Genomic DNA, 144,179 nt, shown 5'->3' on the forward strand with positions numbered 1-144,179 from the left:
GACATTTAAGTGATCTAGGTGCACGTGTGGAGGACGAGGACAAGAAAGCAATCTTGCACAAGAGTCTACTAGCAGAACCGTATGGAGAGATTGTGTGAATTGTCAGGCTCGATGATGATATGGACTTCTTGGATTGTGTGGGCATGCTTCTAAGTGAAGAGAAGCCTAGCAACTTCACGTGGCTTGATAGCAAGGCATATGCAACTAGTGACCAGAAGAAGAAACCAGGATGGGATACACGTAAATGCAATTATTGTGGCAAAGGACATATTGAGAGATATTGCTATACAAAGCAACGCGATGAGATCCTAAAGCAAGATAAAGGCAAGGAGATAGCAAATAAGAAACAACTTTCCAAGAGATCAGGGAGGACCTGGGTGGTGACAGAGTTGCTCCGCCGCATTTTCGGGGGCACCACCTTATTCACACCGGCGTTCTTATTGAATACTCGACAAACAACCCATTCCTCTTGCCCACCATCTTCCCACATTAGCACCTAGTGCCGCCGCCACACGCACAATCACATACAATACAAACACTACGCCATAGCTTTACCTTGCCTGCTGATGATCCTGCCCTCGCTGCCACCTTCGACTCATGATCACTACCGTTGTTGCCTAATTCCAGCCTATACTTGTGTATCACCTAGTTTGTCTTCTGCCCCTTCTGTGCCCTTCCCTTGTAGAACACTAGCGTCATTTTCGTCCATGATGGTTGAGGTCGATCACCGCAGTGATCAAGATTGGATCTTTGTGATCACGGGGTTGACTGCCTTGAGGTCTTTGTGAGCAATTGTAGGCCGATGAGTCCTTTCTAGACATAGGTAGGTGTGTGCTCTTTGTGAGTATAGCTTCGATGTTCTGTGTGAGCAAGAAGTTTTTGCTTGATCTCGCACTTCGACTAAGGGAGGGCTTGTTACGTTTTCATCCTCATAGTGCGTGATTAAGGTTAGAGAGGGATCTTCTTATTGCAATCTTATTGGTCGTGATGAGGATCATAGGGTATTGTGATTGGTCCAATATTGAGTCCATGTGAGTTTATGCATAGATGACTACGTGGCTTCATTGCATGAGTTAGGCTACGTAGTAGGAGATGGAGTAGAGTCACCTCCATACTAGCAAGCTCCAGAAGGGGGTTTTGAGAGTCAACTCCCGCGAAATCAATGAGGGAGCTTGGCTCTTGGTGTCTGTATGCAGTCGAGGTCATGAGCATGTAAAGCAACTATTCCCTAACAGTGTTGGTGATCAATACAGTCCTAAGCTAGGCGTGTAAGTAGATGTATTACAGTTGTGTGGTATGAGCCTTTGTGGCCTTCTATAAGCGTTGTGAAAGATCAACAAGCCCTGTAGGGATCAACTCGATGTTTGACAAAAGTTTGAACTATGACTCATTTGATGCCATGGTCTCTCTCCAATTCGTGAGCGTGTGATCCCAATTCTAAAATAAATCGCTTACCTAAGTTTATTGCATGCATCAATTTGTTTGGGCACTAAGCCATCATCCCTCTCTCTCTCTCTCTCTCTCTCTCTCTCTCTCTCTCTCTCATGGTCTCTCAAAAGCCCTCACTATTCACTCTTTGCAGAATCTAAATGAGCATTCAAGCTTCACAATGCCATAGCATGAGTTGGAGAGGTTGGATCCATGAGCTATCAAAACCACATTGTAGGGGAGGACTCCCTCTACAAAATGACCTACTAAGCATGATGAAGCAATGCATGACCTCACAAATGATACGATACCACAACATGACCGTAAAAGAACCAACTCACACACCACCATGAAAGGTGAAGAGGGGAGAGAGAGAGAGAGAGAGAGAGAGAGAGAGAGAGAGAGAGAGAGAGAGAGAGAGAGAGAGCACTTGATTAAACAATACACTCCTTTGTATTATGAGAAAAATGAATACATATCCAATCCCCTTAGGGTCAAGGTTAGGGTTAGTGTTGGGTTCTAACCCTTTTCCTTTTGGGCAATGATTGACGGGTTATCCTACCTTCATATTTCAACTCAACACTTTGAGAATCCAACATATCTCAAGTTTTTTACCATGAATATGGAGTAACAACCCACATTGATTTAAACATCCAACATGAGATTACAACATCCTCATGCCCAAAAAAGCGAACATGTTATGCTTCAAACACCTTGAGGATAAATCAAGTTTTTAAAGGATTAAAAAACCTAGATTCAATCAAAGATGATATAATGGTAACACATTGGATGCAAATACCAGCAAGCACTGAAAGTCAATGCAAGTATGTTATCTTACTTCATATTTCAACTCAACACTTTGAGGATCCAACATATCTCAAGTTTTTTACCATGAATATGGGGTAACAACCCACATTGATTTAAACATCCAGCATGAGATTGGCAACATCCTCATGCCCAAAAAAGCAAACATGTTATGCTTCAGACACCTTGAGCATAAATCAAGTTTTTTAAGGATTAAAAACCTAGATTCAATCAAAGATGAGATAATGGTGACACATTGGATGCAAATACCAACAAGCAATGAAAGTCAATGCAAGTATGTTATCTCTAGAGGAACACATTGTGCTTAAATTATTAAAACACATGTGCACATGGTTGTGGCAACATTCTGAATCACAGTAGCTTATGTTAGAACGGGGCACATACTACAAGGCGGCACTCTAACCATAGGGTTCAAATACCATATTGGACAATGCCAATGGTTTTACTTCACCATGTACTGCATACCCTATCCAACTTTGTCAATGGTTTTACTTCAAAATCCCTATCGAATAGTGTTAATAGTTTTACTTTACCATGTACTACATCAAATTACTTTACCCGCAAAAGACTATGCACATGATATTCAAGCGTGCGTGCATGTGTGTTTGTGTGTGTTTTTGGAAGTTTCAAACCTTCATGCACTATAATTCTATGACATTCAAAAAATAATTCCACAATAGCAAACATGGCCAAACTCTAATTGCATTGCACAAATTAAATCAATTATTGCATATTACTCAAAATGACTCACATGCATACTCTGTGTGTGTGTGTGCACGCGCGCGCATGTGTGTGTGTGTGTGAGAGAGAGAGAGAGAGAGAGAGAGAGAGAGAGAGAGAGATGGAAGTTTATGACATCATAAATGAAACAAATGTAACTAAAAGAGAATCATACGATTCCATCCATAAAAATTAAAGGATTCCATCCATAAAAAGATAAATATCCACAAAATGAAAGGTTCCATGGACGAATCTTTTGCACATTGAAATAAGAACATGAGTCATGACAATCGAGGGCAATTCACAAAAATTACTAGAGTACACATATTAGTTGCATGAACGATATCATTTAAACCTCATCTTAACATGTCTAGCTTGGTACAATAGAAGCATTACAAAGTCCATAATCCAACAAATCACAAATGTTGAATGAGTTGCATACATATACGACCGAGATCAAGGCACCATGTATCGCTGACAATCACTTAGAGAATATCCCAAACAATAAATTAGGCAAACAAGGAAATCTCAAATGGCATCTCCCCTGCTACGACAAATCAACAACATTAATTATAAGTTATAACATGGACATCTACAAATCGTTCGACTCGCATATCACAATCCAATTTCCAATGTCAAGAGGCACAAAAAGCAAGGCGAACATGCTTGAGGCAAAGTACATACAAAAACTCAATACAATGATCTCAAGCAAAGACTACCATCATGAACATGCTTGAGGCAAAGTACATACAAAAACTCAATACAATGATCTCAAGCAAAGACTACCATCATGACTTACTATAGTTTCATGTAACTTGTAATTTTGAGAATAGACTCATAGTCTTGCAATAGATTCCAAACATAGTCCTTCGAGATGATGCTACCTCAAAATTTTATGTTTGATTTTGATGTTTGAACTCATTTCATTTCAAACCTTTGCAATTGTAATTTCAACTACCCTCTGACGTTTTCTTGAATTTAATAAACACACAACTCCATAATCTTGAACTTGCACTAGTAAACAATACCCATAACTTGGAAAACTATGTTGCAACGCTCTAGGTTACTTGTAGCCAAATTTATGAACAAGCATGGCACTATAAGCTGGCTTTGGATTAGACGCACAAAGTTGATCTTAAGTTAAAACCAACAAAGAATCGCGGAGTAGAAATAAGGTAGAAGCAAAGGAAGAAAGGGGGTAACATGGGCTAAGTTTAGAGACACCTGTAAGCGCAAAAATGCTTGTGAATCTCCCACAAACTTGTTACGCGATAGAATTTCATCCTTAATCACACTAAAACATCAAGAATAACGTGCCTGGATATCTTGGACACGTAATACTTGCAACTCTTGTTAGGATGTGTGATATTCTTGAATCATAAAATGCGTGTTTACATCTGTTTTGTGTAATATTTTCAACACTTCAATACCCTGCAATACCTACAAATCCCCTGCAATACTTACATACAACACTGTTCAAGAACAAGTTGTTAATTTTTCAAAAGATTTTCAATACTTCAAACACTTGTTGATTTCAAGATCCATGCTTATATTTATAATCATTTTTACCTTGAACGAACAAAAATTGTCAAACTTGACACAATGCATTGACTTCATAACAGGAGTGACATTGCTTGGTACGGTATAGGAATTCATGGATACATCATTCAACTTAGAAATAGACACATCCAGCTATCTCAATTCTCTTGTGAAAACAAAAGACCATAACCACCCATGCAATCAGTAACTTTGACTAACCAAGCATTGCCTTCAACAATCACTGATGGACTGCCTTTGAGTGATGCCGGATATGATCATCTATAAATGTTGCAATGAAGAAGTATGAATGATCATAGCCAGGCTGCATGTTAAGTATTAATGGCACGCCAGCAACCTTGCAAGCTTCTTGAAAATTTTCAGGCAGTAGCAGCTTTTCATGTAGAAACTTGTCTGCATCACCCTGCCTCAGAACAGAGAAGAATAAGCATAAGAAAAGCATGTGTCGGTTATAATAAATCTACATACTAATGAGCTTGAAGATTACCTACAAATTAAAGTAGGTAAGCATATGAAATCAAATCAACACCTAAAGAAATTGAGTTTCACCCATTCGATAACGACCTTCTAAAGTTCTTAAAGGGGAAGTTAGTAAAAGAGACCTTGTAAATGAGGATAATTGCAGAGTCCTTTTGGTTTGAAATTGTCTTGGAATTGCACACTTATTTTGGCCAATGGAGGCATTTCTCTTGCACTAGACCCACAAACCATTTTGACACTTAATCATGGTGACATTGAATAGTAACTTCGGTTGCAACTGAATTCTCATCTATATCTTGGTCACGACGGGTGAAGAACTTGGAAACGTGGAATCCACATATGAGACACTGGATGTTGACATCCGTGATAAGGCACCAAATGATGATGACTAGTGGAACATTCCAAATACTTACACAAAAAGTTAAATGACTTCAGTGAAAAACAAAGTATACATTTGATGGTTATGTACTTCATAAGAATACACGGAATTGAGGATGCTCAATGTTCAGTTAAGTACCAAAGTTTCACCGACTCATAGGGTTTACCTCAAGATGTCCAGTTGCTAATCCCCACCTTCAGAAAGCTCAACGGATCCAACTATCAACTTTGGATGATGGAGTCACCTTGTATCAAGCAAAACACTACTGGAATGGAGTTGAGACCCGAAGACACCAAGAACACCATCGGAGTGGGATCGAGTCACCTTGTATCAAGCAAAACACTACCGGAATGGAGTTGAGACCCGAAGACACCAAGAACATCATTGGAGTGGTGCGACTACCGCAGATCCACTTGCAATGCAAGATTGCTAGTGCTCTCCACAAATGCAATGCCAAAGCCTCAAGGCTATCACTACAAATGAAACTGCTGACCACAAAATCTAGTTGCAAACGTCGAACAAAATGTGACAGCAAATGCCTGCAAAATGTCCTTGCAATGTGTGCTCAAAGAACCAAATGCACAAAGATTCTTGACTATATGTATTTGAAAATAAACTCCCCACAACAATGTTGGAGATATCATAGCCAAAGAGTGTGAGTGTTGTGTGGTGTGTTGTACTAGGAGATCTAGTGGTGGTTTGATGTGTAAGTGCCACGTATCCCCATGGGACTTAACCCATAGGCTAATATGTGTGTGTTAAAGGCTTGTACTTCACTTGTCTCAGTTGATGACGATGATGATGAATGAATGAGAGCCTTTCATGGTGCTTACATTTGAGTATCACTTCTTCTCTCCCTAGCCTATCTCTCTCTCACTCTCACCATGTTTCTAACATGGTATCAAAGCAGGTCAGCCCTGCCCTAACTCGTGCCCTGCCACATCATCTCCTCCTCCAACCTAACCCTAACTATGCTATGCTCCTTCTGCAGCTGCCTCTGGTTGTCTCTTCCTCTTAGCTCATTTCCGCGTCATTCTGCCTCCTCCATAGCCAACTGCCTCTCCATTTCTTGCTGCCTTCATACCCTTTACAGCCTACCACCTCCTTCATATCTTGGTGCCTCCTTTTGGGAGCTCTTGGAGGTCTAGGCATCGTTGACGGCCTGACAGCCTGTTGATTGGCGCCTCCTTCTGGTCCCTTCTGCACATGTGGAGATTTTCAAAGCCAAAAACAGTTTTTTATTGCTGCTGCTGTGCAGTCGACCACCTGACAGCATTCTCTGCAGTATTTTGAGGCCTTTGAAGAAATTTTCGAGCTGTTTCTTGGCTTCCAGCATATCTACATCAGCTTCCTTTCACATAGGCAACCTGTTTTTGCACTTTGGAGTGCCCTAGTGAGCCATTTTGAGGATTTCGGACATGCTGCAGCAGTCAGTTCTGTATTTTGGGGCATATACTTCCTGCTTTTTGATTCGGGTTCACATTTGGAGCACCACTAGGCATCTATATCTACCCTTTTGCACACAAGGAGTTTGCTATTGTGTTTTGAAGCCCGAGACCAGCCCATTCATTTCTGGTTCTTCATGTCCACTTGCTGCCCGCCTTCACAAAGACCTTTGCCATCATGACTTCATTGTCTTCTAGCTGACTAAGAAGTCACTATCACACATGAGGTATTGGATAGTTGGACTTTCTCTTTGCAATATTACGGTGGAGGGGGGATCAGTCTACTCCTTGCGTGTTGTGTCTCACACTCTTTGCTCTGAAGGAGGGTGTTGGAGATATCATAGCCAAAGAGTGTGAGATGTGTTGTGTTGTGTGTGTGTGTGCGCGCTAGTATGTTTGTGTGTAGCCTATAAAGGCTTCTACTTCACTTGTCTCATTTGATGATGATGATGAATGAATGAGAGCCTTTCATGGTGTTTACATTTGAGTATCACTTCTTCTCTACCTAGCCAATCTCTCTCTCATTCTCACCATGTTTCTAACAAACAATAGCAAAAATCCCAAACTTGGCAGAGGAAAATGGCACCAAAATCAGGGCACAAGAGCTCAAACTCCAACCAAGCTAGTCTTCGCAGTAAATGTCATCAAATACCCTTCTTGTTGATTGTACACCCAAAGAACCACTCAACTGAGTTGACCAGAGTCAATCTGTGAGTGCTCCAGTTCAGACAATTTTGCAACAAAAATGTATAAAAGAGACTCAGCTTGCCCTCAGCTAGATGTCAACCCCCCCCCCCCCCAAAAAAAAAAAAGGCTCAAATTTGCTCCTACCTGAAGGCAACGCTGAATAACGATGGCCAAAGGATGATGGCAGCCAACGAGGAATGAGTGATGCACATGGGGCTGAGCTAGTTGAGATGGCAACCTGCTCTAGTACTGTTGTTCAGTGGAGAGAATGGAGCAGGAAACAAGTGTTGTGTATTTGCAAGAATGATTAATGGATGGAAAGTACAAGATAAGCCATGTACTATATAACCCAACTTAGGACTAAGAGTCCGAAGTGTCCTAACCCTAGATAGGACTAGTACTAAAAGTACTCACTATCCTAACAGCGTAAAATCTAGCCTACAAGGCTCTAGCAGGGAAAATGTGGCAACTCATACTGACAGAGCAAGCGAATACACATTGTTTGAATTTGACAGGTATTGCAAGGAGATCGGGATTAAGAGGCAATTAAGGATGGCCTGGACATCAAAACAAAGGAGGGTGGCAGAACAAAAGAACCAAATGATTGTTGAGATAAGGCTGAGCATTGTTGGCACTAAACCTTGTGGGGAGGAGGCTCTTTCCACATTGGCGTGTTTGAATGTGAAGGTAGCCGTAGCTTTTCTTGAAGCAGTTTTTAGGTGTCCCAGCTTCTTCCCTTCTGTTCAGTTCATGATTGATCCTCCCAGCTAATTCCCTTCCATTCAGTTCATGATTGATCCTCAGCTCTCCATGAGAGTCGGAGATTGTGACTCTTGGCAGCAACCTAGAGACACCGTGATGCTGGGCGAAGGGTCAGTGAATGCTTGCTTTGATTGGCGCAATTAGCTCACGCTGAGGACTTGATTGGAGACGCGCTGGCTCATCTCGGCTACATATACGATGTAGTGGCTCGTGCTTCTACTGTGTGTGTCATAGTTATTGTAAACAAGCTTGTGAAGGCTTGTCTAGCTTCCTTCAGCAGTTTGTGTGGGCTGTGTGTTGGTGTTGGAATGGTCACCTCCCCATCTGTAAGCCCCCATATGAGGAGAGCATGGGGGAGGTAGACCTGGAAATATTGGGGCTGCCACATGGGCAGCACATGAAAAGCTGTCAAGACAATGGGCAGGCCATGGACCTGCAATTCGAGGTGCAGCATGGCGATCTGTTTGGGCAGGCTTGTGCACAGGGTTATTGCCTGCAGCAGGTCCTGAAAAAGGCGCGGACCTGTACAGCTGCAGTACAGCTGCATGGCGGGGGTCTATGGGCAGGCATAAGGCCTGCAAACAGGCCTGCAATAGGCGCAGGAAGGGGCAAAGGCAGCAGCCCAAAAGGGGCTGCCAAAGGCCCTTTTATAGGGCTGGTTGGACCAGCCAACCAAGCAGTTTGTGACAGACCAGGTCGGCCCAAACAGACCTAGGGGTCGGCCCTACCAGGTCGGTCCATTTCAGGCCCCTTCGGAACTATAAAAGGAGGGCCTCCAGCCCTCATTTGATCATCACTTGGAGCAGCAGTTCAGGGAGCAGAAGCAGCAGCAGATCAGCCACTTGTGAGCCTCTATCCAGAAGGAGACAAGTGAGCTGTAGAGCTGCAGACCTAGCTCAGAGTGCTGCCCACCTAGGCTGGTGCAAAGACAGCAAGGTGAAAGGGATCTAGACGGAAAGTCTACTTACGCTCAAGGTGGAGCACGCAGGCTCAAGTCTAGAGATAGCCAGCAGATACGAGAAATACCTTGTGGTAAGATCAGAGGACCACACCATTGGTGGGACTCTGGATCTATATCTTTTGTATTGTGTCCATAGCTTTGGACAGAAATACATTATTTTGGTGGTTTCTCTGGCTAGTTGGTTCATTGTCTATTGATGAGTCTACACATCTATTCTATGCACATAAGCTGAAGAAGTTTGTGATTCCACACCCCACACCACACTGTGTGAGCTCCTGGGCTATTCTTTCAGTCTTCCGTTGTACATACCCTCTGTTCGGTCATTTCTAACATGGTATCAGAGCCCAAGTAGGAGGCTCACAAGTGTGGGAGCCTGAAGGCAAGGACCTTGCTGAAGGACGACCTTGATTCAGAAGCTCTAGGGAATCGACTTCCACGACTAGAGGATTGTACCCTTGCAAGAAGGAGGGTGACTCAGGTTCAGTCAAGTGTGTTCAAAGTTCTGGTCTACTAAAATTGAGTTTGGTTGACTTTGCTGTGTGGTATAAACAACAGAGATGTCAATCTCTACAGCCTCTTCAACCCCTACTCTCCCTTCCTCCTCTCCCAGTTTTCTCTCATTCGCTATCCCTAACTTTGGAGAGTCTAGGAAACTGGACGAAACCAACTACCAGATCTGGAAAGTGAAGATCCGGAGTCATTTAGTGGCTCAGAAGTTGTGGAAGCTGATCACAAGAGGACATGGTGGACAAGCAAGGGGAGATAGTCATGGCAGTAGACAGAGAGGAGCTCGAAGCTTGGGAAGACAAAGGTGCCCATGCCCTGGCATTAATCATAGGGACTACGGCGGACTCTGTTCTTCCACATATCCAGATGGCCGAGACCTCAGTAGACGGGTGGGCCACTCTGACGGATTTGTACGAGATGGACAACACCTCTCGGATTTTGCTTCTTCAGCATCAACTCTACAATTTTGATATGGAAAAAGGCGATACGGTACATAGCCGCTTGACGAAGGTCAAGGTGGTGAGGGATCAACTAGTAGCAGTTGGTCAGAAGACAGACTTATGCCATTTGGCCTTGATGGTACTGAGGAAACTGCCTCACAGTTTCAAGAGCTTTGTTATGGCTATGACAGTAGGACAGAGGACCAAACCTCGGCGATACGGTACATAGCCGCTTGACGAAGGTCAAGGTGGTGAGGGATCAACTGGTAGCAGTTGGTCAGAAGACAGACTTATGCCATTTGGCCTTGATGGTACTGAGGAAACTGCCTCAGAGTTTCAAGAGCTTTGTTATGGCTATGACAGTAGGACAGAGGACCAAACCTCTGACGTTTGAGGAGTTGGGTCCATTACTGCTACAGGAGGAAGCTCGGGAGAAGCTCTACAACGAGGACAAAGACGACAAGGCAATGCTGGCGAAGGATTATGCTGGCAAAGAAAAGGGCAAGCTGAACAGTGGCAAGTTCAAGAAAGACGACTCTAATGACGAGGAGACTTCAAAGAGCAAGCAGAAGAAGAAGTGCTTCTACTGTGATACGCCAGGACATTTTGCAAAGGGCTGCAGAAAGAAAAAGGTGGATCAGAAAAACAAAAAGGAGTCCGACTCAGATTCAAAGGGAGAGGCCAAAGCAAATGTGGTAATCAAAGAGTTGTTCCTGGTGACATGACCGAGTGTTACCGAGTTCAGATATGTTGACCAAAAAACCACAGGGAGGATGTTTGACATAGAGATGTGGGTCGACGAGGAGTTAGATGCCTTTGTGAAGGTGAAGGACAGCATGGAGCGCTTGGTACCTTCTAGGTGTGTGGCTGTCGACACTGACACGAGGGTGGATTCCATGGAGGGCCCTGGGTTCTCATGGTCAAATGGATTCTGTACTTCAAAAGGGGATACTACACGATTACACAGGCTCTTGGTGGGTGCCTCAATGAGGTACAGGGTTTGCTTTCAAGGCAAACACACAGGCAATACAACAGTCTAGTATGTACTTGATATTTTGCATTTAAGCCTTTATATTATGCTGTGGAGAGACTCTGCTCTTCATTTGTCTCAGGTGATACGAGATTGGAAGGAATTGGCCTTCTTCAAAGGCAAAAGGGGAAGTATTGGTGCTTCTTCAAATCTCGGACGCAGATTGCTAGAGGACAAAGAGTACTAAAGCTAGAAGAGTACCTGCTTGAGAACTCAGTGAGAGTTCATGGTCCAGGTTATCTGGAAATATTCATTGGTTGCAGACCTTGCCAAAGGAACGACGGGTTGAAACAGACCCTAAGAGCATGGTGCCTAGAAGACTCCAGGTTATTCACTCATTATGAGGGGGACAACTGGAAGATCGTGACGGCTGGATTGCTCGAGTTCGAAGGCGGGAACGTGACTGAAGGAGGCCGTGCCAGGAAGTGCTACCAAAGATGGACCTGTGTACCAGGATGGTGTGCGGAAGCAGAACCTGACCTGATGGAGCAAGAGCCAGTGGATGAAAGGCCACGAAAAGATTTCGACATCGAAAAGTTCAAACGGACTACTACGACCAAGGAGTTATTGGAGCATCGTCATCGACGTGTTGGCATTGGGCTTGGATGTGTCGGTGAGAGGGGGTGTTGGAATGGTCACCTCCCCATCTGTAAGCCCCCATATGAGGAGAGCATGGGGGAGGTAGACCTGGGCAGCACATGAAAAGCTGTCAAGACAATGGACAGGCCATGGACCTGCAATTGGAGGTGCAGCATGGCGATCTGTTTGGGCAGGCTTGTGCGCAGGGTTATTGCCTGCAGCAGGTCCTGAACCCGCGGACCTGTACGGCTGCATCGCGGGGGTCTATGGGCAGGCATAAGGCCTGCAAACAGGCCTGCAATAGGCGCAGGAAGGGGCAAAGGCAGCAGCCCAAAAGGGGCTGCCAAAGGCCCTTCTATAGAGCTGGTTGGACCAGCCAACCAAGTCAGTTTGTGACAGACCAGGTCGGCCCAAACAGACCTAGGGGTCGGCCCATTTCAAGGCCCCTTCGGGCCTATAAAAGGAGGGCCTCCAGCCCTCATTTGATCATCACTTGGAGCAGCAGTTCAGGGAGCAGAAGGAGCAGCAGATCAGCCACTTGTGGGCCTCTATCCAGAAGGAGACAAGTGAGCTGTAGAGCTGCAGACCTAGCTCAGAGTGCTGCCCACCTAGGCTGATGCAAAGACAGCAAGGTGGAAGGGATCTAGACGGAAAGTCTACTTACGCTCGCTCTGCGTACCCTCTGTTGGGTCATTTCTAACAGTTGGCCCTTGTTCGTCTTTTCCAAGTGTGGTGATATTCTGCGAGTGTCGTAGAATACCTTTCCTTGCTGGGAATTGAAGTTAAGAGACTGTAAGGTTCTTCAGGTTCCCATTTTGTATCATGAGAATACTGTTGCCATTGCATAACGGGTTTTTCATCTTTAAAAAAAAATGAAAGTAGTGTGGATTAGTATGACCTGTCAATGCATTACCACCCATTTGTATGAAAGGTAGAATGAAGCTCTTCCAATCATACATTCTTTTGAGCCTCTCACATTCTATACTTTCCTTATGACCACCAACTTGCCTGCCATCTCTTCTTACCAAGTCATCTATTGTCTCCACATCCTTGCATTTAAGCTCTCTTGAGACTGTGCTAAAAACCTGATCGATATCCTTATGTGTATGCCCAACATACAAAAATCCACATTCGACCTCATTGAAGATTCGATGAGCAACTAGCATGGAGCAGAATGCAAACATGAGTGCATTCTTATTTTCTCGCCAGCAATTATCAGCTTGTATTCCCAAAGTCGGTGGTAGGCGACCTTTTTCTACATGTACATTGCGAATTGCCTTCATAATAGATGTTACAACTTGATTGCTATCATGTAGAGGCAAGGAATCAATCCATATATCTGCAAAGAACTTAATTCCATGCACTAACACTCCACATAGATGTGTCTTTAGAAAGTGCTTTCCTTGTAATTTAGGTGGAGTGGCAACAAAACGAGGCGATGTTGTTGTATTCTGATCCATGCCATCTACAATAAGGCACATGTAGTCATCGGGATGCGAAATAGCTTGCTCCTTCCAAAATGCATATTTTTGTCTGGAATGTCGAATAAGGTCATGATGAGATTTTTGGTTTTTTTTGTATAATTCCCTTTGATTTGGACATGTTGCACTCTCAATCGCTCGCTTTAAATCATCACAGACATTGCACTTTGACATTTTTTGCCTCCTTGGGATTTTAACATATCCAAAGTTCTTCTTCCAAAGAGTATACAAAGTATGAGAAGAAGCTACGGCATCCCCTCTTTGCCTTTTCTTTTCTGCAATAGAGTCAAATACTTCGAGCTTTGTCAAGCCCATTGGAAGGTGCATTTCAGTGATCGCGTCACCGTTAGGGAGTTTGGTAGATATATGAGGTTGAGGTAAAGCATTTTCATGTATGAAGTCTTGCAAAATTGCTGCTGCCCTAACAATTGAGATTCTTGATTTGGACCTTCCTCTATTACCATGAATGCTAAATTTGTTGCTGCCCTTTGCCTTGGTGACTAAATCCCAATATGTACCATGGGATAATTCAGTAATATTGCGATATGCCTTATTGCAAATCTTTTTTCCATTTACGAGAGGTTTTACCTTTTGTCTTGAACTTAGTCTTTTATTGCCATTCTGAAGAAAGCAAGAGAGACTTGTGAGAAGGTATTCATTTCTTTCGCTTCCTCTTCTTTGCCACATGTGTCCTCTACATTCCCTGATGTCTGCAAGATCAATGAAGCACATACATCTTCGCTTGCAACATAGATATCCCAATGCATTTAACATGTTCTCCTCCTTCATTACTCTCTTCCTCTTTGGTTGGTTTTGTGGATTTGCTTTCTCTTCATGCATATGTTTGACCATTTTCGTTCCTCATGCATGTTGTTATCTGTATTTATGCACTTCTTCTCCTCACATTTGTTTGTAACCAAGCATCCATGATTGGTCGTTGCATCCTTGGCCATATCACAATCAAAGTTAAATATTGAATAATCCTCTGTTGATCTCATCCTCGTTTTTAACATACTCTTAGGACCATTCAATGAATTCAATATTGTACGAGAGTATTGAGAACCTTGAAACTCTTCCACTCCTGAGAGAACATTGCTCATTGGGACATCTTGCATGGCTTTCACAAATCCACAAGCTTGATTGACACCAGATTTATTAATATGCATAAACTCGTCCACACTTGACAAGACATCGCTATTGAAACCTTTGCCCTTCTCACTGTGCAAGAATTCATCCACCCCAGATAAGGCTTCGCTTCTAAAATCATTTTGTTTCTCGGAACCAATGAACTCATCCACTCCAGATAAGATGTCACTTCTATAATTGAGTACATTGACCCCCACGGATAAGGTTCCTGTAAGACAACGCCATAGGAAAAGCTTTTGCTTCAGAGGCAATTTGCTCCTCCATAAATTGCGGAGATTCTTTCGCCACCAAGCAAGTGATTTTGCCATATGCCAAAGAGAATTAGAATGTAAGTGAATCCATGGTGACGGCTGGAGGAAAGAGTATGTCGTCCTCACCGTTAGGTCAGAAAGAGTAACAGGACGAGAATTTGAGCCCACCGGGTGTAGCTGCCAATCGTGTAATCGGTCCCTGTTAGATAAAGGAGGGATGGGAAGAAAAGGCTGCAGCAATTCAGCAATTTTTCCCCAAATAAACCTGTGATGCATGGCTAGTGGATAGGAAGCCATGGCCTGAGGGAAGGAAAGCATTTGACCAGTAGCATCAACAACGTCATTTATACACCTGATCCCCAATTTGCTGAGATTATATGCCTGAATCTTGGAGGGACAATGGAGGATCAAAAACAGCACTCCAGTAAATACTTTCTTGCCGAAGGGAATTGGCTTGAGACAAAACGGAAGGGGCCCAATGAGCATGCGAAAGGACCTATTTCCAATCGCTAATAAGTGAAGTAGCAAAAGGGCAACCCGGGATAGAGCCTATGGGCTGCAGCCCTTCCTTCCCTGGGTCAAAGGATAGCCCTTCTTCAGATTCACAGACAGCTATGTGTTTTTTGAGGACTCCAACCCAATTGAGTGAAAGCGGGGGAGTGGCTGAGGTAGAAGCTTGGCCTGGAGTAGGAGTAGATGCATCCCAGTGGCGAGATTGAAGGGGTCTTTGCCTGAAAACCCGCTTGGGCTGTAAGAAGCCATCATTATCAGGAGCCTTCTCTTTCTCTTTACCTTTGTCCTTGGCTTTAACTATGGCTGGGATTTGTGAAGCCACTTTTCCAGCTTTAGAGGCATTTTTATCCAGATTCTTAGACCCAATAGTCTCTTGCTTATGAGCTGGCTGAACCATTGGAGGAGGTATGGCAGTGGCTGGAGGAGGATGCAAGACAGTAGGGCATTCAGAGGCCAAATGCCCGTACTTATGGCATGAAAAACAAGCACCTGCAAAAATTCCCCATTTCAATTCAAAGTACTTTTGCCCCATTGGCAAACCTTCAACCTCCACTGCACACACACTTGCATCAAGTGCATATGGGATGAGTCCCATAGTAACACGTGGCACTCACACATGGCTGACACAATGACTAGTACTAGATCTTCTAGTACTACACACCAACACATCACATCAACACACTCTTTGGCTATGATATCTCCGACACCTCCCGTTCAGAGCAAAGAGTGTGAGACCCAACACGCAAAGAGTAGACCAATCCCCCCTCCACTGCAATACTACAAAGAGCGAGTCCAACTATCCAACACCTCCCATGTGATAGTGACTTCTCAGTCACAGCTTGCAACCGGCAAGGGCAAACAATCACTCATCACCCCTCCTTACTTTGAACTGGGAAGTCAATACCATCAAACCCAAGTAAAAGACAATACATTCATTTTTGGGGGACCACCCAGGAGTAGCTGCTTGCATCTCCTCAGGGGGCTCTTCAAGTTCAGCATGTTCTTCAGCAAGGAGATTGGCATGGTGGTTCTCTTGTTCATGTTTCTTCTTCTTGAAGCAATGAGCCTCAATATGTTCTTTCCTCTTGCAAAACCTGTAAATAATATTCTTGTTGGTCTTCCATTTGCTTATGGAAGCTCCCAATGATGTTGCACATCATACAGATCATCACATTAGTGCACCAGTTGCAGATGCAGCTTCTCCCTCTAACTCAGCGGTAGCCCCTCTCTTGGACCTGGCACTTGATGATTTTTCTCCGACTAGAGAGGCCCCCGCAGCTTTCCAAGATCATGGCATTTCAAAGCAGTGCCTTCCTTCAGCTCTCCTCTTGGATAGAGGGAAAGGGGTTGTGTACACTATAGATCCGCTTCCCTCTGAAGGGATTCTTCGCACCCCTATGACAAGCTTGGTTCACAGAAACTCTTTCGCAGCCCTGGCAAATATCACGGACTTCCCGGAGGGGGATTTTGTAGCTTCTACTTTTGGTGAGACAGTGCAACCTACACCCCCTTGTGTCTGCATCACTCTCTGAAGCTCGTCAATGTAGAGGCCAAACAAGGTAGGCGACAAAGGACACCCTTGTTTGACCCCGATGGTGCTCATGATCTCGTCTGTCCACCCGGATCTTGCCCGAACTCTGCCAGAAACTCTCTCGTAAAGTGCCATGACAGCCCAAATGAAAGTGGGAGTGGATAGATCATGGGCACCGAGAGAGGGGGATTCCCTTCTTTTGTTTCACGGTTGCTAATGCCAGGAGATTTCAGTTCAGCAGTAGGGGTTGGATTCCCTCCAGAGCCCCCCATTGGGACAGCTTCTTCGTCACCGCAGATTTGCATAGGAACTTCTGGAGAAGGCTCTGGAAATCCCTCAAAAATAGAAAGATCACTCTTTTCTTTTGGCTTTCTATTCATGGAGGGATTGCAGTGAACCTGTGCAGATCATGATTTGGGGCTGACCCTACTTGCCCTCGTTGTCATTCTGCAGAGGAGTCAGTCCCATTGACGTCATCAGCACCCCACGGTGGGTATAGACTATAGTATAAACATATGCTCTCACAAATATGAATCCACACCCCCACACCCACTTGAGCATCCATTTATACAAAGTCTTCGTACAGAGTTTCTGTCAGCACTCCGGAGGTGAAGGGTAGACTCAGGCCAGCATTAAAGGAGAGGCTAATTAAAAAGTAGTCCAAAATCAAAAAGTAGCCCAATGAAATTGGCTAGCTCATGAATAGGAGTTTATGATATTATCTGTGCCTTTAAAGCATGGAGATATTATTTCTATGAGTTTAAAGTTCTACGTCTATGTCGATGTCAATCATGACACTCAAGTTTTCTTGTAAACACCTAGATTTGTGTCTTTTATCATCTACTCCTCTCCACATGTTATTAGAGAGAGAGTTTGGAGGAGAATCTGTGCTCAAGTAACATTTCTTTCTTAACAAATGAACTTTTGAGTCCATCCTAGGAGGGTCAAGCTCTTTCTACATCAAGAAGATGATAAGCGCCTTGTTACAAGCTTGGAGCTCATGTAGAGACTCCATCACAATAACTTGCTCTATTCTAGTATGACAAGACACAAATTTTGAAATGCAATCGGTCTTGAATTCCCAATAAGCCAAATCGATTAGTCATTGTAATCATGGGACAGCAACCAGCTTGATTTTTGTACAAAAGGGATGACGAAACAAAGTATGCCTTCTCAGAAACTCAGAGAAGCTCCATTTTGCAGGTCCTCAGTATTATTTCTACTAGAACCTATTTGGACAATCAATGATAGCAAGTGTAGTTCATGTGTCAAAATTTTGTCCAAAGAAATTTACCAACAAAGATGACAATATCCATTGGGTACTTTACAATTATACCAGCTCAATTTTTATGCATATATGAGCTGCCTACAATATTTGGCGAGTTAAAACTAACTCTCTAGATGTAAAGTTTGGCTAGAATTCTAACAACGCTAAAATTACCTGGTCAATCAAAATAGTTGTCTTAGGCCCCTTGTAATTCTTCACCAATTCTGTAGCATCGTATTCCTGAAACATAGTAATACCATTTCAATAATGGAATTTGGCTTTGGCTCATGCCAACAGACACAAATGAGAAAATGCTTTGCAATAAAATTGGATGAGATTACCTTTTAACACATTCAACCTTAAATTCTTTCACATTAAAAGGAATCATGGTTTCTCTGTCCTTTAAAATTCTTTGAACCCTCCATCCAAAAGTATTACATTGCATTCAACAAGGGGCCAACCTTTACAACAACCGCACTTGTTGTATCATCACATGAAAAGCACAAGAAACTAGAAACGTAAATGGATTGCTTGCAGTACCACGTTCTCTATCTTTCCCCCTCTCCCACTCCCACTGCTCTCTCTGTTCTCTTACCCCCTCCTCCTTTCTCTCTCACACCATCAATAGCACATCATGGCCCCAAAAAGCATAGGATCACACATTTCTTTACAAGGAAGGATCCCACATCGAGTGATCATCGCGAGACATAGGTCTATGAGACCAATCTTATTAGCTGTTAATCAATAGCACGACATCTACAAGGCTCGCATAGGCATCCCATTCTAGTTACTCTACTCACTGCATCACAGCTTTAGGCAACTAACCACACCCAAAAGATGCGTCCACATGCCAGAGCAAAGGGGGACAACAAATCAAACGTGCTACCAAAGCACCACGATTCTCAATGGGACCCCTCTAATGCCATGTGCAACTTAGATCACTCATGATAGACCAAACATGGGGCCGGGCTATCTAAGATATACATGACATACAACCGAGCTCTGTGGCTCTTTCCATCCATCTCAATGTATTTACAGCTTTTTCTCTAGTTTACAATACATATACAAAGCTATGCTGGAAGCCTACAGTCCCCCTATATGGGGTGTTCCAAGCACAATGTGTTTCAGCTTTTGGTATAATAGGCCTTTTTTTGTCTTTTGCAAATGATATGCATAGCTAGGGGACCTAAATGCTAAGATCAGAGACATGCAGACAGAGATCTGTAAATTTCCAGGAGAAAGCTACACAGGGCGCAACTCTCTTCTGAAAATTTGATGCGCTATTGCTTTACTCACAGCTCTCTTCCTCTCTGCAAACAATCTCTCTCTCTCTCTCTCTTTCTCACTCTGCACACATTAGGGCCCAAGACAAAACGTCAGGCTGGACCCTTATATCTTGAGAGCATTCTAAGTACATGAGTTCAGCGTACAAATTCAAATTGTGAAGAATTTACAAGAGCTCTCAGGCTCGATTCTTTTGGCAACATGCCAAGTGTCAAAATATCTAACTAAATTTTAGTTACATCCCTCTAAGGGAAAAACTCTAGGATCTTCGAAGCACTTGGTCATGCGAACAAATCTTGGTCGCTTGCTAGGCTCCTTATGGCTTGGGTGTTCAACCCCTCTTAGTACCTACAACAATTAATTAAAGCGCACATAGCCATGGCACCCATTAATCATTAGCGCTTTTGCATGCAAATAAATTCTAGACTAATCCTAGTCTCTAAGGGTGTCCCCACCAAGTCAAACATGTGCACATAACATAAAACAATTTCTTTGGTCGACCAAGGTCAACCCTCTTGGTCGTAATTAAGGGTCTTGACCATCAGTCGAAGCGCCTTAATTATGGCCAAGTCTCTCAAACCGAGGTTGGCAAATCTTGGTTAACAGAAGTTGAAATCTTGGCGTAAGCCAATTCTCGTTGATCGAAGTCAACACTCTCTAACGGAGTCAACGCTTTGGTTCTTTGGTCAACCGTAGTTAACCATATTGGCAGAAGCCTAGTTTTCCTAACTGAGGTTAGGCTTACTTAATCAAAATTAAGTATCTTTGTCCGAAGTCGATACTTTGACTAAATAAACATAAGTTTTTGAACATAATTAAATAAACGAAGAACTCACTAATTATCTGAAACTTTGACTTTGGAATATTTACAACTTAGTGACATCCCCTCGGCTTCTATTCGGTAGACCTCAACTGAAAAGCTTCCTTGTAAATAACCAAAAGCTGTGGATGATCAGACAACATGTCTTCATCCATCCACTTGGCATCCAATGCCGAATCACTTTTAAAATTTACAAGATACCTGTAAAATTCCTTGCCTTGGGGGCCTTTGCGTACAATATGATACACAATTTGTTTTTTTTTTTTTTTTCAAGAAAGAGACTTCTATTAAGTAAGAGAAAAAACCCGCGAGAGCAAGCTCAAAGCGGAATACATCATGAAATCAATCATGAGGTTAAATAAACCCCCTCAAAGTGAGGTGGAAAACAACCAAGGCCGAGGCTGAAAGTGCCACCTCGACCCTGTAGGAGTCTCAGAGAAGAAAGGAGAATCCTTCCATTCCCTGAAGAAACAAGCTCTCCTAACTGAGGCTGCACGGGAATCTCCCTGCATACTTGTCCATACGGCCATCAAGGTATGTACGGTGTCTGTCCAGATACTAGCCAATGTGTGCGAGGGATGAACCTGAGTTCCCTCCAATGCCTCTGTGCATCTGGCTCTCCAAATATGCCAGGCTACTATGCTCGCTGAAATCTCCCAAGAGATATCCACAGAGGCATGTACAGCTGCAAAAGGAAGGTGTGGTATTACATCCAAAGAACAGGACTCAACCTGATGACGTCGAATCGAAATGGCCCGATAGGAGTTAAGTCTCTCATAGAATACCTGAGGGCCTGTAAGAGAAAGCCAAGCCACTGAGCCCCATGTCATAAAGAATCGGGAGTGGGCAAAGCGACTGAAAATCCTGGCTACGCCCATCCAAATCATCCTCACCTGTCTGCAATCCCATAAGCAATGCTGAATAGTCTCCAAAGCAGAGAGGCAACGAGGGCAAGTAGGATCGGCTCTGAACCTGGATCTCCAAAGGTTCACTGCAATCCCACCATGGATAGAAAACCAAAAAAAAAGAGTGATCTTTCTATTCCTGTGGGATTTCCAGAGTCTCTTCCAAAAGCACCTCTGTAAATCCGCAGTGATATCAATGTCTCCCAATGAGGAACTCTGGAAGGTCTCCAACCTCTACTACTGAGCTGAAATCTCTTGGCATTACTGACCATGTAACGAAAGAAGGGGATGCTCTTCTCTCGATGCCTTGCCTCAATCCACTCCCACTCTCCAAGGTCCCACTGTAAATACCTAATGGGAGCTCCCCCGTAGAGCCAAAGCCTCCAAGATCCAGTGGAGAGAAGCCGAGGGTCTGGGTCGAGGAACCACTCTGAATCTGATCCCTGCACCAAAAGACCTACAACCCTGATAGGCTGAAAAGCATACTCAAGCAAGATATCCTCCGTGGACCTGAGCAATCTATCACCATCATGCACACTAAAAACCAAAGCATCCTCATGTGCATCTCAAAAGGCCAAAACCTGAAGAGGAACACCGCTTCTCGTAAAAGTACCTGCCCAAGTGGAGCAAGTGAGTGGCATATCATCTGTGTCTACCCAATTCGCTAGAAGGGCTTCCTCAATCTGCAAGATCCTCCCTGCACCCCCTCTGAGATGTCCTGTCAACTGAGATCTGGTCTCCTTTGAAAGCCTGCGGAAAGTTTTCCATGACCCCAATGATGAGGCGGGTCCCCTCTCCCACCTGGACCACCACATGTAGAGTGAGGCACCAAGTAGTCTGCCATGATCATCCAATATACTGTCATTCCACATGATCGGTTGCCTATCAATCTCTTCACGAGAGGAATGAGGAATCCTCCGAAGAGTGCTCATGAAACTAGCCCATGCTTTCAGTATGGCAACCATGAGAGGGGACGAAGGTGATCTGAGGTGTGCTGTGGTGAAAATCCACCTAATACTGCTCATCCAGTCTCCTCCCGAAGAAGGTGTGCACGAATGTATGCTGCTAATAAAAAAGACCTTCAACGGCTCCTGCCCTGGCATAAGTCCCCGCACCACCATCTTGCAGAGTAAAGCTCTGCACTGTAAATCTCGATCAGTAATAGTGAGACCCCTTCCTATGTAGGAAGGATGAGGGTCTCCCAAGCCACCCTAGCTAACGCATCTGGTGCCATCAAGCCCACTCCAAAGAAAATTTCTGATCGGTCTTCTGAGCTGAGTGATGCAATCCCTAGAACGGCACCTACATGAACAAACAAACCAGGCCAAGGGACCTGGTTGACCACCACAACTCTAGAGGCAAGATCCAGCTTAACTGAGCTCCAAAAAAGGAGCTTCCTCCTGATGCTCTCCAACACGGGAGCAAGCTACTGCGTGGAAGAAATAATCTAAGCCGACCTGGCATCCCAAATACCTGACTAGCACACCCCTCTCAGCCCAAGTGAATCCTATGTCAAGCCCCCAAACTAGAGTGCCTCATCACTCATCCAAAAGCCATTGGATTTATGCCAATTTATCTGCACCCCCGCCATCAAGCAAAATAAATCCAATGCTGAGCGTCTGTGGTATGGCATCCAAGTAAATTGTTGTGTCATCTGCCAACTCACTGTCAAGTAGCTCCTCTTTCCTTCTGATGGGAAGTCTCAGCCCAAAGATGTCAGCTTAAGATCTAACATAGATACTCATAGCTTCAGCCACGAACAAAAAAAGAAAAGGAGCAAGGGGACATCCCTCACGTACTAATCTGTAAATCTGAAATCTCTCACCCCTTACCCCACCAATAAGTACCTGGCTGTGAGCTGATCTGTACAAAGAGGAAACATCTCTGATCCAAGCATCAGTTAAGCCAAAACGTAGAAGGGTTTCCTCCAAAAAACCCCAATCTACTTTGTCATAAGCTTTCTCAAAATCCAAGAGTAGAATGGCTAGATCCTGGCCGCTCTGCATGGCCCACTCTGAAGCTTCCCAAAAAGAGAAAATGATATAAAAAATGCTTCTACCATGCACAAATCCCGTCTGAGTGTCATGGATAAGATCTGGGAGAAGGGGCTACAATCGGAGGCTGATTGCTTTGGCCAGAATCTTGTAACATGTCCCCAGAAGAGTGATAGGCCTCCACTGGGACACTAAATTTCTGCAACCCTCTTTCAGGATAAGGTGGATGAGACCCTCTGTGAGTGACCCAGGCGTCTCGCCAAAGTCCCAAATGCCCTGCAGGGCTGCAATAATGTAGTCTCCAATCATATCCCAAAATGCAATGAAAAAAAAAAGGGTGAGGCCATCCGAACCTAGGCACTTGCCCTTGTGAAGGCCTGAAAGTGCAGTCCTGAACTCTGTGTTGGTGAAAGGTGCATCAAGCAAAACATGCATATCCGGTTTCACCAACAAAGGGATGCTCTGCCAAATAACTTGTCTAGCATCCTCTCTATCCTGTGTGTCAGGATCTGCAGTAAGAAGGGCGGCATAAAAATCTGAAGCTATGCGCATGACATCATCTGGATCTGTCTGTAAAACCCCATGTGAGTCAATAAGCTGGGATACACTCTCTCTACTATGTCTAGGGCCAAGACTAGAGAAAAAGTATTTATTGACTCTACCACCCATATGAACCCGGAAGGACTCCCGTGCATGAAAGGCATACTCTACTCTCTGATCAAGCAATATCTGCTGATGAGCCCTTGCTTGCAGCTCCTGAATCCAAGCATCTCAAGGCCGTTTCTACTCTTCCCTCTGCAAAGCTGCCAACTGCTGGCAAACACCAATCTCACATCTGATAATTGGTACAAGCAACTGAGTGGTAGAAGTCGCTAATACCAGAAAGGGCAGCAGTTACATTCGATGGATATGGCTGCCCACCCTGGACATGAGAAACCCATATTTGCAGGGCTACCTCTGTAAAGTCCTCCTCTATATACAAGGCATCTGGAATCATGATGCTGGCAGACCGGCCTCTCAAGTGAGGCTCTGAGATAGCTAGCACAACAGGAAAGTGGTCTGAAGTGGAAACTCCAGCAGCAATGCATACCGATCCACTTCTGTCTAGTGCCCAATCATCTACATAGAATCTGTCAATGCGTGCATGAATAGGCATCTGATGTCTCCTGTTCGACCAAGAGAACAGGAGGGACTGTGGCTGAATAAGAAAGGCATCATCCAACCAAGTATCTCTACCACAGTAGTGAAAAGGAAGGCATCCCAAGCTGCTCTCTCCAAAGAAAGAAGTCCTCCTTCTCTACCTCCTTTTTTGTCTGACGGTAACTCAACCATGTTAAAGTCACCTCCAATCACCCATAAATCCACAATGGGGACCCAGGAGAGCAAATCCTTCCACATAATGACACGTTCCCCTCTAATGTTGGAGGTAGACAGGTTAAGGAAACCAACCTTACGCCCTCCAATCAAGAGAATAATCCACTAAGCCCTAGAGGGAATAATGACTCCGTGTCCAACAACTAAGGGGAGAACTGACTGCAAAGCTGAAATAGAAGTGCCCCCCCTAGTGCCCAAGGTAGGCGACCAAAATGTATGGCCAGAAAGCAACTTGCTTGACTTGGCACAATCTCTAGAATCTATTTGTGCTCCTGAATAAATAAGATATCAATGGAACCCCCAGTAACACCTGGATGAAGCTGATCCCGGATCAGTTGTATGCAGCAGCAATTTGGCACGCCTGTATGTTCCAGCTAATAATCCTCATCCACGGGAGGATGTAGAGTGGAACACCTTACCCAACCTAGTGGTGGAAACAAATCCCTCAACAAAGGAAGACCTCCTGCTCGAGGAGCGAGGAATGGAACCAAGTGGCGAAAAATCAACAGGGGAAAGAACCCTGCCACTTGACGAAGAAGGCCTGTCAATAGGAAATTCACTGGTTCACCAAAACCTGGTGGATCCTCTGTTACTGGCTCTATAGGCTCCAGTCGCTGAAATTTCTTTAGAAGACTCACATGAAAGGCATTGTGAATCCTCCAATGCTCTGGCAGTGCCATCATGTATGCAACCTCATTAATGTTTTCTGTAATCCGGAAAGGGCCATATTATCTGGGAGATAACTTTGCATACACCTTTCGCTTGCCCTTTATCTTACGGAGCCTAGCTTTCTCGAACTTCAAAAGCACCGAATCCCCTTCTTTGAGATCTAACTGTCTCCTATGCTTATCTGAAGCATTCTTATGCTTTTCTTGAAACCTTTCAATTGCTGTCCGGACTTGGCTGAAAGCTGTCTAGAGATCTCTGACAAACCGATCAGCTGCAAATATTTACAGCTATGCAACTCTCTTGCTGCACTATTGCTTTACTCACAGCTCTCTTTCTCTCTGCAAACAATATCTCTCTCTCTCTCTTTCTCACTCTTCACACATTAGGACCCAAGACAAAATGTCGGGCTGACCCCCTCCCGAAGGTCTTTATTTCTTGAAAGACTTCTGAGTAGATGAGTTCAGCATACAGCTGCTGCTACAAAATTCAAAACGTGAAGAATTTACAAGAGCTCTCAAGATCAATTGTTTTGGCAACATGCAAAGTGTCAAAATATCCAAGTCAAATGCCTTGCGGAAATCCACAAAGCAACAATAAACCCTCTGCTTCCGTGACCTCGCCTCCTCGATGATACATCTGAGCATGAGGATCTGGTCCATGGTTCCATGATCACGCCGGAATCCGGCTTGTCTTGCTGCTCTAAGTCCTCAACACTCTGCAAGTCCGCTAACCTCGGAGTCAAGTACTGATGCATAAATCTTGGCAGTTTGGATGGGAGACAGAATGGGAGAGTCTAGGATTGGGATCCTGAACCAAAATGCCCCAACGTGCAGATAGCACCCTCCGGCCTTTTTGGAGGAGGCTGACAGAGATGTTGACTCCTGGATTGTTGGAGGAGACTTCAACAACTTGGAGTTTGGGGAGGACAAGCAAGGTGGTGCCGCATTCTCTGAGATACCCGCAGCAAAGCGAAGCACCTAGGAGCAGTTCATCTTTCATGATCAGAGGAAGAGACATGTGGCGAGAGCCAGAGTTTAGCAAGATACTTGGAAGTCTCCTCTTCTCTTTCAGCTAGAGGAGACATGACAGACTGCTTGAGAGGCTGGATCGCTTCTACGTTGGGGACTGGGCACTCCACAGAGGCAGCTCTATAAGGATTCGGGCAGGCACCATGATGTCAGCTAGCAGTACTCCTCCTAGAGCAACTCCGCCAAGGTCTTTCACAAAAGGGGGTCTGCATTCCACAGGACCTCCTCCAAGAAGAGGAGATTCTACAGGTTATGGCAAAGATTTGGCAGCAGTCAGAGTCAGCACGATGCAAGGGCTGGGCTCCGTGGGTGGCCAATGCGATTCAGAGGAGCAGTGAGGAGTTGTAGTCTCACGCCCTTAGACGGAGGAGGGCTCTTCAGGAGCGCGAGTGTGCACTGCGGCGAGACCTTGCCTCCATAGAGAGACTCAGGGAGCAAGACCCAGGATCCCAGTGGCTTAGTGATAGATTTGAGTGTGTGCGCCTTGAGCTCCAGGACACGGAGGTTCGACTGGCTGAGTTCACCTACCACTCCGCCCAAGCCGGGTGGGTAATGCAGGGGGAAGGGTGAAGAAGCAGTTCTTTCAGACCACTGGACCTCGATCGGCATGCACGCAATTGCAGTGTTTACAGGATAGTGTTTACAGGATCCGCAGGGCATTATGCACACTAATCCACAGGAGATTCTAGAGCTGACCACGGTTTTCTACAGTCAGCTCTTTCAGACAAAGAGGATGACTCCAGCTTGCTTGGTGGCCCGTGAGCTAGTTTGGGACCACGTTCCGACAATAGTCTCACGGAAGTTGTGCTTCACGAATAAGGAGCTCTGGGAAGCCCTCAAGGCCCTCTCGACCCAAAAGTGTTCTGGCGAAGATGGCTTGACTCCGATCTTCTTCCGAAACTTCTGGGAGATCATCTCCACTCCTTTCCGCCTAGCCTGCCTGGAGATCTTCGGCATGGGCTCCCTCTCTCAGTCCCTGAGCAGGGGGTGGATTTGTTTGATCCCGAAAGGGGCAGATAGGTCAGACACTTGGCAGTGGAGACTGATCACCTTGCTTGATACCGCATACAATACGACCTCATCTCACCGACATCATCCATGACATGCATAACAGGTTTGTTCAGGAGCGCAACATCCTGGACCAACATTTTCACGTTTTGGGAGGCAATGGATTGGGCCAGCGAGGAGTCACATCCTTTGGCAATCCTTCTCTTCGATTTTGAGAAGGCTTACAATAGGGTGGAGTGGTCTTTCCTGGAGGGTACTATGCAGAGGTTGGGTTTCTCAAACAGATGGATTAGAGGAGTTTTTGCAGTTTATGCGGGGAGGTCAAATGCATGTCAATGGACACACTAGCGAGTCCTTTCCTCTTTCTTGCCCGGTCCATCAAGGCTGTCCCCTCGCTCCCTTTCTCTTCTTGTTTGTGGCAGGGGCTTTGGGCTACTACTTGAGATCGCACGTAGTGGGCCTCACAAGGTTGAGGCTCCCAATCAAACAGGAGGAGGAGCTGCTAGACTCTGCGTTTGCAGATGACACAACCTTGTATGTAGAGGGCCCCACAGTGAGCTTGGAGAGAGTCACAGGAGCCCTGGCTATCTACTGTGGGCCTCGGGTGCGCGGATCAACTAGACAAAATCCATCGGTTTTTTCACAGGCTCTGAGGAGACACATGAGATTCGAGAGAGCAGGAGTGACTTTGGCTTCCACTTGATACCGCGGGACCAAACAACGAAATACCTCGGATGCCAGGTGGGTATTGATATTATAGCAGAGCAGCAGATCGCCCCGATCCTCTAGTGTGTTAGGCGCAAACTTCTCTACTAGAGCTCGACCAAACTCTCCCTAGTGGGCCATACCCTAGTGGCAAACAAGGTCCTTGCCACGGCCTGGTATATCGCCTCCTATTGGTGCTTTCACAAGGGGGTGCATTGGGCAGCTCCGATGTTTGGTTCGGAATTTCCTTTGGGCAAGATCGGACAGCACGAGGAATACCACAACCCGGGTCGCTTGGCAGACGGTGATCATGTCGCAAGCATTGGGAGGCTTAAGTATCATTGATCTGGAGATGCAGAGCAAAGCCCTCTTGGACAAGTTGGTTGTGCAGGGCCTCACCCGTGGTGCAGAGCCCTGAAAGCTACTCTTATAGCGAGGGCTTCTCAGGAACACCCCACGCACTGGGGGGCAGTGGCAGCATTCACAAAGATGAATCTTTTCAAAAGCCCCCCTTACAAGGAAGGGTTCCCCCATGATGACGAGCCTCCGTAGGGTCTGGGAGAGATTAGCAAGGGGCCTCATCTGTGCTCAGCCTCGTTGTAGAGAGGAGTTCGAGCATCAGCCCCTCATTTGGCACCTGGAGATCAGGGATCGGGATGGACGCAGCTATCGTAGCACAGTGAGGGTTTGGATGAGAGCCCTCAGCATTATGACCTTCATGCAGAGCCTTCAGAGGGACTACACCTAGGGGATGGTGGCTTGGTTCACTGAGGGAGGTCAAGCGCTTTGGATTGATGAGGTCTCTCCAACTTATTGGATACAAAGTCAGATCATTCAGAGGATAGAGCTCCATGAGGCAGTCCCCCCTGATAGCCTAGATTCTCATCCCCTCCGTAGGATAGCGTGTGGGAGATACTAGCCAGTATCACGACATGTTTGGGTTGCTCACAGTAGTCCGGTGTGATGGGTGAGCATCCGGTTCCACCCTTGGCTACCATCTGGCAAGATATCATCTACACCCTGCGCTCCACCTAGGAGCGTGGGACCCCAAGCTCTAGAGCAACAGTCGCGAGGCGCGCACATTTCTGCAAGGCTTGGCCTACAAGAGTCTTCTACACTTTTACTCCGTGAGGGATTCGCTGGCTGTATAGTCCCCACCTCGCTGTTAGCCCCTATACCAGGGACTCCTAGGCATGAGCTGGGTTCCTCCCTATGGTTTCTTGTTGTAGGAGTGCAAGATTATTATCCCAAAAGGTCCTAGTTCCCTTCAATGTTGCCCTCATGCTCATGAGGGTAGACCTGTCCTCTTTTGTTCAGAATCTCACCGCTAATGGCCTGGTTGATGCATCAGCCTTGCCCACACTCCAAGCTACCTAGCTACCTCGCAAGTGAGGTTGACCCCCATCTTGATGAACTGGATTTTGGCGCCCGCCATGGGGGTATCTCCTCCTAGTAGGCCTCTAACCATTACATTTAAGGATTTGTTGCCCCGTCCCTCATCCTCCTCAAGGACATCTGATATGATCTCTTTCTTAGGGGTTGATGTTCCTTTTCTAACCACATCCTTCCACTACATCAACTTTGCCTCCCCCTTAGCTGATTTGTTGTTTTGAGTTCAACGTGTGTCCCTTGCATTGCTGCCTGCATAGCTTCAATGTCTTTCCTTATAGTGGCATTTTCTGTTCTCTCTTCCATGGCTTTGCAGGTCCCCTCTAGAGTCGCGTTCATGTCTTTCAATTACTGCAATTCAATTCCCAAAGCAAGTATATATATATATACCTTTGTAAGACTAGAATAAGTCCAATCAAACAAATTTAGATTTTTTGTTATTCTAAAGACCAAAAATCTACACAAAAAATAAAAGGGAAAATGAAAGAGAAGAAAAAAGAGGTAAACAAAAACTTTTATGTAAAACAAAAGGAAGACATACTTAGCAAGGGAAGACATACATAGCAAGCAAAGCAACACTTATGTCATCATCAATGCCCAAGCATAAGCAGCTATACTGGGTTTCTAAAGACCTGCGTAGTCTCTTGAGCAAACCCAGTGCTTACTAAAATACGTCAAATAAACAAAAGAGAAAGAAAACAAGAAATAAAGAAGAAAGGAAGAAGGTGACCAAGCAAAAATAAACAAGCAAGTCAAGAAACCCCCCCAAATAAAAAAAACTTCCAAAATACTGGAATTAACTCTGTCTCTCTCTCTCTCTCTCTCTGTCTCTCTCTCTCTCTTATTTAAAACATAAAAAACTAAAAGGACCCTTTACACTTATGTGTCGTTTCCTACAAAGAGGCAAAATTACAATCCTAACTTAGAAAGCACAAGCATACTCAATCAAAGCATGTACCTTGTCTTGGAGTTTTTTTTTCAGATTCACACCTTGCTTTTTCCTTCTCCCTTCTTCTCTCTTGGCCTTCTCTTCTCTCCATTCTTCCTGCATTTTCCCTCCTTGTTTCTTCACTTATCCACATGTGCATTCTACATTTGTGGCCTCCAGATTGTCAATTTTCTCAACCAAGGCTAGAAGGTAGGTGGGGGCTGGAAATCAGCCCCATGACAGTCTTGGGAGGGCATAGCTCCACAGGGGATCCTAGAGGGTAGGCAAGGGCTGGAATCAGCCCCACAACCAAATGCGAAGGGGCCTGGCGAATAGCCCCACAGCTGTTTGAGCTAGGCTGGAGAAGTCTGCAGCAGGAGTTGTAACAGGCTAGGGGAGGGATAGGAGGGGCTGGGAGGGGAGGGAAAGAGAGAGAGAGAGAGAGATTTACGTCTTCGAGAGGCCTCGCAGGCCTATGAGACAAAGTACAATCAATGAGTGGTTCATACAAGCCACTTGGGCTGAGAGAGAGAGAGGGGTGGGGGGAGGGAGACGAGGTGCTCTATGCTTGTCCAAATATGACCACAATTGTGACCTATACCACATGTCTTATGGTCCGATGAATGGAATACTATTAAGAAGCAATTGTATGCATGTTGTGTGCTTGTCTTAGTCGTAATCTTATTTGAGGAGGGGGGTAGAAGATGGACCTTCCATAAAGATTTGTCATCACCGAGGTAGTTTGTAAAAGCCTTCTGTCCCCAATGACAATTTGAAGGATTGCAAATGGGAGCAAATGCTGAAACAGACTATAACACAAAACACACTCATATTAAAACCCTTTACTTTAATCATTTAAAACCCTGAAATTGCAGATATGATAAAGCATTAAACCAAGCCTTATAATAATTGTTGAATGCCGAATGCAAAGCTATGGTTGCAGCTCTTACCTTATATTTACCGGGATTTTTAAAGAAAATGGTGAGTGCACCATGCCCACCCATAGAATGTCCAAAAATAGAGGTACGTGTAGTATCGAGTTGTGGAAAGTTTGCACTAAGAAGCTTCGGTACTTCTTTAGTGACATAGTCATACATTTGCCAGTTTTTCCATTTCTCTTGTGTGGCATTTAAATAGAAGCTAGCACCTGCAAAAGATTTAGGAAACAAAGTCTCTTCAATCTTTTTTGCCGAGCCAACTACAACTTTCATGAAGCATCAAAATCTGACACTGAAAAATGCTATCCTATCCTTCGGCAAAAACTTAACATCTTCCCTACATAATAAAACAGGCTCCAATATAAATTTCAAATACCTGCAAATATTGATTAGTAAGCCCCAATATAAATTTCAGCTACCATGCAAATATTTGGCCATGTAAATGTCATCATTTGTTTATTGTCACTTTCCTCACTCCATGGGAATTGTTCTTGAGCTTTACATGCTAATTCCTATTTGGTTCATGCTTTGCATTATTCAGCTGTACTGGACATTTTTGTTCCTCAAATCTATCTCCCATATGTGCCTCGGAGACTTTATAACTAACTATTTGAGTTTAACGGAAAACAATTCATTCCTCTATTAATGTTCATTTAATACAGCTTAATTGACATCAAGTAGTTGACATGATACTAATTTGTTTGTGGGACCTTTGTGGCTTCATGGTAGCCATATATGCCACATCATTAATGTAGAACGTCTATGTACCTTGCTTGTACAAATGATAAAAAAGAACAAATTCAAAACAATCTATGATTGTATCACAGATGCAAGGTATATTGGCTAAGGACTTCGCATCTCGTTCTACCCAATCTTGGATTGCAAATGGATTTGTTGTATTAGTCATGTTTTGATAGTGTTAATTGCTATAGTAGTCATTGCTTGGGCAGGATTCATGATGTCCTTAGGTCTCAAACCCATTCTGGGGCAGAAGGTATGATGATCACAACACCTTGCTGCCCTAGAAGACAGCCAAGGTCCAGCCCCTAGGGAGCTCAGCCTGTAGCACACCTTCAACTCTCCTTTACGTCCAAGATGAGGCCAAAGGGAATGCCTTCAGGTTGCACCTGTCTGCTCCACTTTCTGCTGAACTGTTGGATATTTGGGATGTGAAATGAGGCCTGAGGCCTCTCCTTTTATAGGGCTCAAGGCCCTTTCAAATGGACCGACCAGCCAGCCCTAACTGGGCCGACTGGACAGACCTGGTTGGCTGGCCCAACCGACCTGGTTGGCTCAGCCCAACCAGCCCTATATAAGGGCCCTAGCCAGGCCCTTTTGGGCTGCTGCTAGGCTCCCCTTTACTGCTGCTGGAGACCCTGCTGCAGGCTGTATACCTGCCCATAGACCCCCACTATGCTGCGCTATCTCTTGGCTCCCTGATCTGCCCACACGTGTGCGCCTCAGCTCCGTACTGTTCCGTACTGTTGCTGACATCATCCGTGAGCTCATGGCCTCTTCTCTTGGGTCCCTACTGCTGTCCTCTGCTCCGCCTTATGCTCCTGCAGATCAGCCAGGTACCCTCCTCTCTTCTTTTGGGGCACATCCTGCCCTAGGTCTACCTCCCCCACGCTCTCCTCATATGGGGGCTTACAGATGGGGAGGTGACCATTCCAACAGAACTAGAGTCTTCCACCACCTCTTCACTCGAATCTATGGATCCCATCCTTCCAAAATTCAGGCCAAATACTGGATGCGTGCGGCTTTACCCTCGAACCCAATCCCATGCCTTAAAGATGTTTATTTGTTGGGACGTGGTTTCTTCCTGGTGGTCTTTGATTCTCCATTGGCTGCGAGCATTGTACTCAAACCCAGCCCATTGCACTTGGGCTCTAAGGATTCTTTTGGGATCTTTCACGCTAGGCTTTGACCCAATAGAAGACAATAGCCAGGTCTTTTCCCTTTTCATTAGGTTCCATCATCGGCTCCTTGCCTCGATTGGAGCTACCTTTGGAGTGGTCACAGAGATCCCCCCCCTCCCTGGTTTACCCTCTTCAGAGCAACAGAGGTGATCAGATCAGATGGGGCTCCTAGAGTTAGGGTTGTCGTTGAGACCCTAACTTATCCGATGACCATGTCATGCTCCAGCGCCTTGATGGTTCTTTCTTTCGGTAGAGAGTTGAGATTGCGGGAAGACAAGACCAATAACAAAGGATCTGTAGGACCTTTGGGCATTTTGCCAAGGATTGCGCAAGAAAGAAGAAGAGGCCCAAAAAGCCTTCTTGTACAGCTCCTCCTCGACCTCAACAAGGTATTCCTCCAACACCGCCTTCACATCCGACACATATTGCACGATCAGCAACCATTGCACCCATCATCTCGTTTTGGATTCCAATTAGTGTCTATGCTCCTCCACCACCTGCAAATCAAGAGGGGCCCTAATTCATCCTGAACCCAGCCTCAGTCAAGGCTTCGAACATTCCTGTTTTGGTTGCGACTAGTGATTCTCATTATCCTTTTCAGGCTGCAACCAGAGTTGTACCCAAGGCTACCCCTTGCTCAGCTCAGGACACTACTCCTCCGGATGCTATCTTGATTTCAGCTCCTCACCTTGACCCAATTGCAACTCCTCATCTTGACTAGGCCGTTACTATAGATTATTTATTCTTGGATAGGACCAGCCTTGGAGCCTCTACACATCTTCGTGGTCATGGTTCTTTCAAGCGGCCACATTCTTCATTCGCGTCCCCCCTTGTCATAGGGACGTGATTTTCTATGTGCAAACAAACCCGTGGATACTAAAAACCGCTAAGGTTTGATGTGAGAAGTGGGTCCAATTGTTGGAAAGGTCACCTCCCCATCTGTAAGCCCCCATATGAGGAGAGCATGGGGGAGGGAGACCTAGGGCTGTGCCCAACAGGAAAAGAGAGAAAGGGGCTGCCACATAGACAGCATCATGGCTGGTATGTGGGCAGCACATCTAGGACTGTTAAGGGCAGGACACAGGGCCAGGAAAGTACGGAGCAGAAGCAAGACAGTCTGGGACAGATTGCGCAGGATCTAGGACATGGAGGCGCACTGTTTGCAGAGGCGCAGACATGGCAGGGAATGCAGGCTCAGATCTGCAGCAAGGAATGTGACTGGAAGTGGGGAGGTGGCAGGCCTTTTATAGGCTGCATATTTGCCTTGAATGGAGGGCCAAAAGCCCTGGAAGTTTGGGCCATAAAAGGCCTGAATTGTGAGCCCTTTAAGGGCAGTTTTTCCCAAGCAGACTGGGTCGGTTTTTTGTACAGACTCAGTCGGTTTTTGTACAGACTGAGTCGGTTGGCTGGCCAGGCCCTTGAGGCCTATAAAAGGAGAGGCCTCAGGCCTCATTTCAGCATCATCTGGAGCAGCAATTCCATCAGCAGAAGGAGCAGCAGCAGGGCTATCTTTGGGCCTACAGTCAGGAGGAGAAAGTAGTACCTTGTGCTGCAGACTTAGCTTGCAGGAAGCTGCCCACCTAGACTGGTTTCCAGACAGCAAGGTGGAGAAGATCATTCTAGACGGAAAGTCTACTCACGCTCGAGGTGGAGCACGCGGACTCTAGTCTAGAGATAGCCAGCAGATAGGAGAAGGACTTTTGTGGTAAGATCAGAGGACCACACCATTGGTGGGACTCTGGATCTGTCTCTTTTGTATTGTGTCCATAGTTCTGGACGGAAATATATTATTTGGTGGTTTCTCTATCTGATTGGTTCATTGTCTATTGATGAGTCTGCACACCTATTGTATGCACATAAGTAAAGAAGTATGTGATTCCACACCCACACCGCACACTGTGTGAGCTCCTGGGCATTACTATAAGTCTTCCGCTACGTGTACCCTCTGTTGGGTATTTTCTAACATGGTATCAGAGCCCAAGTAGGAGGCTCACAAGTGAGGGAGCCTGAAGGCAGGGACCTTGCTGAAGGACGACCCTGATTCAAAAGCTCTAGGGAATCGACTTCCACGACTGGAGGATTGTGCCCTTGCGAGAAGGAGGGTGACTCAGGTTCAGTCAGGTGCATTCAGAGTTCTGGGTTACTGCATTTGAGTTTGGTTGATTTTGCTGTGTGGTATATACAGCAGAGATGTCGACAGCCTCTTCAGCCCCTGCTATCCCTTCCTCCTACTATAAGTCTTCCGCTACGTGTACCCTCTGTTGGGTATTTTCTAACACCAATCCCTAGGTACACCCACTAGGCCCAAGTGCTAGGCCAAACCAAGGAAAAGAGGCCTCAAAAGGTTGGGCCCAAGGGAAGGCATAAGTGTGTCATTGGTTAGTGGCTTATGGGGCATTAATGAGCCACATGGCAGTCTCTTGTGTGCATGTGATTGCAAGTGTTGTCTTCTCTCTCTACTTTGAATTTCTCTCTCTAGCTTTGCACCTTGTAGGTTGCTACGTGACGTATGGAATTCTCTCTTCATCCCAGTGATCATCAGTATGAATCTTTGGATTGCACGCATTTTGAGGTCGATCCTTCACGCATTCATTGGCTGCATGCTGTGGCACGCAACTCAATGTGCAATTATTGATGTACGGACTATACAGATCACCTAGCTTGCATCTCGAGGTGTAATTATTGCTAGTTTTCAAGCAGCCCAAGGCTGTTTGCTGATTGTACGGAGCATTTTGGCATGCAATTTGAGGCATATACCTTGCTGTATGGATCTGTTGCATGCTTCCCAAGGCTAACTCCTAGCTGCACGGATTTCTCTCCTACTCGTGATCATTCTCCACGCTGAGCTCTCTCTCTCTCTCTCTCTCTCTCTCTCTCTCTGCACGGATTTCTCTCCTACCCGTGATCATTCTCCACGCTGAGCTCTCTCTCTCTCTCTCTGTGGCCTTTATATTATGAGATCCGTGGCAGATTTCACTGTTATTATTTGGGCACGGATTTGGACCTCTCTCTCGGATTATGGAGTATGAGGATCAGTATTGCTTAGCGTTGTTCATCAGGGAGATCACCAGATACAGAGAGAGATTCCTCAGAGAGCACCGTCGCATCCCTGCCAGAGACCTGGTTATTCATGAGGAGCAGGACGAGGCACAGGACCATGAGCATAGAGATAGCCCATCTTGCCAGAGAGCACCGATGGTTCCACCCCGAGGATGTACATATGACATGATCCGGCAGCACCGCAGGATGATCTTACACAGGCCGTACCCGTCGCTTTATTTCTAGACGACGGAGGATGATGGCAGATTTTCGGAGGAGATTGCTCCATGGAGACTTGGCACCGCCAGCAGCCCACTTGACACTTGCCCAGATCTTCACACTCATGGCAGGAGGCATGGTCGATGGCCATGACTTCCATCATTTCTTTGGATCACAAACCCCTTAGGGAAGACAATGTTCCTCATATTTCATATTTTACATTTTGTATCTAGGCATTTTTGGTACTCTATTTCATTTCATTTTGTATCTAGGATTTTTGTAGCCATTTTTGGCATCTTAGCTGTATTACGATGAGGCCACCTAGTTGGCGCATCGTTGATGATGTATTTTCCTTTCGGATGATTTTGTGTCCCATAGCCATGTATGGCCTTCCGTGGACCTTTGTTAAAATTTCTTTCTCTCTCTCTCTCTCTCTCTCTCTCTCTCTCTCTCTCTCTCTCTCTCTCCCTCTCCCTCCAAGTTGCCCATTTCTCCTGCTGCCTCTTGCTTTGTGGATCTGTTGTCTCCTAGAGTTGAAGGTCACATGTATATCACCGAGGACCTGGACAGAGGATAGGTGCGAGGCTAGAGATCGCCCCTCTTCCATGGACAGCGGGTACAGTCGTTATGACCCTTCATTTTGATTCCATTTGTCATTTTTGAAGCTCTTTGTTGCTTTCTTGTGGTTCGAAGTTCTGCCTTGGACATTTAGGCTATGGACAGACACCCAGACACAGAGGGTGTGCCTAGATTGGTGAGAGAGGGAGGTGTTGTGGATTTCTTCCTACCTTGAGGTCACTTATGCAGTTTGGGATCTGTGTTGTTGCATTGTCCCCCTAAGAGGCTGGTGGTTGTGGGACTGCCAAACACCATTTAGCTAGTTGGATGCCTTGTGGAATGCATTCGCAGCTTTTAATTGGACACAAACACTGGGAAATGCCTTAGCTTTGCCTTGGCAGTTGGGTGCTAGTATGTGTTGTTGGAATTATAGATATAATTCAGCAGTGACCAATGTAATATAATAAGTTAGTTAGGGGCACTTTTCCCTCATTTAGAGGTTTTTCCCCCTAACTGCAGTTAGTTCACTAACTATGGTTAGTGACTACTAAGGTTTTGTCACTAGGACAAAACCTTATCCTACTCACTTTGTGTTGTACTCTTTTACACTCTATTTTTTGCAACTACAGCTTCCAAGCTTTCGACTCTCTCGCTCTCTCTAGCTCTCACTCTCTCCATTTCCTTCATTTGGTATCAGAGCAGGTTCTAGGCCTTTGAGCCCTCTGCTCCTTCTCGTACCAGCGCCTTGCCTCCAGCTCCAGCCTGCTCCAATCTGTCCGTACAGTCCGTACGACTGTACGGAATCCTGACGCATAGTGTCGTACAGCTCCCGCAATTCCTCCGTACAGCTCCCGTAAAACATCCGTACTGCTCCCGTACAGATTGCCGTACATATCGACGTTGCTCCGTCCAGATCGCCGTACTGTGTCGTACAGATCGCCGTACAGCACAGTACGGGTCATCGTACCTGAGCAGTATTTCGTACAACGCCGTACATCGCCATCCGTACATCGCCGTACTTGAGCAGGAGCACCTGGACAATCTTGTCGTACTGACCGTACAATCTGTACCGTACAGTCCGTACTGTACCGTACCACCGTACAGTTAGTACTGTACCGTACCTCCTGCACTCTTTACAGATTTGTGTGCATTTCTGCATTTTCAGATCTGTACTTGCAGATTTTCACAGGTTGCATTTAGCCACAGGTGTTCTTTGGCAGGCACATCTTGCAGAAAACCATAGTTTGGTTCAGTTGTTTGGGAGTATATTTGAGGCATTTTGCATATTGCAGACATTGCAATCATTGTGCAATTTTGGAGCTACATCTGGAGAAAAATTGGAGATATAGTCTGAAATTTGGGGCTTTTGTATTAAAATTGCAGATTTGGGGCTTTTAGCATTTTTACCCCTTTCTGGCTGCAATTTCTAGCCACAAATTGGGGCTTTTGTGTTTGGAGAGTATTTTTTGGAGTATTCAGTACATATTGCCTTTCTTGGAGTGTTTGGAACACTTTTGGCAGATTTTGGAGAGTGTTTTATGCTTGGACAGATTTCTGACAGCTCAAATGCAGAAATCTAAGTTGCATATACAGCCCGTGCTTGGGTGTGTTTTTGGGAGTTGTGCATTTTATTCCCAGTAAGGGAATTCAGCTTTGTATCTGCTTCAATCTCTTTCTCAGATATGGCCCATCAAAATCAGAATGAGTTCCAGTTCGGTGGTCTTTCACAGGAAGACAAATTGGATGGTACCAACTACTCCCTCTGGAGTTTCATGGTACGTAATATTCTGATTTCTCGCAATTTATGGGATTATGTCAATGGGGATGAAATCCGACCAACAGATATTGCACCTGCTACCCCTCCTCAGCAAGGAGGTGGAAGAGGTCGTGCACAAGGTGCAGCTGCAGGACAAGTTGTTGGTGCAGCTACAGTCAATACTCCTGAGCAAAAGAGATGGGATTCACGGGATGCCTTAGCCTTGTCATGCATCTCTCTTTCAGTGAAAAGATCAATCATTCCGCATATCCGGTCGTGTAAGACCTCCAGGGCAGCGTGGGATATTTTGGAAAGCATGTATGCAGCACGGAATGATGCCAGGGTATCTTTTTTAAAAAGAGAGTTGAGCAATACACATATGGAGGAGGGTGACTCCATGTCAGCCCACCTCACTAAGCTACAGGATCTCAGAGAGCAGTTGTTAAACATAGATGAAATTATTCCTGATTCAGAGATGATTACAACCACTCTGAATTCTCTTCCTGAGTCTTATCTCAGCTTTCATACTTCGCTGAATTTATCATTGAGGGGGGGTGCAAATCCTCTTTCTTTTCATGAGCTGATAGGACTTCTGCTTCAGGAAGAGCAGACCAGGAAAAATTTGGCTTCACGTGCAGGTGAACAAGCCATGCTCTCAAAATTCAAATCAAAAACAAAGGGACAGGCAAAAACAGCAGCAAATCAGCCTTCCAGTGGGTCAGGACAGCCTTCACAAAAGGCTAAAAGTGATGCAAGCAAGCCCAAAAAGAAGGGTTTTTGTCACTACTGCAAAAAGCCAGGTCATCACATAGCAGAATGCAGGAAAAGGATTGCAAAGGAAAAGAAAAACAGCTCAGGAATGGCTGTTTCAGATTCAGCCCCTTGTGCATCTGACAGTGGGGATGCTGCAGCCAACTTTGTTGGTCAAGATTATGCCTTTTTATCTTGCATTTCTGATTCTAGGTTGGCTGTTCCAGATGATCGGGATAGTACAGCTTCTTGCAGTGATGATACATATGCATTTTTGACTTGCAGTTTTGACTCTCCTTCAGATGCATCTGCTTTCAGTGTTGATGAAACACTGAACACATGGTATTTTGACAGCGGTGCATCCAAGCACATCACTTCGAGGAAGTGTCTCTTTAGTTCCTTGCATCCACCTCCTGTTGGTAAGAAAGTCACTTGTGCCAACAACTCCTCATATTCAGTACGTGGCACAGGAGAAGTTGAGCTCACTGCAATTGATGGCTCAATTTTCAGACTTTCTGATGTCTTATATGTGCCTGGCATAACCAAAAATCTCCTTTCAGTGTCCACTCTTAACAGAGGGGGATTTCAGGTCATCTTTGAGGATGACAAATGTGCTGTCCGGGACAGGGAAGCTAACTATGCCTTAATGTTATCTGGTACTCTGCTGCGTGGGCTTTTTCAGCTTGATATTTTTCAGAAAAGAGCAGCTCATGCTTTGGCAATTTCTACCCCTACAGTTGCCATGCAAAATGCAGAATTATGGCATGCCAGATATGGCCACATGCATTACAACAGCTTAATGACACTTCAGAAATTTTCAATGGTTGATGCATTGCCACCTCTTGAGATACCTCCTCCACATGCCTGTGAAGGGTGCATTTTAGGTAAAATGCATAGATTTCCCTTCAAGAAGGATGGTTCAGTTAAAGCTGTTCGCAAATTGCAGCTTATACACAGTGATGTCTGTGGTCCCATGAGGACTCCTTCATTGGGTGGTCATCTCTACTTTGTCACATTTATTGATGACTACTCCAATTTTACTTGGGTTTATGGGCTGAAAAAGAAATCTGAAGTGTTCACAGTGTTTAAACACTTTTCAGCCATGGTTGAAAATGAAACCGGGCTCAAGATACAGACATTACGCACGGATAGAGGTGGGGAATACCTATCTGCAGAATTTGATGCTTTCCTCAAACAAAAGGGTATTGTGCATCAGCTCACAGTCAGGCTGACCCCTCAGCAAAATGGCAAAGCTGAAAGGAAAAATAGAACCCTCATGGAGATGGACAGATGTATGCTGAAAAGCAAACACATGCCTCATAAATTCTGGTTAGAGGGTTTGATGTGTGCCAATTACATTTTGAACAGGGCTCCCACTAAGGCTTTAAAAACAAAAACTCCTTTTGAGGTCTGGAATGACAGGAAGCCTTCAGTAGATCACTTCCGAGTCTTTGGATGCCTTGCCTATGCACATATGCCAGTTGAATTTAGGCACAAATTGTCAGATAAAGCCATCAAATGCATATTTGTTGGATACAGTGCAGAAAGCAAGGGGTATCGTCTCTACAATCCTGCTACACGCAAAATCATTGTAAGTAGAGATGTGATATTTTCTGAAAATTCAGCTCACACTCAGGCTGATTTTCAAATGCCTTCACCTTCAGAAGATGTCTTTCAAGGGTTGCTACCCATTGCTTTGGGTTCCCCTGCTGATTTTTCTGATCCAAATCAGAATTTACAGCAACCTTCAAATGGTTCAGTTCCGCCACAGGATGTCATGCCTCCTCCACAGGCAGTGGAACAAGCGGTGCAGCAAGAAATTGTAGACATACATGCAGCAAAAACAGTCCCAAACTGGCTGTTACAGACTCTCCGGGAGAGTAAACTTGATGCTCCGTTACCTGGCAGGACTCGCAGTGCAGCAAGGCACATGGAAGGTGCTAATTCAGTGGAATCAGCATATGCAGGTACTCTCCTTGATGAAGAGGAGCCTGCCACATTTGAAGAGGCACAAGGTAATGTGCATTGGATGAATGCCATGCACGATGAGTTGCAGTCCATTGCAAAAAATCAGACTTGGGATGTTGTGGACTTGCCACAGGGTAAACATGCTATTGGCACACGATGGGTATTTAAAGTCAAACGGAAGCCAAATGGCTCCATTGACAGATATAAAGCCAGGCTGGTTGCTAAAGGCTATGCTCAGAAAAAGGGCATAGATTATGAGGAGACTTTTGCTCCTACATCCCGGATGACTACCATCCGATCAGTAATTGCAATGGCTGCACATTTTGAGTGGAATGTTCATCAGTTGGACATCAAAACAGCCTTCTTAAATGGGGACTTGCTGGAAGAGGTGTATGTCAAACCACCTCCGGGTTTTGGAATTACAGCAAATGCACTTCAAGTCTGCAAGCTTAATAAAGCTTTATATGGGCTGAAACAGGCCCCTCGTGCATGGTATGCCAAGATACATGCCTTTTTGACCAGTAAGGGGCTGCACAATAGTCCTACTGAGAGCACCCTCTACATCAAGATGGGTGGGGGGGAAATATTAGTCATCCTTCTTTATGTTGATGACTTACTGCTCACAGGGTCCAATGAGGACAAAATTGCAGATTTCAAAACTGATTTGCAGACCCACTTTGATATGTCAGATTTGGGGCTGCTTCACTTTTATTTGGGGATCCAGTTCTCTCATGAGAGACGTGGCACTGTTATGTCTCAGTCCAAGTATGTTCAGAAACTTTTGGACAGATTTAACATGCAAGAGTGTAAGCCCATATCTACTCCTATGGAACCGGGGCTGAAACTCACAATGCATGATGCAGGAGAATCAGTTGATGCCACACTTTACAGTCAAGCTGTTGGATGCCTCATATATCTCTGCAATACTAGGCCTGATATTCAGTTTGCAGTATCTCAGGTGAGCAGGTACATGCACAGCCCCAAAACTATGCATTGGCAGGCAGTTAAGCGCATCTTCCGTTATTTGCAAGGCACCAAGTCTTTTGGCTTACTATTTCCCAGGGGGGGTGACTTGCAGATGCGTGCCTACAGTGATTCAGATTGGGCTGGTGATTATGACACTAGGCAGTCCACTAGTGGCAATTGTTTCTTTTTGGGAAAATCTTGCATTTCATGGCTGAGCAAGAAACAATCTACAGTGGCTACCTCATCATGTGAAGCTGAGTACAGGGCAGCTTTCACAGCAACAGTTGAATGTGTCTGGCTGAGACGCTTATTTGCTGATCTTCATCTGTCTTTGGAGGGTCCTTCTCCAATTCTCACTGATAGTCAGAGTGCCATTGCAGTGGCAAAGAATCCAGTGTTTCATGCTCGCACGAAGCACATTGAGGTTCACTATCACTACGTCAGAGAGAAGTTGCATGCAGGAGAGATCAGTATGATCTTTGTGTCCACACATGACAACGTTGCAGATATTTTCACCAAAGCACTACCACGTGAGAAGTTTGAGGCATTTCGCAGTGCCCTGAACTTATATCCGTTTGGTGATTGATCAGCCTTGTACATGACATTGGCACTGCAGGGGGGTGTTGGAATTATAGATATAATTCAGCAGTGACCAATGTAATATAATAAGTTAGTTAGGGGCACTTTTCCCTCATTTAGAGGTTTTTCCCCCTAACTGCAGTTAGTTCACTAACTATGGTTAGTGACTACTAAGGTTTTGTCACTAGGACAAAACCTTATCCTACTCACTTTGTGTTGTACTCTTTTACACTCTATTTTTTGCAACTACAGCTTCCAAGCTTTCGACTCTCTCACTCTCTCTAGCTCTCACTCTCTCCATTTCCTTCATGTGTTGGATGCCTCTACCAAAGCCAAAAATTGGATTGGACAATGCAATTGTTAGTGAAGCAGAGTGCAAGGGCGATCCCTTGTAGAAAAAGCAATTTCCGTTGCCAAAGAAAATAAATACATACCAAAAGCGGCACCAAAGCATTTGGGGCCAATTTGCGTCTCGTGTGTATGGTTCATGAACATAAGGCATTCTAGCCTCCCTTTCAGCATGTTTAAAGTTGGTTTCTCGGTGGTATTTAACTTATGGAAGTGGCTGGAAACGATGCATTGTGGCCGTGATTGATGTGGATGACCAAGTAGTTATAGTATACTACCCCTTAGCTTGCTAGAGGTCGGTTTCAACCCTCATGGATCACGAGAAGGGGTTGTGCATACCATCTCTCCAATTTCGAGTGCGGAGATTTTACGCAGAGATTTTACATACCCCGATGTTGCCAGGCCTGATTTTCAGAAAATCTTTTTTTGCCTTGGCGGATCTAGTGGACTTTCTTGAGGAGGATTTTGTGCCCTCCACCTTCGGTAAGGCAATGATTGGTATTCCTTTTGACAAGGTGTCTTCCTCCTCACATGGACGATTTCTCTCCACTTGGTTCCCTCCCTCGGTCTTCAAGTAGGAGATCTTCCCCCATGGACGCGTTTGTTTTCGCCACTAGGTCGGGTAAGGTGTTCCATTTTACTTCCCTCCTGAGGATTGTTAGTTGGAACACATAAGGCCTTGATGGTGTGCCACCTCGCCACCATAGGCAACTTATTTGCACTCATCTCCATCCAGGTGTTACAAAGAGTTCCATCGATATTCGTTTTATTTAGGAACACAAGTTCGATGCCAGAGATTGTGCAAAGTCGGGTAAATTGCTTTCAGGTCACATGTTTTGGTCACCTGCTTTGATCAATAGGGGTGGGACTTGCATTTCAATTTCAAATTCTATTCTTCCCCTGGTGGTTAGACATGGTATCATCATTCCCTCTAAAACTCAATGGGTTATTCTTTTGATTGGGGGACATAAGGTTGGTTTTCTCAATCTTTATGCCCCTAACAATCGAGGGCACTGTGTCCTCCTTCAACATGAACTTCTCTCTTGGGCCCCCATTGCATATTCATGGGTTATTGGAGGTGACTTCAACATGGTGGAGTTGCCTTCAAAAAAGAAGGGGGGTAGAGAACAAGGCATTCACTCTTTGGAGAGAGTAGCCTGAGATGCCTTCATGTTTCAGTTCGATGGCAGAGATGTTTAGTTGGATGATGCCTTTCACACTCTGTCACAGTCACTCCAGTTCTTGTGGTCAAACAGGAGACCTCAGATGCCCATTCAAGCACACATTGATAGATTTTATGTTGACGGTTGGGCTTTGGAAAGAGGTGATTCAGTAGGCATTTCTCCAAGTCTTCTACCTCAAACCACTAACCAGTGGTTTTGATGATTCCAAGTCTCATAGCAGAGGTCACTCTGCCAATATTAGGATTTCAGATGCCTTCCATGCACAGGTGAAGCTCACTAAGGCAGTGGTGTTTATTTGGGTGTCTCATATGCAAGGTGGTGTGTTGTCCCCTTCACAAGTGGCACCAGCCCTTTTTGATATCAATAACTTCTATCATTCGCGGTCTCGCGAGTACCTGAAGGCATCAGATTCACGAAAGGATTCACTAGCAATTGGCAACCCTACAACGAGGAGAACAAAAACGGCCTACAGATGCTTGGATTTGGGAGTGCCTTGCTGTAGCAAGAGCTCATCAGCATACATTGTTAGATCAAAGAGCAGAGTATGCCTTTTATGCACGAGACTCTTTTTGGACTCAAATGGGTGGTAGAGTCAATAAGCATTTCTTCTCTACTCATGGCTCGAGACATAGTAGAGAGGGTGTCACACAGCTTATTGACTTGGGCAGCATATTGCAAACAAATCCCGATACCATCTTGCGTATAGCTACTAATTTTTATGCCTCCCTTCCATTATTGGTGAAATCAGATATGAGGGTCCTGCTAGATGCGCCTTTCACCAATATGGAATTCAGGACTGCAGTTCTTGCTCTTCATAAGGGCACAAGCCTGAGTTCACGTGGATTTTAACCATCCTTTTTTATTGCCCATTCAAATGAGATTGGGGATCACACTACCTCAACCCTGCACACCGTTTGGGACTCTAGTGCTATGCCTGACTCACTCACAGAGGGTCTCATCCATCTCATTCCAAAAGGGGGTTGCAGAAATTTTAGTGTCACAATGGAGACCTATCACAAAATTCTAGCGAACAATTAGTTTATAATTCCAGCCCTTTCTTCTAGATCTCCTTCATGACACACAGACAGGCTTTGTGCATGGCAGAAGCATTTTTTATAATATCTTCTCTGTTTGGGAGGCTTCGGATTAGGCTATGCATAGCAGCCAAAAGCTAGTCATTCTACTCTTGGATTTTGAAAAAGCTTATAATAGGTAGATTGGGATTTTCTAGAGGGCATCCTTCATCGTTTTGGATTTTCAAATGCATGGATGAGAGGGTTCTCCTCTTTGTACTGATCAGCCCACAGCCAAGTGCTCATCAAAGGGATCAAGGGAGAGATTTCAAATTTCTAGATCAGTCCGTCAGGGGTGCCCTCGAGCCTCTTTTCTTTTTGTCTGTGGCTGAAGCTATGTACGTTTTTCTCCAATCTCAAGCTGATATTTTTGGGCTGAAACTTTCCCTGATACATAATGAGGAAGTCCTAGATTGTGAGTTGGCAGATGACACTGCTGTTTTTTTGGATGCCACTCCTCAGACTCTCATTTCTTTCAGGGAAGCCTTGGATTTATTTTGTATTGCAGTTGGTGCACACATGAATTGGAACAAATCCAAAGGCTTTTGGATTAGTGACGCGACACTCCAAATTGGGGGCTGATTTTGGATTTATTTGGATTCAGAGGGGGTGTTACTGTCAGATATTTATGATGCCAGGTCGGTATGGGTATCTCTTCTTGCTCCAGTGTTGGAGAGCATTAGGAGGAAACTCCTTTTTTGGAGTATAGCCAAACCGGACCTGGCCTCCAGGGTGGTGGTTGTTAACCAAGTTTTAATGGGCTCTACTCAAGACACCTACAAGGAACTTTTTGTAGAATGGGCTACATAGGGAAGCGGGGTCTCTGAGACTCAGATATCCGAGACCATGTCCTGCACCATTTGGAACTGTAATGGTACCTTATGGTCAGAACCAGGGAACTTCTCGGAATCCTATACAGGCCACGACATAGTATTTTATACAAAGACACATCAGAGTCCAGAGCGCCCTCTTCCAATAGTCAGCGGGTATACATGGAAGTCTGCCTACAGAGATGAGATGAGGGGTACAGCAGGAGTTCGAGGTTCAGGTGGAGTTGCAGTCCTTTTCAGATCCATACTTCGAGGGACCATCTCAATAGAGCACAGAGATACACATTCGAGATTTCTTTGGATCCGGATTCTGTTTGTCGCAGTTTGCTACTTCCCCCCCGAGACCTCCCACTTTGCCAAAGATATCCGAGGTGATGATGAGACATCCCCATTTGCTGCCCTTTATCAGTCCATCGTTGACTTCTCTAGCTGCGCAAAAGTCCTCCTAGTGGGGGACTTCAACGCAAGGACAAGGGCCCGTCAGGTACCACTTCTTGACTTCAGAGATGATTCCACTCTACTGCCAGATATTGACCTTGAGGGGCCACATATGCTACGGGTTTCGGCTCACAAGCGAGGTCCATTCTCATCTTATGGGCAAGCCCTATTAGACCTCGGCAAGATACATGATCTCATTATCTATAATGGTCTTGACAGATGGCCCGCTTTAGGTGGTTTCACATGCTTTCCACATGGGGGGGGCTCCAGTGTTGTTGATTACATCATGGGATCCCCTGTCTTCACATCTCGCATTACTGACTTCACTGTAGCACCTCTCTCCCCAGGGGCTGATCATAAATACCTTTTCTTTAGCATCTCCACCTCCCTTCGCATAGCACCTTCCACCCCACTCAGTGCTTACTCCACCTACCACGATATACTCTTTGATCGGGATCACTCACCTTCTTACTCTGGCCGTGTATACATACTTCTCGCTTATATTGACTTCATACCCCTTTTAGAGGATCGTGCTGCCCTTGTCACCCGCTCACTACACGAGGCTGCCATTCACACTTTCCCTCACACCACCCGCCCACAACCCCCTAGGACCATACCCTGTAATAGCTGGTACGATGATGAGTGTAAGGCTTTACGCTATCAACTTAGATTCGAAACCAAAAACAGTCTTCCGAGCGCACTAGACATGCTACATGAATACCAGAGAATACCGTAGACTAGACAGTCTTCTGAGCGCACTAGATACACTACATGAATACCGTAGACTAGTACGGAGGAAGAAACTAGACTTCGTTCGTCGGAATGAGGAGGAGCTACTGAACATTTTGCTTAGTAACAACTCTAAGGACTTCTAGCGGAGATTTCTAGAAGGACAGTCCCCTCCACCACTCACTGACACTCAAATCTGGTTTGATTATGCACGCACACTTTATGACATCCCAAATCAGCCAGTCCCTAACCTCTCACACATGCCTCATCCCACATCCTGCACCTTCTTCACTAGAGGAGGGGTAAAGAATGCCGTAATGAAACTTCATAATGGCCGAACGAAGGATCATGAGGGACTATGCACTGAGTTCATTGCATATGGGATTAACCTCCTAGCCCCGATCTTAGCAAAGCTTTTTAATGAAGCTGTCTGTTTGGGATTTCCACACACTTGGACCATTAACACTATCTCACCCATCCACAAGGCACGGGATCCCATGAGCCCCGAGAACTACAGGACCATTATGATTGGACATGTCATGTCCAAGATTTATGCATCAGTACTTGACTCCGAGGTTAGCAGACTTGCAGAGTGTCGAGGACTTACAGCAACAGGACACGCCGGATTCTGGCATGATCATGGAACCATGGACCACATCCTCACGCTCAGATGTATCATCGAGGAGGTGAGGTCATGGAAGCAGAGGGTTTATTGTTGCTTTGTGGATTTCCGCAAGGCATTTGACATGGTTCTGAGAGCCCACCTCATACAGCGCCTATAGGACTTGGGCTATGACCAGAGATCATTTGGGCTGTCATGGCACTTTACGAGAGAGTTTCTAGCAGAGTTCTAGCAGGATCCGAGTGGACAGACGAGATCATGTGCACCATCGAGGTCAAGCAAGGGTATCCTTTGTTGCCTACCTTGTTTGGCCTCTACATTGACGAGCTTGAGACATTGATGTAGACATAGGGGGGTGTGGGTTGCTCTCTTGCGGGCACGCTGATCCAGATTCTGCTCTATGTAGATGACGTGGCTCTCTTGTCTTCCTCAGCAAAGGGGCTTCAGAGACACCTAGACGCACTATAGTCCTTTTGTGAGTCTCATGATTTGAAGGTCAACCTGGGTAAAACCAAGGTCATGATCTTCAATACATCCCGAGCCATCATGAGTCAGGAGCAATTCACATTGGCGGGGTCATCTGTTGAGATAGTTTCATCATATCTTGTCCGAACCCAACTTCACTATGAGACCCACGATGCAAGCACACTTGAGTAGAGGGTATGCTTCATTGGCCAAACTAGAGAGGCAGTGCTTCTACTCGCACTTTCAGGATCCACGCACCAAGGGGTTGCTTTTTGACTGCTTGGTTCGCCCAACGGGGATGTACGGCAGTCCTTGGTGGGGACCAAACTTTTTGGATACAGAGTGGGCCCGTGTGGAGCAACTACAGGTTCTCATGTTATCATGAATGATTTGTGGTAAGTCATCTGTTTCTCACCAGATCATTCAAGCTGAGTTTGGGTCATCCCCTTTATAGCTAGATGCTGCATTTCAAATCATCACATATATGTACCGAGTTAGGGAATATGGGGATTATACCTCGGGGCATACAGGCTACCATGGATAGCTCTATCCTCTTCTATGGCACTTGCAACAGGAGGAGACCAGAGGTGCCGGTATGCACGTACAAAGAGATACCCTTCTTCAGGAGGAGACTGCGTAGACATCACCAGGTGATTTTTACTTCAATCCACCTCATATCTCCCTCCTCTCCTCTTATGGCTGCTATTGTGAAGCTTGGAACAGCTTCAAAAATACTCTTTGGAGACTTCCCCCAACTTCTCTAGAAGAGCTCAATAGGAAGCCTATCATGTGGAATGATAGCATACTTAATGAGCTTGGTAGACCACTTGGCCAATCCATTACATGCAGTGGTCCAGATGGGAGAGAGGCCCTGCCTCCTTTGTAGGATCTTGGAAGCTTTCAAAACAGCAAATGGTAAGCCACCTCAGAGAAAGTGTGGGGAAGATTCAGCAGTTGATGCAGCCTTACCCAAGGATTGGGTCGACACGTATGACAACCAGTTGTTTGTTCTACTCGGATGGGGTCTTTCTCAAGGACAAACATTCCACTTCAAGTCATAGCCTTTCGAAGAGCACACTAGGATGCCCCTGGTCTTTGATGTTCAGTCAAATGGCAGGTTGTCTAGATCTTCTCTTGAGCATTCTAGGATAGGGTATGTAAAGCACGGCAAGGATTCAGAGTGGCACCTAGATCCAAACCCACGTCTTACTCTCTTGGGTTCTTGGAGGATTTGGCTATATGGAGGGGTTTCTAGCCAGATCACATGGACACCCACGGGACGAGACCTCGACATGACCGTGACCCAGAGCCTGTGACCTGACAGCTCATACAAAGGATTGACACACAGATCACACTTGGGGACATCCCCTCCATGTTTAGAGTGGGGTCTCGCCTGACGAGGGTCACAGTAGCCCTGGTTAGACGCAGAGCTATGACCAGAAGAGATGCCAGGGCCGCACCTTTGAGTGAACGATAGCCCTTTATCGCTGATTTCATGCCCCCATTGCCACATCCCCCTGATGTCTTGATGGTGATGATGATGATGATGATGATGAGATAGTCGACTACCGACATGACATGACTATGTTGTATCTAGGATTTAGTACAAACATTCTGCATATCTTGCATTTGCATTGGTGTAGATGCTCGTTAAGTAGCTCCCACCACCACAACTCGTTTGTACCAGGGTTTTCATAGTCTCATAGACCCATCGGTCTTCCGTTAAGAAACTTTCTTTCTTTCTTTCTTTCTTTCTTTCTGACATTAATAGGCCTCTCTCTCTCTCTCTCTCAGATGCCCTATCTATTATGCCATCCGAGGCCGGTACCACTGCCTATTCCGCGACGGATTTGGCCCCCTCACACACATGCTGTAGTTCCCGGACCAGCGGTGCCTAGCCGCTTTCTTACATGAGATGACCCGCCACCGAGATGCATCTCTTCGGGCACGACAGCATGCGCAGCCCACACAACGTGAGGACACTCAGCGACCCATCACTGATTTCTTCCAGTCACAGGATACCTCTCCTCAGTCTAGCCGACGACGCGGACGTGAGCCAGATCCAGAGCCACGACAGCTACGCCAACGGACAGACTCACACATCCGGGTCCATGACATCCCTTCTATGCTCCCAGCCCGCCCTACCGGGGTCACCGTCGCTCTCGTTCTTCAACATAGGGCCACCCGCCGCCCCCGATGACTGAGCTCGACTAGGCAGCGTGACGTCAGAGGCTAATCATCCATCGCCGGGTTTTTTCGACCTCCCATTTGACGGCCCCTCTATGATTGGCCTCTGACGATCACCACAGGCATATATATATATTTATATCTCTCCCCTTCTGCTCCATTTTTTGTGCCATTTTTTGTATCATCTGGAGATAGATACACATTTTTTGTACCAGGACTAGACACACCGTCTTTCATAACTTTTTTTGAAGAAACGGTTGGCCGGACCGTTTTGAGACCGCCACCGTTATGCTCATTGTACTAGTTATCTTTAGTCTCATAGACCTTCACGGTCTCCCCAAGACTTTAATAAAATCTCTCTCTCTCTCTCTCTCTCTCTCTCTCTCTCTCTCTCTCTCTCTCCGTTTTGGTTAAATTTTTTGTTTCTCTCCTTGAAGCATTCGAATATGCAATATTTTGTAAAGGGAAAAGAAACCATACCTACACCAAAGTCCCAACTGTCAGACTCCCCTTCCACATTCAATCCTCCTACAAAAACACAAGTCAGCACTTTTTAGCGTCCATTGAAATTCATAATAGACAAAGATCCAAAAACTTGTAAAAAACATATGTATTCCTTGTGCAATCAATGGCATAAAGCCAATGATCTACAAAGAAAAAAGAATAGATGGCACTTCATTTCTATGACCAAGGCATCAAAATATGACACTATGTTCTTGGTGTGGCATATGTTTGCAAGGCATAATCCTGTGCATTGCCCTGCTACTACCCACGATAAATGCCTCTCAAAATTTTGGGGGGGGAAAATTTTTGACATTAAGGGCGTGCGTAATGCATAACACAAAGACAATAGGGATGATTTTCAATGCAAGCAGACATAATTTTAGAATGGCACATCTTTGCATGTCATAACTTCCATTACCCTATGCATGTCCTGGCACCAGCCACTAGCACTATACCACAAAGCTCTAGATGTTAAAACTGTGAGAAAGAGGGAGAGTGAGAGAGCAAGAGAGCTGAACGTCAGATTGCAATAGATGAAGTGAAGTAGTACAAGAAGAGGGAAAGGTTTTGTCTAAGTGACAAAACCTTATCCTTCACTAACCGTAGTTAGTGAACTAACTGTGGTTAGGGGAGAAAACCTCAAATGAGGGAAAAGTGCCCCTAACCTACTTATTACATTACATTGGTCACTGCTAGAATATAATAATAATTCTAACACCCCCCTGCAATGCCAATGTCATGTACAAGGAAATGATCAATCACCAAAAGGAGATAAGTTCAGGGCACTACGAAATGCCTCAAACTTTTCACATGGAAGTGCTTTGGTGAAGATGTCTGCAACATTGTCATGGGTTGACACATAGATCATACTGATCTCTCCTGCATGCAACTTCTCTCCGACATAGTGATAGTGAACCTCAATGTGCTTCGTGCGAGCATGAAACACAGGATTCTTTGCCACTGCTATAGCACTCTGACTATCAGTGAGAATCGAAGGACCCTCCAATGAAAGATGAAGATCAGCAAACAAACGACGCAGCCAAACATATTCAACTGTCGCTATGAAAGCTGCCCTGTACTCAGCTTCACATGAGGAGGTAGCGTCCATAGATTGTTTCTTGCTCAACCAAGAAATGCAAGCATGTCCTAGAAAGAAACAATTCCCACTGGTGGACTGCCTAGTATCATAGTCTCCAGCCCAATCTGAGTCACTGTAAGCATGCATCTGCAGGTCACCCCCCCTAGGAAACATCAAGCCAAAAGACTTTGTACCTTGCAAGTAACGGAAGATACGTTTTACAGCCTGCCAATGCATAATCTTTGGGCTGTGCATATACCTGCTCACCTGAGAAACTGAAAGCTGAATATCAGGTCGTGTATTGAAGAGATAAATGAGGCATCCAACAGCCTAGCTATAGAGTGTGACATCAATTGATTCACCTGCATCATGCATTGTAAGCTTCAGCCCCAGCTCCATGGGAGTGGACATAGGCTTGCAATCATGCATGTTGAATCTGTCCAAAAGCTTTTGAACATACTTGGATTGAGACATAACAATGCCACGTTTCTCTTGAATAAACTGAATTCCCAAAAAGAAATGTAACAAGCCCAAGTCTGACATATCAAATGTAGCTTTCAATTGGACTTTGAAATATGCAATTACTTCCTTATTTGATCCAATGAGCAGCATGTCAGCTACATAAAGAATGATGACCAAAATATCCCCCCCATCCTTCTTGATGTAGAGGGTGCTCTCAGTTGGACTATTGTGCAGCCCCTTGCTGGTTAGAAAGGCATCAATTTTGGCATACCATGCACGTGGGGCTTGTTTCAGCCCATACAAAGCTTTATTCAGCTTGCATACCTGATGTGCATTTCCTGAAATTTCAAAGCCCAGAGGTTGTTTGACATAAACCTCTTCCAACAAGTCTCCATTAAGGAAAGCTGTTTTAATGTCCAACTGATGAACATTCCACTCAAAATTTGCAGCCATTGCTATAACTGACCTAATGGTCATTCTGGATGTAGGAGCAAAAGTCTCCTCATAATCTATGCCCTTTTTTTGAGCATATCCTTTTGCAACCAGCCTTGCCTTGTACCGATCAATGGACCCATCTGGCTTTCTTTTGACTTTGAAAACCCAACGTGTACCCATGGCATTCTTACCTAGTGGCAAATCCACGACATCCCAAGTCTGATTTTTATGAATGGACTGCAATTCATCGTGCATGGCATTCATCCAATGCACATTATCCTTTGCTTCTTCAAATCTCTCAGGCTACTCCTCATCAAGAAGAGTACCTGCATAAGCTGATTCAACTGAAAGAGCCCCCCCCATGTGCCTTACTGCACTACGAGTCCTGCAAGGCAATGGAGCCTCAAGCTTACTCTCCCTGAGAGTCTGAAGCAACCAATGCGGGACTGTTTTGGCTGCGTGTATCTCTTCAATTTCTTGCCTGACAACTTCATCCACACCCTGAGGTTGTACTAATTCAGCTGGGGGCTGAATCTGTACATGTGGATCTGGCGGAGGTTGCTGTAAATTCTGAGTTTCAACGAGGGAACCGAATGCTATAGGAAGCATCCCCTCAAACACATCTGGAATCTGAAATTCAGCATGTGTATGTGCAGAATTTTCAGAGAATATAACATCTCTACTAATTTTGACAGTGGTGCTTCAAAGCACATCACTTTTAAGAAGAGTCTGTTTGTAACTCTACATTCTTCACCCACCAAGAAGAAGGTAACTTGTGCGAATAATTCTTCTTATTCAGTGTGTGGAGTGGGAGACATTATTCTCACATCCACTGATGGCACATATTTCAGAATTTCCTATGTACTCTATGTGTCAAGGATAAAGAAGAATTTGCTTTCGGTGTCCCCTCAATAGAGGAGGATTTCAGGTTGTTTTTTATGATGACAAGTGTGCCGTCAGAGACAAAGAAAATGACTATGCTTTGATGTTGTCTGGCACTTTGTATCGGGGTCTTTTTCAGCTTAATCGATATGAAAAAAGATTCCATCTTGCATTATCAGTTAGCACTCCCACTGCTGCGATGCAGAATGCAGAGTTATGGCATGCCAAGTATGGGCACATGAAATATGGCAGCTTAATGACGCTTCAGAGGCATGATATGGTTGATGCATTGCCTCCTTTGGAGTCGCCTCCTCCTCATGCATGTGAAGGCTGCATTCTTGGCAAAATGTGTAGACTTCCCTTCAAAAAGGATGGTGCAGTGAAAGCTACACGGAAATTACAGCTTATTCACAGTGATGTTTGCGGTCCCATGAGGACACCTACTTTTGGGGGTTATCTCTATTTTGTTACATTCATAGATGACTTTACCAACTACACTTGGGTCTATGGTCTCAAGGCAAAATTAGAAGTGTTTATGCATTTCAAACACTTTGTGGCTATGGTTGAGAATGAGATAGGACTCAAGGTGTAAACACTTCGAACAGATCGAGGGAGGGAGTATATGTCTCATGAATTTGAGACATTTTTGAAAGAAAAAGGCATCATGCATCAGCTTACAGTGAGGCTTACACCTCAACAGAATGGCAAAGTTGAGTGGAAGAATCGCACTGCCATGGAAATGGATAGATGCATGCTTACAAGTAAGAAGTTGCCTCATAGGTTTTGGCTGGAAGGCCTAATGTGTGTCAACTTTATTTTAAATCGGGCTCCTACAAAGGCTTTGAAGACAATCGCTCCCTATGAGGCATGGCATGGGAGAAAGCCTTCAGTGGACCATTTCAGAGTTTTTGGTTGTGTTGCATATGCCCACGTGCCTGTGGAGTTCAGACACAAGTTGTCAGATAAGGCACTCAAATGCATTTTTGTGGGATATAGTTCACAAAGCAAAGGCTATCGTCTCTACAATCTTGCTACACGCAAGATTTTTGTTACCAAGTATGAAGTGTCTCATCAACACTAAAGGAGCATTCATCCTTTGAAGGATCATAGCTGCAAGTCAAGAAAGCAATATGGGTCATCATCATGAGTGGCTGTAATATCAGAACTACCCACTGAAAAATCTGAAGTGCAAGATAGAAAGGCATGGTTTTCTTCAACCAAGTTGGCTGCAACATCTCCTCCATCATGAGAATGTGGAACTGATGCATCTAACACAGCCATACCGGAATCCCTTTTCTTCTCTTTGGCTATGCGCTTCTTGCACTCTCTAATATAATGACCTGGCTTTTTGCAATAATGACAGATGCCCTTCTTTTTCTGCTTATTTGCATCACCCTTTGCCTTATAAGAAGGCTGTCCAAAATCAGCTTTATGCTGATGTGTGGGCTGATTGGCATGTGGCTTTTACTGCCCTTTACCCTTGGGCTTGAACTTGGAGAGCATAGCATGCTCGCCAACCCAGGTTGCCATATTTTTGCGAGTTTGTTCCTCCTGCAACAGAAGTCCTACCAACTCGTGAAAGCAGAGAGGATTACTGCCCCCCCTCAATGACAAATTCAGCGAGGTGTGGGAACCGAGATAGGACTCAGGAAGAGAGTTCAGAATGGTGGTGATCATCTTTGAATCCGGAATGACTTCATCAATATTCAGCAATTGTTCCCTGAGGTCCTGAAGCTTTGTGAGGTGAGAATTCATGGAATCTCCCTCCTCCATATGCGTATGGTAAAGTTCTCGCTTCAGAAAGGAAACCCTGGCATCATTTCTTGCTGCAAACATACTCTCTAGTATCTCCCAAGCTGCCATAGATGTCTTGCATGACCAAATATGACGTATAATGAACCTCTTGACAGAAAGAGAAATTACTGAAAGAGCTTGTGCATCTCTAGAGTCCCATCTTTTCTGCTCTGCTGTGGGAGCTCCTGGAGCGGCTGCTCCAACCACCTGTGCTACATTTGTACCTCTACCCCTGCCTCCAGCTGTAAGTGACAGGTGTAGTCGCTGTATCTGGTCTTGCTTCATCTCCATTGACATAATCCCAAAGATGTCTGCCAACCAAGATGTTGCGAACCATGAAACTCTACAAGGAGTAGTTGGTGCCATCCAACTTATCCTCTTGTGTGAGAACTCATTGGAGTTGTTCTGAGCCATTTATACCAGATAATATCAAAAAACACAGCAGACTGACCAAGTGAAATCCCTTCCTGGGATATAAAATGCACAAGTAAAATTTGCAAAGAAAAATCTGCCCACAGTGACAAATACTTTCACAGCCTGTCAAAGGCTGAGAATGCACTTCAATTATCTTGCAAATGCTCTGCAATGTCACTCAAAAATACCTGCAAAACTTGCCAATGTCTGCAATGTCACTCAAAATGAGTCCAAAATTGCCTGCAACAGTCCCAAAATGCTTTTACACTGCCAAATTGTATCCGAATGCCAAAAGCCCCAATTTCTTCAGGGAAATTTCATCCAAAAGAGGGCAAATCGCCTGAAAGCCCCAAAAATGTAAGAAATTGCTGTGTAAAGCAAAAAGCCCCAAATTTTGCAAGAAATTGCAACTCAAAAGGGGCAAATTGACTGAAAGCCCCAATTTGCAATTTATCTACAACAGGAGTGAATTCTACTTCCAATGTGCTCAAATGTGACTCAAACTGAGTCCAAAAAGCCTGCAAAGCTCCCAAATTGCTCTTCTTTGCAATGTCTGCCCAAAAATTGCACAAGAGCACTTCAAAAAATGCAATGTGCCTGCAAAGATCTCAAAAGCCCCAATTTCTCTGCAAAGAGAAGAACCTGTAAAGCAAAAACCTGCAAAGTAATCCTGCAAGGAAACTTGCACAAAGTGCAAACGCTGATGTACGGAAATCCGTACTGTGTACAGATTTGCAGCAACGGTACGGATGGTGCAGTCGACTGTACGCACGCCTCACGCAGCTTGTACGGACAAAGTGGTAACCTGTACGAACGACTAAGGACTGCTGGTGCACAACTGTACGAACGATTGTACAGTAGATACATACGGAGCATGTGGTACGGCACAGATGTCTGTACGAACAGCAGAAGCAGGTAGTACGGGCTGCTGCTGCTGCTGTACGGAGGTACGGATGGGACAGGTACTGAATAGTACGGAAGGCTGTCAGGCACCTGCAGATTTGTACGGCGCGAACTTGTACAGACGATGCAGATTGTACAAACGATGTAGCGGAAGGCTATATGGTCCAGGAGCGCAGGTTGTACAGCAAAGTGTACGACACCTAAAGGCTGGTGTGCCGGTTGAGCTATGTGAGCTTGGGAGTCAAAGTAGAAGATGTGGGAGCTAGTCCAAAAAGCAGGAGCTCAAGATCTAAGAGCACTCTCAGACACGGACAATGGCAAAAGTCCGGGGAGAGAAGCAGATGCTCTGATACCAAATGTGAGAAAGAGGGAGAGTGAGAGAGCAAGAGAGCTGAACGTCAGATTGCAATAGATGAAGTGAAGTAGTACAAGAAGAGGGAAAGGTTTTGTCTAAGTGACAAAACCTTATCCTCACTAACCGTAGTTAGTGAACTAACTGTGGTTAGGGGGAAAAACCTTAAATGAGGGAAAAGTGCCCCTAACCTACTTATTACATTACATCGGTCACTGCTAGAATATAATAATAATTCTAACAAAAACTGTGATCCCTACCCATCGGATCCTCTTCCATCGTCGCCATCACCTATTGTTTCCCTCCCTTCCTAACTCCACGATCCTCCAAGCACCACCATCCAACCCTCATGCCCCCAAAGGACAATGTCAAACAGGTCAAGCATGCAGTACAGGAAGTACAGGACAGGGCAATCATAAGGCACAGTGTCAGGCTCACTCCTCCACAGCGAGGCAAGCCTTATGTAGGGGGGTGACCACGTACACAATGTGACTATTTATGGGAGGGAGGTACCTTATTCCAACTCAACACCACAGAGACAGCTCAGCTTCCATGCCCTCACACGAAGGAAACATCATGAAGAAGAGTAGACAGATGCCGTGGAACTCGCCACCGCCCAAAGAATGCACAGAAGAGAGTGAAAGGGAGAACTAACGATGTCAGAGGAGACTTCACAGAGCTAGAGATGCTAACATATGCCATGCTATATGGAGTGGGAGTGTGGGATGGTAGTATCCCGGAGTCAACTTGGGATGACATACCGAAATCCGTATTTATGAACTCACAATTATTACTCAAATTTGGCCTTTTTCTCAGCTGAATGCCTTTTGCTATGGAGTGCATCCAACAAAGCATGGTGGAAGTCCTCCTTATCCATCTCTTCAGGGGGGTAGATCCAAGTGTGTTTCTACATTCCACCGTTTGAACCAGCCATGGAGGTCCTGTACCCACTCGGATGACAGTATTTTACTTTTGTGAGTTTTTGTGGTTTCTTGTTTGCATCCTAGGCCTTCTTTGATAGCCTCTCATTGTCAATGGGATTGATCTTGATTATATATCTGCAAACTCTTTCCAAAGCATGAATCTCTATAGGCTTGCAGCCTGTCTCTAGGAGCAACACTGAGTAAGATAAGGTAGCCTTGACTCCCAAATGCGTTCTAATGAAGGATTTTCGCATCTCTGGTCCTTCTACACACAGACGGCAGCCAAGGCCCAACACATGCGTATACATAAGCACTCCAATGCCTCATTTTCGGGTCCCATGGGCTGTTTTGGCCCCTGGAGGATGATAATACATCCTCCTCCTCTCAGCTTCTCCTCTGTTTCTATCCCCCTTCTCCCAATCTGTACCTTCCCCTTTTACACAATCTATAACCCTATAATGATAACTGCATATTACTATTCCTGCTTAATGTCCAACCCGAGATATAGGAATTGAGAAAATCATTCTGATATCAGTTTTCAGCATCAATTACTTGGTGATGTGTCCGTGGAGATCAAAGCTACATTTTCTGCTGCCGCTGCCCGTTGAGCTCCTGACTTTTGACTAAAGTTTTCATCCGTGCATGTAAGGCCAGACAACCAATAGAGTACCTGCCAGAAAAGCAAATGACAGTGTCATACAAGGCCACAGCCTCAATCATGGCATGTAATCTAGTAACTTGGCATGCTATTTCAGAACACAACTAGACATGTTTAGCCTATTGCAGGCACAGCAATGAATCAGTGGATACACAGAGGATCATTCCAGTTCCCTTTTTACATTCATTTTGACAGAAACTTTAAAAGGACACCATATACACATAGCCATGCAGAAAATTTGCACAACCGTTCGCTCATTATCATCAAAGTCTGATCAAACTCTCGTATTGCCTTTTCACAAAAACTCCAAAACTTGCATGCAATTGATGGAGTAAGAAGGCAATTGTTTCACCAGAACACGAAAATACCCTTCCAAAGATTCACATGTCATAAAGGAAACAGTTTCTCTAAAAAAGACAAAAAAGATGAGAGCCCCGCACTGTGCGCTTTTCATTTTTCTTCTCTCTTTTGGAAGGGGATGACTATAATGTGTTACATTTTTAACACTGTGTATCCCTTGTATCTATACATCAGCTTTTTATTATCAAATCTAGAAAAGTACTAGGGCAACTGATGAAACCAATATTAGTGTATAATCAAACAAAAACCAGGCAAGGAACTCCCCTAGAATCAACATTAGCAAATAGTGGCCTAGACTAATGAGAATAACAATATAAAAAACTACAAACCTTGTTACTCTGAACCAGACAAATAGCAGCTCCTGCCAGAAGAACAGCACTTAAATTAACATATGCCCAAAAAGGTTACAGGAAAACCGCAAAACTCTTTCAAAATTACTTTGAACCTTCACAAAGGCTACATAGAAGCAGAAGAATCCTTTCTACTTTGCAAATTTTCAGCGGTCACCCTGAAATACTCCTTGTCCAGCCCAACATACTCTCTTAGGACACGAACTAGTAAACTCTTGCAAACTTTCACAGTTTAGAAGAAGAATAGGTACCATGTTCGCAGCTTTACTTGAGTCAAGTCACACATATTCGCAATTCTCAAGATAGTTTGAAGAGGCCTTTAGTTTCATAATCCATAAGGTACACAACTTAGATAAAACCAGGAAACACCCTCCCCATCCGGCCACTTTACGTGATAAAACTGGCATTCAGTTGGAAAGACTCGTCCAGCTGACTTGGATCTTTTGATAAAACTGATCAATTGGGCTTATAAAGGCTCGCTGTGGGAGATTTTTTTGAGCATCACTCTTTAGAGGATATTTTGTGCACGCAGAGAACTAATTGGCAACACACAGATTTTATAGCACAATTTAACAGACATCATACAATTCAGAGCCAGTGGCGAAATGCTCTGGCAATTCACAAGCTGCAAGAGAGTCAAGCCCACCTTACAGCCCTTACTTGTTGTTGTGGCAAGAAAGTACAGCAAAAGGTGCTCTCCCCCCTCATGTTAATGTAGGAATCATCAAGATCATCCCAAAGGAAGGCTCCAAAGATGAGCTTAGGAACTAGAGACCTCTCACAATGCTAAACTGCAGTTACAAGATATTTGCTAAGGCTCTAGCTCTATGAAGGACTGGATTCTTCAAGAACAGAAAAGCTTTATAAAGGGATGTCACCTTCTAGAGGCAATTATAAATATTTGGGAGGGGTGTGATATGCCAAGGAGACTAAACAAGATATATGCTTCCTCAAGATAGATTTTGACAAAGCCTATGACAGGCTGGAATGGGATTTTCTCTTACAATCTTTGCAAGACATGGGTCTCGGCTCTTCTTTTATTTCTTATGTTAAGCTACTATTCACTAATGCTTCAGCCAAGGTATGTGTCAATGGAGACATGAGTGCCCCCTTTCTTTTGAAGAGGTCAACTAGACAAGGTTGCCTTCTTGCCCCTCTCCTTTTGGCAATAGCAGCTAACTCTCTTGGGTGGCTTCTCAGGAGTCAGATTCAGGAAGGTAACCTTAGAGGGGTTGAACTCATGACTGGCAAGCAATTAGTGTAGCAATTTGCTTATGACACTACCCTTACCCCCAGGAATAATGAGCAAGATGTTAGTTGCTTAATGGCGTCTGTCTAGACATCTTCTGTAAAGCATCAGGCTCTAGAATTAATCATACAAAAACAGGGTATGACACTATCAGTGGTAAGGAGCAGTTATATTTGTAGAATCTAGGATGTCATAGAATCAAATAAGGGTGCAGTTTTTAGGCTCTTGGGGATTCCAATGGGTTTTGACATATCCATGAAGCAAAGGTGGGATTGGTTTATGGACAGGTTTCAGAAGAGGATTGACAAGTGGAGAAGATTCCATGCCAATTTGGCAGGAAGGAGACTGGTTCTCAACCATTGCATCTATCCTCTCTCTAATTTTTTCCTTTCTTGTTGGGCTCCATCTAAGTCTGGTCTAGACAGATTTATTAGAGTTGGCATGTCTTTTCTATGGGGAGGTAGATCAAAAATCAATAAAGTAAGATGGTCTTATTGTACTAAGCCTAAAAAAGGAGGGCTAGGGGTCACAAATTTTGCTATGGCAACCAGAAATCTATCTACAGCTTGGATCATTAAAGCTTTTCTAAATCCAGAGTGTGATTGGGCTTAACATTTGTTGAGGGACATGAAACAAATTAGGCCAATTTTTTTTTTCGCCAAAAGGAGACTTCTATTAAGTAAGAAAGAAACTCGCTAGAGCAAGCTTTGTGCGAAAAATAAACATGCTAAGCATGTAATGAAAACACCTCAGAGGAATGAGGTAGAAAGAAACCAAGGCTCAGGCTGAAAATGCCAAGTCAACCCTGTAGAAGTCTCAGCAAAGAAGGGAGAGTCTCTCCAATCTCTGAGAAAAGTAACTCTCCTAGAGGAGGCTGCTCGAGATGACCCTTGCATGGTCACCCAAATGGCCATCAGAGTATCTGTCCAAGTACTAGCCAAGATCTGAGAAGGGTGAACCTGAGAACCCTCCAGAGCCTCAGTGCATCTCGCTCTCCAAATGTGCCATGCTGCAATGCTAGCTAAGATCTCCCATGGAGAGTCAAACGAGGAATGAGCAGCTCTGAAGAGAGTGGCCGGAACATCCTCTAGAGAGCACGACTCCACAAGATGTCATCAGATCTGAAGAGCCCAAGAGGAGTCAAGTCTCTCAAAGAAGACCTGGGGCCCTGAAAGAGTGAGCCAAGCCACTGATCCCCAAGTCATGAAGAAGGGTAGGCGAACAAAAGTGCTGAAACGTCTTGCAATACCCTTCCATATGATTCTCGCATGTCTGCAATCCCAAAGGCAGTGCTGTATTGTCTCCAAAGCAGAAAAGCAACGAGGGCAAGAAGGGTCAACTTTGAACCTAGATCTCCATTGGTTCACTTCTATCCCACCATGAATAGAAAGCCAAAAGAAGAGAGTGATTTTTCTATTCCAGTGGGATTTCCAGAGCCTTTGCCAAAAAAATTTCTGCAAGTCAGCAAAAATCTGAAAATTCTCCTAATGATGAGCTCTGGTAGGCCTCCAACCCCTACAACTGAGCTGGAATTTCCTGGCATTACTGACCGTGTAACGAAAGAAGGGGATACCCTTCTCTCCGTGCCCTTCATCTATCCATTCCCATCCCCCAATGTCCCAATGCAAAAACTTAATTGGAACACCTCCATAGAACCACAGCCTCCATGAGCCCAGGCCAATGAGAAACGGGTCAGGATCCAAGAACCACTATGATAGAGAGCCATGCTCCATGAAGCCCACTATCCTGACTGGCTGAAACGGTACCTCCAACAAGATATCATCTGTGGATCTGGACAGCCTGCCCCCCGAAGAAACATCAAAGACTAAGGCATCCTCATGAGTGTCACGAAAAGCAATCACCTGTAAAGAAACTCCCAATCTAGAAAAAGCCCCCATCCAAGTGGAGCAAGTAATAGGCATATCATCTATGTCCACCCAATCCAAGGGCAAGGCTACATCAATCTATTGGACTCTCCCTGCACTCCCTTTGAAATTAAGAACCAACTGGGCTTGTCGATCTGCAGGAAGCTTCCTGAAGGCTTTCCATGCTCCCACAGTAGATGCAGGGCCCCTCTCCCATCTTGGCCACTGCATGTAAGGAGAACCTCCGAGTGGTCTGCCATGCTCATCCAAAATACTGTCGTTCCACATGATAGGCTGCCTTTCAATCTCTTCACGGGTGGAAGGGGGAATCCTGCGAAGAGTACTCCTGAAGCTGGCCCATGCTTTCAAGATAGCAACCATAAGTGGGGAAGAGGGAGATCTAAGGTGGGTTGTGGTGAAAACCCATCTGGTACTATGTGTCCAATCCTCTCCAGAGGTGGGTGTGCGAGACTGTATGCATCTGATAAAGAAATCCTTCCAAGGCTCTTGCCCTGGCATAAGTCCTCTCACAACGACCTTGCAGAGTAGGGCTCTGCACTGTAGATCCGGGTCAATGATATTCAAACCCCCTTCTCTTGTAGGAAGAATCAAGGTCTCCCAAGCCACCCTAGCTGTAACATCAGTTGTGCCATCTAGACCACTCCATGAAAAGTTTCGTACGGGCCTCTTAAGCTGATTGATACAATCCCTAGAGTGGCACCAACAAGAGCATACAGGTTAACCACCACCACCCTGGAAGCCAAGTCAAGTTTGGCTAAGCTCTAGAAAAGGAGCTTTCTTCTGATACTCTCCAACACCGGAGCAAACTGTTGTGAAGGAGAGATGTCCACCCCAACCTGGCAGCCCAAATATCTGACGGAGACGCCCCTCTGTACCCAAGTGAAGCCAATATCATTACCCCAATCCAGGGTGTCATCATCGCAAATCCAAAAACCATTGGATTTATGCCAATTAATGTGTGCACCTGCAACCGTGCAAAATAAATCCAAGGCTGTCTGGAAGGAAGTGAGTGCCCTGGGGGAGGCATCCAAAAAAACAGCCGTGTCATCTACCAACTCACTATCTAGGAGCTCTTCTTCCCGGTAGATAGGAAGCCTCAGCCCATAAATATCAGCTTGAGATCTAAGGTAGATACTCATAGCTTCCGCCACAAACAGAAAAAGAAAAGGGGCAAGAGGACATCCTTGACAAAAAGGGAGGCAGACAGGGTGGAATTCACTCTTTGGAGAGGGCAGCCTGGGATGCCTTTCTCTTTCAGTACAGTGGCAGGGACACTTGGTTTGATGATGCCTTTCATGTTATGCCACAGTCACTCCTGTACTCTTGGTCAAACAAGAGATTACATATGCCCATCCATGCACGTATTGACAGATTTTATGTAGACGATTGGACACTTGACAGAGGTGGATCCGTTTGCATTTCTACTGGGGTTTCCACCTCAGATCATTTTCCAATGGTATTGCAGATTTTTGAGCCTCATCAGAGAGAACACTCTGCCAATGTCACGATTCCAGATGCTTTTTATGCAGAGGAGAGCCTCACGGAGGATATTTTACAGATTTGGGTTTCTCACATACAGGGTGGAGTTGTCCGCCCATCTCAGGTAGCTACAGCCATATCCGGAATTAGTGACTATTATCATACAGCCGCTGAGTCCACGAGACATGAGATTCTCAGACGTGAGATTGGTATACGCCAACAGTTAGCGTCCCTTCAGAGGGAAGAGCAAAAGAGGCCCACTGATGCTTGGATTCAAGAGCGCCTTGCTGCAGCAAGGGCTCATATGCAGACATTGTTGGATCAAAGAGCAGAGTATGCCTTTCATGCATGGGAATCATTTTGGATTCAAATGGGTGGCAAGGTCAACAAGCACTTCTTCTCTACTCATGGGCCTAGACATAGTAGAGATAGTGTCTCACAGCTTGTTGACTCAGACGGGGTTATACAGTCAGGTCCAGATGCCGTCATGCGTATAGCCTCAGAATTTTTTGCATCCCTTCTTACTGCAGATCCGGGCACACAGGCCATAGATGATGCCAGAGAGGTTATTTGGCAGTGTATCCCTGTATTGGTGAAGGATAAGATGTATGGTTCTCTGGATGCACCTTTCACCAATGCAGAATTCAAGACTGCATTGCTTGCCCCTTCACAAGGGCAAGAGCCCAGGTTCGGATGGGCTTACCCCTTCCTTTTTTATTCCTTTTTGGGAGCAGAATGGTGATCACATTACATCAGCCCTGCAGGGCGTGTGGGACTCTGGTGAGATGCCTCATTCACTTACAGATGGCCTCATTCATCTCATCCCAAAGGAGGGTAATAGGAATCTAGTGCCTCAATGGAGACCCATCACTCTATTAGGCACTTGTTACAAGATTCTGGCGAAAGCCATCAGTGTGCGGCTATAGGTTTTTCTTCCAGATTTGATTCATGACACACAGACAGGGTTTGTGCATGGCAAAAGTATTTTTTATAATACTTTCTCATTTTGCGAGGCCTCAGAATGGGCCATGCAGAGCCGCCAGAGATTGGCCATTCTACTCTTGGACTTTGAGAAAGCCTACAACAGAGTAGACCGGGATTTTTTAGAGCATACTCTATCTCGCTTTGGTTTTTCAGATGCATGGATTAGAGGAGTATCCTCTCTCTACAGATCAGCCCATAGCCAGGTACTCATTGGGGGGGGAAGAGGGGACAAATTTCATATTAGGCCAGTTAGGGCCCCCAAATAGAAGAACTATCCCTTAATATTTGCTATTTGTAATCCTGAAGGGTAGTTCACTATGGCAATCTGTTTGGAGAGAAAGAAAGAAAGAAAGTTTATTAAAGTCTTCGGAAGACCGATGGGTCTATGAGACTGTGAAAAACCTGGTACAAACGAGCTATGGTGGTGGAGCTACTAAACAAGCGTCCACACCAATGCAAATGCAAAAAATGCAGAATGTCCGTACTAAATCCTAAGTACAACATAGTCATGTCATGTCGATAGTCGACTATCACATCATCAGCATCATCATCATCCCAATTAAGACATCAAGGTGGATGAGGCAATGGGGCATGAAATCAGCGATAGAGTGCTGTCGGCCACTCAAAAGTGCAGTCCTGGCATGTCTCCTGGTCATAGCTCTGTATCTAACCACAGCTACTGTGACCCCCGTCGAGCAAGACCCGACTCTAAACATGGAGGGGATGTCCCCAAGTGTGATCTGTGTGTCAACCCTCTGTCTGCGCTATTGGGTCACAAGCTCCGGGTCACGATCATGTCGACGCCTCGTCCCATGGGTGTCCATGTGATCTGGCTGGAAAAACTCCGTGATAAAGCTCTGAGAGGGATCAGCGAAGGAAAAAGTATGCTCCTGTCTCAGTGCTCGAAGCATCCTCTCACGGTGTTTGAGTGCCTCATGAATGAAACTTGCCAAACATCGTTGGTCAGGGTAGGAGATGAATCAGGCCAAAATCCCATAGCTGTCTTTGAAGAGGCAGTGGAAACATCCGCGGATCTCATAGTAAACATGGACACCTGAAGATGAAGTGCTCCTCTGTCTCAACCTCCTGCGTGTCACACAAAGTGCATATGCGCCTCCCTAGGTAGTCGCTCTGCTCTGCCGCTCTCAATACGAAGTCTATGTGAAGAGACCCGAAACACCAAGTGAGATCCTCAATGTGTGGGGTAAGTAAATCTGAGTGTACCCTGGTGGGTCAATGACACCCTCCGTTGTTCCCCTCACTCCTTTCAAAGCTACTCATGCCTCAGTAGACACGTCTTGGGAGATTTTGGCTAGCATTGCAGTTTGGCATATTTGGAGATCCAGGTGTATAGAGGCGATGGAGGGTATCCAGGTTCACCCTTACCAGACTATGGCCAGTATTTGAACTGACACAGTACACACTCTAATGGCCATTTGGACGTGCATGCAAGGATCCTCCAGAGCAACCATTGCCAGGAGAGTTACTTTTTTCAGAGTTTGGAGGGGATCTCCTTTCTTCTCTGAGTTTCCTTTAAGGTTGAGATGGCATTTTCAGCCTCCGCCTTTTTAATAGCTCACTTTGAGCTGTTTTTTCCTCACTCTCGCATTTGAGCTTGCTCTAGCGGTTTTTCATTCATAATGAATGAAGTAATTTTCTTTTTTTTAAAAACCCTCCACTGTGATATGTAAGAAGTGATCTCTGTAGAAGCCCAGCTTCACTGGAAGATCACACGGACCCAACTGGGTCCGGAATGTGTGTAGCTGTAATAGATCCTCACGGATAACCTGGTTGACCTCGTGTGATAGGAGGGGAGAAAACAGAGCATCCGCCCAGTCCCTCAAACCATTTCTCTGTGTGTGCATACCAACAGCTCTGGTCTTCACCTGCTGCAAGTGCCATAGAAGAGGACATTGCTAGCCATGGTAGCCTGCTGCGCCCAGAGGTGTAATGCCCATACTCCCTGACTCAATACAGATACGTGATGACCTGAAATGCAGCATCTAGCTGTAATGGGGGTGACTCAAACTCCGCCCGAATGATCTGGTGAGGAACGGATGGCTTACCACGGATCATCCGTAATAACATGAGAACCTGTAGCCGCTCCACCCTGACCCACTCTGTATCCGACAAGTCTGGCTCCCAACATGGACTACCATACATCCCCGCTGAACAGACCAAGGAGTAAAAAAGCAACCCTTTGGTCCGTGGATCCTGAAAGTGAGAACGGAAGCACTGCCTCTCTAGCCTAGCCAATGAAGCATATCATCAGCTCAAGCGTGCCTGCATTGCGGTCTCAGTGTGAAGATGAATCTGAAAAAGTCAATGTAGAGGCCAAACAAGGTACCTGACAATGGACACCCCTTTTTGACCCCGATAGTACTCATGAACTCGTCTGTCCACGCAGATCCTATCCAGACTCTGCCTGAAACTCTCTCATAAAGTGGCATGGCAGCCCAAATGATCTCCTGTTCGTAACCCAAATCCTGTAGGCGCCGTATGAGGCGGGCTCTCAGAACCGTATCAAATGCCTTGCAAAAATCCACAAAGCAGCAGTAAACCCTCTGCTTCTGTGCCCTCGCCTCCTCAATGATACATCTGAGCGTGAGTGTGTGGTCCATGGTCCCATGATCACGCCGAAATCCGGCCTGTCTTGTTGCTCTTAAGTTCTTGACACTTTGCAAATTTGCTGACCTCGGAATCAAGTAATGATGCATAAATCTTAGACATGACATGTCCAATCACAATGGTCATGTAGTTCTTCGAGCTCATGGGATCCCCTGCCTTGTGAATGAGTGAGATAGATCCCAGATGCAATGAACACGGTACATAGTCCCTCGTGATCCTTCACTCACCCATTATAAAGTTTCATTACATCCTTTACTCCCCCCTAGTGAAGAGGGTGCAGGATGTGGGACGTGGCATATGTGAGAGATTAGGGACTGGCTAATTTGGGATATCATAGAGTGTGCGTGCATAATCAAACCACACCTAAGTGTCAGTGAGTGGTAAGGGGGACCGTCCCTCTAGAAATCTCTGTCAAAAGTCCTTACAGTTGTTACTAAACAGAATGTTTAGTAGCTCCTCCTCATTCCGGCGAACAAAGTTTGGTTTCTTTCTGCGTACCAATCGACAGTACTCACATAGCGTCGCTTGTTCGCTCAGAAGACTATTTTTGGTTTCGAATCTGAGCTGAAGGCATGAAGCCTTTCATACATCATCATACCAACTATTACAGGGTACGGTCCTAGGGGATAGTGGGCGGGTGGAGCGGGTGGTGTGGGGGAAAGTGTGAAGAGCAGCCTCGTGTAGTGAGTGGGTGACTAGGGCAGCACGATTCTCTAATAGGGGTATGAAGTCAACGTAGACGAGAAGTATGTACACGTGGCCAGAGTAAGTAGGTGAGTGATCGCGATCAAAGCGTATATCATGGTAGGTGGAGTAAGAACTCGGCGGGGTGGAAAGTGCTGCACGATGGGGAGTAGAAATGCTAAAGAAAATATAGGTATGATCAACCCCTGGGAGGAGAGCTGCTACAGTAAAGTCAATGTTGCGAGATGTGAAGCCAAGGGATCCCATGACGTAGTCCACAACACTGGAGCCTCCCCCATGTGGAAAGCATGTGAAACCATCTGATGCGGGCCATCTATCAAGACCATTATAAATAATGAGATCATGCATCCTGCCGAGGTCTAATAGGGCCTGCCCATAAGATGTGAACGGTCCTCATCTGTCAGCCAAAACCCGTAACATACCTGCCTCCTCAAGGTCAATGTCTGGCAGTAGAGTGGAATCATCCTGGAAGTCGAGGAATGGTGCCTGACGAACGCCTATCCTCGCATTGAAGTCCCCAACTAGGAGGACTTCTCCGCAGCTAGAGAAGTTAACAATGGACTGATAAAGAGCAGCAAATGGAGATGTCTCATCCTCACCTAGAATATCTCTCGCAAAGTGGGAGGTCTCAGAGGAAAAGTAGCAAACTGCAATAAACTGATCCCGGCTGTCAATGTGCCGAATCCAAATCCAAAGAAACCTGGAATGTGCATCTCTCTGCTCCACTGAGATGAACCCCAAAAGTGTGGATCTGTAAAGAACTGCGACTCCTCCTGACCCTGGAACCCCTCCTGTATCCCTCGTCTCATCTCTGTAAGCAAACTCCCATGTATACCCGCTGACTACTGGTAGTGGGGGGTCTGGACTCTGATGTGTCTCTATATAAAAGACTACGTCGTGACCTGTATAGGATTCTGAGAAGTTACCTGGTTATGACCATAAGGTACCATTACAGTTCTAGATGGTGCAGGATAGGGTCTCGAATATCTTAGTCTCATAGACCCAGCCTCCCTATGTGGAAGGGGAGGTGGGTGCCCGACGGGGGCCTATAAGTAGTCGTCCATCTCGTACTACTGCCCACTTCCCCTCCTTGCGGGCTTGATTCCGCTGCTGCAACAGGAAACGCCTCTCCTCAACCTATAGTGGAGTGAGATCCTCATCCATGGAGATTGCTCGCTGGCGATGTGAAACCGAAAGTCGTACCTGAGCGTCATGGAACTGTATGATAAGGGGCTGCTCTCGGTTGGGGTCCCTCCCTACCCGCCATGCTCTCTCAATCCTATGCTCAGTCACCCCTAGAGTAGTAGCCACGAAGTCCATCGTTGTAGCCTCAATGCATGGGATCCCACGACTCTGATGTTGAGAGTCTTACTGGCTCTCTGTTGCTCCTCCAGGAGGGTAGCCAAAATGGTTACCCTTTCAGGTTCTCGTTTGGCTACGTCAACCCATCTGGATGTCTCCTCCATGGCAGATTGCATGCTCACAATCGAGCCTCCACAATTGTGGTGCTCCCTGGGATTGTGCGTATAGCAGTGACCTGTCGGAGCTATGAGATCTCCTCTCTGAGTCCCTGAATAAGATCATCTTAGTCTCAGATAGCCTAAGCCTGCTCCTGTATGAGACACGCATGCTCCTGGGTGAAGCGCGTCTGCTCCTGTGCAAAGCGTGACAACTCCATCTCTCACTCTCGGATGCTATGTACCTCCATCAGCAAGTTCTCCCAAGCCTTTGACGGGTCAGCTCGCCCGTGCCCTAGCAGACACTGAAAGGACTGTGACATGAAAGTGGGGGGATGAGACTAGAGGCTGGGTGATGACTGGGTGAGATGGGTGTGATATGGTGATGATAGTGGCCTGGAGGAGGTGATCCCAACAGGGTGTGGGAACGTGGGCTATGACCCCTCCAAAGTAGGTGTCATAGTCGAAGAGAAAACTGTAGCGAAAGAAGAAGGGAGAGATGGAAGAGATGATGTCAATGACAACCCTCTATCCTAGGGGAGGAGCCAGTAGCTATAGCTACGGATGTAGATTCTATGGATGGAAGTGAAGCTGAAACTAAAACTGAGGCTAACGCTGAAGCTGAGGTTGGTGCTGAAGCTGAGGATGAGGATGTAGCTGAGACGGAAGCTGAGACTGAAGCTGAAACTGAAGCGGAAGTTGAAGCTGAGGCTGAGGTGGATCCCGCCTTTGCTTTCTGTCAACTCCGAGTCCACTGCGATTGTAGCGTGTGTTCACATCCTCAAGTTTTCAGTTGTGTTTGTTTCTTGGTTTTGTTGTGGTCCTTCTTAATGGCTTTATCCGTATCTTTACCACCTTTCCCCATTTCTTTTGGCTGATCCCGTGTTCGGTGCAAGTCTTAGTGCAAGAGCGAGAGCGGAAGCGGGAGCATGTGCAGGAGTGGTGAGGGCAGCTGGTAGCGGAGCTGCATGGTGGGGGGGGAGCTGTGAAGGCAGATCTACAAAGCAGTGTGGGGACGAGCAGCGGGCAGGGGGTAAGCAACGAACAGAAGAAACGGGGCAAGGCGCAACAAGGGCCAGGTCCCGCAACGGGGGGCCCCGCAACAAGGGGGGAGGGGGCAGCCAAGTGCCATGACGGGATAGGACAGGACGGGGAGGGAGCATGTCGAGGGCTGAGGGGTGGCAAAGCTAGGCGGAGGTAGGCTGAGGGTAGGCGGAGGAGGGCTGAGGGGTGGCGAGGCTAGGCTGAGCGTAGGCGGAGGAGGGCTGAGGGTGGCGAGGCTAGGCTGAGGGCTGACGAGGCTAGACGGGGGGTAGGCGGAGGAGGGCTGAGGTTGGCAAGGTTAGGCTGAAGGCTGGCGAGGCTAGACGAGGGGTGGCGAGGCTAGGCTGAGGGTAGGTGGAGAAGGGCTGAGGGTAGGCGGAGGAGGGCAGAGGGTAGGCTGAGAGAGAAAGAAAGAAAGAAAGAAAGTGTATTATTGTCCACTAGAGGCCAAAATGGGCCCATGGGACATCAAGAACTCTGCATACAAGATAGCACAAAATCAACGTGCCCCAAAGAAGAGGCATCGTCGAATATCATCTAAGTGCTACGCAATATAATGCAAGTGAAAGTACATAATGTCAAATCTGAGCCTAAATACAGAGTAAACTAGATGCAAGGAAACCGCCCCCGGGTGCAAAATGGGGGGGATGAGCACAATATGCCAATGCAAAGATACAAGTCCAGGTGTCACGGAGTCTGAGAACCAAAATAATACTGGAAATCCTGTCCATCGACTCTGCCTCCTGCTATGAGAGTACAAATCTGGGCAAAGGTGAGGTGAGCGGCTGGTGGGGCGAGATCTCCATGAGTGAGTCTCCTCCGAAATGCTGCCATCATCCTGGATCGTCTGGAGATGAAGCGGCGAGTACGTCCCCTATGTAACAAGATCCTGCGGCGTCTACAAACCATCTCATATGTACATCCACATGGTGGAGGCATGTGTCCTGTGTGGGCTCTACCGTCCTCGTGCTCCTCCTAGTCTCTGTCCTCTGGTATGGCGTGTGCCTGAGCTCTATGAGGCTGGGCTCTATCACGCTCCGGTCTGTGCTCTCTGAGGTAGTCTCGCCGAAGCATAGTGGCCTCCCTGACATAAAGGGCTAGGCAATGCTGATCCTCGTAGTCCATCACTCGTGAGAGAGGTCCAAAGCCATCCGTGAAGAGACAGTGGAATCTACCTCTGATCTCATAATATAGCGGGCATCTGCAAATGAAGTGCTCCTCTGACTCCACCTCTCCCATGGTGCAACAAGGGCAGATCCTGGTCTCTCGGCCTGGTCGCCGTCCATCCTCCATGCGTCGCATCCTACCAGCCTCTATCTCGAGCTGATGCGAAGAGACTCTAAGCTGGCCGAGGGCAATCCTCAGTGAGTGGGACATGTGGGTACCTGTATAGCCTGGTGGGATGACAAATCCATCCTCTGAGATCCGAAGGAAGTGGTCACGATATGTGGCCATCTTCACCGGAAGCTGCGTGGGATAAATCCAAGTGCGATACGTATGAAGCTGCAGCAAGTCTGCTCTCGTGACCTGGCTAAGCTCGTGGCGAGTCAACTCGAGATGAGGGGCATCTATGCTGTATCGGAACGGAGGCAGTCTATCCATGTCTAGTCCAAGGGATGTGAGCCATCTAGTGAGTCTGAAGTACCAGCAGTATCGGGTCCCTGATCGTGCCAACTCCATAGAAGATGCAAGTGCTAACCATGGCAACGACTGAAACGCTGCATCCAATGCAAGGGGAGTAGCTCCAAACTCTGCTAGCATGATCTCGTGCCGAACTGTAGCCTTGGCCCTAATGAGCCGAGAGAACATGATGATCTGTAACCTCTCTACTCGTCTCCAATCTGCAGCGCCGAGGTCTCCTGCCCAGAAAGGAGCTGCATACATCGCAGCTGGTCTCACCAATGTATCAAAAAGCAAGGATTTCGTATCGGGATGCTGAAAGTGGGACTGAAAACACTGACGCTCAAGATGAGCCAACGAAGCATACCCTTTACTAATCCTATCTCGTGCTGCATATGTCATGGTGAAGACCGGTCCCCTGAAACTGCCCCCAAATAAGTGTACTCTCTAACAAGCTCAATGGGCTGTCCGTCATAAGTGAAGTAAAACTCATCCGTGCTGTAAATACGATCAGAGGTGTTGAAAACCATAACCTTGGTCTTGCCAAGGTTTACGGTCAACCCCCTGTCCTGGCAAAACCTGTGGAGTGCCTCAATATGTGCCTGGAGGCCCTAAGCAGTAGAGGAAATGAGAACCACATCGTCCGCATACAGGAGGATAGGAATGGAGGATCCTGAGAGTGTAGAGCCCACACCACCTGTCATCTGTACAAACATCTCTAGCTCATCAATATATAATCCAAAGAGAGTGGGAGAGAGCGGGCAGCCCTGCTTCACCCCAATCGTGCTGCATACCTCCTCTGAGAGCCCCTCACGTGTCCGAGCCCGACCAGTGACCCTCTCATACAAAGCCATGATAGCCCACTGTATCTCTCCACTAAAGCCCATCTGGCGAATCCTCTGAAACAATCTGAATCGCAGAACTGTGTCAAATGCCTTCCTGAAGTCCACGAAGCAACAATAAAGCCGTTGCCTTCGTGACTTCGCCTCCTCCACCAGTGCCCTAAGTGTGAGAATGTGGTCAAGTGTCGAATGATCCCTACGAAATCCAGCCTGCCCTCTGGCTCTGAGTCCTGTCGTCTCGGCATGGTCATTTATACGGCTTTCCAAAACTGATGCAAAGATCTTGGCCATAACGTGGCCGATCATGATGGTCCTGTAATTCGACGGCTCCATAGGGTCCCCCGACTTGTGGATAGGTACTATGGTATTGCCTAACCAGGACTATGGTAGGCCTGTACAAACAGACTCATTGAAGAGACGGGAAAAAACAAAATCTAAGGCATCAATCCCATGGATTACATACTCCGCTTGCAATCCATCATGATCCTTAGCTCTCCCGTTCTTCAATCGGTGGACTGCTGCACGGACACTCTCTGGTGTGAAAAGAATAGATGAAGCTGGCCTAGGGGAATGGGATAAATCGATGGCTGGCTGATCTAAAACATCGTATAGAGCTGAAGTATATGCAGACCAGACACGTGGATCTGTAAGGGGGCTCTGAGACTTCGAGCGGAGGAATTTTCTCCAGAATTCCTTGGAGTCACAGCTGAAAAGCAAGCTTCTCAGCTCCTCCTCATTCTGGGCTAGAAATTGGCGTTTCTTGCGCCTAACCAACCACTTGTAGTCTCTCTTGGTTTCGGTAAGGAGGGGAGACTTCTCCTTGATCTCAAGATGAAGTTTCCTGCGGAGTTCCTTACACTCCTCGTCATACCAACCGTTGCAAGGAACAAGACCAACCGGTGGGGGACTAGACGAATGACACGTGGCAGGGAAGGACATGTGGGCGGCAGAAACGAGTGAAGAATGTAGAAGTTCCCACCTGTCCTGCGTGGATGGTAGAGCATCTAATAGATGAGGACGGAGTAGGCGGCTGAGGTTCTGGCTATATACATCATCGAACTGGTGGTCGAAATGAACCTCATAATAGGATTGGCGGTCGTGATGACGAGGGGGGGGTGGGTCATGGGAGACATGAGTCAAAGTAAAGTGGATGAGTGCATGGTCGGCAGAGGGCATGAAGGAGCAAGAGAGAGAGAGAGCTTTTGAGGAGGTAAAAGTGTTGGTAAAGGAGCCTTTATGGCTAATGATTCCACTTGGGTCTCACCTATCTTTCAAAGGCTGAAGAAGTCGACATCTTTACTGCTCAACCATACAACAAAGTCAAACAAACTCAACCTTCAGTAAACCAGAACTCTGAACGCACCTGACTGAACCTGAGTCACCCTCCTCGCAAGGGTACTATCCTCCAGTCGTGCAAGTCGATTCCCAAGAGCTTCTGAATCAAGGTCGTCCTTCAGCAGGGTCCCTGCTTTCAGGCTCCCACACCTGTGAGCCTCCTACTTGGGCTCTAATACCATGTTAGAAATCACCCAACAGAGGGTACGCACAGCGGAAGATTGATAGAATTGCCCAAGAGCTCACACACTGTGGTGTGGGGAGTGGAATCACTAACTTCTTTAACTTATGTGCATAACAAAGATGTGCAGACTCATCAATAGACAATGAGCCAGCCAGATATAAAAGACACCAAAATAATATATTTCCTTCCAAAGCTACAGACACAATACAAAAGAGAGAGATCCAGAGTCCCACCAATGGTGTGGTCCTCTAATCTTACCACAAGGTCCTCCTCCTATATGCCGGCTATCTCTAGACTCAAGCCCGCGTGCTCCACCTCGGGCATCTATAGACTTTCTGTCCAGAATGATCTTCTCAACCTTGCTGCCCTGTGTGTCAGCCTAGGTAGGCAGCCCTCTGTGAACAAAGTTTGCAGCTCCTCAGCCCAGTTCACCTCCTGGTCATAGGCCCAACTGGTGCTGCTTTGCTGCTCCTTCCTCCTCACTGAAGTGCTGCTCCAGAATATGATGAATGAGGGCCTGGAGGCCCTCCTTTTATAGGCCCCCAAGGGGCAGCAATAAAACCGACCAGCAGCATCATTCTGGCCGACCCAAACAGGCCGATCAGTCTGCTGCAAAACTGCCCTTAAAGGGCTCTCATAACAAGGGCCCCTGGCCTAAAACACTAGGGCTTTGGCCCTCACTTCAAGGGCAGATGCCCTACTATATATTCAGGGTTCATCCCCCTCCAAACCTGCTGCAAACAGTGCGCCTCCATGTACTAGATCCATCGCAATCTTTCCCAGACTATCTCGCCTCTGCTCCAGGCTTGTTCCAGCTCTAGGGCACCTGCCCAAGGTCCATACATATCCCTGAAACCAACCGTACAGCAGGCGCCTACAATCCGTACAGTTCTGCCATGCTTCCGTACTATTCTGGCCCTCTGATCTGCCCATAACAGCTCCGTACTGTTCTTGTTTCTTTCTTTGATTCCTGCCCACATGGCAGTCAATACTCTGCCCATGTGTCAACACCAAGTTCACCCCCCACATGCTCTCCTCATATGGGGGCTTACAGAAGGGGAGGTGACCTTGCCAACAAGGAGGACCTGAAGAACTTTTCTCTTTTTAATCTGCATGCAGATAGTTTTTTTTGAAAGGATGACTTTGTTGTGAGTCCTCTGTTGGACTAGATGAACTCCCATGGATAGACTCTGATGATGTACAAAGATTTTCAAGTTTAATATAACTCATCTTTTTTGCCCCCAAAAAAAAAAAGTCACATTTTCCTACATCTCCAGTCCTTAGATAACCTCTTTGAAAAGAACCCGGATTTCAACTTCAGCTTTCCATCATGCTCTCTATGACCACACTAGACTATGAAAAATAGGGTACATTCCTTCCACCCAAGAGAAAAAACAAGGGATAATTGAAAAGTACAGCTGCAATTTTATCCTATCCCTGGTTTTCAAAATCAAGGAATAATTGAAAAGTAGAGCACCATCTCCAGTTTAAAGACGAACAGAACAAATTCGAAGAAAATGCTGTTAATCTAGGTTTAGGAAGTAGCCATATTGCAGCCATACAAAATCAGGCCAGATCAGCACCTCATATGAGCATCAAAAATTTGGCAAATTCATCTTTCATCCATAAAAGCATTAGTATCTGTGAAAGCCAATAGTCTTTATTGACCAAAAGCAACAAGCTGTATTTTGATTCACTCTTATGGGCACCGTATCAATACATGCCATTCATACAATTGGACAAAAAATTCTATTTTGTATATATAGCCTTCGAGCCTGGAGCAAACATTAAGAATCTGACTACCCCCAATTCTGTCAAGGTGAAAGCCCTCTCACTCAATGAACCACAACCCAATATTTTCTTGTAAAAGTCGTAGAAAACAGCTGATGATGAATTCTTACGGGCACTTTCTTGGTGGCTGCAGCTGGAGGAAAATAGACAGTGAAGTTCATATAACAGCCACAAGCTGAGCTCCAATGCCTGTACCGCTTGTTGAAGCCATCGAACATTTTGCTACTGCTTACCTCCGTAACTGCCTCTGCTCCTTCTGCCATGGTACTAAACGGAGAGTGATTACAGGCACGTGAAGATAGGCAAGTTCCTGCTGGCAAAGGCAATCTCTTCTAAACAACACACACAGACCAAGAAAATGTTAGCACCATATCCAATGCTTTTTAAAAATCACAACACAATCATCACAATAAATTTGTTAACAATGCAGCCTACCCACCAAGCAGCAGAATAAGAAACCAGAGGGACAGAAGAAATCAGATGAAAATGTTCAAGTTCCAAAGTTGCATCTTAGAAGCCAAGACTTAGTAAGGAACCTGTTGTGGAAGCACAAATAGAAGCTAAAGAAAGTCCAAAACATGCCCTGAAATGTGGTTCAAGTGCAAATAAATCTATGAAGGCTGATGGCAAAGGCCCCCATAGAGAGGAAAATTTTCAGGCTTCAATCTGGTCAGACGGCTCGTGCTTTTCTTATGATGTCTATCTTACTCACTAGGATATCATGCCAAGGTTTTCATGGTGTTCTTGCAATCAAGAAGGCATCTTAGGCCAATGAACAGGAGTTTCACGACTCCTACCCACCTGCACGAGCTCGATGGTGCTCGACCAGTGTGATTCAACGTTGTCCCACCAGAACTGCCTTAGGCTCAAATAGCACCAACGATTTTTGGCAAACATCTCAGGAAATCGATGGCCTTAATTGGGCCAGATTTTACGAAAGGTGGCTTGACCAGTCTTTCCCTGCGACTAAACACTCTTAGCGTGGACTGTTCACTCCAACTCAGTTGATGAAGGCAGCCACAAGAACACAGAGCAAAGACATATTATGCTATGTTGAAGAACGAATCAAAGCGTTGATATCATTTATGCATTCATCTGTCTCCTCAATGTTGTCCAGCTACAAAATGGACGATCAGTATATCCAATCACCTCAGACAGGTTCAGCCTTTGAGAATGAAGGATCTATTCGGTACATTTGAAACTAAGGACAGACATGACATATTATGCTATGTTGATGAGCGAATCAAAGCGTTGATATCATTTATGCATTCATCTATCTCCTCAATGTTGTCCAGCTACAAACTGGACGATCAGGATATCCAATCACATCAGACGTGTCCAGCCTTTGAGAATGAAGGATCTATTCGGTATCATTTAAAACTAAGGACAGGCATAAATGAACGTATATGCATGCACGTGAACATCCATGCCAGATTCCATACTAATTCGGATAGTATCTATGAAGCTTGTATTGGTGGTGGTTTTTTAAGTCCACATTGTCGAGTGGATCCGCATGTTTTCCCGATTTTCACGAAATACAGCAGTTCCCATGATTTTTATTGAATAACATTCAAGGAACCGTATCTACCTAGATACGATATTTCTTTGTTTGTTTTGTGTTTATGTGTGTAAGCGCATGACCGATACCCAAGCGGATCCGTGACACTGGAAGCCCAGCTCATCCGAAGGGTCTGTGTCCAGTGCCATTTTATTGGGGTTTAAAAAAGGCGGAGGGTGAGACTGAGAGTGAGAGTGAGAACAAATTTTATGACCACGATCAATGAATCCTCCCAAATACTCCTTCGCGACAATAGAAATCCTGAGCTTTACAGAGCATGTTGTAAAACAGCGCGGCCAAAACAATAGCAGTAACGTTCTGGTGTTTTCATACTCACCAACGTAAACGATGCCTTCCTTACACACATCCTTGTCAGTTAACTTAAGGCATAACCTTTATCGGATCATTGATGCACCACTTAACATATACTCTGGTCGAATCATTAATGCACGACTTAACATTTACACCTTTGTCGGATCATTGATGCACGACTTAACATTACTCTGGCTGCAGCAGGAGAAACGTTCCAAAATCAAACAGCACAGTTGGCTCAAAGCTCCTAAGTCTTTCAAGTGACGCAGATATCCTCGCCTCATGATCCCTTTTCAAAATTTTGCTTTGAAACGCGATAACTTCGCCTCAATGATAACCCTTCAAAATTTTGCATTCTACTTGCGTTCCTGAGCTGTCTAGCGCGTCGCAGGAGCAAAGACCACGAGGCAAGGAAAAGCAAGGAGAGTGATGGATTGGTTCTACGAGGATTGGAAGACGAAATCGACAAAGAGCAAGATCGAGAAAATGCGAAGAGAGGAGATCGGCAAAAGCAATGCGCGAACAGAAAATGTGGTATGGAAATCACCAAAATGACAGGAATGAGGTCGACGAGCAACTAACCAGCAAAACAACAACGGGAAGCAGAGGCACCAGCTCAATTTACCTTTGCAGAGCAACTACAACTAAAAGCTACAAGCTTCTGTTCTTCATATATCATCTATAGAGGTCGTTTCACACCACCAACAAATAGAATTGGAGAATGGCCGCCACACGTGCTACCTCACACCACAGCCACTCGTCACCACGTGTGGTAGTTCAGTCATCCGACTCCTCATCTATGTCACCTGTGTTTGATTGCTGCAGCACTTGGAAAAGATGGAATGCACCGATCATGTCCCGGCCCCAGGAGTTGGCCATCGAATGGGCAATCTTCAAGGGCACGACACAAAAATCTCGTGTCACCTTTTGGAGGATGGCCGGCAAGTGGTGTGAACCCAAGTGGCATGAACCTCCACCGTCCCATCCACTAAGAGCCGGCGTTCATGCATAGGGACCAGTATGAAATTTAGAGTTGAAGGGGAAAAAACACCAGGTTGCAGTGTTTACACACACCTAATTCGATATTTTTCCGTCTCAATGTTTAGACTCTGCATTCAAAAAAAATTACGTGTTTGGAAGAAAACGTCCCAGTAGTCCTTATTGCTCTTAGTTTTCTCCCAAGCCCATCCCTGGAAGGAGAGGCTCATTCGGCAACTAGTTTTAAACCAAAAAATCATAATTACAAAAAAATAAACATTTGGATTTGCAGCCAACTAGTCGACAATTGCGAACGGCCCACTCTACATGAACAGGCTATAAGAGGCAATGGCAACGCAACCCAGCAACGGCACAATAAAATGTGGTGATGATGGGGTGGTGTGGTGTTGATGTGGCAACACAATTGGCTAGTTCCCAAACATGACACATGGTAACGTGGTGATGATGTGGTAGCATCGGAGCTCCGCAGCTCTCCCTCAAGGCCTCCACGTGGGGGAATGAATTGGGGTCACACTTTCCAATCATAAAGTGCTTCGAAATCCGGCTCGCAACCGCCGACCCCTTGCCGAATTCAGGAGCACTTTCCTCCTAGGGAAGGTGCCCCCTAGCCCATTCCACTATAGTTTACACACCCACCTTCAACTAGTATGAGCCTATTGTGTTCTCAGGTAGTTCTAGCAAACGCTTATTGTTAGTTCACAAAGGCTTTGGATGGATCCTAGTTGGTTCTAGTATGAGCCTATGGTGTTCTCAGTTAGTTCTAGCAAACGCCTATTGTTAGTTCTAGTATGAGCCTGTTGTTAGTTTGCAGAGGCTTTGAATGGATCCTAGGTCCACCCTTCTCACCCTTTGGCCAGTATTTAGATAGATTATTTAGATAGATACTGATAAAGTGGGGAGTGAGAGAGGGAGAGAGAGGAGTGCACACAATATAACTACGTGTACACTATTTTCTATTGAACATAAACATGAATATATACATGAGAACCCTTAGGGTGAGGGTTAGGGTGACAGCAATGTGTGAGGTATGCTACAATAGAACTATGATCTCTGTCGAATGATGCGGGGTCGAGAAAGACTACATAGTCAATGTGGACAGAGTGATCCAAGCACTGAAAAACTAGAGCCAAAGGTGCAGGTATGATACACTGTTGTGCCGATGAAGAGGCCTGTAAAACTAACAAGGCATGGTGGCCTAAATCTGTATGCTCATGAGCTGAAGGTCATCTGCTTGTAAGGGCCTATAAGCCTGAAATACAACTGAGAAAACATAAGATATCCTTGTGGCATACGCAGAGCCGAATGTTGATGTGGGGATAGATCTAAAGTCCTGGATTTGCATCAAGTATGGTGGAGGTTCCCCAGGTTGTGCTATGGTTGAACCTGATATGTCCACTACATTGGGACAAGACTACATTGATCCAAAAAATGTCCTCATGCTAAGGAATGATTTCCTGATCGAAAGAGGTGGTGATCACTGGGGATCCAAGGGTGGTGATCGAAAGAGGTGGTGATCACTGGATCCAAGGATGGTACAACGTGGCATGACTGAGTCAATGCTGGAAATGTCTTGAAGACTGATGTGCTGATCTGTACTGCTCGTGTAAACTACATCCAAGGTATACTCTGTGTTGGAGGTGAAAGCATCAGTGATGGATGTTGGAATGGTATTACCTGAGGAGCAGAATTTGTTGTGGCATGTATCTTAGCATGCTATAGAAGATGTCAGTGCCTCATACTAAGGACTTACCTGCTGAAAAACTACATGATCATAATTGAACTCCTACTGCATGTCTGCATCTAATGTGATAGTAAATGGATTCGAGTCCATGCATGAAGGTGATGGCTATACATCACTAGAATTAGACTGTGATGATGTAGATGGGACTGCCTCGTGCTGAATCCATGCTAGCATGTGGAACTTTTGTGTCCAATCTCTCAAAACCAATGAGGCTCGAGTTTGCATCATAAAGTGGTACATATCTTGTGTCAATAAATGGCCGAAGTAGGTAGGCTCTTTCCACTCACAAATCTCATCCGAAGTCATGACTGGTATATCATCAATTGTGTGATGTGAATTACTCTATGCTGGAGGTGGTCTGTGCTCTATGCTAGAGGCTTACCCGTGTACCGGCAAGAGTGGCAAAAGTGTCTACCCATGAGAACACTATAAAAGCTACTACTAAGGGGCTTACGCTCGAGCTGCCACTAGGGGCTTACGCTAAGCGGTCAAAATCAAGTCATGTGATGGAAGAACGTGTGTGCCAAGAATCAAGCCTGTAAGAAAGTGATGACAATTGTGTGTCAAGACTAGCCAAGAGGCTGCACAAGGATGATGTATGTGTGCATGAACAAATGCCAAAAAATAGTCAACAATGTGTGACTTTACATGAGTGGCATATGTGCATGCAAGATGTGTGCAACAATCTTGAATCCGAGGAAGATCACTCTGCCAAGTATCACAGACGTATGGAACTACCAAATGCCAAGGGACGGGGAGCTGGTGTCAAATGTGTGAATAGGTATACCAATGATAGAACTGAAGGGACGGATGCCACTTGGAACTTATCGTGTAATATGGCAATGGTTTACTTAGCTTGGTGGAGTTTAATCTCCTCTATGGTTGTGCTAGTCTATAGCTAGACTACACGTCAAAGTGTAAAATGTAGCAAATGAATTTTATCTGGATTCATTTTATGTGTTGGGCAAGCTACAATGGATCAAGAGGTAATTCCGATAAAGACTCGATGTTAACTATGCATAAATCAAACTATAAATCTGAGTGCTCACCATGCAAAGCACAATCTGGTGATTATTTTTGCTTTTTGGGTCATTTTCAAATTCCACCTGGATCAAAAGTTATAGCTCCCGGAAGAATGGTCAAACTTTGATCACAAGAGGGTAAGTCAAAATGCTGAGGTGGATGGAGGGTGATATGGCAGTGGGTGGTCACATGCACAATAGATAAATGTGCATGTGTGGCACAACATGCTTAGAAGGCACTGTGATGATATGGCATGCTAACTGTGCTAGCTAGGGTGGCATGCTGATTGGGCATGCTGCTTATGATGATGCTGTGTCACTAGTGTACCGATGTGGTAAATGTGCCATGTGGCAAGATAGGTGCTGACATGGCACATGTAGATAAGGTGCCACGTGGCATAAGTTGGACCATTGATGGAACCCAAGGTGAGCTTTCAGCTAACCCAAGTAGTCTGCCACGTGTAATGTTGACCACTGACCACACCTTGGCTAATCAAGGTTAGCTGAACCTAACCACAGCAAACCCTTATCCGCCATGTGGCTTTTTCCTAAGGTCAGACACCTAGAGACAACAGAGAAACGACGACGACGGAGAGACGGAGAAGGTCTGCAAAAGAAGCTCTGGTGCGTTTGTCCGGTCTGCGTTGTGATACCCATGAGTCGTGCACCATCTTGTTGTGCCGAGAGTCGTTGCTGGTGTCGATGCTCTAGGGAGTCCCAGTCGAGGTGCTTGCTATGGAGCTCATCGTGGAACTATCGTTGCAGAGAGTGCTGAGGGGTGACTATTGTGTGTGAAGGCATGGAAGAGCGAGCATGCTGATAGGAGTCCCACGTTCAGGGAGCCGCTTGAGCTTGTGGGACATCGCCTGGCTTGTGGACTAGTCGACGTTCCAGGGCTGCTTGGCGTGGATTCCTGTAGACACTCTTTGTTGGAGCCATTAATGAGTTGCCTAGTCGACGTAGGAATTTCTGAGGCTTGGCGCTTGGAATGGTTACTGCTTTTTTGCCTTATGTTGCTGTCGTTGCACGAGTCACCTATGTTGAGCTTTCGAGCTTTTAGGGCATTGAGGTTGGAGAGGCTGAGCTGCTAGAAGCTTTGGCGTTGTGGGAGGCTGTGGCGAAGGAGCTGTCAATCGAGTTGCATCTGCAGAGTTGCTAGTAGAGCGTTGTGTTGCTTTGAAGCTGTGCGTGTTGATGGAGCCTTGTGTCCACTCTCTTCCTCGCAGCTTTTTAGAAAGGAGATTTGGTAGGGAGGTTGCCTCCAATGCTTGCTAAGCTCTCCTTTCTCTCTTCTCACATAGCTGCGAGTAGTGCAGGAAGCTGAAGTACAAAGAACTTTCTCAGGGAAACCTTTCAAAACACTAAGGTCCTCACAGTTTTCTCACTTTGAAAAGGAACCCTTACAAAATGCTTGAATGAACCTTTCACAACTCAAGGAAGGACATATCTCTCTCTCCATAGCTCGGAATGACGAGCTTTTTGATCCAAATGAGAGAGAGGAAGAGCTATAAACGAAGAGCTACAGGAGAGATGAAGATGCCTCAGGAGGGAGGGATTGTTCCCTCGATGGAGCAAGGGCTTGTGCACTCTCTTATGGAAAACTCTATCACAAAGATCGGAGAATGCCTCGAGCACGGGGGGGGGCTTAGTGCCTTGGCGAGATGCAAGGGCTTGGGAGCAACTAGTGCTCTATACCATGATGAAGTGGGCAACGAGAGAGGGAGAAAGAGGAGTGCACATGATATAGCTACCTGTACACTATTTTGTATCGAACATAAACATGAATATATACAAGAGAACCCCTTAGGATTAGGGTTAGGGTTTGCCCCTAATGCACTATCTAGATGGTGCAATTTACAAAATCCTCAACAGATACTGTACACATGCTAATGGCCATATGGATGAGCATGCAGGGGTCCTCCCAAGCAGTTTCTACCACAAGGGCTATTTTCCTTAGGGAATGGAGTGGCTCCCCCTTCTTCTTGAACACCACTGTGGGGTTGATCAAGGTGGCACTTTTAGTCTCAACCTTGGATTTTTTACAGTTTGCTCCGAGGAGCAATTTATTGCACCATTTAGGTGTTTTTTCTCATGCATTGCATGCTATATTTCCACATTGAGCTTGCTCTCATAGGTTTCATTCAATAACAGATGTTGCAACTTATCAAACATTCATGAAAGTAATCAAATGAATTGTTTCATTCTTGGCATGAAAATGAAGATAATGAGTTTCGTATATTGATTCACTCATTTACACTTGACGATTGAGTCATAGTACTCCCCAAGAAATTTAAGCTTTGTCTTGTCTTTGTGTTTAATGTGTTCCTTTTTTAGTATTTCATCATCATGTTTGATTAAGAACCTTGACTTGAACGTCTACTATGAAACCGCTCCACGCACTTTCTTTGTTTTTGGTTCACGGCTGTGTATTGAGAAATGTTGTATCGATATGGCCAATTAACATAGCATAAACATCCCATTAACAAAAAATAGATGCAGACATAGAATACACAACTGTTGATGACATCACATGAGATGAAATTCCAAAGGTTGCAAAAAATGAGAATGTGCAGGAGTAGCAACAAGAACCTCAAACTGCTCCATGTGCAATTAGAAGGTCTATGAGGGTATGTAGACCACCTATGTGATTTTCTCCTCCTTTTAACTATATTTTGTTCACTAATTTTGGTGAACTAGAAACATATGAAGAAGCAGTGTAGGTAGAATTAAAAAAGGAGTGGGATCGAGGCATGAAAGGGAAAATGAACTCTTTGCTACAAAACCAAACTTGAGGCTTGGTTTGCTATGCTTGTGGAAAGAAATAGCATTGCGGAATAAATTGGTTTATAGGGTGAAGGAAGAAGATGGAGGAAAAAGGAGGTACAAGGCAAGGCTTGTTCTAAAGGGGTTTGCACACAAGAATGGTATAACTTCGATGAAATATTATCTCCTATTGTTAAAATGACTTCAATCAAAATATTTTGAGTCTTGTGGATGTAGAAGACTTGCATGTTGAACAATTATATTTGAAGGTAGCTTTTCTTCATGGGGATTTGGAGCAAGAGATTTATATGCAATAGCCACGGGGATACGATATCAAAGGAAAGGAGGAATTGGTATGCAAGTTGAATAAAAGACTAGATGGCTTAAAGCAAGCTCCAAGGTAGTGGTATTTGAAGTGTGACAATTTTATGATAAAACAAGGTTATAGTAGATGTCATTTAGACCACTATGTTTTTTCTTAGAAACTAGACAATGGCAGATATGTTATCTTGCTATTGTATGTTGATGACATGCTTATTGTAGGCTCTAGCATGAAGGATATAAATGTGCTCAAGAGAAACTTGGAAAATGCATTTGCAATGAAGGATTTTAGTGCTACAAAGCAAATCCTTAGCATGAGAATAACAAGAGAAAGGAAAAGTTGCAAATTGACATTTGTCTTAGAATGAGCACATTGAAACGGTATTGGAAACATATGGAATGTAGAAAGCAAAACCTATTTCTACACCTTTGCCTAATCATTTTAAATTATGCAAGGATATGTGTCCCAAGACACAGAAGGAGATTAACCATATGTCAAGGGCTCTGTATACATCAACAATATGTAGCTTGATGTATGCAATGGTATGCGCAAGGCCAAATATTGCACATGCAGTGGGAGTCGTGAGTAGATTTATGAGTAATCCAAGTAAAGAGCATTAGATGCTATATAGTGGATTCTAATATATTTGAGAGGTACAATTACTCATGCATTATGTTTTAAATGTTTAAACACTTTTCTTCAAGGACATGTTGATTTAGATATGGTAGGTGATAAACATGGAAGAAGGCACCATTGGCGGGTATGTTTTCACTACAGGTGAAACAACAATAAGATGGGTTTCAAAGATGCAAAAGGTTATCTATTAGAGTTACAAAGGCTAGTAAATATATGATTTGTGGTAGAGGTTTATGAAGGAACTTGGAAAGAAGTGAAAATTGCAGCTTATATAGTGATAGCTATCCAAAGAATTTCAGTGATTATAGTATCAGTGGAGTTACTATGATCAATCTCAAGTGGGAGATGTTGGGATAAATGTGATCAAGGGTTTGCTCTAAGGTGCATGTGTGCATCTAGGGAAGTCACATGTGTGTGTGTGTGTGTGTGTGTGTAGGAGTAGTAGAAGCACACCTAGTGCTATGAGGTGTCAGACCATGACATAAGTGATGATGTAAGTGCAAAGGCCCCCACATGGGAGGTTTCTTTGATTTAGGCAGTTCCTATGATGTAGGGGTTGATTGCCACTAATGTAGGGAAGGTGCCTATGATCTAGGCCACCCTTTTCCCATTTCTATAAGAGAGAGTCACCTCTCTCACAATCAATAGAACACACTTTTGGTTTGCATCTTGTGTTCTCACTTCTCTTCCAAGATGCATCTCTTCTATCCCACATTTTCCAGCATTTGGTATCAGAGTCCCTAAATTCTAGAGAATCCATTCTGAAAGTGCCACATCATCATCTTCTCACCCCTACCATCTTCTTATCTACCTCTTCACCATTTTTCATATTCTTGCCGAAATTTCCTAAAGCTTATTCTCTCTTGTTTCTCCACCATTCCCCAAGCCCTTTCTACTGTAGAACAATCTTTGTAGGACGCGCCTCCAACTCGAAGCTTGTCGCATGTCTCCATCCCTTATGCCAACAAGAAAACAGTCCGTCGATTTATCGTGTAATTCTGCCTCTGTGGTCATTCATTTCAAAATTCCTTTGAGCACAAGTTGGGCGACACAACAAGCTACCTTGTGTCCAATTTTGAGGACCAATGCTTGCTGGAGTGAGGAGAATTCACACAAAGACTAGTCAAAGAAGGCGCACTTCTCCTGGATAGAAGTAACGCATAATTTTGCCTAAGCTTTGTGACGGACCTCCTTTGATATTCAAGCTTTGATTTTTGTCTCAGAAAGCCCTATCAAAAGCGACATGTTTAGAAAAATAGAGCTCCTCCAAATCTACAACTTTCTCTGGCAATTATTTGATAAATGTTCCTAAATGCTTAAGCTTTGATGATACTTGATGCTTGAGATACTTGCATTGAAGGTGAACTGAAGTACATAAACTCCTTTACAATCATGAAGTTTATGATCACTCATAGTGGTGAACAAATAGATGCAAATGTTGACGACTACGTTTCAAAGTATGTTTTCTTTTGGAAATGTTTTGTACTTCTCAAGTACAACATTCATGCTAATGAGATATTCCTGGTGCTACCATTGAAAAAGGGAGATCTACTTTCTTCATATTTTAATTTCATGCCAACATCATTGGCAAATGACAAAAATATATATGGATGTCAAGATCAACATTGAAGGCTTCCTCAAAGTTTTCAAGATGAAGGATGATACTCATATTGCTTGTGAGTGTCTTCAACAAGAGACGTCACTTTTGGACACTAGAAAGCTTGAAGATGATCAAGCATTTACAAAGAATGCCAAGGCAAATCTGATTGAGGGAAGTACTTCAACAAATGCACAAACAAACTTTGTGGTAGAAGATTGGGTCCAGCATCTTTAAAATAAATGTAATCATCACGTGGTCGTGTAGTCAATTTTGATGTTCTCTGCTTGGATTAGTACTCAAAAAAGAATGTTATGGTTTTGCTTTAGTCCATATAGTCTTTGTAAATCACCTCTGGTCACCATATGATGTAGGCCATGTGATATATGTTTGCTCCCATGGTACCTCTTGCAGACATGAGAAACTAGGTCCACAGAAAGGCCTAAGATTCATCCTTGTACATGCAAGGGAGATAACCATTCTGGGGGGGTCTATCCCATTTTTGTAAACCTTGACCCTTGGGCACCTTTGCTAGCATGAGATCCTAGCCATAGATTTATCCTCAACCACCATGAGATGGCATGTGTGACCACCATAAGATGGCATGAGAAACTATGTGACTAGATGTATCCTTGACATAGCAAGAGGCAAACCCTTGAGGGGGGATATGTTGGAATAAATGTGATCAAGGGCTTGCTCTAAGGTGCATGTGTGCATCTAGGGGAGTCACGTGTGTGTGTGTGTGTGTAGTAGAAGCACACCTAGTGCTATGAGGTGTCAGACCATGACATAAGTGATGATGTAAGTGCAAAGGCCCCCACATGGGAGGTTCCTTTGATTTAGGCAGTTCCTATGATGTAGGGGCTGATTGCCACTAATGTAGGGAAGGTGCCTATGATCTAGGCCACCCTCTTCCCATTTCTATAAGAGAGAGTCACCTCTCTCACAATCAATAAAACACACTTTTGGTTTGCATCTTATGTTCTCACTTCTCTTCCAAGATGCATCTCTCCTATCCAATAGGAGATTGTTGTATATGGAGCTTGATCCTTTTTCAAAGGTTGTTTTTAAGCTGTTCTTTGGACCCAGGAATTTCTATACTCACTCTATTAAGATATGATGGGGAGACTTGGGCTATCAGACCTAGTTGATATGGTGAATCCATTTGCCAAGCAAAATAGAGCGCCAGTTAAGCCACGGGGCCCACCCTAGCCAATTGTAATGGAGGACATGTGGAATGCACCAACTCTCCATTGTACCAGTGAGTATTACAACACCGTTGGATGCACAAAATTGATAGAGCCAATCTTGCCTTTATAGCCACTCTCATCCACTAAATATGCTATTGGAAAACAAAACTTAGAACAAAGTGACACTCATTCAAAGTCTTCATCTCTACACACATCAACACTCAGTACATCTTCAGGCCACATGTCTTCACGAAACCATCTACTTCAACCCACTCCTCATCATTCACATGCACTACCACAATCCAATAATTTTCGTGAACCAGAGAAAGCATAATCTCAACACGAAAACCCTCAAACAAAATGTCACGTATTCCTGGCCCAAGCTCAAGAGATAAAATCATTATTCACTTGATTGCATCTATAGAAACAATTGAAGTCTAGATTTCAATGGGATCAGCAAGGTGTGGGTAGCTCATGTAGATAGAGCATAAGCACCAATGTTCAGAGCATGTATCCATGATACAAGAACTCAAACAACTTCCACAAACTGACTAAGAGAAGACACTGAAATACTCAAGAACTACAACTTAAAATGTGCAACACATTGTCAATTTCAATTCTTCATACCTGCCATTGACTCCACTTGAATTCCATGCTCATAACTCCCATGACAAGGTGTGGGCAGCTCATGTAGATAGAGCATAAGCACCAATGTTCAGAGCATGTATCCACGATACAAGAACTCAAACAACTTCCACAAATTGACTGAGAGAAGACACTGAAATACTCAAGAACTACAACTCAAAATGCACAACACATTGTCAATTTCAATTCTTCATACCTGCCATTGACTCCACCCTGAATTCCATGCTCATATCTCCCATGACAAGATCAAACATGAATAGTATAGTCCTCTTTGTCATTAAGTGAGCCAACTGCCCTGTATACTTAAAGCTGCCACCCTGTAAGAGAACCCACATCGAGAGCAACACAAGCACGTTATGAATTGCACCTTTAAACAACATGAAGCCTACTATTTAAAACCATATGCTACCCATAGTCTTGTCGCCACAAGCAGGGCCTCTTCCCATGATCAATAACAATCACCAAGTTCGCTATAGCTAGCTGCCCTCAAGATCCTATAAGAATCCTTGAAGTCTGAAATCAGGCAAGCTCCCATGTCATAGCTCGCCATCCCCATCATCCCTCGGCCGAGGTCTCTAAAGCTTGCACTTGGCACCTGCCTGGCCAAAGGCCTCTCCCCTCAGCCTCTAAGCAGCCATATGCTCACTCGATGCCTAGCCAACCCATTACCTCACCTGTGCCACCCTTGTTATCCCTCACCTTCGTTCACATGATGATAACTCCTCGCGGCCTATCTTGCTCCATCTCACGTCCTCCCACCATCCAAGTTCCTCCAAGTCTCCATATTAGTGATGCCCTAGCCAAGTCTATAAGCTCTCCAAAGAATTAACTAACCCCTGATCAAGAAGCTCCTAGCAGAGAGCCATGGCCAAATCTCACGACCACCTATTGCGAGCTCACACGCCTCCTCAACCCAGGATCTCCCAACCTGCACAATAGAGATCACAGCCAAACAAACCCAGCAGCTCCTAGTGAAAGCAACAATTGACCTGTCCAGTTGAATCTGTCAGCCCATTGCTTACAAGCTCACACAATGCCATAGATCCCTAATAGCCAATTGCTTGGACTACCTCGTCGATCATCTTGCCTATGGCCCTCTTGCATCTAAGGTACTCCAGGCCTCCATAGTCGAGACCACCTCCCGTTTAGAAGCTCATGACTAATGCAACAACCCAACTGTCAAGCAGCATCCCGCAGCCTCTCTCATCCCCCATACTTCATCATCTCATCCCTTGGACCTTGAGCCAGCCCACGAATGGCTTCCAGTATCCTCCTACAACAAGCTGCCATCTCCACGTACTACCAACTCACCATCCAGAAGTTTTCCTTCTCCATCACGTAGCCACGCTTGCATGTATGCTCTTCTTGTATGAGCCACATCATCATTTGCATTTTTACCACTCTCCTCTCAAAGCCATAGACCAAGGCCATTAATGCCCACATTCCAACCTTTGACACATCCTTTGCAAGCAAGCATTTACTGCTTATTTACCCGCAAACTATCACACGTGATAAACCCCATCCCGACACACACAAGATTGACATGGCTCACAACAAAAAGTACTCATGCCATCATACACAAATGATATTTAGGACAACCATGAAAGACATATTTCATCCCACAACAACACATCGCACACACTGGATACCCTGCTCTCGAGTGTCTGATGCACCACACCTTGGGCTCATCATTTCCCACTTAAACCTTGCAAAAAAACCATTCATAGACTAAAAGAGTTTTTTACATCAGAGTAGATCCTTTTGATAAAATGGTGCTCATAGATCCCAAGATCAAAACTATATGACTATGTGCAAGGCTAAGTGCCTAGCCGTAAGCGTGCAACATTGAAAAACCTATATATACTTTTATCCACACATCTCTAGCAACCCCTTTCTTCTATTGTGACATTCATGTCCAATAGTGAGACAAACAGAGATGATATATGCAAATTCTCTTCTTCTCCACTCATCACCAGCTTCTCTCGCTTCTCATCATTCTCATGATCTTCCTCCTTTAGTCTATCATCAACCATGCAAAATACTTCTTCAAATGGATACCATTGACTCTCTTCTTATGCCTTTTGCCATCTAAATTAGTCAGCTGATAAGTACCATTCTCAATCTTCTTCTCCACTCTATATGGACCTTCCCATTTGGTCTAGAAAGCAGTATGAAACGTGATATCCAATTTACTATTGTATCTAAGAATCAAATCTCCATATTCAATTCCCTTTTCCTTTATTTTTTTCATTCTCCAACTCTTGCCTTCGCATTTGCACTCTAGCATAATTCTCAAAAGCCAAATCTCTATCTAACTGCATCACCTATAATGCTAATAATATCTCTTTGTAACTATCTATAGGCTCATATCCTTCCTCAACCAAAAATTTCAAGGCTGGTATTTCTACATCCAGTGGTAGTATTTCTTCTTTTCCATATACCAAATGAAATGGAGAAAATTGAGTGTTGTGCTTCACTGCTACTCTATATGTCCATAAAACTTGATTCATCTCCAAATCCTAGTTTTTGGTGTGACTTCCAGTCATCTTAGTCATCATCAATTTGAAGTCTCGATTAAAGTTCTCATTCAAGCCATTACACTGAGGGTAATATGGAGAGATATACTTATGATTTATATTTAGCGTACTGCATAAATGATCCATCACTTCTCCTCTGGATCCAAGACCATTATCTGACAGCAACTCTAGGGAAATTCCAAATCTACAGCATATGTGCTCATATAAAAAATTAGCAACCTTTTGCCTCTACCCATTTTGACAAGTACTCCACTGCAGTAAGCATCTGCAGTAAGCATGTAACACTTTCCTCTAGCAGTTCTATGTGGAGGATGCATCTATACCCCATCTCTCAAAAATATCATAAACTAGCATTATATTCCTTAGCTCCATCTTAAGAACTCTTCTTCCCATCCTCTATCATTCATGGCATGATCTACACAAGTGATGTACATCTTTCTGTATTGAAGGCCACATATAACCCTTTAGAAGTATCTGCTGCAATGTAATCTTAAATGCATAGTGTCCTCCACAAGCTCCTTCATGATTGGCTGACAATATGTAATATATCTCCTCCCTCCTCTAGGGCACTCTCCTCATAATTTGATCAGCCCCTCTCATTTAGAGCTCATCATCAATCATCATATACTATTTTTATCTTCTTATGAATTGATACTTCTAAATCTTCTTCACATGATTATCCTCCCTTCGCATGTGTTGAATATTCCATGCTGTAAATTGATGCAACAGCCTTCTAACTTTGGCCAGATACCCTCTCAACTTTGGGTTTTTTGCTTGCAAACTCCCTAGGACTTACTTCACCACTAACAGAGAATCTCCCTTAATCATTACTTTCTAAATTATTAGTTTTAGAGGAGCCTACAAGCCTACACATAATGCTACATACTCCGCTTCATTATTGCTTCCGGCTTCCAGACATACTCCCTCCTTCTAAATTAACTTGCCCTCTGAATCAATGATCACATAACCTCCTTTGGCTTGATGTAAGCTCTTCTTGTATGAGCCATCAAAATGCAAAAGAGATGCTCCTGGAATGATAGCATGCTCCTTTTTGTCTAATTTTTCCTCCACTTCTTTCACCAAAATTAGACCTTCTTTGTATGTTAATAGATCTGCCAGTGTGGGTGTGGAAGTATTTTCCACCAAAAATGAGAAATTATACTCTTGTAACTCAACCAACCACTTCATCATACTCCGAGAGAGTGTTGAATTATTGACCACTTGAGGCAATAAAGTGTAGTAAGTCAAAACAACAAATGGCTTTGAGATAAGATACACCTTTTAAGTCTGCTGGCATAAAATACATGTCTCATCTATCGGGACACTCCCACAGCATCTGGACCAAAAGAAGGGTTTACATAAAAGGTCTGAGAGAAATTATGGAGCTTTCACATATCTCTCTGAACACTTCCTTTCACCCCCTTGAATATTGCTTCATAGTCCTCATTCCATTGCAGAGGCTCTTCCTTCATAGCTTGTTGTAAAGGGTACAACAACTTCTCTAGATCCGGTTCAATCCCATTTGAGACGCTATATGTCCCAATAACTTCACTTTGGAGCATCCCAAATGACTCTACTGTGCATTGAATTGTCCTCCTGCATCATCCATTCTGTGGAACACTTGATCCAAAGCCTCAGTGCATGCCCTCTCTTGGAACTATATACACATATATCATCCAGAAATGCTCTCACAAACGTATGAATAAAAGGGGCCAACACCTCATCAGTGTTCTCCTGATACCATGCCGGCGCATTCTTCAATCCAAATGGTACTACTATGTAACAAAAGCAACCCCAGGGTGTGATAAATGTAGTTTGATTTGACCTTCCTCTACAATTGAGATTTGGAAGTACCCAGAATATCCATCACACACATTGTACTTTTCATATCCTGCCACTCTATCCAATATATCATCAGTAAAAGGCAGAGGATAATAATTGCTTTTTGTTAATGCATTAAGAGGCTTCTAATCAATGCATACTCTCCATCCTCCTGTGTGCTTGGGAATGATTACCACTAGAATGCCCCAATCTGATTGCTCCACTAAGTAGATCAGCCCTACTTTGACCAAATTATTTAATTCTTCCTTCAATATAGGCAAGAATCCTTCTCAACTTCTGGAAAATAGGTTTGCTGCCCTCTTTTAACTCAATGGGCATCATCTCAAATATGAAACCTCTGATCTCTTCATGTGAGGTAATGAACATATTTGGATACTGATGAATGACCTTCAAATACTCCTTTTCCACCTCCTCTAAGCTAGAATTCAGCATGGACAACAACAACTTTTCTCTCTTTATCTGCGAAGGCGGGGGTTGCATCAAATTATCCATGTCTTCACGCTTGCTCTCTTCCTTAGCCTCTTGTACCTTCATTGCCTGCGACTCATATGCATCAGATTCTTTTAATAAAAATGATACTTGCCCTTCCTCTTAAGATGTAGTACTCTCTTCTTTTGTCTCACTGTTTGACTCCTCTTCCATGCTTGTTTCTTCTCTCTTCCTGTCTGCTACTCATATCAAATTTCTTGGTATTAGTGTGCACCACAATTGTACCCATCTTCTAATTTTGTATTGCTCCCACCTGTCTGAGCCAAGGTCTACAGAGAGGGGAACTCTAGGCATGAAATGCAACGGGAGAAGGAGGAACCGGGTAGGACGAGAAGTGGGGATGGGAGAGAATGGTTGAAGGGGGGGACTCTAAATAAACAAGGGAGTTTGGCAGTCGGGGAAGAGAGGGGGTTGAGGTGTTGGGAATTCAGAGCAGGGACTTAAGTGAAAGTTAGAAAGACGGGGGAGTGAGATAATTGGACATGGGGGTTTTGTTTGGTTTAAATAAACCATGTAGTTAAGGAGAGACTAAGGTATTTGAATATTTAAGGACAATGTTAGGAAAAGAAATTTAGGTAAAATTAGGATTTAATTTAGGAATAGTTTAGGAAAGAAAAGAAAGTAAATTTTTTATTTTTAAGGAGATAATGAAGAAAATTAGAGAGAAAAGCAAAGGAAAATTAGTAAAAAAGTTTTCTAACAATTTTAAGTAGAGAGCAAGGAGAAATACTAGGAAAATTTAAGGAGATTTAGAAAAATCAGAAAAGAAAAAGTAATAATGGGAAAATAATAAAGGAAATTAAATAAGTAGAAAAATAAAATTAGAAGGTGGAAAATATGAGACAAGGAAAATTTTAAAAAAATTAAGAAGAAATAAAATTAGGAAGAATAAGAAAGGAAAAAGCAAAAAGGAGACCAAGAAAATAAAGGGCAAAATTGAAAAAAAGGAAAATATAATTACAAAAAATTAGAAAAAGTTAAGGAAAAAAGGAGATTAGGAAGTAATAAATAGAACAAGATAGACTTTTCTGCCTACTCTAGCTGGTTTATCACAGTGAGGGTTAATATGTCCCCACTCTCCATAATTATAGCATTGTACATTACTCATATAACCCCATCCTCTTCCTGCTCCAGTTGAGCTTTCTTCACCTCCTGCCAATGCATCCTTCTTATTATTCAGTGCACCTCGGCCTCTTCCTTTTCCCCTTGTTGCCATCCAATTCAAGCTTAGTGACTTCATATATTCTACTGCCTCATGCAAATCTTTCTTAAGTAAATCCTCTTGCAAAAGACTAGATACAATCTCCCTCTTTGCATATGCCTTCATAACTTCAGGATTACTAGCCAATGTCTTGGGCTCTTCTTGCATGCCTAATTGTGGTAGTCTCAACCTTCCACTCCTTTTCTCTGGCTACTCTTGCTGCATCTTCAAAGTTGTCCAAATTTTTTAGCTCAACCTTTAATCTGAGTGTACTCTATTAGTGTAGTAAATTAGGAAGATAAGGGAAAAGGAAAGGCAACCAGCTTGATTAGTGTAACATGAGAGAATGGACACTCTACCAAGAAAGGGAAGAACGTGGAGTTTGATCTCAGCCCTCAGCCTAAAAAGAAGAGTTGAAAGCCCAAGAAGCATTACAAAACTTTGAATTTCCATATTGGTCAACGTCAGGAGGAATACACACTTATGAATGATTTTGAAGAGGAGGACAACCAATATATCTTTTACACAGTTGCTCGGTTTATGCCTAAAACCCAAGAGAGAATGGAAGAAATTGGCCAATCCTAGAAAAACTAATGAGCAGGAGCCCAGAAGAGGAGAGATGGAGATGATGGTTGTGGAAGATCTTCCAGATATATGCCCAAGAGTGGATGCATGGTGTGGAGGCATGAGTGTTGGAGAGGCATATGTTGATGGCGGTGCACAGAACAGTGTTATGACCCAGGCATGTATGGAGAGGCTGGGACTAAAGATGAATGCACATTCAGATTTCAGGCTCTGATCGACAAACCGTGCAAAGGTAAAGTGTCTGGGTATATGAACAAGAGTAGTGATGGATGCTTTTGGAGTGTCATGTTGTATTAATTGCCACATTATGCCTGCTAGTTTGAAGGCATACCCGACTGTTGATTGCTCGCTGACCCCCGTGCCCAATACTTGCGCATACCGTAGATAGAGTGATAGACATTCTCGTACCTCAACTGCAATGCCTCTTTACTCACCAGGTTCTATGAGCTCCATGGACTTTCAGGTCCCCTCATAACCTCGGATGTCTCGTTGCCCTTTTTGCCACGAGCGCCTCGTATTTCTTTTGGATTTTTTCCCCTTTACCTCTAATCCCTTACGGACAACCCCCCACTCCCTTTTTTCCTCATAATTCAAACTATTCTTTACTACTACACTAATCCTCCCCTTTCTACTATTTTTCTAATTTCCTACCCTCTGTTACCTTTTTGCTTCCCCCTGCCCCCCTTTCTAATTTCACCTCTATTCAAGGTTACAATAAATTTCACCTTTTAATTCCCCCCCCCTTCTCAGTTATTTCCCTTTCTTTTATTCATCTTCTTTCTTTTTTTAATTATTTAGTTCCCTTTCCCCTTGTTTGGTTTTTCCCACCCCCCTTCTCTTTATAGATATATTTCCTTTCCCCTCCTCTATTTTTCCTTCCCCTTTCTCTATGTAATTCTTCCTTTATAATGTCCCTTTAAAATTTCTTCCCATTTCTTCCTTTAAAAATTCGCTTTCAAAATTTCCCTCTATAATGTCCCTCATTTACTTCCTCCCACTCTCCATGATTCTCTTTACTTTGTTAATTTTTCTCATACACTTACTCTCCCCCTCCACATGCACCTCGAGATGTTTCTGCCACCATATTCAGGATCATCCCACACAAGCTATAAATCCACCCTCATTACACGTACAATGCTACATTGAGCTGTTTAAGTCCACGATTAAGCGCTTATTTTATTGTGACCCTGACAACAAGGTGAGTTCATCTTGTGTGAGATAGGTCACAAGATGAAAATATCACGTGCAATATGATCGATGAAAGATGAAGATGTTACATATCCTATGCAAAATGTACACGTTGCAATCTTGGATAAATGCTTTCAAATGTTGCAATCTTTACAGAATATAAAAGGTCTTAGAGTGCCCTTTGTGGCTTTCATGTCTAGTCAAGCAATAGACTTGCTTTCCACTTCAAACGATGCATATTGCCAGGATTGGATTTTGGATTCTGGTCCTTCATTCCATGTTAATCTCCATAGGGAATGGTTCTCCACTTATGTGATAGTGGAAAGACATGTTGTGTGCATCTTGGAAATAACTATGCATGTGACATAGTGGGAGCAGGTGACATAAAGTTTGCTTTTGCAAATGGGTCTACATTTGTTTTCAAAAATGTGAGACATGTTCCTAAGCTGACCAAGAGTCTCATTTCAGCGGGTCAGCTAAATGATGTTGGTTTTCAGACCAGCCCAATTAAACCAAAGCAAGATGTCTCTCCACTACCCGATTCCACAAGTGAAGTATCAATCCCATAAAGAAGGCCTAAATGTTGGATGCCTTTGAGATATCTGAACACACGCTTCACGGCATGCCAATGGTGCATAGATGGGCTATGCATATATTTGCTCAACTATGAGACAGCATACTATAGATCAGGTCTCGTATGGCATAGATAAATCAAATAACCAATAGCCTGCTGATGAGAGTGACATCACATGTACCACTCTGTACTACTGCTATCCTCAGAAGAGAAGTGAAAGCCAGGCTCTAATGGTCTGGATATACTAGCTTGCAATCCTCTTAATAGTGGTATATGACCCGAATAGCAGGAAATTCAATTTAACGAATTTAAGTACTAAGAAACACAATAATTTCAACCACTGGGCTGGTCAATAACTAATGTTTGTTAAACCACACTAGTTTAGCACAATCGCATAACTGATGATTGAGCTGAAGCCATATTGCATGACATTCCAACCACTAGGTTGGTTTAGTAAAATAACAATATATTGTTGTTAATTTTTGCTCAACCATGCCACCGGGCTAGACAACAACTAATGTCTATTCAAGCACGCTGATTTAGGACAATCACATAATTATGATTGAGCTGAACGAGCCTACGGTTGCATGATGTTTCAACCACTGGGTTTAGGACAATCACATTTAGTCCAAGCCTGGTTTAGGAAATGAAACTTAGTAAACTATCCCAAAGCTCAATCACAAACAACCACTAGGCTGGTTTAGGCACCACTGACCTGCATTGTATCTAGCATGTGTATGATGTGCTCCTCAAACACCTTGCATCCCGTCCGCTTCTTACAAATGTCCTTTTTATTTGAGGAAACTCTTATATTTTCATGCCAAAATGTCATCACTATAGTAATGACTTCTGCACTTAGGCTATCTCTCCTTTTCTTGCATTTTGTTGAAACCCATAGACTTCTTGGATCGGGATGATCATGCATTGCTTTTGCTCTACATTCAATTGCTGAAGCCATGTTGGTCTTAGGATTGACAACATCTTTGACATTGTGCGCCCAAGCCATTTCTCCTTTGTTTCAGGGGACACCAACATATCTAATGTCGCCCTCTTTGCAACTAGTTGATCTAAGATGTGCACGCCTTTCACATTCTGTAGGCCATTTCTTATGTAAGAGAGCATCGCCTCTTGGGTTTGCATCTCTCGAGGTATTGGTAGGGTTGTTACTCTACGAACTTTAGATACAAGCTAAAGCTTGTGAAGACTCGAGACTGGTAATCACCTAAATGGCCTAATGTTGCTGCCTCAAAAGCTCCCACCAATTATGACACGACAGCTCGTGTTCTTCGCTCTGATGGCAATGATCGAATGCGCGCATTTGCAACCACTCCTTGCAGTTGCTCTGCAAGGAGTATTCTTTCTTCTCATTGTTTCTCCCTTCATAGATGCTACAAAAGTGTCTTCTGTTGCTGATTTGATACAATGCCAACGCTTTCCTCGACCCGCACTGTGTTGCTTGTGCCTTGACCTGGATTTTTAGATTTCCTATCTTGTAGCCTTTTTCTACTTCTCTTGCAAGCCATGGCGAGCTACATGTTGCCATTGATGCCATGGCAATGATAAGTCTAGAATAGACCTAGAGAACCTAGGTGGTGAGGCAAGCAAAGAATAGAAGACAACTTACCCAAAAGAAGACAATGGCAAACCAAAGTCTACACAAGGTCACGTTAAGGTGCATGTGGGTTGTAGGGCATTTACAGGGTGGGGACAGGTTGTAGGTACTTAATCTTCCAAGATTTGATGGGTGGGAGATGTGAAAATTCAAAATTCTCGGGAGTAGCAAAATTTTAGCTGTCGGTTTTTCCCCCTCCGGTGATACATGTCAGCAGAATTGGATATCCCAAACAAGTGCAATGTGGCCTAAAATGCTTCAAAACACAAATAGGCCAAAGGGCATGCTATCGTGTTTGATGCTGTGCATTATTAAATGCAATGGCCTTTGGCATGCTTATGAGCCATATAGCAAGAAAGTGCATGGAAAAAGAAACAATTCAAAATTGTAAATATTCTTGGATTTATTAAAATATCTTTTCACATGCACAAATTATATTTTTCCAACTTCCATTTTAGGATGAATCTAGATACCAATACCAACTATCAATGTTTTATGACCACCATACACTAGTCCCACTAGTTTGGATTCCAAAATTTCAATCTGTTTTGGTTTTCAACAAATCAAAAAAAAGTTATGGAGTGTGCCCTCAAATGGGTATGCATCACTTTAGCACAACATTGGAGGCCCGTTAACCCATGCCTGATATTCTCATTTAGGTACATCCTTCGGTTGAGGAGAATCTCACGTAGTGTACTTTTGAAGGATAACTTGGTTGCATGTATGTATACAATAAAATTTTGACATTTTTGAATAAATTCATATATTTTTTAGTCTTTAGGATGCATGCTTCACATGCAACATAGCACTTGTAATTCTTCAATGGTATTGCTCCAAATCCTTATTCCGTAATTTTTTTCTCTCATGTTCAAGTTTGGAATGTGTACTACAACTTGAAACAAAGTTTTTCAAATTCTATTGAGCAATGCATAGGTTACGGGTCATGCAAGATACCTATATATAGAAAAGTCCCTAAACCTCACCAAAAATGGCTACACCCAACCAAACAATGACCGAGCGGCTAAGATTCCACTAGGATGGCAGTTAATTACCAGCCTCTGTAGTGGCCCACAATTACTCACCTTCTAGTTACCACCACTAGGCTTGCATGCATGATTACTACGAGTTCTATAAATTACCATTCATCAAGTTTGCATACTCAGTAGAGTACTAGAGTGCATGGTAATGAGTGATTAGAGGTGATTGGCTTCATGATTTACTTTTGTGGTAATTACTACCCAGTGGTGGTGGCTCTCATCAACCACGTCTGTGGCCAGTGGGCTCTAGCAGTGAATTACCAGCCACCACAGTGGCCCATAGTTACTCACGTGCCTGTTACTACCACTAGACTTGCATGCATGATCACTACGAGTGCAGTAAATAACAAGTCACCAAGCTTGCATGCTCAATTGAGTGCTAGAATGCATGTTAATGAGTGATTAGAGGTGATTAGAATTCATGATTTACTTTTTTGGTAATTACTGCCCGATGTGGTGGTGGCTCTCATCAGCTATGTATGTCATGGCTAAGATTCCACCGGATTAATTACCATCCACTGCAGTGGCCTGCAGTTACTCACCTACCAGTTATCACCACCAAGCTTGCAGGAGTGCAGTAAATTACTAGTCATTGTGCTTGCATGCTTAGTAGAGTACTAGAATGCATGGTAATGAGTGATTCAAAGGTGATTAGGCTTCATGATTTACTTTTGTGGTGATTACTACTTGGTGGTGGTGGCTCTCATCAGCCACATTTGTCATGGCTAAGATTCCACCAAGATAGTAGTTAATTACTAGCCATTGTAGTGGCCTGCTCACCCACCACCACCAGGCGTCTACTTCATGATTACCAACCCACCTTCTGGAATGATGGCTTGCAATTAATATGGATGGAACCCTAGGCTCTAGCCACCATGGTAGCTCGAACTTTATAATATACAATATCCATGGCATTTGGCATTTTACTATGTTGCTCTCATCCTCCACAGCTCTGCTACTTTTCTCCACACGCTCTGCTAATTTGCTCCACACCCCTCCTCTAGGTCTTTTCCACCCTTGCTCTACTTTGCTCCATGCTCCCTCCTCTGGCTCTCATCACTCATCTGCTCCCTTGCTCATCTGTTGCTCACCCACTCATCTTCACCATGCCTACTACAACCCACCCTCGATGCACTATGATCCCTATTGCACTCACTTGGAGTAGAAATGGCACTAGTGGAAACCCTTTGTTACTAGTTGCTCGGTTTATGCCTAAAGCCCAAGAGAGAATGGAAGAAATTGGCCAATCCTAGAAAAAGAAATGAGCAGGAGCCCACAAGAGGAGAGATGGAGATGATGGTTGTGGAAGATCTTCCAGACATATGCCCAAGAGTGGATGCATGTTGTGGAGGCATGAGTGTTGGAGAGGCATATGTTGATGGCAGTGCACAGATCAATGTTATGACCCAGGCATGTATGGAGAGGCTGGGACTAAAGATGAATGCACATTTAGATTTCAGGCTCCGATTGGCAAACCATGCAAAGGTGAAGTGTCTAGGTATACGAACAAGAGTAGTGATGGATGCTTTTGGAGTGTCATGTTGTATTAATTGCCACATTATGCCTGCTAGTTTGAAGGCATATCTGACTGTCGATTGCTCGTTGACCCCCGTGCCCAATACTTGCGCATACCGTAGATAGAGTGATAGACATTCTCATACCTCGACTGCAATGCCTCTTTACTCACCAGGTTCTATGAGCTCCATGGACTCTTAGGTCCCCTCATAACCTCGGACGTCTCACTGCCCTTTTTGCCACGACCGCCTTGTATTTCTTTTGGATTTTCCCCCCTTTACCTCTAATCCCTTACGGACAACCCCCCACTCCCTTTTTTCCTCATAATTCAAACTATTCTTTACTACTACACTAATCCTCCCCTTTCTACTATTTTTCTAATTTCCTACACTCTGTTACCTTTTTGCTTCCCCCTGCTCCCCTTTCTAATTTCACCTCTATTCAAGGTTACAATAAATTTCACCTTTTAATTCCCCCCCCCTTCTTGGTTCTTTCCCTTTCTTTTATTCATCTTCTTTCTTTTTTTAATTATTTAGTTCCCTTTCCCCTTGTTTGGTTTTTCCCACCCCCCTTCTCTTTATAGATATATTTCCTTTCCCCTCCTTTGTCTTTCCTTCCCTTTTCTCTATGTAATTCTTCCTTTATAATGTCCCTTTAAAATTTCTTCCCATTTCTTCCTTTAAAAATTCCCTTTCAAAATGTCCCTCTATAATGTCCCCCATTTACTTCCTCCCACTCTCCATGATTCTCTTTACTTTGTTAATTTTTCTCATACACTTACTCTCCCCCTCCACATGCACCTTGAGATATTTCTGCCACCATATTTAGGATCATCCCACACAAGCTATAAATCCACCCTCATTACACCTAATGTCTATTCAAGCACACTGGTTTAGGACAATCACGTAATTATGATTGAGCTGAATCAGCCTATGGTTGCATGATGATGTTTCAACCACTAGGCTAGTTTAGGACAATCACATTTAGTTCAAGCCTGGTTTAGGAAATGAAACTTAGTAAACTATCCCAAAGCTCAATCACAAATAACCACTGGGCTGGTTTAGGCACCACTGACCTGCATTGTATCTAGCATGTGTATGATGTGCTCCTCAAACACCTTGCATCTTGTCCGCTTCTTACAAATGTCCTTTCTATTTGGGGAAACTCTTATATTTTCGTGCCAAAATGTCATCACTATAGTAATGACTTCTGCACTTAGGCTATCTCTCCTTTTCTTGCATTTTGTTGAAGCCCATAGACTTCTTGGATCGGGATGATCATGCATTGCTTCTACTCTACATTCAATTACTGGAGTGACGTTGGTCCTAGGATTGACAACATCTTTGACATTGTGCGCCCAAGCCATTTCTCCTTTGTTTCAGGGGACACCAACATAGCTAATTTCGCCCTCTTTGCAACTAGTTGATCGAAGATGTGCACGCCTTTCACTTTCTATAGGCCATTTCTTATGTAAGAGAGCATCGCCTCTCGGGTCTGCATCTCTCGAGGTATTGGTAGGGTTGTTACTCTACGAACTTTAGATACAAGCTAAAGCTTGTGAAGACTCGAGACTAGTAATCACCTAAATGGCCTAATGTTGCTGCCTCAAAGGCTCCCACCAATTATGACACGATAGCTCGTGTTCTTCGCTCTAATGGCAATGATCGAATGCACGCATCTGCAACCACTCCTTGTAGCTGCTCTGCAAGGAGTCTTCTTTCTTCTCATTGTTTCTCCCTTCATAGATGCTACAAAAGTGTCTTCCGTTGCCGATTTGATACAATGCCAACGCTTTCCTCGACCTGCACTGTGTTGCTTGTGCCTTGACCTGGATTTTTAGCTTTCCTATCTTGTAGCCTTTGTCTACTTCTCTTCCAAGCCATGGCGAGCTACATGTTGCCATTGATGCCATGGCCACGATAAGTCTAGAATAGACCCAGAGAACCTAGCTGGTGAGGCAAGCAAAGAATAGAAGACAACTTACCCAAAAGAAGACAATGGCAAACCAAAGTCTACACAAGGTCATGTTAAGGTGCATGCGGGTTGTAGGGCATTTACAGGGCGGGGACAGGTTGCAGGTACTTAATCTTCCAAGATTTGATGGGTGGGAGATGTGAAAATTCAAAATTCTTGGGAGTAGAAAAATTTTAGTTGTCGGTTTTTTCCCCTCCGGCGATACATGTCAGCAAAATTGGATATCCCAAACAAGTGCAATGTGGCCTAAAATGCTTCAAAACACAAATAGGCCAAAGGGCATGCTATCGGGCTTGATGCTGTGCATTATTAAATGCAATGGCCTTTGGCATGCTTATGAGCCATATAGCAAGCAAGTGCACGGAAAAAGAAACAATTCAAAATTGTAAATATTCTTGAATTTATTAAAATATCTTTTCACATGCACAAATTACACTTTTCCAACTTCCATTTTAGGATGAATCTAGATACCAATACCAATTATCAATGTTTTATGACCACCATACACTAGTCCCACTAGTTTAGATTCCAAATTTCAATCTGTTCTGGTTTTCAACAAATCAAAAAAAAGTTATGGGGTGTGCCCTCAAATGGGTATGCATCACTTTAGCACAAGATTGGAGGCCCGTTAACCCATGCCTGATATTCTCATTTAGGTACGTCCGTTAGTTGAGGAGAATCTCACGTAGTGTACTTTTGAAGGATAACTTGGTTGCATGTATGTATACAATAAAATTTTGACGTTTTTGAATAAATTCATATATTTTTTAGTCTTTAGGATGCATGCTTCACATGCAACATAGAACTTGTAATTCTTTAATGGTATTGTTCAATCCTTATTCCGTAATTTTTTTCTCTCATGTTCAAGTTTGGAATGTGTACTACAACTTGAAACAAAGTTTTTCAAATTCTATTAAGCAATGCATAAGTTATGGGTCATGCAAGATACCTATATACAAAAAAGTCCCTAAACCTCACCAAAAATGGCTACACCCAAGCAAACAATGATCGAGCGGCTAAGATTCCACCAGGATAGCATTTAATTACCAGCCCCTATAGTGGCCCACAATTACTCACCTCCTAGTTACCACCACTGGGCTTGCATGCATGATTACTACGAGTTCTATAAATTACCATTCATCAAGTTTGCATACTCAGTAGAGTACTAGAGTGCATGGTAATGAGTGATTAGAGGTGATTGGCTTCATGATTTACTTTTGTGGTAATTACTACCCTATGGTGGTGGCTCTCATCAATCACGTCTGTGGCCACTGGGCTCTAGCAGTGAATTACCAGCCACCACAGTGGCCCATAGTTACTCACCTGCCTGTTACTACCACTGGGCTTGCATGCATGATCACTACAAGTGCAGTAAATAACAAGTCACCAAACTTGCATGCTCAATTGAGTGCTAGAATGCATGTTAATGAGTGATTAGAGGTGATTAGAATTCATGATTTACTTTTTTGGTAATTACTGCCCGGTGGTGGTGGTGGTTCTCATCAGCCACATATGTCGTGGCTAAGATTCCACCGGACCGGTAGTTAATTACCATGCACTGCAGTGGCCCGCAGTTACTCACCTACTAGTTACCACCACCAAGCTTGCAGGAGTGTAGTAAATTACTAGTCATTACACTTGCATGCTTACTAGAGTACTAGAATGCATGGTAATGAGTGATTCAAAGGTGATTAGGCTTCATGATTTACTTTTGTGGCGATTTCACTTGGTGGTGGTGGCTCTCATCAGCCACATTTGTCATGGCTAAGATTCCACCGGGATGGCAGTTAATTACCAGCCATTGTAGTGGCCTGCTCACCCACCACCACTAGGCATTTACTTCATGATTACCAACCCACCTTCTGGGGTGGTGCCAAAGATTCCATTGCGTTGCTTGCAATTAAAATGGATGGAACCCTAGGCTCTAGCCACCATGGTAGCTCAAACTTTATAATATATAAGATCCGTGGCATTTGGCATTTTACTACGTTGCTCTCATCCTCCATAGCTCTGCTACTTTTCTCCACATGCTCTGCTAATTTGCTCTACACCCCTCCTTTAGGTCTTTTCCACCCCTGCTCTACTTTGCTCCATGCTCCCTCCTCTGGCTCTCATCACTCATCTGCTCCCCTGCTCATCTGTTGCTCACCCACTCATCTTCACCATGCCTACTACAACCCACCCTCAATGCACTATCTGTTGCACTCACTTGGAGTAGAAATGGCACTAGTGGAAACCCTTCATTACCACTAGCAATTCCCCCCATATTTGCATGTTACCACCTTAGATGACATGCTCACCCCTGGCCTCTTTATGGCTAGGCTATATGGGTTCCTCTTAGATGTCGACGAGTGCCTCATCATTTTCACAACATAGTACTCTCAACTTGTTGGGGGGGCCATAATCTGAGTCTTGGCAATGTGCATGGTGTTCGGCCTCTCCATCGTCTCCTCCATTGGCTCCATAAAAATTCCCTCTTGCTCAGATGAGGCTCACGACCACTCAGCAATGGCTGGATGTAATCTTTTGGCCTTTAAGGCTCTCAATGATCTTTTGGCTCAGTGGACGCAATGTTTTGGTCTCTAAGGCTCTTAGCAATTGCTAAGTTTTAATTGCATTTATATAATCACTTTTTGTTTAATTTGAGACTCTTTGTATGCATTATTGTTAACTTTTATATTTGAATGGTTCTAGTTGCTAGCTGTAATCTTTTGACCTTTAAGGCTCTCAACAATTGCCAAGTTTTTATGAATGTAAGATCCTCTATTCAATTTGTGCTCAATATAGGTTCTTAATTTTTACATAACCTGTTATTGGATGTAGAAGTACATTGTAATCTCTTTTGCTTAATTTTCACTCGATGAATTGTAGTTGATTATCTAGATGGCACCACTGGGCTCCCAGTCACCACGGGTATATTTACTGCAACAAGGACTTACATACCAATAAAGTAGGACTATAATTTCCTTGGTTTACGACCAAAATAGCGCTAAAATAGCTCCAACAACCCACCGTTGTGGTTGCATGGAGATACATTTAGAAAAATATAATTAAACTTTTAGAAAATGTAATTGACGATATGGCCCTTATGGGTCCCCTCTAGGGGCAAGGTCCATATTGACATGCATTATACAATATCCAAGATGCCACTGGACAGATATGGTATGTTGATACAGCCCTTGACCCTAATGGGGACCCCTCAAGGGCCATATATCCAATTGCATTTTCCTTGGTTGCACAAGGAAATACATTTTCCTTGGTACACAAATATATAACTCCAAGAACTAATACAGTGACTATCATAGATCTCCTTCTGTTTGCCAGTGTGCTTGTCATCATAAACCTCCTCTAATACATAAAAATAGGTAACGGAGCTATAACTCCAAGACCCAATGTGATGGTCGCTCCAAAATAACCTTGAATTCTGGACGATGACAAGTCTTCAGGCCAGAGACTGCGCTGAGGCGATGTTCAAAATGATAGATTGTGTCTCATTATTACACCAAAAAACCAATGCGGTGGTATCTCCAAGACAACCTATGATTTGCATGGGTGCACTGCCTAGTGGCAGGTGGCAAAAGGTTATGCAATGACAGGTGGTCAAAAGCTAGAGACTGCATTGCGGTGGTGTTCAAAATGATAGATTGCGTCTCATTATTATGCCAAAAACCAATGCAGTGGTCTCTCCAAGCCAACATTGAATTTTAATGATTTGCATGGGCACGCTACATAGTGACAGGTGGCAAAGATGCGGAAAAGGCTATGCGATGATAGGTGGTCGTGTTACATGAAGTAGTGCAGAGATGCACGATGTAGTGCAGAGCTGTCCTGTGTTGAGCTCAGCAGTGTTTAGAATAAATACATTGCATCTCATTATTATGCCAGTGCGGGATCATGACGTCTCTCTCTACTATTACTTTCTTAATAACAGGATTATAGAGATGGTAACCCTTCGCCTCTTCATTGTAGCCCATGGACAGAATTACTTCTATGACACTTTCACGGACTGAGGACCGGAGACTCTTGTCCCAAGAGTGACATTGTACGCAGAATCTATACGACCATTGCTCTCCGCAATTTCGAGAGTGATTATTGCACCCTCGGGATAATCCAGCAGATCATCCAGAGCAGTTGTGTTGTGAGAAATTGCTGCCTGCAGAAAAGCAACCAGGACACCCCCCGTGAATCTTCGAAACGGCTCTTTGCAGTTTCTTCCACTACAACCGGAACACATATTTAAGATGCTATAGATAGTGTCGTCGTCTAGGAAATCCAAATGCCCAAAATCAGCAGCAACGAAGTAATAAGTCGGTTCCGCGCTGCATCTATAGAACGCCGCGTGGCCCCATTGCTCAGGAGCGCAAGCAAATATCCAACCTGCGCTTCCTAATCTTGTCCCCAGGACGAGAGTGGGAATGTTGAGATTCAAGTGTTGCTGGGGGTCGGAATACGGAAGGACGATGTGCGGATTTGTCTGGCCAAATGACGTGCCATCCACAGGATCTAGAGCGGCTAATGCCGAGAGTTCCAACGATATATTGGAATTTCCCAGACCCAAAGCCACACCGTATGCTACTTTAGCACCCCGGCTATGCCCGGCTATAACTAATCTTGTCAGATCAGGTGTGGGCCGTATATTGACTGGCAAGACTTCTGCAAAGCTTTCGGCAAGGTTATCAGGAAGCCAGTTAATGACTCGAACAGTCCTGTCAATGTCATCCGTCGCATCGGATTGCAAAGTTGTAATCTGCAAACAGAAAACGAATTAGAGCAGATCCAGCTTTACTTGCAGATTTTGTAAAGAAACATATTTCGGCAATTTGTATAAAGGGGCATATTGACATATGATAGAAACAGTACTTGAGGGGCAACTATAATGTATCCATGAGAGGCTACTTGATTCATAATATCCTCGTAGTAGTGATTCTGCAATAGGAATCCGTGGTGGAAAACTATTACTGGGAAGTCTCCCTGTCGCAATGGAACTGCAACGCACAAAGAGCTGGCGATGGTTTCGGCATTCACGTCGAAGATCTCGACGTCGAAGCTCCCATTATCATAGATGGAGGCGGAAACCATGATCGAGTTGGGCATGCAAAGAAGTGCAAGAAATAGAGAAAGCATACAAAACTTGGGGTCCATTGTTGAAAGATCGAAGCTTACTGCAAAAGCGAGGCGAAGAGATGATGGAGAAGAGAAGGAGATACATATATACACTTGACGGCACACCGTGAAACGCGTGAAGTGATCAATGATCAGCGTCCTTAGTCCTTTCTTCAACATGTGGTTTCATGATGAATTTGTCGGGACTCATGATTCAACATGTGGTTTCATGTTGTCGGGACTCATGCACGGGAATATGTTCCGTTCAGTCCGTAACCAGCTTTTAAAAACTAAGCTTTCTGAGAACAAGTGAGTACAACCAGTGCTAGGAAAAAGAAAACCGTCCCGTCGGGCTAAAATTATCGAAGAAAAACCGGCTCAGAACATTTGGTTTCCTGTGCATGCACGTGAATATTGCCGGAAACCCGTTCCACCGTCGAAAAATAAGCTTTCTGAGAACCAGTGACCACAACCAGTGCTAGGAAAAACTCGCTGTCGTGAATTTTGCACTGGCTGAAATAAAGGAAACCGGCTCAGGTTTCTCCCCCTTAGAATACCGATTAAGATTTTGATATTTACTCATAGATATAAGCAACAAATTTAACTTACAAAGATCTTAGAAAACAAGGGGTCACTCGACGTGCTCGATAGCACTGCCCCTTACCAAAATATGAGACTTTGGCTACCAAGGTTTCATCTAGAAGGACGTCGGTGGTCTTCACATCACGATGAATGGAGACCATGGCAACTTAGAGATGATTTGGTCTTGTATGCTAAGGTAAAGAGTTAATGCATCAGGTGGCTAAGGTAGAGAGTGTGTAAGTGGTTGTTCTTCCCGATTTCAAAGGGCTTCCAAAATAGCGTGTTTCTCTATGCTAGAGCTCTGCCCCTAACGGGGCAGTGCTAGCAAATGTAGGGAGGAGGGGGCTTTGGCTTTTGAGACCAAGTTCTTAGTTTGCTTGGGTACTGAAGAGGACCCTCACACTATTGTGGTTAGTACGTATTTGCTGGCAAGGTTGAAACTTCCTACTTAGTTTCCTTGCTTGAGAGGACAATAATGTTAAGAAACATGCAAAAAGGACAATTGGTGGAATCCAACATAGAATCTCTAAATCTCTTGAGTGTGAAGAACTATTCTTCCCTTCTCTTCGATCGTCCTCTTTAGTGAGAACTATATACATACACACAGACATACATACATACATATACCTATTCATACACACACACACACACACACGTATGTGTGTGTGTGTGTGTGTGCTCATGCCCTACCACCTCAACCTTGGGCCCTAAGTACACCATATTTTATTCATAGTAGAATAAAATATGGTGTACTTAGGGCCCAAGGTTGAGGTGGTAGGGCATGAGCATGTGCCACCCTACCATGTAAGAGGAACCATAGGTGTGTTGTACATAGTCCAGGGCAAATATATTATAAAATGTTGAGGTGGCATGGTTGATCCATGTGCCACCCCTCCACCTAGGTGGCCCCATGCCTATATTTAGTGAGATATGGTGCTAGTAAAATAATGGAGAAAGTTGGATGAGGTGGCAAGATTCCATGTGCCAGCCCTCCACTTGTCCTCTTAGTGCTTTTGCATATTATAAAATAGGGAGGAGTCATGATAGTATCATAGACTTAGGGATATGGGATTTGATTTGAGTGAAAAATGGAGCAAAGGCTTATCGCACACAATTGAGTGTGTGTACCCACCTAGCCCACATGGAAGATGCCTGTTCTCACACCATGCATGTGGGAGTATGCATTTATTGGGAGAGACCCCCTCTTTTGGCTATAAAAGAAGGGGGCTATTTCTTGATGCAACACACTCATTCTTGTATAGCCACCTCCATGCCCTTTTGATTTCTCCATCACCCCCCCATCCTTTTCAATAAAGTATGCCCCTTTCTCCCTAATGTCCATATGCCTCCCGCACTCTCTCTTGTCATGTATACTCACTCTCCTCCCCTCCTTCTCTCTTATGCTATAGCTCCCCACCCCCTCCCTTCAATACCTTCTCCCCCTCTTCCCCTCCCATGGTAACATCTTCTCTCCCTTCTTCCCTCCTCCCCATGGCCTTTGAGCATCACCATACCTCACGCCTGTCAGCTTGTGGTGGTTTGTTTTCCCATCCTAACAAAAATGGTGTGGCTATTGGGATGAAGTCTCCATCGACATGGTGAAGATAATGTTACCACCAATACTAGCATATCTACATTCTTTCCTTGATTTACCGCTTTGATTCTTGTCTTCAACAAGAAAAAACAAAGTCATTTTTTTGCCATTCTCTCTTCTTCTTTTTCCACTCCCTACACTCCCACTTCCCTTTTTTCCCTCTATTCCTCCTCACTCCCTCACTCCACTCTCTCCCTTCACATTCCTATCTTTCCCCCTCCACCCCTCTCCCTTTGTCCTCTCTCTACCTCTCCCATTCCACCTCCTCATCCCTCTTCTCTCTCTTTGTAACTCTCACCTTCTCTCTCTTCTCTCCCTCACCCTCTTTCCTCTCCCTCCCCTCTCTCCTCTCTACACTCGCTTCTCTCTCTTTCCCCATCGGTCCTTCCTCACCCATGCACCCATTGTCTTCCTCCTTCTTGGCCTCCACGTTGATAGCAAGGTTGGGGCAAGAAGAAGGGGAGACAACATGTCGATATGTGGATCAAGCGGTTGGGCTCTTGGAATGCCTAGTAGCTATGCAACCAGATAATGAGGGGTTCATTGTTGGAATGACTCAGTTTGTGTTGAGACATATGGTGTTTGGTGAAGCAGATGAGTTTTGTCTAAATTTGAAGTGGGAGAGTTCGGCAACCATGGAGCATGCAAAGGCAGTTGCAGTGAAGTTTGAGAGTGTCTAGTGATGAAGCCCTAATTCCTCCTCCCCTAGTGTGGTGAATGTCAATGTGGATTATGGTGGATTTGTGTGGTTTCTACAGCCTGTAATCTTAGGAAGACCGTTGATGAGCCTCGCCTGAGCCTCGCCTTGGATTGGCAGATTTGAAAACTAAGTCCACATCGACTCAGCTGCGTAAGTCTCAAGTAGTCTGTCATGGTTGTAAACAAAAGGGGCACTACCAGTCAAAATGTCCAAATATGCCTCAAGTGAATATCATGGAGAATTCTAGTTCAGTTATATTGGGGTGCCGGATGATGATGATGAGATTGAATGTGGCAATGGTTTTGAATCAACTCCTTCTGAAAGTTACAAAGGGTCTAGAGATGGTGATGAGCCACATACTGCTCCTTCAGGTGCTCTTTCTCCTCCTTTGGATATTTCTTACAACAAAGAGTTTGAAGGACTTGATGGATTATTTGATGATGAAAGCATTGATGATCTTGAAGTCCTGGTAGTTCATGCCAATGACAGTGAAATTCTTGTTCCTTCTTCCCCCCCTAATATTGTTAGTGTCACAGAAGCTAATGAGATGGAATGTGATGATAGTGTTCCAGAGGTGTTTAAAATTTTCTTTGAGGATGCTATGATGTCCAGAAATGGATGAACAATGCAACCAACTATGGGTTGAACTTGTTGATTCGGAAGTCATGGTTCTAGATGAAGTGTTGAGCATTCAAGATGACGTTGAGGCCAAGAAGTTGATCAATGTTATGCCTATTAAGGAGTTCCTTGATGTATCTCTTGATGTTTTCATAAGGTGTGATCCCATGATTGATTTTGAGAGGAGCTTGGACCAGTTCTTGCAAGAGTCAGTATGGGATGATGTTCTCAAGTGTATGACAGAGTCTCCATAATACAGGGGGGAGGATGTTTTGGAGGTCTTTCCAACCCAAACCAGGGGGAGTGACCAACATTTCTGCATATTGATCCAGTATCTAGGTTTTGTGACCTTTTTCAGCAGTGATTGACTTGTATTTGATCCAATGCATGTAGATATGGCATTGACACCACACATGGTTTTTGATTGTGGAAAGAACCTAGACCGTGAGTCTCTTGAGTCTAGGAGCTACAAGGACCACATGGAAAGAAGGAACTTAGAGCTTTTCTTTGGTTTTCCCAAGGATGGAGATGCTACACATTCCTTGCCTAGGGGAGGGAGACTGTTATAGGTAAAAATGACCAAGGAAAATGACATAAATAAGTGTGTGTGAATGGATGTGTGGCAATAGCGAAACAAAGTATGGTGTACTTATGGCCCAAGGTTAAGATGGTAGGGCATGACCATGTGCCACTTTTCCATGTAAGAGGACCCACAGGTGTGTTGTACATAATCCAAGACATCTAGATATATTATAAAGAGATTATAAAATGTTGAGATGGCATGATTCCTCCATGTGCCAACCCTCCACCTAGGCAACCATGCTTGCATTTAGTGAGATATGGCCTAAGGTCCATGGGAGAAGTAATATAAAATAGGTGGAGGTGGATAGGATCTTGGATTGTTCCCTCCATGTAGGATGGACCCATGTCGGGGGGTTGTAGATAGTCCGAGGGTGCTAGTAAAATAATGGAGAAAGCTGGATGAGTGGCAAGATTCCATGTCCCAACCCTCCACTTGTCCTCCTAAGTGTTTTTGCATATTATAAAATAGGGAGGAGCCATGATAGTATCATAGAATTAGGGATATGGGATCTGATTTGAGTGGACAATGGGGCAAAGGCTTGTCAAACACACTTGAGAGTGCATTGAAAAAATATGAAGAGGGGAGAGGAGAAGAGTGGAGATGAGGAGAGAGGGCACAACTAGAGAGCACACCACAAATGACTAAGTGTATAAGTCGAACTTTGCAGATAAGTCCAAGATCTTTCAAGTCTAACTTTGCAGATAAGTCTTGTTTTAGCTTTCTGATGAAGCTACCCTTGCTTCCTACCACAATCAGATCATCTACGTACAAAAGTGCAATAGTAATGTCTTCCCCTTGAACTTTGTAGTAGAGAGTATGATCTACATTGGACTTCATGTATCCCAAATCAGCAAAATACTTATCGATTCTGATGTACCAACTTTTGGGTGCTTGCTTTAAGCCGTAGAGACTCTTCTTGAGATGCAAACCTTTTTCTCCTTTCCTGGTTCAACATAACCTACTGGTTATTGCATGTAGACTTCCTCGTCTAGGTAACCATTGAGAAATGCATTCTTGACATTGAGCCGATACACATTCCATCTGTTGAGTGTCACTAGTGATATCAAGAACTCTATGGAATCCATCTTTGCTACTAGAGCATAAGTCTCATCATAGTCTTGACCATATTGCTGTGCAAATCCTTTTGCAACTAGTTTGGCATTGTATCTTTGAATACTGCCATCTAGATTGTACTTCACTTTGTATACCCATTTGTTTGCTATGGCCTTCTTTCCTGGTGGAAGGTCACATAATTCCCAAGTATTCTTCTTATACAAAGCATCCATTTCTTCATTCATAGTAGTTTGCCATTCTGGCTTATCTACTGCATCTTTGAAGTACACTGGCTCTTCTGTAGCCATGATGGTAGTCATAAGCACATAGTTGGTGGTTTCAACTTGAATTGTTTTGCCTTTCTGAGCATATGTCAATCTTGCTAGAGGTATGCTTTCCCTAGTAGACCGTCTGAGCTACTGTGGCTCTGCATGGGGTGTTTTTGGCAATTCTTGCTCTTCTTCATCAAAAATTTTTGTAGATGACTGTGTAATCAGTGCATCTATCTCCTATGTGTTTAAGGTTTTCCATTCCGATTCCTTATGAAAGATTACATATCTAGAGATAATGACCTTGCAGTTGATGGGGTACTACTTCTTGTGGCAATCTCTTTCATAGTGTCCAAACTTATGATAGTAGTTGAACTGGATGTTTGACACTTTGGTGGATGCATTCCCTCATCCTTGGAATCTTCCTCAATTGGAATGATTTCCTCTTTGCTGATGCTAATGTTGCTGAGGATGATGGTGATGCTGATGCTGACTTTGCTGATTACTTTATTGCTGATCATGACCACTTTTCTGGAATGATCTACCTCTGCCTCTACTTTTGTCTAAAGCTATGAATGCCTAATCATTAGAATGACCTTTGCGTGCTTGAATGGCTTGAGTCCTGAGTTTTTCACCAAGTAGGGCTGACTGAAGTTCTTCCAATGTTGGAATTTGCCGTTGAATGGCATGCCTAATCATTAGAATGACCTTTGCATGCTTGAATGGCTTGAGTCCTGAGTTCTTCACCAAGTAGGGCTGGCTGAAGTTCTTCCCGTGTTGGAATTTGCCGTTGAATGGCAATACTTTGGACTAGATTCTCGTATCCCTCTCCTAGTCCATTCAAGATGACTTGAACCATTTCTGCTAGATTCATAGTCTCTCTTGTGCTTCGAGTTGATTGTTGTAGTCTTTGATCTGGAGTACATAAGCATGACCAGTTTTGCTCTACTGTTGCAAAAACTCTGGTTGATTTGGTTTCTCAGTGTGAGAATCGTGGAAGTGTTCTTCGACTTATAGTGAGCTACAAACATATCCCATGCTTCTTTTGATGTCTTGACGGTGTTGAGCTATCCTAGCATGACATCTTGCACATTCTGCTTAATCAGATGATATGCGCACTTGTCTTTCTTATCCCATTCTACCTGTGCTTAGGCAATGGTAGGATTTGCTATAGGTGCAAAAACTATTTGTGTAGCTGGAGATCCTGGTGTAGATCCCACTGCTAGTGCTGCAGACAACAGGTGGAGTAGAGCTACCACTGGCTGGATCATCCAATGATCTAGGTGTAGATCCATCGACATACTCCCATTTGTCTTGAAGTACAAGAATGGTCTCCATTTGGTATTTCCATGTGCCATAATTGGAGTTGTCTAGCTTAGCAGATGCCTCTAGATTGAGGTTGCTAGTCGTAGACATGGTGCAAGAAATAGACTTAAAGTATCATGAATATCACTGTATGAATCAACTACAAAACACTGCTTGTAGCAAGTGAAATCTGAATTGTCGGTGAAGATAGAACTACAATATTTAAAATCCGATCTATATTACAAGGCTTGTGGCAAATGATGTTGTGAATAGCCAAGAGGCTTTACAAGGCTGAAATGATGTGCACAATGCCATAAAATGGTCAAATAGGCTTTACAATGATGGCATGTGTGTGTGAAATCAAATCATGTGCTATCTGCCCACTGAACAATCAGCAATGCCTCTGAACACTCTAAATTCTACTCAGTCAACTGATGAACATCAGGTTTCAGGTAATATGATGATGTGGAACCATATGTGAGCATATGGACTGACTCCAAGTAGGTACTAGTTAGCAATTCTGGGCATGGCTTAGATTGGCAACTTGGGGAGATTCAAAGCGTCCCCTCTATGGGACGATCTAGTCTACTCTGATCTAGATCTATACCAACCATTGATCGATGAAAGAACAGCAAATAATTTCTTTTCTTTGGTTCTTTTTAAGTGCTAGGTCAGATGTGTTGATGTAGAGGATGATGTGCATGTAGGAAGTGGATTTGTCCGGCGAAGCTCAAAAGTGAGTGTAACTTGTTGAGATATCGAGCTCCACTCATGATATGCTAGGGTGACCATTGTGCATTTATGTCATCAACTTATTAGCTGCAAATGTGGTTGGTACACAACCCATGAATAATAGCTGGATGAAAGCTATCTTTATGTATTCTAGTAAGGGAAAAGGCTATTGGGAGTTCATTACTAGAGCTAAACAAGGACTAGTTATTCCTAATGTTCCCAATCAACAGGAGTTGCAGGCATTTAAAGGATGGCATGAGAAAGCCATAAAAGCTATATACTGGCTATCTGTCAGTATTTCAAATTCTATGATTGTGCATATTCAGGATGCAAGCACGCTGAAGGAGATGTGGGATACTTTGACAGAAATGTATAGCACAAATACACAAGCCAGGAAAATGTAGCTCAAGCAGGAGTTGCATAATGTGCAAAGGGAAAATATGAGCATCAATGACTACCACATGAAGGTGAAGAAGATTGCAGATGCACTTGCTTCCATTGGGTTGCTAGTGGAAGATGACAATTTAGTTTCTATGACTTTGAATGGTTTAGGAAAGGATTATGCACAATTCCAGACATCCATTGCCGTTTGTGAAAAATTTCGTGATTTTGAGGAGTTGATTGCTCTTCTAATTTCTGAAGAGCAGAGAAATGGTGGTGCATCTTCTTCACGAGGATCTTCAAAAGAAGCTGTTCTCTACTCAAATGCTGGAAGAGGTAGAGGCAGAGGTAGAGCAAGCCTGATCTAGAGGTGGTGGCAAAAATCAAAATATGCAGCAAATTCAAGAAAACCAGCCCTATGGAGGAGGATGTGGCAACCTTAGAGGCAAGGGGAACCAAAGAGGTCGTGGTGGATGGCAAAGAGGCCAAAATGCAAATAGCAATGTTGAATGCTACTACTGTGGTAAAATGAGTCATATGGCTAAAGACTACTATAAAAAGTAGAATGACATCATGAATGGAAAATTGTAGCAAGGCAATTATGCATCCTCTAGTAGACAGGGTGATGACAGAAATGCGCATCTGTTTATGGTGCAGCACATGACCAATTCTGTGACAAGTGCAAAAGAAAGCAATGATGTGTGGTATGTTGACTTAGGTGCATCAAACCACATGACAGGTCATGCAGAATGGATGCAGGATGCAAGGAAAATGAAAAGACCAGGATTTGTGGAGACTAGTGATGATACTACACATCCTATTGTGCAGATTGGTAAAGTTCCTTTGTCTATGTAGGATGGGAAAAAGAAATACATGTATGATGTATTTCATGTCCCAAATATCATCAAGAACATAGTTTCTATTGGTCAAATGGTTAAGCAGGGCTGGTATAAACTAGTAAATGTGATTGATGATTTAGATGCACAAAATGGTAATGCTGCATAGAATTCGCAGCAGAAGTCACAAAATATTAGTGGACCTGTAGTGTCTTCTAGCAGTGGTTCACATACTTCACCATGGACAGGTAGATTTAGATTAAGAGAATCTCCTCAAAGCAATGCAGATAGTGGTATGTAAGTATCATGAAAGGGAAAAGAGAAAGTAGATCAGCCCATGGTTGATGTGAATGCAGGTCACTCTTATGTGGATTGTGAATCTAGTGGCTCAGATTAGAGCCTTGATGATGAGTTTGGTATTCCTTTTGTTGTTACACCTGGAGTAAGGAAGACAAGGGATGTTTTGAGAGCACCTGGTAGTGAGCCTATTTTCCGCAAGTCTACCAGAGTCAAGTATCCTATGGATAGGCTGAAATATGATGGATTTATAGCCATTGGCATAAAGCAGCAATATTCATGCAGTCATACCCCACAGCAAAATGGACTTGCGGAAAGGAAAAACAGGCATATTGGAGAGGTATCTCGTGCCATGCTCAACGAAAAAGACCTGCTAGATTTTTATTGGGTTGAAACAGTTGCTATAGCAGTCTACATAATGAACAAAACTCCCACTGCAACAATACATGGCATGACTCTAGAGGAGAGGTATACTAGTAGGAAACCAGATATTTCTCATTTGAAAGTTTTTGGTTACATTGCCTATGTTCATGTGCCAGATGAGTTGAGATCCAAGTTGGATCCAAAAGCTAAGAAGTGCATCTTTAGTGGTTATTCTCTGTAGTAGAAAGGGTATAGATGCTATAACCCTTCTACTCGTAAGTTTATAGTAAAGAGATGTTGTTTTTGATGAGATGAGCAGCTGTATAAACCAGTAAATGTGGTTGATGATGTAGATGCACAAAATGGTAATGCTGCACAGAATTCACAGTAGCAATCGCAAAATATTAGTGGACCTGTAGTGTCCTCTAGCAATGGTTCACATACTTCACCATGGACAAGCAGATTGAGATTAGGAGAATCTCCTCAAAGCAATGCAGATAGTGGAATGCAAGTATCACAAAAAGGAAAAGAGAAATTAGATCAGCCCATGGTTGACGTGAATGCAGGTCACTCTTATGTGGATGGTGAGTCTAGTGGCTTAGAACATAGCATAGATGATGAGTTGGGTATTCCTTCTATTGTTACACCTAGAGTAAGGAAGACTAGGGATGTTTTGAGAGCACTTGGTAGTGAGCCTATTTTGCAAAGGTCTACCAGAGTCAAGTATCTTGTGGATAGGCTGAAATATGATGGATTTACAACCATTCACTATGCCTATATGGTCAAAGTGATACAAGAACTAGAACCCACTTCTTTTGAGCAAGCCATGGGAAAAGAAAAATGGGAGAAAGCCATGGATGAAGAAATGGATGCCTTGGAAGTAAATGCTACATGGGAATTGGTGCCTTTGCCTAAAGACAAGAATGTAATTGGCTGCAAGTGAGTCTATAAGGTGAAGCACAATGCAGATGGTTTTGTGAGTAGATACAAGGCAAGATTAGTTGTCAAGGGGTATGCACAGACATATGGCATTGATTATGAAGAAACATTCAGTCCAGTTGCAAGGATGGTAACTGTAAGAGCAGTCATTGCTATGGCTGCATCAAAGGGATGGTCTTTACATCAGATGGATGTAAAGAATGCCTTCTTGCATGGTGATTTGCAAGAAGAGGTCTATATGGGACAGCCACCAGGTTATGTGCATGCTGTTCATCCTAAGTTTGTTTGCAGGTTGAAGAAAGCCTTGTATGGCTTGAAGCAAGCACCTAGAGCATGGTCTGACAAGATAGGATAGTATCTTGTCAAAATTGGCTTTCATATTTCCACGACAGATTTCTCACTTTATGTGAGAAAAACAAAGGTATTATGTTGCTTGTCATTTATGTTGATGATTTAATCATCACAGGTGATAGTGATGAAGATATCCTTCATGTGAAAATGCTATTGAAGCAAAAGTTTGAGATGAAGGATTTGGGAGAGCTGTGGTACTTCTTGGGAATTGAGGTGATTAGATCCACAAGTGGGATATGGCTCTTGTAGAGGCAGTATCGATTGGACATGCTATCCAAATATGGGATGACAGGCTGTAAGCCTATTTCAGTTCCTTTGAAGCAGAATGTGGAGCTGAGTGCAGATGCAAGTGAGCTTCTGGAAGATCCTACTATGTACAGATGCATAGTAGGAAGTTTGATTTATATGACTATTACCAGGCCAGATTTGAGCTATGCTGTTGGGTTGGTAAGTCAGTTTATGCAGGCTCCAAGGAAACCACATTTGGATGTGGCTAAACGCATACTGAGGTATGTGAAGTCCACATTACAGTATGGACTATTTTATGAGACTGGGGTTCAGATACAGTTGCATGGATACACTGATGCTGATTGGGCTGGTAGTATTTTTGATAGACGATCTACCAGTGGATATGTGTTTTCTTTTGGGAGTGCTGCAGTCACTTGGAGTAGCAAGAAACAGAGTTGCCTTGTTGAGCACAGAGGCTGAATACAAGGGTGCAGCAATGGCTACATGTGAGGCAGTTTGGTTACATAAGTTGCTTTATGATATGCATCAGTCTATAGATGGGCCAGTTGTCATTTATTGTGACAACATGAGCAGTATACACTTGGCAAACAACCCAGTTTATCATGCTAGAACAAAGCACATTGAGGTGCATTACCACTATGTGTGGGAGAAGGTTCTAGTAGGTTTTATTGATCTAGCTTATGTCAGCACAGAGGATCAGGTAGCTAACATATTCACGAAGGCATTGGGTGCAGAGAAGCTGCACAAGTTCAAAGACCTACTTGGTGTGCAGGAATTGGGATTGAGCTCGAGGGGGAGTGTTGAGATATCGAGCTCCACTCGTGATATGTTAGGGTGACCATTGTGCATTTATGTCATCGACTTGTTAGCTGCAGATGCAGTTGGTACACCGCCCATGAATAATAGCTGGATGATAGCTATCTTTATGTACTCTAGTTAGTGGCTCAGTTAGTATGCCACCTAGGTCAGCTGAGTTTGGTTTGAGACCCACGTATAGGGTTCATCTATTCCTTTTTGTGAGAGAGAGTTTTTTGGCTTTCACAACTAAGAAGAGGAAAACTGTTTTCAGCCTCCACCTTTGTGTGTATTCCCCCATTGTGTATGTGAGAAAGCTGCAAGTGAGACTGCTTACCTCTCTCCCACTCTCTTCACAAATAACTCAGTCTATCATGCTAGAACAAAGCACATTGAGGTGCATTATCACTATGTGTGGGAGAAGGTTCTAGTAGGTTTTATTGATCTAGTTTATGTTAGCACAGAGGATCAAGTAGCTGACATATGTATGAAGGCATTGGGTGCAGAGAAGCTGCGCAAGTTCAGAGACCTACTTGGTGTGCACGAATTGGGATGGAGCTCGAGGGGGAGTGTTGAGATATCGAGTTCCAACCATGATATGCCAGGGTGACCGTTGTGCATTTATGTCACCGACTTGTTAGCTGCAAATGTGGTTGGTACACCACCCATGAATAATAGCTAGATGATAGCTATCTTTATGTACTCTAGTTAGTGGCCCACTTAGTATGCTACCTAGGTTAGCTGAGTTTGGTTTGAGACCCACATATAGGGTTCATCTATTCCTTTTGTACCAAAAAAAGGAGAGTTCTTAATTTGGTTTTCACAACTAAGAAGAGGAAAACTGTTTTCAGTCTCCACCTTTGTGTATATTCCCCCATTGTGTATGTGAGAAAGCTGCAAGTGAGAGTCCTTACTTCTCTTCTACTCTCTTCACATAACTTGGGCACAAAAATTTGAGCATTTCACCTTTTTGTAGCACCCTCAATTTCCTCCTGGATCAAGAGATGCGACTTGATCTAGGTGGAGGGGCAAAAAAGAGTGAAAATGTGCAAAATGATGATGTGTCATTGTGGGTTACATGCAGTGATGATGTGGCACTATGTCTAACAAGAGGTGTGCCTATGAATCCCTATGCTCACATGGTAGGTGTGGTCACATGAAGTGCCTGTGGAGCACTATGTGTGCTTGCAGAGGGTCAGTGTGCCACGTGGCACTAATGAGGTGGTAGCAGATAGACTGGGCACTGATGATGTGGCAATATTGATGTGGATGCTAACGTGGACCTACTGATGTGGCTACTTATGTGGCAACTGACATGGCATGGGGTGATGTAGCACCTGACTAGACTGTTGATGTGGTAGGTGGCTGCCACATGGCAAATGATGTGACTTGTGGATAAGGTCCACCTAAGTAGTGATGTGGTAGCTAACATGGATAGGTGATGTGGCTACCACTGTGGACTGTTGATGTGGCAAGATTAGTGATGATGTGGCACCTTGGTTTAGGGTTGCCACGTGGAGCTCTTCTAAACCAACAGCCTAACCCAAGGTCACCTTCACCTAACCCTGGTTGGATTGTCTACCACGTGTCGATTGGAGGGGCACCGCAATCTTTAGAAGGTGCTCCAAAACCTTTTGAGATTCCGTGGGAGTTTTTTGTCGATGGCGTCAATTGGTGCACAGTCACGTGCGTTAGCTTATGCAAGCTATGCAGAGTTTGCTAGGATGCATGGAGGTGATGGCCTTGGAGAAGCGTCAGCTAGTGGAGAGTTGTGAGGTATTTTTGGAAGCCTTGATGGAGCCGTGCTGCTTCGAGGAGTCCGAGCATCTGCTAGAGACCTCGTTGCTTTGTGGCCTTGGAGACGAAGCCTTTGCATTCGATGGCTTTGCAATAGCCTTAAGATCTTTTCATCGCTGGAGGCATAGGTCAGGCATGGCTTTTTGTTGTAGGGCACTGTTGTTGGAGCTCATTTTTGTAGTTGGCGTGGGGCATGTTGTGGTTGGTCGTTTGAAGGTTGCCTGCTGTAGGTGTTACTGGAGGTACTGGGCAGCCATCACTATGTAGAAGGCCTGAGTTGATGAAGCCACTAGCTATTCACTCTTGTCGATGAAGGTTGTGAAGGTTGTCTACAGTTCGTTGTTGCAGGGGACCTTGGAGGCTTAGACGGAGGCTCTCGTGTGGCAGAGCTCATTCAAAACATTGTTGAAGAAGTTGTTGGCAACTGGCTACAAGTCGGCTATGGAGAGGCTGGCTATTGAGCATTGGCTAGTCGATGGAGCTTGTAGGTAGCCTTGGAAAGAACTACTTGTGCCTTCATGTGATGAACTTCTGGCTTGTGGAGTATCGTCCGAGAAGCCGTGAAGGCTATACAGTCTTGTGATGGGTGCTGTTGCAGTCCGGCTGCTCACAGACCAGTTGATGTTGCTGGCCTTAATCACACTCGTAGGTGCATGTGGAGCCTCTTCTGTTCGATGGAGGCACCTTCGAACTACTTGAGGGTAGATCTCCCTCCAAAGCTCTCTTTCTCGAAGTAGGATAGAGAGACTCTTAGAAATCTTTTTGTCTCTCCCTCAGAACCGAAATGGTGTTTCACAACTTTTGGAATCTCTCCCTCTCACAATAGGATGTCTATTCTCTCCCTATCACACAATAGGATGTCTATCCTCACATAGAACTCAAGCAATGAATGGAAAATTCTCTCTCTTTCAATAGACAGAAATTCCTCACATGAATGGAAATTTTCTCTCAATAGCCTCACCGGAAGTGCTCTCACAAGAACACTCGAGGAGCTCTCAATCTCTCAAGAATCGTAATGCCTTAGCGAAAGGCAAGAGAGCTCTGATACCATGACAAACTATGAAGAGGGGAGAGGAGAAGAAAGGAGATGAGGAGAGGGCATAGCTAGAGAGGGCACCACAAATGACAAACTGTACACTAGATTTAGCTGAAAATGTAGAATATATACAAACCCATTTAGGAATAGGGTTAGGGCATCTAACCCTTTCCTTTATAGCACTCTATTGGGTAAGGCTATGCACATATGATCACATGATGGTGCTATGCACACATGATCACATGATGTTGAGCATGAACTCTCAGCATGTGTACCCACCTAACCCACATGGAAGATGCCTCTTCTCACACCATGCATGTAGGAGGATGCATTTATTGGGAGAAACCCCCTTAAGAAGGGAGCTATTCCTTGATGCAACATTCTCATTCTTGTATAGCCACCTCCATGCCCTTTTGATTTCTCCATCACCCCCCCCAAATTTTTTAATAAAGTATGACCCTTTCTCCCCCTCTTCCCCTCCCATGGTAACTATAAGAAAACAATACAACATCTGTGCTCAACAGATAACAGGATCTCATACACAAGAGAGAAAACCAAATAGTATGGAGAATCAAAAACTTTATTACTGTCGAGCTGATACAATAGATGGCGCTACCTCCCAGCCATGCACTCCTGTGAAAGAAGCTTCGATGGCAAGCTGGAAATAGTAGAAGACAGAGGCTGGATGCTAAGGAATCAGGGTTGCTGTAGCCAGTGATGAAATGGGGTTCACGAGCTTGCTCTTATATAGCCACCACAAGTAGTCAGTTAGAGCTAATTGGGTGACCGACCCAGTCCATCCAAAATGGCCGACTGGGGATCGGGCCACCGACCACACGATAGAATTGGTGCACAAAATAGAGCAACTAACCTATGATCACCGTTCGGCCCAGAGCCATCCGAGATCATCTGAGGCTCCAAACGGGCCCCACAGCCCAAGCGTGGGCTACCCCAGGAAATGCTCCATCTACCCTCAGTGCGGTCATTCATGGGATGCCTTCCTACACTTGCATGTAGCCTAGTTGGCGGTGTGCCAACTCTATCTCAAGCCGTCCAACCATCAGGCCACACATGGCCCCCATCTGGTGTCCAAACCAGGAGTTATCGGATAACCGAGCTACTCAAATGCCTTCTCCTCATATGGGGGGGCTTACAAGTTACACGAGAGTGAAGCATTGATATCTAACACCCCCCCTCAATGTCCACGTGCAAGTGAACTTACTTTTTCGGCCCAAATGCCAAGCCGATGAAGATACCTCTCCAGCAAGTCTCTTCCAAGAGACTTTGTGAAGATGTCTGCAGCATTCTCTGTAGTCGAACAGTACACCAAGATGACCTCTCCAACCATGATGAGCTCATGTACAAAGTGATATTGAATCTCAATGTGTTTTGTGCGAGCGTGGAACACAGGGTTCTTTGCAATCGCCATGCAACTCTGACTGTCACATGATAACTGCGTAGGCTGGTTCTACACTGCACCCATGTCCCCTAAAATCCTCCTCAACCACACTGCCTCATAAGAAGCAAAGCAAGCTGATTTGTACTAAGCCTCGATAGAAGAAAGAGCAATTGTGGGTTGCTTCTTGCTGACCCATGACACAACTCCAAATCCAAGTGAGAAATAGTAATCTATCACTGATCTCCTGCTGTCCATGTCTCTTGCCCAATCCGAGTCACAGAATCCGATCAAGATGTTGCCCTTGGTATAGGTGATGCCATAATCAAGTGTGCCTTTGATGTATTTCAGCACCCGCATCCCTGCCCTCCAATGGTTCTCCCGAGGCTTATTGGAAAACCTGCTTAGTACACCAGTCGCAAAACTGATGTCCGTTCGTGTGTTGCACAAGTCAATCAAGCTACCAAGCCTTTTGTACTTTGCTTTGTCCACCAATGGTGATGAATCCTCGTTTGAGAGCTTCATGTCAACCTCCATAGGGGTGCCAACTGTCTTGTACTCAGCCATGCCAAATGCCTTCAGTATCTCTCCAGCATACTTCAGTTGTGAGATGAAGATCGGTTTCAGCTCTTGCCAAACTTCAATCCCCAAACAGAAATGCATCAGTCTGAGGTCTGTCATTTCAAACTCTCTTCCTAGCAAATGCTTTGTCTGCGAGATCTTCTCTTTATGGTTCCCTGTTATGACAAGGTCATCCACATAAAGGACCACTATCATACACTTGCCTCCTTCTCTGAAGATATACAAATTTGCATCAGATGGGCTCCTCCTAAACCCGTTTTGCAGAAAGTAGGCATCAATCCACTGGTACCATGCTCGTGGGGCCTATTTCAGCCCGTAAAGTGCCTTGTTTAGTTTATAGAATTTACCTTCTGAATCGGGGATCTCAAAACCTGGTGGATGTTCCACGTATACCTCCTCCTTGAGATCTCCATTCAGAAAGGCAGATTTTACATCCATCTGAAACACGGGCCAACTTCCCTAGGTAGCTAAAGACAAAAAACTACGAATTGTGGTTAGTCAAGCTGTAGGAGCAAAAGTATTTTGATAATCAAAACCATGTACCTATGCAAATCTTTTTGCCATGAGCCGAGCCTTGTACTTATCCAACATGCCGTCGGACTTGTACTTGGTCTTGTACACCCACTTGGTTTTGATTACCTTGCATTTTGGTGGTCGATCCACAAGGTCCCAAGTGTTGTTCCTCATTATGGAGCCATACTCTGACTGCATAGCCTCCATCCACCTATCATCACCCTGTACCTCTTCAAGACACTTGGGTTCTTCATCACGAATCACCTCTATCATCAACGTGTAGTTGACCAAGTGTTCCTACGCCCTTCTTTGCTTCTCTAATCTCTTGGACCGGCAGTGTTCGCATGGTTCCTCCTCAATGGTTGGAGGTTCTCTGCCATCCAAAAGTTGCTTTAACCACTTCGGGAATGGCTGTTGCCATTGTGGTTCTACAGACTCTTCTTCCTCTTCTTTATCTTGAATCCTCCCAAGCAATGTTGGGGGAGTTCGGTCTGCTATTGGTGGTTGTACTGGATGGATATCCTGGTCCTGGTTGTGTCTGGGAAGGAAGCATCCTCCTCCAATTGATGCAGCTGTTCTGAGAAGACCACATCGCGACTTACAATTACCTTCTTGGTAACAGGGTTATAGAGATGGTAACCCTTCGCCTCTTCACTGTAGCCCAAGAAAATACACTTCTGGCTCTTCGGTTCCCATTTGGTCTTGTTAGCATCAGGGACATGCACAAAACAGTCACATCCAAAAACTCTAAAATGTGCAGCTAAAGGTTTCTTACCAGAAAAGGCCTGCAGTGAAGTCATCCACCATTCACAGCCTTTGTGTAGCTACGATTGAGAATGTAAACTGCGTGTTACATGCTTTAGCCCAGAAAGTCTTTGGCAAATCTTTCCCTTTCATCATACTCCGGCCCATTTTGCAAATGACGTGCATCTTGCGTTCTGCTACTCCGTTTTGCTATGATGTATGTGGCGGGGGTCTCTGCCTCTTGATCCCATGACTTTTGCAATAACTTTCAAATTTAGTTGATGTGAACTCTCCACCTCTCTCTGATCTCCACTTCTTCACCTTCTTCCCCGATTCTTTCTCGACCATTACATGCCATTCCCTGAACTTACTAAAAGCCTCGTCTTTAGTCTTTAGGAAGTATATCCATATCCTTCTACTGTAGTCATTGATCAACATCATGAAGTAGTAGGAACAACCCAAAGCTTCCATCTCCATCTTTTCACAGAGGTCCGTGTGAACGAGCTCTAGAGGAGCCTTTACCCCACTAGCCTCTTTAGGAAAGGGCTGTCGATGCTGCTTGACCATCATGCAAGCTTCACATACATCGAGCAAATCTGCAGTTTCTAGTAGGTCTGCAATCATTCCACTTTTATGCATCTCCCTTAAAGAACTAAGGTTTAGATGACCAAACCTCTCATGCCACAGCTTAGTGTTCTTCACATCTGCTCGAGCACTAAAAGCTGAGTTCGTAGATGTTGTTGCGCCATGTACCTTTACCAACGACCTTCCCTTGAAGATCCAAAATCTGTGCGCCATTCTTATCGAAGTGAACTTTGAGGTCACGATCCGTGATCACAGAAATGGACAACAAGTTCCTCTTGATATCTGGCACATAAAGAACATCGGACAACTGTTTTACAACTCCATCTGACTTGAGAGCAATCGTACATTTTCCTTCTGCTAGACATTTTGCATCATTGCCGACTGCTACTAGGATGTCATTCCCTACTGGCTAGAGAGGTATACCAATCCTTGCAACTGGTCATGTGGTGCGATGCACCACTGTCAATGATCCATGGTTCATCCATAGGTTCATGAACTGCCTCCATGAAAATCTCCTCAATTGCTATGAATAGCTCTACTGGTACTACCTGTGTGCTATTGCTAGACTATTTCTTTACTCCGTTCTTCTCATCTGCAATCTTCTTTCGGCACTCATTCTGCTTGTGCCCTGCCTTGTTGCAATAGAAGCACTTGATCTTCTTCTTTCTCTTTTTGTCATCAGAAGAAGATGGGTTACTAGAGTCCTTACCCTTACCTTTCTTTGATCTAGTGTAGAAAGCTGAATCTTCTCTAGTCCTCATCTTTTGATGCGTCTCCTCCTCCAGAAGCATTGCACTGAAATCCTCAAAGTTGAGGGGCGAATTTCTGTTCTATGTATTCAACGCCTTAACAAGACCGTCGTACTTTGGTGGGAGAATCCGTATGCACCTCTGTGCTAGATTCTCACTGGTGATGGTGATGCCAATCGCAGTCATCTAATCGCGCAGATTCTTTACCCTGGTGATGAACTTCTTTGCTGCTTCAGACTCAGACAGTTTCTTATTCGTGAGTTGAGTCTCCAGATTCTGAATCCACATCTGATTCGTGGACTCGTATTGATTTTTCAAGACCGTCCATGCCTCCTCCGCTGTGGTGACATGTTGAATTAAAGCCATGATGGAATCACTTACATTGTAGACAATAGAACACAGTGCATCTGCATTTCTTCTTGTCCACATGAGAATCTCATCCGCAGTTGGTACTATCTGTTGTGTTGCAATGGCCAGATTTTGGTCTCAGAATTGGTTTCAGGTCCACCCTAGTAGCAGTATCCCAAAGCTCGTATGCGCTTAGGATGGTCTTCATCTTGAACTTCCAGAGTGGACAATTAGTGCCATCCAACTTTTCGCTTTTACCAAACGGTGGGATTCGCAAGTCTTGCGGGCTGGGCCATCTCTCACAATCTACTCGCAAACAAAAACACACTACCAAATCGTCTTGCTAGAGTCCAAGCTCTGATACCATGTAAGAAAACAATACAATGTCTGTGCTCAATAGATAACAGGATCTCGTACACGAGAGAAAACCAGATAGTATGGAGAATCAAAAATTTGATTACTATAGATCTGATACAATAGATGGCGCTGCCTCCCAACCATGTGCTCCTATGAAAGAAGCTTTGATGGCAAGCTGGAAATAGTAGAAGACGGAGGCTAGATGCTAAGGAATCAGGGTTGCTATAGCCACCGATGAAATGGGCTTCACGAGCCTGCTCTTATATAGCCACCACAAGTAGTCAGTTAGAGCTAATTAGGTGACTGACCCAGTCTGCCCAAAATGGCCGACTAGGGGTCGGTCCCAAAATAGGCCACCGACCACACGATAGAACCGGTGTGCAAAATAGAGCACTGGAACTGGTGCACAAAATAGAGCAACTAACTAGAGGCTTAGACGGAGGCTCTCGTATGGCAGAGCTCATTCAGAACATTGTTGAAGAAGTTGTTGGCAACTGGCTACACAGTCCATGGGTTGGTTAGGTATGCCCCCATCGATCCTATAAGCCTCTATCCCAACCCTAATGCTATAGATCTATCCCCCTAGCAAAGCTATATCTCTATTCCTCCACTCGGTGTTGTAGCTCTATCCCCTGTTGGTGCTATATCTCTATCCCTTTGCTTAGTTTTGTAGCTCTATCCCCCTACCCAGTGCTATGATTTGTTTTTGTATATATAGATCTAGGGAAAATAATTTATCAATTAAAAAAAAAAAGAAATCCATGGCAAATAGTTGCAAGGAGGTAGGTTGAAAACCCACATGTGCAGGATCTGATTCACAATCAAAAGAGGGAGGGACTCACACATGGTCAAAGAATCTAAGACTTGATAGTAGAGTAATCCTCACTTTTACAAAAAATTAGATCCTCATCTTTCACCTCAATATAGAAGTAGAAACAATATCTACATCCTTTACCAACATAGAAACTTGAGTAAAATAGAATACACACTCCCTCACATTCACTCCCTTGTGACACACGAGACATACTCCCCTTGAGAGGTACCTCATAAATATGTAAGTATAGCATGTGGGTTCAACAGAAAGAGTTTTTAAAATCCCATTTTTACACATTTTTCACATATAGAATGGTATCATATAAAGGGTGTATTCGTAAATTGAGTAAAAAAGGGTTCATTTTATTTATAAAAAATTTACAAAAAAGCACAACAAGACAAAGCAACTATAAACGCACAAAATAGTGGGCGCGTCTATAAGCGTAGATATAAGAGAGAAAATATAGGCACATCTATTGCCTGATAGCATGTCTACACTGTTACTTAGATGGGTATTTAGGCGCATTTATAAATGTGAAATAGAGAATATAAAGAGTAAAATTTTGCTGGAGGTTGATAAATGTGCGTCATTGCTTCCAAACCCACATAGTTTTAACAAAAATATCAATGCTTTTTGGCAAACCCACATATACAAAAATTAAGTGAGGTGAGGAGAATGAGACAATATATAAAATAGTTTTTCCAATATCAATGATGGGCTACAATTCAATCTCATCCTCAATGAGATCAACCCTTGCCAAATTATCTACTTCAAAATCCAAACCAATGTTGAGATCTACAAATACATTCAGCCCACTACTGCTTGTGCTATTGTGCTCATCGAAAATCAACATCACTAATGGCAGGCTCGTCCTCATGGGGATAATGCCCTGAATATTTGTATCTCCTATCTCATGATCATCCTCCTCTCTCGTATCACGATCATCATCACCTCCATGGCCATGATCATCCTCCATATGCTCCATATTAGTAAATGTACTATACATCACTTTGGAACATGGTGTAATAGGTATGACATGCCACCACCTATTATTATCCACCATTGGTTGATAGACAAACTTATTCAAACACAAATACGATCATGTTATTTTCCTTTCATTGAAGGTATCAAATATTAAAAAGTGAGTATTTTTATATATGTGTACACTACCTATTCACATTGTTGCGATAGTACCAGTGTGTCTTTCTTGCTTTGCCAAAGCTTTGTGGAGTCAATATTTACAAAGCCACTTGAATGGCATTTGATTGTTGCATTGAGGGCCTCTTTCCACCATGTCCTTAAACCACTTGACATCCACACATACACACAGAAGCGTTGAAAGTCAAGCTTAATAATATCTTGGATTATGCCACAATATTCATCCATGGCTCCATTGGCTCCCTCAAAGCTAGAAATGATGCCACAATCTTGTGTGTTTCTCTTATCATCAATCCACTGTGTCTAAAATGCTTACCCTCACACCATATAGCATTGAACATAGTACACTACACCAAGACAAAATCAACTGAATAAGCAATCTAAATTGTTGAAAGCTCTAGCTTATGCATAACATTCTATATACCAACCTTTGCATGCATCCTCTAGCATACTCCCATTCTTCCATTGTGATATGCATCCCCTCGTCTCTCTCTGCTCTCTCCATTTTGTCAAGTAGCCAATACACATGAATATCCTTTGGAAGTGCTCTTAGATGCTGAGGGTATGGCACATGAGATCCGTGGTGTGTACGAAAGAGGGCCCTTTCTCCTTGTCTTCTTGCATTTGCATCCTCGTATCTTGTCACCCATCTTTTCATCACATCACTATTAAGCATGCAATAGAGGTTGATATTATTAAGCAACTTTGTGTCCATTACTTTTCTCCATACTTTCCCTTGAGGCACAATAGAGGTCATCCTTAGGTCTTTCATCATCTCTCCATACTTGTGGGAGAGAGCTATCCACATCAACAAGAAACTCAGAAATATATACAAGTGACTCTTGTACCAACCAACCCTCGGCCATGCTACCTTCGGGCCTTGCACTTTTCCTCACGGAACCCTTCAAGGTATTCATGAAACGCTCGAGGAAGAACAACCATCATGCATGTACAGTACCGCATATAGCAATCTCATTCACCAAATGCACTATGAGATGAAGATGGCTTGTGAGAATAGAATGTGGAAAGGTCTCCTCCACTAAACAAACCACCTCCAACACTGACATAACTTGAGCATCCTCAAGTGTGGTAGGATCTATTTCTTTTGATCTCATATACTTAGAAAGAAAAAAGTGCACCATATTAGCAATACAAAAACCTTGCATGGAGCATTGATACGCTTCACATTTTGTACAGTGATAAGTACCTCACAAGCTGATCCATCTTGTAAATACAATCCTTCACATCCTTCGATACCCTATGAGAAATGCTAATAGGTAGTATGAACTGAACACATGAGCGATGGTTGATTAGTTGCTTCTACACTCATAAATTTAGAAGGAAAATGAGATTATGCTAAGTCATCCTTACTTGGAGCATCTTGTGCCAATCATGAGATTTCAAGCCATATAATTGCTCTACACCTCTTTTCTTGCTCTTTGTGAAGGCCCCCTTCAAACACCTCATGCATCCACTGGGAGTATGAATTGTAGTGATAGCTCACTTCACTGACACCATCTCTAGCTTTGATAACTTCCATGGTGCACGGGGTAAAAAGACATGCCCATTTGGCCTTTGTTGTGGCCAAGCTTCATGCATCCTCCCTGTGGTGTGTAGATCCTCCCTTATGCCTACGGAATCTCATGTCCCATTCAAATGTTCCCAAATGGTAGATGCCACATTCTTGAAGATATGCATGGGATCAAGCAGGTGATTGATCTTGAGGTGGGACCAATATGGTAGCCGATAAAAGTTAGAGTATCGAAAAAAAATATAGTGCTAGCGTGCAATCTTTATTTCCATTAAATATAGCACAAAATAGTTACAAACCCTTACTGGCTCATGCCAAGTGGTGGAGGAGTCGTGGAACCATCCCAAATTCTCATCTAATCTCCTACAGTGAGTGATTGTGGGGGGACTTCATTCCAAGGGTTGACATATCTAGGATGATCAGGTGGGAGAAATTGATGGTGATTCTCATAAATGACCTTATTCAATGCATCTGCCCATGAAACAACTAGCAAAGGACCACAAACGGGACATGCATGGTAACCCAATTGAGTGAGACCTAAATAATAGATGCAATTGCATAAGCAAGGTGGGTTTAGGGTGCCACATCGATTGCCTACTCATAATTAAAAGTTCAATACTTACCTGAACACTCACCATAGCCTGGGAAGTCATGCATCATCCACATCAAGACTGCTTTGCAGTTGAAGTCTCGTGACGAGGGAGGCTTGCTCACGTCATGCATACCTCCACCTCATCAATCAAAGGCTCTAGATAAACATCAAGATTTTTGACTTTATGCTTCCTTGGAATTAGAAGGGATAACATAATATGTCCTTTCTTAATCGCCATGGAGTGGAAAATTAGAATTCACTATTATCATTGGCCATACACTGTAAGAGGTGCTTTTGAGACCAAATGGGTTCACACCATCCATACCCAATCCAAGTCTCAAGTTCCTAGGTTCTTCCTTGAAGCTTGGCCATGTGTCTTCAATATGCTTCCACGCAAAAGTGTCTGTGGGAGTTCTCCAGTTGCCATCGGTTAATCGATGGAAGGAATGCCATGGCATGAGCTCTACAATGGATTTGCACTTGAACATATGTTGGATGCAAGGGATTATGGAAAAATGTCACAGAACCTTACAAGGCACATTCAAAGTTTTGATCTCTGCTCTATATCTTGCCTCTCCACAAGTAGGACACTCTCTTGCCTCCTTATGTGGTCCACAAAACAGAACGCAATCATTAACGCATGCATGGATGCACATGTAATCCAATCCTCCAAGAGAGGTCACATGTTGCGTTACCATATCTCTTGAGGTTGGTAATTTATTCTCTATTGGAAGCATTTTACACAATAGCCTACATGTGAAGACCATAAATTAGAAAAAGTATATCAATATTTGACCCACTAGCATAATTCACCATGTTTGCAAAATAGACTTTAAAGCTTACTTGAGTAATGCATTCAAACTTGCATTGCTCCATCCATAGATGGTCTGCAAGTTTAGCAACTCAAGGGAGGCACGTAGAACAGAGAATGTGCACCCCTCAAATAGTGGTGTCGATGCTGCAATAAAAAGATAGTCCTGCTCCATGCTATCATCCCTACCTAAGAATTGATGGACAAATAAATCTAGCACCATATCATCAAACACCTCCTCCTCCATAGCCTCATGAGGTAATGGTGGAGGGCTACTATCACCATCACTCCATGCATCCATAATGGTCGCTCCTAAAGATCCCTCCTCATTTTGCCGATGCTTTGCCTTTTCACGACGAGCATAGGGCAACATATGCGGGTGTGGCACTACATCCTGTATCAAATTAAAAAAGGATCATATATCCAACACATGAACACCCATAGGTATCTCAATCTTGAATCTCAATGCTTTAACACTTAAGGTTGCATCCCATTCTCCATACTTTAAGATGTGATTGAGTGTAATTCTACGTGCACAATACATGTTTTTGGCTCGACATCGATCACACATACCTTTGATTTTTTGCTCCAACCACATTTCTTGATGGTGGATACAGAGGGATTCATCCTCATTGGAGCTACTTGTTGAAGATGAATACATCCTACAAATAAACAGCCCAAAAAATATGTTCTTCCTTAAGTATTAAATGACAAAACTTTGTATCGCATCTAAAAGTGCATCTAGCAGTGTGTCTGTACTATGGAGTACGTCTATAGGTGCATCTAAAACACAGTGTAGACATGCTTTTAGCGCACAGACTACGGACTGGTTTTTGAACCTACTTTTAGTGCCATACTTTCCTTTCAATACTTTTAGTGCCACTTGCTTTCCTTTTAACATACATAGCACCAAGCATCCACACTCATCTCCAGGCACCCATACTCATCTCCAAGCATACACACTCATCCCCAAGCATAAATAGGGTGAACAAAAGCCACCAAAGAAGAGGGAGAGGAACCTTTGAAGAAAGACAACAAGCTTCCATACCTCTATCCAAGGTAATTCTCTTGGTGGTTGGTCTTCTCTAGAAGTTGTTCTCTTAGGATTAGTCCTTTGTTGTATGTAGGGAAAGGACGTTTTTGGTATTATTGCTCTTTTTGGGGTCGGGCACATGTCCTTTTAATCTTTTTGTTGAAAATCGTCTGTTAGAGCACGTCTATAGACACGTACGTCTAAAAGCACGTCAAAATTTTAGGAAAACAGGGTAGCTGTGCCTATAGACACACTATTTGCCGCATCTATAGACATGCTCCGACAGAGTTCCAAACATGCAGTTCCAATAGATAGTTCCCCTTCTCCTTTCCCCTTCCCCTTCCCCCTTCTCCTTCCATTCTCCCTCCTCCTTCCATTCTCCCATCCTGCCTTCTGTTTCCTTTCTCCGTTCCCTTGCATGCATGTTTAAGTCAAATTTTCAATGCCTTAAGCATTCGTGAGGAAATAAGGGATTGCATGAATGATGGAATTAAGTGATTGCATGAGGGAAATTAGACTGCAGCATGAGGGCAAGATAAAGAAAGAGGGCATGCATGATGGAAATCTTCTTCTCTTCTTTTCTGCAGTTCATCATGTGGCTAAGAAGCACTTCAGCCTCGCCTAATCTTTGGGATGGCATCTTTCAGGAGTTATATAACATTTTGGAGCACCCTCCCACTCCTCAAGAGTTATACACATACATGACACGTACTCAAAACACCCCCAGGAGTCATTAGTACAAACTCCAAACCACCCCATACCCACACCAACTGAGATTACTCCTATGGAGTCAAGACAGCCTAGCAGGTGACAAAGCTGCCAGCCTTCTCCCCGATCATCAGGATTCCCTTCTCCCCTGTGTCCTGGAGTCCCTTCTCCCTGATCATCAGCACTCCCTTCTCCCTTGCAGTTGTTTGGAGTCCCTTCTCCCCTATCGAGCTCCACTCGTGATATGCCAGGGTGACCATTGTGCATTTATGTCACCGACTTGTTAGCTGCAGATGCAGTTGGTATACCGCCCATGAATAATAGCTGGATGATAGCTCACTTTATGTACTCTAGTTAGTGGCTTAGTTAGTATGCCACCTAGGCTAGCTGAGTTTGGTTTGAGACCCACATATAGGGTTCACCTATTACTTTTGTACTAAGAGAGACTTCTTTTGGCTTTCACAACTAAGAAGAGGAAAACTATTTTCAGCCTCCACCTTTGTGTGTATTCCCCCATTGTGTATGTGAGAAAGCTGCAAGTGAGACTCCTTACTTCTCTCCCACTGTCTTCACATGGTATCAAAGCTTGGTTCATGGTAAGGAGCTCAAGAAAGCAAACCAAGTTCGCGGTGTCTTGGTAAGAGGATCAGAGTTGCTTTACTTTTTGGAGTTTGGGAGCAAATCTCTGCAAGTAGCACAGCCGAAAAGTGCAACTAGAGTGCACTGTCTCAGATTGGGACACCCTTTGCGGAGTGGCAAGAGGGTAGTATATGCTGCGGGGCCTGTTCTGGTGGCAGAAGTTTTTTGTAGGCACTCAGAAAAGCACCTTGTTTTTGTTGTGCGACCACTGTTCTGCAAGTCGGTGAAAAGTTGCCACAGAAATTGCATCGTATGCCTATGCACAGAGATATTGGGAGTGACAGAATCATTCTTATTGCTTGTTGATGCAAAATCATCACTAGGAAGTGATTGTGTGGTCAAATACCGCTTTTGTCAGTTTTGCAGATTTGACCTTGTGAGGCAGAAGTTATGTTTTTTTGCAGTGACTAAATATTTTTGCAATGTTTTGTAATGGCATCTGATCTCTTTCATAGATTGTCACTGAAAATCTTGACAAGAACAACTTTCCAGCATGGAAGTTTAGAATGACGAATTTCGGGAAAAGGCTATTGGGAGTTCATTACTGTAGCTGAACAAGAACCAATTATTCCTAATGTTCCCAATCAATAGGAGTTGTAGGCATTTAAAGGCTAGCATGAGAGAGCCAAAAAAAATTTATGTACTGGCTATCTATCAATATTTCAGATTCTATGATTGTGCGTATTCAGGATGCAAGCATGCCAAAGGAGGCATCAGATACTTTGACAAAAATGTATACTGATAGACGCGCTTTTTTTTTTTTTTTTAAATTTACAAAATGCTGTGTATGTTGTGTATGCTATATAATTACAAGAATCCCATATCCACATTGTGTAATTCAATTCTTACAGCCAACCGCATTTTAATTACAATTCCAAATAAAACATTACAACTCCAAAACGCAATAAAATTGAAAGCTCAAAAAGTGCTTGTATATACATATAGCACGAAGCTAAGCCACGTCATGTGGCTTCAAGTACAAAAAATAAGAGGAGTGTATATACAAGAGGCATGAAGCCAAGCCAGTGGCTTTAAGTACAAAAAAGAGTAGCTAGCACTACTTCTATGACTAATCTATGTTCTCCATGTCCTCGCTCCCTTCCACGCTCCCTTTTGCGCTCCCTTCTGTGCCTCCTTCCTCGTCTTCCTCATCATCTTGTGCACGGGCCTGTAAACAAGGGACAACATATATCAATGTATGAAAAATCAAATCTTTAGTTATAATTTTGGCATTATTTAATTACTTTCAAATACCTCGGGGCTGCTCCAGTAGCCCGGGTATACTGCTCCTCAGTAATCAACCCGTCATCATAGAAGTGCCTCCATGTATCTCCTCTGTGATGGTGGCAATGGTAGGCTATCTCCACAGGAGTAGGGTATCTACCCACGATCTCAAGCTGCATGACAACACACTTTGCGGAGGGATTAGTACAAAGAAACAAACTCCTAATAAACTACATAAGCAATATAATTTGAGATCGATACTTACAAATTGGGCCTCCCATGATTCAACACCCCCTGCTCCAAAATGCGCGCTTCCATATTCCTCCATTTGGATCCTCCGTGCCTCCACGTGCTGCAGACTGGGGTCCTCCCTCGCTGACTTCATTGCTTTCTTCCACTCACGCTTGTGAGCGGTGTGGGGCGGGCCCCTTGGTGGTTGACCTCCCTCAAGCTTGGCAAGCTTCGCTAGTGCCTGCCTCTTAAGCGAAGATGTTTTATTGCCAAGTATCGTAACAATCTTTGACTTGGCCCATTTATTAGTGAACTAGCGATTGGCGGGGTTAGGATACCTAGAGCGAACAGCAGTGAGGGTCTCATCAGCCAACCTCTTTGGCTGGTCTTTGTAGTGGATAAAGCAATCTCTGTAATTGTTAGCAATTACAGAGTGCATGAAGGCCATGATGTCCTTCCCCCGCGCATCCATCAAGATGCCTCCTGTCTGAGTGATGTCATAATAAATCGTACCATCTCCCGGAGGCACGTTTAAATCATCTGAATCATCATCGTCCCCACCGCCACCCCTCCCAAAGCACTATGCCATGCATCCCCCACCACTATCCCTGCTACTACGCCTGCTACTGTGTCATGTCGAGCTCGTACGCTGGCCACTCGTAGCTGGAGACTACACGGGACTACGCTGACCACTCGTAGCTAGAGAACCGAGTCTCGATGGCACAGGAGTACGTCAACGGCTCTGCGAGACAGAAGGACCTCCTGATGGCATGGGGGAAGGGGCATAAGATGGGATGGCAGAAGGGACATAAGACGGCATGGGGGAAGGGGCATAAGACGGTATGGGGGAAGGGGCATAAGAAGGGGCATAAGATGGCTGTGCTGACTCCGTTGGGGTGATCTCAGGCAATGTGGGGTGGTTTGGAGTCTATAGTGCCAACTCCTGGGGAGTGTTTAGAGTTACCTGTCATATACCCGTATAACTCCACAGGACTAGGAGGGTGCCCTAAAAGGTTATATAAGTCCTTCCAAATAGATTCCCGAGGATCAGGTGAGCTGGAAGCGCGTCCTAGCCACATGTTGAACTGGAAAAAAGGAAAAAAATCTATTACTGATGAGCTGAGAAGAAAGGGGAAGGGAAGAGAGGCTTACTGTCGGAGCGCGTCTATAGATGCGTCTGATTAGCACGTCTAATAGAGCATCTAATAGAGCATCTAACAGAGCATCTAACAAAGCATTTAACAGAGTGTCTAACAGAGCATCTAACAGAGCGTCTATAGACGCGTCTGTCTGTGTCTGCAAATAGGCTAGATGTGCGTTTAGATGCGCCAGTAGACGTGCTTTTAGACGCGCTCTGAGACGCGCCTATAGACGCACTTCGACAGACGCGATTTCTAAAAAGTAGAAAAGGACATTGCACCCGACACACAAACGTGACACTGATACCCAGATCATGCGCTTCTTGGATACGAGAAAGTACAAATCTAAAGAGAGCAAACTTCCAAACAAGATCAACTGCAAAAGGACTTACCTGGATAGAGGTATGGAAGGTTCTTCTTCTTTTTCAAAGTTGCTTCTCCTCCTTGTTCGTCCTCCTCTCCTTTAAGCTTAGAAGTAAGTGTGGGTGCCTTCCTCTTAAGTGTAAGCTTGGAAGTAAGTATGGGAGCCTTCCTCTTAAGCATCAAAACTATGGATCTGCTAATAAGGAAGGAAGCAAGCCGCACGAAGTATAAGTAATGTGAAGAAAAGCAAAGCGAGCACGCTAAAAGTAGGTTTAAAAGCTGCGTCTATAATCACGTCTAATGGCGCGTCTATAGGTGCATCTAAATACACAGAGTAGATGCGCGTTTAGACGCGATTGTAGACGCGCTTTTAGATGCCTTTAGATGCGCCATAGAGTTTAAATTAAACATTTGAAGAAGAGCAAATTTGGTGGGTTGTTTGTTTGTAGGATGTCTTCATCTTCAACAAGTAGCTCCAGTGAGGATGAATCCCTCTGTATCCACCATCGCGAAATGTGGTTGGAGCAAAAAATCAAATGTCTATGTGATTGATGTCAAGGAAACATGTATCGTGCATGCAGGATTACACTCAATCATATCTCAAAGTATGGAGAATGGGATGTGACCGTAAACAGGGTAAGCGTTTGTAAGTTAAGGTTGATTGAGATACATATGGGTGTTCATATGTTTGAGTTATGATCCCGTTTTAATTTGATACAGGATGCAGTGCCATACCCGCATATGTTGCCCTATGCTCGCCGTGAGGAGGCAAAGCATCGGTGATATGAGGTGGGATCTTCAGGAGGGACCGTTACGGATGCATGGAGTAATGGTGATAGTAGCCCTCTGCCATTACCTCATGAAGCCGTGGAGGAGGAGGTGTTTGATGATATGGTGCGGGATTTATATGTCCATCAAGGGAGGGATGATAGCATGGAGCAGGATGATCTTTGTACTGCAGCATCGACTCCACTGTTTGAGGGGTGCACATTCTCTATTCTACGTGCCTCCCTTGAGTTACTAAACTTGCTAACCGTCTATGGATGGAGCAATGCAAGTTTGAATGCATTACTCAAGTAAGCTTTAAAGTCTATTTTGCAAACATGGTGAATTATGCTAGTGGGTCAATTACTCGAATGCTTTTCCTCATTTATGGTCTTCACGTGCAGGCTATTGTGTAAAATGCTTCCAAGGGAGAATAAACTACCGACCTCAAGAGATATGGCAAGGCAACATGTGACCTCTCTTGGAGGATTAGATTACAAGCGCATCCACGCATGTGTCAACGATTGCGTTTTGTTTTGTGGACTACATAAGGATGCAAGAGAGTGTCCTACTTGTGGAGAGGTAAGATATCGAGCAGATCTCAAAACCTTGGACATGCCTCGTAAGGTATTGCGACATTTTCCCATAATCCCTCACATCCAACATATGTTCAAGTGTAAATCTATTGCAGAGCTCATGTCATGGCATTCCTCCCATTGATCAACCGATGGCAAGTGGAGAACTCCCGTGGACTCTCCTGCATGGAAGCATATTGAAGACACATGGCCAAGCTTCAAGGAAGAACCTAGGAGCTTGAGACTTGGCTTGGGTATGGACAGTGTGAACCCATTTGGTCTCAAAAGCATGTCTTACAGTGTATGGCCAATGGTATTGGTAAGTTACAATCTTCCACCCTCTATGGCTATTAAGAAAGGACATGTTATGCTGTCCCTTCTAATTCCAGAGAAACATAAAGTCAAAAACCCTGATGTTTATTTGGAGCCTTTGATTGACGAGCTAGAGATACTTTGGAGAGGTATCGAGGTGCATGATGTGAGCAGGCCTCCCTCGTCACGAGACTTCAACTGCAAAGCAGTCTTGATGTGGATGATGCATGACTTCCCAGGCTATGGCGAGTGTTCAGGTAAGCATTGCACTTCTAATTATGAATAGGCAAAGGATGTGGCATCCTAAACCCACCTTCAACTCTTAATTGCGTCGATTGTTTAGGTCTCACTACATCGAGTTATCATGCATGTCCTGTTTGTGGTCCTTCGCTAGTTGCCTCACCGGTAGATGCATTGAATAAGGTCATCTATGAGAATCACCATTGATTTCTCCCACTTGATCATCCTAGATATGTTGCCCCTTGGAATGAAGTCCTCCCACAATCACTCACCGCAGGAGATTGGATGAGAATTTGGGATGGTTCCATGACTCCTCCACCACTTGGCATGAGCCGGTAAGGGTTTGTAACTATTGTGTGCTATATTGGCTGGAAATAAAGATTACCCGCTAACACTTTATTTTGTTTAGATACTCCATCTTTTATCGTTTACCATATTGGTCCCACCTCAAGATCAATCACATGCTTGATTCCATGCATATCTTCAAGAATGTGGCAGTAGCCATTTGGGAGCATTTGAATGGGACAGAGATGGGACACGAGATTCCGCAGGCATAAGGGAGGATCTACGTACCACAGGGAGGATGCGTGAAGCTTGGCCACAAGAGAGACCAAATGGGCGTGTTTTTTTACCTCATGCACCGTGGATGTTATCAAAGCTAGAGATGGCGATGGTGAAGCGTGCTATTACTACAATTCGTACTCCCACTGGATGCATGAGGTGTTTGAAGGGAGCCTTTACAAAGAGCAAGAAAAGAGGTGTAGAGTAATTATATGGCTTGAAATCTCATGATTGGTACAAGATGCTCCAAGTAAGTATTTTGTGTGCATAAAATCTTTTTCCTTTCAAATTTGTGAGTAAAAATTTATAAGCAACTAATCAACCACCTCCTCGTGGGTTCAGTTCATACTACCTACTAGCATTTCACGTAGTGCATCGAAGGACGTGAAAGATTGTATTTACAAGATGGACGAGCTTGTGAGGTACTTTATATGATACAAAATATGATGCGTATCAATGCTCCATGCAAGTTTGAATGCATATTGCTAATATGCTGTACTTTTTTATTTCTAGGTATGTGAGCTCAAAGGAAATAGATCCCACCACACTTGAGAATGCTCGAGTTATGTCAGTGGAGGCGGTTTGTTTAGTGGAGGAGACATTTCCACGTTCTATTCTCACAAGCTAACTACATCTTATAGTGCATTTGGTGGATGAGATTTCTATATGCAGTACTATACATGCACGATGGTTGTTCTTCCTCGAGCGCTTCATGAAGACCTTGAAGGCTTCGTGAGACAAAATGCAAGACCCGAAGGTAGCATGGCCGAGGGTTGGTTGGTACAAGAGTCACTTGTATATATTTCTGAGTTTCTTGGTGATGTGGATAGCTCTCTCCCACGACTATGGAGAGATGATGAAGACCTAAGGATGACCTCTATTATGCCTCAAGGGAAAGGACGCAACAAAGTAATAGACACGGAGTTGCATAATAGTATCAACCTCTTTTCCATAATAGTATCAACCTCTTTTGCATGCTTAATAGTGATGTGATGAAAAGATGGGTGACAAGATATGAGGATGCAAAGGCAAGAAGACAAGAAGAAAGGGTCCTCTTTCGTACACACCATGGATCTCCTGTGCCATACCCTCAGTATCTAAGAGCACTTCCAAAGGATATTCATGTGGATTGGCTATTTGATGAAATGGAGAAAGCAGAGAAAGACGAGGGGATGCATATCACAATGGAAGAATGGGAGTATGCGAGGGGATGCATGAGCAAGGTTGGTATATAGAATGTTATGCATAAGTTAGGAGCTTTCAATAATTTAGATTGCTTATTTAATTTATTTTTTCTTGGTGTAGTGCACTATGTTCAATGCTATATGGTGTGAGGGCAAGCATTTTCGAACACAACGGATTGATGATAAGAGAAACACACAAGATTGCAGCGTCATTGCTAGCTTTGAGGGAGCCAATGGAGCCATGGATGATTATTGTGGCATAATCCAATGTATTATTAAGCTTGACTTTCGACGCTTCTTTGTGTATGTTTTGGATGTAAAGTGGTTTAAGGACGTGGTGGAAAGAGGCCCTAATGCAACAATCAAATGCCATGCAAGTGGCTTTGTAACTATTGACTCCACAAAGTTTTCGCAAAGTAGGAAGGACACACTAGTACTACCGCAATAATGTGAACAGGTACTGTGCACACATATAAAAATACTCGCTTTTAAATATTTGATGCAAGAAAAATAACATGATTGTATTTGTATTTGAATTAGGTTGTCTATCAACCAATGGTGGATAATACCCGATGGTGGCATGTCATACCTATTATGCCACGTTCCAAAGTGATGTATAGTACATCTACTAATATGGAGCGTATGGAGGATGATCATGGCCATGGACGTGATGATGACCGTGATACGAGAGAGGAGGATGATCATGAGATAGGAGATACAGATATTGAGGCCATTACCAGTGAGGACGAGCCTACCATTGGTGATGCTGATTTTGATGAGCACATGAGTAGCACAAGTAGTAGTGGGTTGAGAGTGGGTTGAATGTATTTGTAGATCGAAACACTTGTTTGGATTTTGAAGTATAGTTTGGCAAGGGTTGATCTCATTGAGGATGAGATTGAACCGTAGCCCATCATTGATATTAGCAAAACTATTTTACATATTGTCTCATTCTCCTCACCTCACTTAATTCTTGTATATGTGGGCTTTGTAAAAAAGCATTTATGTTTTTATTAAAATTATGTGCTTTGGTAATCATGGGCAATGTTTGGAAAGCAATGATGTACACCAAAATCTCACTTTCTGTATTCTCTGGTTTGCGTCTATAAACGCATCTAAATAT

General features: G+C 44.2%; 2 protein-coding genes across 6 annotated transcripts; both read right to left on the reverse strand.

Moving 5' to 3' along the window:
- Positions 1–4,495: 4,495 nt before the first annotated feature.
- Positions 4,496–79,548, reverse strand: SFGH (S-formylglutathione hydrolase). 5 transcript variants are annotated; one of them, XM_087388277.1, is made up of 8 exons: positions 79,476–79,548; positions 77,091–77,312; positions 58,961–59,078; positions 51,142–51,189; positions 31,044–31,240; positions 30,804–30,902; positions 18,164–18,229; positions 4,496–4,933 (listed from the first exon to the last, which is right to left on the reverse strand). In XM_087388277.1, exons 1-8 carry the CDS (start codon positions 79,527–79,529, stop codon positions 4,751–4,753), a joined length of 987 nt encoding a protein of 328 aa, XP_087244403.1. In that variant the 5' UTR covers positions 79,530–79,548; the 3' UTR covers positions 4,496–4,750. The 5 variants fall into 5 exon arrangements, with proteins under 5 accessions (XP_087244403.1, XP_087244404.1, XP_087244407.1 ...); XM_087388278.1 differs by having other exon boundaries at positions 79,433–79,514; XM_087388281.1 differs by having other exon boundaries at positions 77,091–77,309; positions 79,476–79,497.
- Positions 79,549–108,000: 28,452 nt separating this feature from the next.
- Positions 108,001–109,510, reverse strand: LOC147891706 (chlorophyllase-2-like). The gene is made up of 2 exons (XM_087387863.1): positions 109,180–109,510; positions 108,001–109,066 (listed from the first exon to the last, which is right to left on the reverse strand). The coding sequence occupies exons 1-2, from the start codon at positions 109,459–109,461 to the stop codon at positions 108,308–108,310; spliced, it is 1,041 nt and encodes a 346-aa protein (XP_087243989.1). The 5' UTR covers positions 109,462–109,510; the 3' UTR covers positions 108,001–108,307.
- Positions 109,511–144,179: the final 34,669 nt, after the last annotated feature.

Source organism: Dipteris shenzhenensis, chromosome 17 (assembly GCF_047967505.1).
Source record: "Dipteris shenzhenensis isolate YYH24624 ecotype China chromosome 17, Dip_SZ_1.0, whole genome shotgun sequence".
In the NCBI taxonomy this organism is placed as follows: domain Eukaryota; kingdom Viridiplantae; phylum Streptophyta; class Polypodiopsida; order Gleicheniales; family Dipteridaceae; genus Dipteris; species Dipteris shenzhenensis.

Bases quoted from the DNA above. Each gene is read 5' to 3' on its own strand.
- SFGH (XM_087388277.1), bottom strand. From the start codon at position 79,529: ATGATATATGAAGAACAGAAGCTTGTAGCTTTTAGTTGTAGTTGCTCT. The intron at 31,241-51,141 runs GTATGGTTTCTT...AATCTTTTGCAG, and splicing joins CAGTTGGGACTTTGGTGTAG to GTGCTAGCTTCTATTTAAAT. The intron at 18,230-30,803 runs GTCCATCTTCTA...ACTATGTTTCAG, and splicing joins ATGACAAATCTTTATGGAAG to GAATACGATGCTACAGAATT.
- LOC147891706 (XM_087387863.1), bottom strand. From the start codon at position 109,461: ATGGACCCCAAGTTTTGTATGCTTTCTCTATTTCTTGCACTTCTTTGC. The intron at 109,067-109,179 runs GTACTGTTTCTA...TTCTGTTTGCAG, and splicing joins ACATTATAGTTGCCCCTCAA to ATTACAACTTTGCAATCCGA.